Here is a 138995-nt window from a genome sequence, read left to right as displayed (position 1 = left end):
ACAGGAGTACCCCCTCCTCCTGCCACATGTGTGGTCCGCCCCTGCCCGCTCTGGCCCAGCCTTGCCCCCCAACAGCGGACTGACCTGTAGGGGTTGAGGTTGCAGATGGTGACTGCGGGGAAGACAAGCTTGTCGGAGTTGAGGTTGATGTTGAGGCTGACGGGGTAGCTGAAGTACTCCCCGAACAGCTGGCCGAACTGCCAGTACATCATGCAGAAGGCGCAGAGCCACAGCACGGCCCAGAAGGCTGTCTTCATGCGGTTGTGTTGGGAGCACACCAGGCGGATGGCGCCGTGGATGGTGGTGTTGTTGCAGAAGAACTGGAAGAGCTCTCGGTAGGAGCGGTGGAACTCGATCAGGGCCTCCTCCTCTTCTGTGGGCTGCGGGGGGACCGCGGGCTCGGGGCCCGGCCCCTGCTCCTCACGCTGCTCTCCTTTCATGAGCCTTGGAGGGTCATGGGGGAGCGGTCAGTGCTGAAGTTCTGAGCCCTGGTACCTCCCCCCTCATCATCTTGACCCAGAGTGACGGTGCTCCTGGCCAGGCCCACACCCCGCTGGGAGCCCCCTCTTCTCCGCCCCTCCCTCACTCCCTCCACCTTCCCAGGAGCCGGCTGACCTGCAGGAGTCGAGGCCAGAGAGCTGTAGCTGGGCTTCCTCGGGAAGATGCCTTTGGGGTCCTGTCCCAGCACCTCCCTCTCTGTCTCAGAGATCAGTCTGCCCTGTCTTTAGTCTCCTTCCTGCAGGACCTCTGTGTCCCAGCGTTGACTCGTGTTCCCCCTCTCTCTATCCTTTCTGCTTCTCTTTGGGTCTCTTTCTCAGCTCTCTTCTTCCTTGCCGGTCTCCTGTCTGTGTGCCAGGCTCTCTGATCCTGCCTCTTCCTCTTCCTCCCCACCTTGCCCCCTCTCAGTCTGGGTGGGCTCTCTCCAGTGTCTCTGGCCCTGGCCTTGGACTGTGTCCTGACTCCCTCTGTCCCACGGCCTCAAGGCCTCCAGGACGTCTGGACTGCCTCCTGCTCCCAGCTCCCAGGTTGTGGCTGGACTGGGACTGGTTCCTTTCCAGTTGAATCTGGCAGGCGAGCCTCTCCTCCCCCTCACCTGACAGGTGCAGCGGCCTGGCTAGGGAGCCCGCCCGCCAGGCTGGGATGGAAGCGACAGAAGCCTCATTAGCATCTCAATTAAAGGTGAGCAGGGCAGGGGGAGGGGCAAAGGAGGAGTTTGAGCTAAGGGTTCTCCAAAGGGCGGAAGGCTCCTGAGTGCAGGTGCCCGGGGAGTCTGCACTCCCCGGGACTGGAGAAGGCAAGAGCCCCCCACCCAGAAAAGTAATGGTGCTGACAGACAAAGAGACCAGAAACAGATGGACAGGGGAGGGCCAGAGATCATGGACTAGGAGAGAAATCCTGAACACCAAGCCAGGAGGGCAAAACAAAGGAAAAAGAACCAATCAGGATGAGGGGGACTAAAGCCGGGGAGACCAGGAGGACAGAGAAGGCAGAAAAAGAGAGATCCATGGAGGAGGACAGAATGGAGGCCCGGGAGGGAGGGCAGAGTTGGAGGAGCGGCAAAGAGATGAGGGTGATGGGGAGGGAGCCAGCCCTGAATGGACTCTCCCCTCCCTGGCAGGAGATCAAGGGGAAGAAGCCCCAAGTGGGCTTCTAGGAGCTAGTTTCCCTCCCTGGGGACTCCTTCCAAAGGCACCCCTGTGTCAGCCTCACCCCCAGGTCTTGCAGAAGAAGAAGGGGTAATCTGAAGTTTCCTCCTTCCTCAATAAAGTGGGAACACATCCTGGCCCCACTGCCTTCCCCCCTGGTCCATCCTCTTCCCTCCTGACTCCTTGCTACCACCCCCTACCTTGTCCAGGCCAGGGAGGGGCCCAGGTGAAGCTCAAGCTTGGGCGGGACCCTGGGACATTCTGTTCTTTTTTACACCATTGGCTGCCAGGCCAGGAATGTGTAATGTCCCCTGTTGTGGTCACGGGGTTGCAGGAATGTGGTCACCGAGAGGCAGCACAGGGGCCAGGCAGGGCACCCGGGCACAGACCTGGAGCCCAGGGCACATTAGGGACAGCTGACACCGAGGGGACAGGGAGGATGTGGGCAGCACTGGGCGTCAAGGAGGAAGCCCTATCTGCTCAAGCCCTGGAAGGAAGGAAAAGCTCACTGGTCGGGGCTGTGTTTTTCCTCCAAAATTTCAGCTCCAAACTTAATCCAGCAAGAGGATAAAGAGTGAAGTGTAAGCAGTGAGCACGCAGAGAGGGAAGGTGCAGGGCGATGTCCCAGAGAGAAGCCCAGGGAGGCAAAGGAGACACAACCACACAGCCCAGACCCTGAGCCCAAAAGCAGGTCAGTCACAGCAGACCCCTACCAGAGGCAGTCCCCAGTACTCGTCACTGGCTGCTGCCAACTCCCTGGGGGCAGCAGGCCTGGGATAGGCAGACACCCACCGCCTGAGCACTGAGGAGCACTGAGGAGGTGGGTGGAAGAAGACAGGAAGGCGGGCAGCAGAAGATAAAGACTCTCTCTGGGCAGAGATAAGAACTAAGGGCTGAGAGAGCCCCGGGGAGGGGCAGGGAGAGGCACTCGCCCTGAGGAAACTCAGGAAGACTTCCCGGAGAAGGCAGCATCTCAGCAGCATCTTGAGGAATATGGAGGAGTTTACCAGGCACACGAGAGGGAAGCGGGGTACTCCAAACTCAGGGGGCAGCTAGGTCCTGGGGCTTCCCCTTGGGACAGGAGTTCTCTTGTGGCCTCTTAAAGTGAGAGCTGCTCTCCACCAGGATTCCCAGCCCAGTCCCGTGGCTTCCCTGGATGCCTGCAGGGGACAGCCCCCTCCTAGGAAGGGAAAGGCTGGGCTTTCCTTCATTTTCCAGATGAAGAAACTGACCCTCCACAAGAAGAAGCCAGTTTTCTGAGGGCACAGAACAAAATGGCAGCCAAGTGAAACACAAAATCAGAATTCTCCTCCTGTGGGATTGTCTGTTTAGGGCATTTGCCATTTATTTCCCATAATGAACCAGCCAGAGACTCATGGGGAATTCGAGCTCCCCTGCACCTGGTTTTGAAAGCTATGAAGGTTCACACACAGAGTGCATGGGCTCATCAGCAATCTGGGTCCCCAGTTCTCTCCCTGACTCTGTGAAAAGCTCTCTTACACTATCCCCACGTTCCTGTGGGACCCTGACACCCCTAGATCCTCCATTCTCCCTCAAGTCAGGTCCCTAAACAAGGAGCGATCCTACCTACAAACAGGGTATGCAGCACCCTGCCTGTTTGATCTGGAAGTTTCCCAGAGGCACTTCCCTGTCTTCTGTATTCCCTTGCTAGTGTCTGATATCCAACTGTGGCTTAAAGCAGCATAGCACAGAGTTTTCAACTCCAAGGGCTCTGTGAGCAGAATTGCAAGGGCTGGCTGGGCTGAGCAGGAGCACGTGGTGTCCCTGGAACTATCTGGCAGGGTACCTGGAGGGAGCTCGGGCTTAGAGAAAGTGTCCTAGATCTGGAATGGGCCAGATCAAGTTTGTTGTTGCAAGAAATGGAAATCTGAGACCTGTTTCTGTTTCTGAGACCTACACTTCTGTTTCTGTCCTGGCTCCATTTAAAATATTATCTTTGAGGGGCAGCTGGGTGGCCCCAACGTTAAGAGTCTGCCTTCGACTCAGGTCATGATCCCAGGGTGCTATGATCCAGCCCCACATGGGGCTCCCTGCTCAGCAGGGAATCTGCTTCTCCCTCTCAAACTCCCCCGGCTTGTGTTCCTGCTCTCTCTCCGTCTGTCAAATAAATAAATAAAATTTTAAAATTAAATAAGTAAAATAAAACATGATCTTTAAAAGTGCAGAAATCATGCCCAAACACATTGTTGTGGCAATGCAGCTTTCCAGCAATACAGAAATACACAGAACAACAAAAGCTCCCCTTTGCTCCATTTCCCACCCACCCCTCTGCCCAAGGAGAGCCATCATAATCTATATATTGGTCTGGATCTTTTGGTGTGCTTTTATAGGTCTACATGTATTTTTTTTTTTTTTTTTTTTTTTTTTTTTTGTAAATGGGACCATGTCATAGGTATTCTGTGACTCCCATATTTGCCTTTAAACTATGTGACTTTGAAAAAGGCACTTTACCTCTCTGGGCCCCTGTGCTCTCATGTGAAAAGTGAAATGGCAGGGGCAAGTGAGGGTGAGGCAGCCCAGATGGTCCCAAAGGCCCCTTCCAATTGACTTAATGCAAGAAGGAACCACGGCCCCAGAGAAGCAAAGTGACCTGCCCAAAGTCACCCAGGAGTTAGGAGGGAAGCCAGGACAACTGAGCCTTTTCTTTTTTCCCGGCTCAGTATTCTTCTCCTGACTTCCAAAGAAGTGGAGTCTTGCTCTGCTGTGGACCCAGGGCCTTGTTTTCCTCAGTTTGGAAGTTCCCCCAGCCTCTCCCAAGCTGTTCCTTCCCTCCCAGCTCTAGCCATCCCCTAACCCTAGGTTTTGACCATAAAATGGGAACAGGCTACAGGGAGAGAAGTAATATAGAGGGTCTGCAGTGGGATGAGGGTCCTGAGTTTAAAGGGTCTTCCGACCTTTTGCTCTCTGGGAAAAAGGACATGATGGAAATAATCACTTTCTCACCCACACTCCCAGAGAAGCCTTGTTGAGAATTCTATGGCGGCACTTACTGCTGGATACTATTAACCTGTGCGTGTGTGCACATATGGGTTTGTGTGTGTGCATGTGCACAGATCCTACTGAGTTCTCTAAGAACAGGTGCTAAGTTTATTCATCTTGGTGGCCCCACTGTCTACTGATCACTCTTCGTTGACCCACTCTGCGGAAGACCACAAAATCAGCATCTTCAGACTCAAGGTTCATCTTTGACAAAAAGCGATGCACTAGAAGAAAGCATCTCCATCAAACATCCTGATTTCCTTGGATAACTCATTAATTTGTCATCTATTAATTTATCTAAATTTCCTTCACTTTTTCCATTTCAGCTTCTATCCTTTCTAGTGTAAAAAATGAGTCACTCAATTAAATGCAACTCTCTGTTCTCACTTAAGTAGTGAGCTAATTAGCGTTTCAACACTGGGCTGCCCACTGTGGAAAACAGTGATACTTCTATCTGCACTTACATGGTGTGGATTTCTCCTTAACCTAAAAGGATGCACCAGAAAATTCCTCCTTGCCATTCCTACTCCGGTCACCTGGCAGGAGGCTTAGAAGTTCACCATTAGAAGTTTATTCCTTTGGGTCAAGGCAGGATTTCTCTACCTTGGCACAAATGACAACTGGAGGATTCTTTGGGATTATAGAGAAGGATGGTCCCCAGTTAAAATGCAAACAACCTGGAAGGGGCTGGCCCTCACCCATGACACATCTCTCAGTGTTCCCCAGACCCTTTCTAAGGGCACTAGTTGGCTAAGAGCAGCATGGGGAAGAGGAACAAAAGAAAGAGTATCCAAAAGAATCCATTCGTGGGGCCACCTACGCCTCTGTCTTCAACTCAGGTCATGATCCCAGGGTCCTAGGATCAAGCCTCCCTGAAATCGAGGCCCTGCTCAGCAGAGGGCCTGCTTCTTCCTCTCCCTCTGCCTGCCACCTCCCCCCGCCACCCCCCACACCACTTGTGCTGTGTCAAATAAATAAACAAAATCTTTCTTAAAAATTTTTTTTAAAGAATCCATTCCCACCAACCCCCTTTTTGGATTCTTCCTGGACCTCTGGGAAGAAGGATCTCTCAGCAGGCCCCTTAGAGGAAGGCCTGGGAGAAGAGCCCCACTCCTAAATGTTCTGAGAATCTGTGGGGTACACCGTCGAGGCCTGGCGCTGCCCAAGGAAAATCAGTACAACTTGAAGGAAGCTGGCGAAGAACACAAAGGAGAGAAACCAAGACAATGCCCTGTCCATAAAGAATTCATGGATCTCCGCTGTGAGTTTCCTTCACCCTCCTGGAGAGGACTGGGTGGGCGTAATAACCATTTCTTGCTAAGCTTTGTCCATCATGGTCCAGCTTAGAAACAGGAAAAGCTCTGAGTCTTTCAAGTAGAAGAAATTTAACCCAGGGGATTGGGCCATGGGTGATGAAGGAGATAAGAAGCCAAGGGGGACAGCAAGACAACCCAGAATGCAGCAAAACAGGAAGCCGCCTCACCTCCAGGGCTGGAAAACCAGCAGGGTCTTGTAGCATTATAGACCCAGAGGCCCCCTAACCATTCGGCAGGAAGTAAATAGTAGGGGCTGCCTAAGAGGAGATGGGATTATTAAAGGAAAGAAGGAAGAAGCACAACGAACCGCAGGTGAGGTCCGATGTCTGAAAGCAGAGAGAGGAGCCTGGCTTCTTTCCTCCTCCCACCTGTCTTCCTATTGGCTGAACCTACCCGGAAGCCGGAGGAAAAAGGAATCTGGGAAATGTAGTTTCACAGCACAGCGCCGAGGAAACTAGAGAACAGATCTGTAAGCAAACCGGCAGGTGACTGGCAAAGGGGAAAAAAAAAAAAAAAAGAGGCTCAGAGAGAGGAAGTGATGGACCAGGATAAAAGTCCAGATCTTAAGGCTCTCGTCTAGGATCCAGAGAGTCCTTGAAGGCTGACGTGACAGCATGAAATTGGCAGCAGAAAAAAGAACGTAGTCCAGCCAGTTGGGCTTTAAAAAGACCTGAGATAATGCTTACCTGTGAAGCAGAAACCTTTGAAGTACAGGAAGTGTCGTAGGGAGATACACAAAAACATACAAAAGTGAAAATTCACTGATATGTATGCATAAGGTTAGTGTACTTTATACATTTCGTTGTTTATGAATTATACCTCAGTTAAAAGAAACAGCTGTTCCTCCTGTCTTTTGGATCAAATCCTGCCATGCTTTCAAGTGACATGATCTGTGTCTGGGGTTTGCTTCTAAACAATCAAGGGAAGATTGGAAGAATGGAGGAAGGCTGTATGGAGGAAACTGCCAGGAGCCCAAGCTGGAGTTCACAATATTACTTTCTCCCCTTTTGTGGACGTATATGTTAGTGCAAATGTAAAAAAGAAAAAGGAGAAAAAAGGCTCTGGGGACCCTAGACACACAGACATGCCTCGATGCACTGGAGAGCTCAGTGCTGAGTCCAGTCCCAGCCCCCAGTTACCTTGACCGGGAAAGAGCAGCAGCCCCAAGCTGTGCATGCTGCTCTGAAATGTCTTCCCTTTCCAGGCAGCCTTGGACCCTCTGGATAAACACTTGCCCACAGAGTACAGATCTCAGGCTTGTACCAGGAGAGTGAACTGAGCTGTCTACATTCAGGCAGGCCCTTCACTCTCTTGGGAGCCCTCCTCCCCAGACTCACTCTTGCACCAGGACTTCCCTGCTCCCCACCAAGACCTATCCAGCCAGTCAGACCAACCACTGCAAGGATGAGTGCAGGGCCCTGCAGGGAGAGGGGTGGGACGGTGCCTAGGCAGCCTATGTCCGGAGAGTAAGTGAGACCCTCACGCCAAAGGAGACAGTCCAAGTCACAAGGAGGCAGCATGGTTGTTGATTGAGCTTGGAGCCCAGGAATCAGGAACTCTGAACTCCAGGCTGGGTCTGCACAGACTGTCTGGGTGATATGAACAAGGCCTCCTCGTTTACTCCATAAATACATACCGAACACTGGGCATGGGCCAGACTGGGCTAAGCACTGGGAGCCGGACTTAAAGATTCCACCCAGACCATCGCAGAGTTCACAACCTGGTGGGGCAGGAGGCAGAAAGCAGCAGGTCCCAGACTGCAGTCGGGTGGGAGCCGAGCAGCCTGGGTGGGATGGGGGGGGTGCTCCCCAGAGCCCTGCTGAAGCTCAAGGACAGATGGGAGCTAGCCAGGAGCACAGAGACCTAAAGACCAGAAAGCCTGGCATCAGGGCACATGGGGGTGCTGTTAATGGGTCGCAGGGAAATGATGGGAAGAAAGGGGGTAGGGACAAGACCAAACCCCCTGGAATCCCAGTCTCCTCTCAGTGGCCCCCTCATCCTCCGTCTTCTCACCCTTGAGGCGAGGGGGCTGGACGGGTGCGCTTTCAGCCTCCTCCCATGCGGAGGGATTCAGTCTCCCGGGTGAGGAAGCTGGGACTGAAGGCCAAGGTTGTCCAGCTTTAGGGCAGCTGCCCCTCCTCATCTTCGGGTACTGGGTCTACCCGTTCCTCCCTGTCATCTAAGAACAGGGGAGCGGAGACCGCTGCCTTCTCTGCAGTGTCTTCTTGGTGACCTGCGCAGCACAGGGATGGATCATGCACAGGGAGGGCTGTCTGACTTGTTATGCCTTTGTAGCTTGTCTTAAAAAGTCACACAACAGGGCAGGAACTCCCAGGCATCCAGATGGATGCCAAGTGGGACTTCTGTTTCCCAGATGCTGCAGTTGGCTGGCTGGCTGACTGTGGGTCCCTGGGGGTCCCTGCACTCCCCATGTCTGTCAGCCACAGGCTCTTCCACTTTCAGAGCTGGCACCCAGCTGGACACAGCTCTGTCTGTCTCTCTCTGTTCTAAGTCAGTTCTGCCCTGCTCTCCAAGGCTCATCTGAGCATTGTCCACTGACTCTGCTGCCCTTTCCCACCTAGCCAACCCCTCCAGTCCTCCCCTGCTGGCCAGGCTTCCGAAGAAGGGAGGAGGCCCGGTTCCGGCCCTGCAGCCCTCACGTGCTTTCCCGGCCGCCCCCTCCCGCCCTGCATCGGGGCAGCCAAGCCTGTTCCTCTTCCCCGATTGCGACAGCTGCCTCTGCTCCCAGAGCTCCCTGTCCCCGCCCCGAAGGCCGGCTTGCTCCACTCCCACTTCCTGAGCCGGCGCTGGAGCCCTGGAGGCCAGGCCAGGGCCGGCCGCACGGCCCTCGGGGGCACGTCAGCCCGAGCCCTGTCCCAGGCCCTGGGCTTGGGAGCTTGCTGCCACCACTGCCCAGGACGTGCAGGCCTCCCATCTTCCTGCCCCGGCCTCCACCCATCTGGCCGACTGGCCTACTGGCCGCCATGCGCCTGCCATGGGCCGCCTCCCCCTGCGGCCTGGCCTGGGGGCCTCTCATCCTGGGCCTCTGCGGTCTCCTGGCAGCATCCCAGGCCCGACTGGTGAGGGAGGGGCCCATGTAGGTGGGTGGTGGCTGGCTTGGGAGGGCAAAAGGGGGTCTGCACAGCCCTCTCTCTAGTCCCTGTGCCCTTCCCAGCAGACCCCTGAGTAATTCTCCCCCCCACCTCCATCTCCCCGTGAAGGAGCATCCATACCACACGGAGAACCGAACGTGCTGGGACTGGGAAAAGGAGTACTACGAACCCAAGCATCAGGTCTGCTGCTCCCGCTGCCCCCCAGGTGAGAGGCAATGCCCGAGGAAGCTGAGGATGGGAGGTGAGTGGCAGGGGACTCTGGCCCACCCCGCTGCTGCCTCGGAGGGAAGACAGACACCATCTCCCAGGAAAGCCAGCCAGCCATCCTTCGTGGGTGGCTCTCCAGAGGACAGGGTCTTGCAGCGAGCAGAGCTGCAGAGGCAAGGGGGGATCCGGGCTCCCCTGACACTGCAGGGCCCGACTCCCATTCCAGGCACACACGTCTCCGTGGAATGCAGCCGCAGCCAGAACACCGTTTGTGCCCAGTGTCCAGAAAATTCCTACAACGAGCACTGGAACCATCTCTCCTTCTGCCAGCTGTGCCGCCCCTGTGACCAGAGTGAGTGGCAGGGGTCTCGGGGGAGGCTGGGATCACCCAGAGCGTGGGCCCTCCGCTGAGCTCTCCTGTTTCCCCACCAGTGCTGGGCTTCGAGGAGACCATGCCTTGCACCAGCAGACAGAAGACCCAGTGCCGCTGCCAGCCAGGAATGTTCTGCGTGCACTGGGACACGGAGTGTGTACACTGTGAGCCACTCTCCGACTGCCCACCAGGCACTGAGGCCAAGCTGACAGGTCAGAGGTTGCTGTGGGAGGAGGGCAGGAAGGACGCTGGGTGCAGGGAGCACCTTCCAGGGCTGGGGGGGAACCGCCCAGGTAGTTCTCTTGGGTATAAAGAGCCGCCTCTCCTTCCCTGTGAAAGACCCACCACAGGGGTCTGCAGAGACACCTGGACAGAGGCAGAATCTCAGAAAGCTTCTCTCAGCAAGAGGAAGATCAGGAAAGGTGCCGCGGAATGAGATGGGCAGGCAGGCAGGGACCAGCGGAAATTCACAGCATGGAAAGACCTGCCCCCCACCCGTGCCTACTCACCGTGGCTGGCCTTGCTTTTCTCTTGCCAGATGAAGTCGGGATAGTTAACAGAAACTGTGTGCCCTGTAAGGCAGGCCACTTCCAGAACACCTCCTCCCCCAGGGCCCGCTGCCAGCCCCATACAAGGTGAGTGTCCCCCCACCCCACTCCTCCACCATCCTAGAAGTGCCAGCTGCTGACCACCCTATGCTCGCACGCTTGGGCTCACCCTGTCACTCCCAGCCCTGTGCCCACCTGAATCGGGCCTCTCTGCTGCAGGTGTGAGGAGCAGGGCCTGGTGGAGGCAGTTCCAGGCACTGCCCAGTCTGACACCAGCTGCAGAAATCCCCCAGAGCACTCCGAGATGCCAGGTGAGGGCCTGGGGCTGAGGGGCACATGGGGCAGGGCGGGGGTGGGGGTAGGGTGGGGAGGGAAGTCTGGGAAGATGCCTTTATTCCTTCTATCTCAAAAAGTGGGGAAAAGCTGAATGCATCTCAGAATTGGGGCAAGTGGAGAAGTTCCTTAGGGAGTATCCCTAGGCCAACTTAACATATACTATTTTTATGTTATATATATATATATAAAACATTAAAATATATATATATAACATATAACATTTATGTCATATGTATATAACATTAAAAGATACATACACATGTGTATACATGTGTTATATATGTTACACATAACACATATCTATAACATGTATACACTATATATGTATACACATATATAATGTTATATATATACATATAACTTGTAAGTTACATACAATGTGTGCCAAGGACCACTCCTACTCTGACATGAAGTTGTAGCTGACATCACTGTCATCGCTTTGGACCTGCCACTGTCATATAATCTACTTACTAGACTGAGAATCTGTTTATTACATTACATGCTTATATTATTAGAAAATTCACCCCACATTTGACTCTTTCTCAGTTTGTTGCTTTTTGTTTGTTTGTTTGTTTGTTTGTTTGTTTCTGTGAGCTTATTGGTTTCCTAGCCCAGCAAATGATTGAGGGATATTTTCAATGACTGTAAAGATTATTAGTTGGGAGAGAGTTTACTAACTTTTTTTAAGTTACCAAATAATGATATCTTTCATTTATCAAGAGCTAGTGTGTCAGACACTCTGTCAGCACCTGACAATCACTAACTCATTTAATATATTTTTTTTAAGATTTTATATATTTATTTGAGACAGAGAGAGAGCACACACAGGGGGAGAGGCAGGCAGAGGGAGAAGCAGGCTCCCCACTGAGCAAGGAGTCTGAAGCAGGGCTCCATCCCAGGACCCTGGGATCATAACCCGAGCCAAAGCCAGATGCTTAACTCACTGAGCTACCCAGGCGTCCCTAACTCTTTTAATCTTGCTTAATGACTCTACAAAGTACAGATGACCCTTGAACAACATGACTGCGCAGGTTCACTTATATGTGGCTTTTTAAAAAAAAAATACAGCACAGTGCTGTAAATCATTTTCTCTTCCTTATGATTTTCTCAATAACATTTTCTTTGCTCTTACTTTATTGTGAGAACACAGTATTATATAAATACATAACCTGCATTAATCAGCTGTGTTACTGGTAAGGCTTCTAGCCAACGGCAGACTATTCAGAGTGAAGACTTCTTGGGAATCAAAAGTTATACATGGATTTTCAACTGCACGGGGGTCGGCGCCCCTAACCCCTATGTTGTTCCAGGGTCAACTGTAGTTCTGTTATTATGTTCACGGAAGGAAGGAGGTTCAGCAGAGTTTATGTGGCTTGCCCCAGATCACACAGGTGGTAACTGATGTTATGAAAACCTATACTCAGTTCTTTCTTACTCCAGAGCCCGTGCCATAAATGCATGCATACTGTAGAAAATCAGAAAATTCAGAGAAACAAAACTAAAAACCACCCACAGGACCATTACTTAACATATCCACTCTTAACATTTCTTAATATATCCTTCCAGTTGTTTTTCTAAAAGTGGAGTCATTTGAATATTTTGTAACTTGACTTTTCACTCAGATATATCCTAAATCTTTTTCCATGTCCTCTTGTTATTTTATAACCATGTATCATGCCACTGGCACTTTAGAGCTGGCATTTTAGACTGTATGTACCTAACCCCCTCATTTTACCTTTGATATGGTCCAAAAGGAGGAATGACTTAAAAAGTCACCCAACTGAGCTGGAACCCAGAGGTCTTGGACTCCAGGTCCAGTTTTTTTCCCAGACCTCCCACTCTATCCTCCCTTAAGCCCCAGGTTTAGGTGGATCAGAAAGGGCAAGCTTCCAGGATGCAACTCTCCAAGCCTTTCTAACCTTCTCCAGACACACGTGATGGGCACTATAGACTCTGCTGTGAAAGACAGAAATTACCAAGGCTACATACCAGAATCTGAGAAACCCAAGTCCCAGCCTCCCTTCCCTCCCTCTCCTGGAATTGGCCCTGAGCAAGGGGGTGGGGAACTTGCAGCCTCTCCTCTTTCACCCCCAGCAACACCCACAGAGATAGAGGGGCAAACTCATCCTCTACAGTGGCCTCTCTCTAGGACAGGCAGGTCCACAGAAGTGTTGCTCTACCCTGTGTCCTGAGTCGCTTACAAACCGAAGCCCCACCCTCCCTGTACTGCCTCCCACCCCCTTTTCCAGCCCTGGAAACCCAACTGCCCATGCACCTGTTCTGACCCACAAAGTGCCTCTTTCCCTAGTCTCTATGTGGTGGCCACCAGCACCACCCCCAAAGATCTCCATCCGTGAGTTGCTCCTGGCTGTCAGCAGGTCCTCTCCAAGTCCAACTTGGTTTCCCTTCTCTGTAACCCAAGGGAAGTTTCTCTAATTCTGCCTTTAGGAGCTGTAGTGGGTCTGGAAAGGAAAAGCTGCTCCCCCTTTTCTGTAGGTTGCCCAGACTACTGGAAACCTGGTCCTTAGGTAGCCCCCCACCCTGCCCACCCTGCCCTTTCCCCTGTCATCACGGCTCTCCTGTCTGCTGTCCCCACAGGAACTATGATGGTGCTGGCCATCCTGCTGCCACTGGCCTCATTCCTGCTCCTCACCACCGTCCTGGCCTGCACCTGGAAGAGCCACCCCTCTCTCTGCAGGAAGCTAGGTAGGAAGAAGCTGGATACAAGCAGGGAGGCAGGCCTGGCCAGCTGGCTGCCCTCACCTGCATGAGGGAGGGAAGACTTGCGATGCCCGCCCCGAACACGGACATCCTCTCCACCCAGCCCCCTATTCTGAGGCCGGAGATAAGGGCAATGATAGCCCTGGGAACCCACGGTGGGGGGCATATACCCCGGCAGGCTGTGAACGGTACAAGCCAGGGGGCCCAGGGCCTACTGGAGGCCTGACCCCCATCTCATTTTCCGTTGCAGGATCCCTGCTGAAGAGGCGTCCAGAGGTAATGGGAAAGGCTGAGAAGGCAGCAGGGAGGGCCAGGCTGGGCTAAGTGAACAGGGTGGGATAGGCAGGGTAAGAGTGTGTAGGCTTCAACATCCACTCAACTAATAAGTGTTTGAGCCTACCATGTGCCAGGCTCCATTCTGGGCACCATGGATATAGCAGTGAACAAAGCAAAGTTCCTGCCCTCCTGGAGTTACAGGCCAAGGGAGCAAGACTAAAGTTAAAGAAATACATATCAGTGGGTGATAGTTGCTAAATCAAGCTCAGTAGGGGGACAGTGACAGTGGCAAAGGGTGGGGGGTACATTATCTTAGAGTGGACAGAGAGGACCTCTCTGACAAACTGATATTTGAGCAGAGAGCTGAAGAAATGAGGGAGCCATCCATCAGAACATCTCAGGGAAAGTGCCCCAAGAAGAGGGGCATCAAGTGCAAAGGCCCTGTGGCAGGGAACATGAAGTGGAGTAGAGGAGAACAGTGAGCTGCCTAAGCATGGGATGGGGTGTGGGAATTCAAGAAAGCTGGGAAAGCCCATGTCATCAGTTGGTTCTCTGCCTCTCTCCTCCAGGGAGAGGAACCAAATACCGCTGATGGAAGCTGGGAGCCTCCAAGGGTCAACCCACCTTTCCCTGACCTGGTAAAGCCACTTCTGCCCTTTGGAGACCTGGCCCCCACTTCGGCCAGGCTCCCAGCACCCCCAGGTTTGGAGGAAGAGATGCTGCAGCAGCAGAGTCCTCTCAGCCAGGCCAGGGAGCTGGAGCCCGAGCTCCCAGAGCAAAGCCAGGTGGCCCATGGTGAGCCTAGGGCAGGTAGCAGGGAGGAGAGGGGGAGGGAAGGAAGAGTGGGGTGGGAGGGATGGCGGGTAGGAGGCGAGTGTGGGCCAGACGGAAATAAGAAGACTGAAGCAGAGCAAGACAGAGACTCCCAACAGCTTGCCATCAGCCCCTCTCAGTCGTCCTCCTTTCCCACAGGTACCAGCGGCATTCATGTCACCGGTGGGTCTGTGACCGTCACCGGCAACATCTACATCTACAATGGGCCGGTTCTGGGGGGAGCACGGGGCCCCGGAGATCCCCCTGCTTCCCCAGAGCCTCCGTACCCCACCCCTGAAGAGGGTGCCCCTGGCCCTCCTGGGCTCTCCACACCCTACCAGGAGGATGGCAAAGCTTGGCACCTGGCTGAAACAGAGACACTGGGCTGCCACGCCCTCTAACAGAGCCAAGGACCCAACTTGTCACCCATGCCTCTTGGAGTCTGGGAACAGCCAGGAGAAGGGATGTGCAAGAGCACCTTCTCCCTGAGGCTGCCCTACCCACCCAGGACTGACCGAGGGCCTGGGTCGGGCCCCTGAGAGGCAGACCATGAGGGGTCGGGCCTCAGACGCACCTCCGAGAGCAGGGCCGGGCACTGGCTGGGTAGGTACCCCCCACAAGACTCTCACCAGCAGCTGAGCGGGCCTGAGACTTCATCGCAGACCCTCCTGCCCACCGGGCCTGCGACAGCTCAGCTTCCAGCACAGACCGGGCATGTGATGCTCACTGCCGCCCACCACGGCACTCGACAGCCTCCACACGGCCGAGCAGGAGGCCGGCCCACATGGTCATGGGTGAGGACATCACGGGACCTCCAGCAGATTCATGGTGCTCCTCCCCAAGCTTCAGAGGCCCTTTGAGAGCCCACCCTTCACACGGACTGAAGTAGACCCTGTAGGAAGATGGGGTTCATGGAGGATCGCCCCTCCCCTCTCTGCCTGGACGGGAAAGGGAATGACTGACAACTGGGGGGTTTGGACACAGTTACTGGGTAGAAGGGAGAGTTTGGGAGGGGGAGGAAAATGGCAAGTGTATTTATAAATTGTAACCACATGCAAATAAAGAGACTGAGACCTAGATCACTCATTTTCTTGGGATTCTCAGAGAAATGCTGTTCCACTGGGGCAATGTCAAAGGCAAAGGTCAAAACATTAAAATACAATCCTACAAAGGGCTGGTGTATGTAATTTAGGTGATAACAGTATTAACCTGGGTTGGCTGACAGGGTGCCAGACAGTGCTCCAGACACTTTATAGTATTAACTTATGCAATCCTCACTGCATCTCCCTGAGAGAGATACTTTCAATATTCTCCTTGAACAAATGGGGAAACTGAGGCACAGAGAGGGTAAATGACTTGCCCAATTCAGTTGCAAATGGCAAAGCTGGATTTCCACCCAGTCAGGCTGGTTCTGGAGGTAAAACCTTCACAAACCACACACCTGCATAGAATTTAACCCCGAAAAGGTTAAAAAAAGGGGGGGGGGGGGGGGGGAGGGGGGGGGGGGGCGGGGTGGGGGACTGGTTTTCTCAAATAAGCAGATCTTCACGTCCCCCAGGCATTCAGTCGGAGCCAATTCTCACACCCCCAGCCACAGTGCAAAGTGGAAAGAGTGTTCTTTCCACATGGCCGGTCAAAGGGAAAGACACGCACTTCAGAGATAAAATATGAGAGACCAAGTTCACATTCTGTCGGTGAAGAGATCCAGGCCAACCTCCTTCGGTGCTCCTTCAGAAGGGGCACTCATGATTTTTACTTGTTTATTCCGTTTTGTCTTATTTTGCTCAAGCTCTCCTGCTAGGAAATGTTTGGGCCCTAGAATTTATCTGTGTCACTGCCTGGTGGAGAAAACCTGCACATGAAGGATTGTGAGGGAAGCAACTGCCAGAGGACTTCGCCTTCCATAAAAGGCCACCGTGTGGGTCTAGTGTTAAGAACTCTGTTGCTGGCGCTCATCAGGATGGCACGGCTGCGGGACACGTAGCCATCTGAGCCAACTGAGCGGATGGGTTATTTAAGGTTGACCATGAAAGTATTAAATCCAAATTCCTTTTTTAAGAATTAAGTCATGGGGCACCTGGGTGGCTCAGTCAGTTTAACATCTGCCCTCGGCTCAGGTCATGATCCCGGGGTCCTGGGATTGAGTCCTGAGTCAGGCTCCCTGCTCAGTGGGGAGTCTGCTTCTCCCTCTGCCCCTCTCCCTGTTCTTTTTCTCTCTCTCTAATAAAATAAAATAAAATAATTTTTAATTTTTTTTTAAAAAGCTATAGTGAGCTGTATCTTTATAGTTAATCCCCCTCTCTTCCAGTATGCCAGAGCCAGACTACGTGAATCCTTAATCATTACTCCAATGTATTTAGATAAAAAACAAATTTTATACATTTTTCAACAAAATAAAATGGATGAAAGCTTTTTTAAAGAAATGGTGCTAAGGCCCTAGGTGGCACTGTTCACACTTAGGACCACGCCAGTCTGTGTGAATTTCTTAGGGCTGCCATCACAAAGCGCTGCAAACTGGGGGCTTCAAGAACAGAAAAGTATTTTCTCACCAGTCTGGAGGCTAGAAGTCCAAGATCAAGGTGTCAGCAGGGTGGGTTTCTTCTGAGGCTTCTCTCCTTGGCTTCCTGATAGCTGTCTTCTCCCTGTGTCTGCACGTGGTCTTCTCCCTCCTGTTTGTGTCCTAATCTCCTATTTTTCTTTAATGAGAGAAAGAGCAGAGAGAGAGGGACAAGCAGACTCTGTGCTGAGCACGAGCCCAGTGCAGAGTGTTATCTCAGGAGATCATGACCTGAGCCGGACACTCAACCAGCTGAGCCACCCAGGGACCCCTAATCTCCACCTCTTATAAAGACACCAGTCAGATTGCATAAGGGCCCACCCAAATGACCTCAGTTTAATTTAATTACCTCTTTAAAGACTATGTCCAAGCACAGTCGTGTCCTGAGGTACTGGGCTATAGGATCTCCACATATGAATTTGGGGGGACATGATTCAGCCTATAACACAGCCCATGATTATTTTGCCAGAGCTGAGTTAACAGGCTCCAAGCCACACCAACAGAGCATGTTTAATATTGAGAGGAGCTCTCCCTAGATTGAAAGCTGATAGAAAAGCAATGAGGACAGCCTGTTGATTGTTATCTTCAAAAGAAAGAACCAGGGGCGCCTGGGTGGCTCAGTGGGTTAAAAGCCTCTGCCTTCAGCTCAGGTCACGACCCAAGGGTCATGGGATTGAGCCCCACATCAGGCTCTCTGCTCAGCAGGGAGCCTGCTTCCTCCTCTCTTTCTGTTTGCCTCTCTGCCTATTTGTAATCTCTGTCTGTCAAATAAATAAATAAAATCTTTAAAAAAAAAAGAAAGAATGAAAGAACCAGATACAAGAAGAGGTGAGAAGGGGACAACTGGGTCTGAATCCAGCTAGCCTCCCATACTTGACTTCTGAGAATGCCACTCCTCTATCACATAGGGGACAAAGGCAACACAGACTGATGACAGCGTGGCTGCAGGGAGCCCAGGAAGGAGGCTAAGGCAGCAGTCCATAAGAGAGATGGACATAACTGGGTATAGAGTACTGGCAGTGGGAGATGTGGGGCTATGTTGTCCCAGGGTAATGAAGTTTTTATTTATTTATTTATTTGTTTTCAAAAGATGGAGCAGTTCACATTGACGGCTGTGATAAATTCTTTCTGCAAACTCCCCAGCAGACTTCTGTACCTTTCCTAGGAACAGAACCCCATTTCTGTACTAGGACAAAGATTCCATGATATTAGCAGAAGAGGCCCTTTCCCTAATCCCAGGAGCAAGTAAACCCGTTTCCTTTTGCCAGAAATTGGTTTAGGATGGACATGAGGTCCATTTCTGACCAATGATGTATATAGGGAAGTCTTTCTTCCCAGGACAAAAAACATCATTAGGAGAAAGTGTTTGGCTTTCTTTGTCCCTTCTTTCTTTGTGGAGGATGTTTGTGTGAGAACATAATGCCTGAGTTGTGGCAGCCATCTTGCTATCATGAGGAAAAGTCCAGGGAGATAAAAAGGATAAGGATGGAGGTCCTGGAAGAAAAGAAAAGAACATGGTTCATGAAACATTCTTTTTGTGTAAATCAGAGCAAGTTAAGTTTTCGTTTTCTTTTCTGGTTTTAACTTTATTTTCTTGCTTTGGGTATTCATATGGCTCAAAATTCAGAAAATATCAACAAGTAAACAGTGGAATGTCTCTTTTCCACTCTGACCCTCAAACACCACAGTGCCCTTCCTGGAAGCAACCACTGTCACTGTTTCTGATGTTTTTTCCAGAGGTAATTTACAAATATAAACACTCATATTCCCTTCCTCCTTTTTTCCACATTCTCTGTATATCCTTTCCCTTGTCTTTTTCACTTAGCAAAATAGCTTGGCCATAATTCCATGTCAGTATCAAAAATCTCCCTTGTTGTTATATCTGCATCTACATAGTATCCCATTATATGGTCACCCCATTTAACTGGATCCCTTTGAAGCATTTTAATTCATTTCTAATCTTACTATTAAAAACAATTCCAGGGGCATCTGGGTGGCTCAGCTGGTTCAGTGTCTGACTCTTGGCTTCAGCTCAGGTCGTGATCTCAGGGTCATGAGAGAGAGCCTGTACATACATAGCTGGTCTCTGTGCTCAGTTGGGAATCTGCTTGAGATTCTCTCTCTCCCTCTCTTTCTGCCCCTCCCCTGCTTTCACAGATGCATTCTCAATCTCTCTCAGATAGATAAATAAATCTTTTTTTTAAGTTCCACAATAATAACATATTTCGTTTTACACATGTGGGAGTATTGCTATCAAAAAATTGCTGAGCACCTGGGTGGCTCAGTTATTAAGTGTCTGCCCTCGGCTCAGGTCATGACCCCGGGTCCTGGGATCCCTACTCAGCGGGAAGTCTGCTTCTCCCTCTCCCACTCCCCCTACTTTTTTCTCCCTCTTGCTATCTCTCTCTTTGTGCCAAATAAATAAATAAAATCTTTTTTTTTTAATTGCTAGAAATAAAATTGGAGGTCAAGGTATATTTTATTTTGATAGCATTACTAAATCGCCCTCCATAAAGACTGAACATGAGCTATTTTTTAAAGATTTATTTATTTATTTATTTGAGAGAGAATGAGCACAAGCAGGGGGAGCAGCAGAAGCAGACTCCCTGATGATCAGGGAGCCCGATGCTGGGCTCAGGGTTTGATTCCAGGATCTTGGGATCAAGACCTGAACTGAAGGCAGACGCTTAATCAACTAAGCCACCCAGGTGTCCCTGAACATGAGTTATTTTTAAGAGTGTCCATTTCCATATGCAAACACCAACTTTAGTGTGTTAGCAAACATTTTGATCTTTGCCAATCTGAAAGGTGAAAAATGTTATCTGAGTATAATTTTTATTTGCATTTCTTATTATGAGTGAACTTTTCCATTTTATTGCTAGTAAATATTTTCATTATGTTAAGAGTAATTTGGGGTGCCCAGGGTACTGGGATCAAGCCCCACCTCGGGGTCCCTGCTCAGGAGGAAGCCTGCTTCCCCGTCTCCCACTCCCTCTGCTTGTATTCCCTCTCTCACTGTGTCTCTCTCTCTCTGTCAAATAAATAAATACAATCTTTAAAATGGGGTGCCTGGGTGGCTCAGTGGGTTAAAGCTTCTGCCTTCGGTTCGGGTCATGATCTCAGGGTCCTGGGATCGAGCCCCACATCGGGCTCTCTGCTCAGCAGGGAGCCTGCTTCTCCCTCTCTCTCTGCCTGCCTCTCTGCCTCCTTGTGATCTCTCTCTGTCAAATAAATAAAATCTTTAAAAAAAATTTTTAAAAAGAGTCATTTGTAATTTACTTTCCACTGTCTGTTCATCTCTATTTTTCTATAGAACAATTTCCAAATGTTATCTTGCTATCCTTGAAATCACCTATTAAACTGATTTTTTTCTTCACTAACTGGTAACACTTCCATTAACATAAACCAAATTTGTGTAAGAATTTGCATTTACTTCTGGATTTTCAGGTTTCCTCTTTTCATCTGTCTTTTTAATCTGCTAGCACCCACAGTCTTCCAATTAATTTAGCTTTATATTTTAATATCTATTAGAGCTCCTTTTGATCTCCTTTTCCAGAATGTTTTAATGTTTTCTTACTTCCTTTTCTGAATAAATTTCAAGATCAGCGTCTTTAGTCCCCCTTCCCCTAAAAAAGCTCCCACTGGTTTTTGTATTGAGATCGCACCAGATTTATATCTTACTCAGAACTAACATCTTCCTCACACTGGCTCCTTTTCAAGAACATGATGATATATTTTAAAAAATATATTATGTATTTATTTGACAGAGAGAAAGAGAGAGAAGCAGGGGGAGCAGCAGGCAGAGGGAGAGAAAGATAAGCAGGCTCCCCACTGAGCAGGGGGACTGGCTCTGCTCTGCTCCAGGCTCTGTGCTGGGGAGGTGGGGGGGTCCAGGCAGGGCTCCATGCGGGGCAGAAGCCTGGGATCATGATCTGAGCCAATGGCAGATGGTTAATGACTGAGCCATGCAGGCGTCACAGAACATGGTGACTTTCAATGTGTTGATTCCTTTTGTGTGGCTTGTTAGTGTTTTAATGTTTAATTTTTTAAAATACAGATTATGAGTATTTCTTGCTAAGTCCATTCCTAGGTGTTTTATCTTTTTTTTAAAGATTTTATTTATTTATTTGACACACAGAGATCACAGGCAGGCAGAGAGAGAGAGTGGGGGGAACTAGGCTCCCCACTAAGGAGAGAGCCCTATGTGGGGCTCGATCCCAGAACACTGAGATCATGACCTGAACCGAAGGCAGAGGCTTTAACCTACTGAGCCACCCAGGTGCCCCTAGGTGTTTTATCTTTATAAATGCTATAGAAATGGGATCTTTTCTGACTTAATTTTTTTTAACCCAGCTACCTACTGAATTCTCTTAGCATCTATAAGAGCTTTTCAGTAGATGCACTTGGGTCATTTCCTTTAAATCCTGTGAAATTATTCTCTACTATCTAATTTTTATATTTCTAAGATTTTTTAATCTCCTCTAAATACATTGCTTAGTACCTTCAGAACAATGTTAAATGATCAACGGCTTTAATGAACATTACTGTCTTCATCCTGATTTTAAGGGGAATACTTTTAGTATTTCCCCATTTAGCAGGAATTGTAATAGATTTATTTTTATTACACTAAGAAAATATCCATCACTTACTATTTCACTGAGATTTTAATTTTTTAGATTTTATTTATTTATTTATTTATTTGTCAGAAAGAGAGAGAGTGAGAGAGCGCACAAGCAGGCAGAGTGGCAGGCAGAGGCCAGAGAGAGAAGCAGGCTCCCTGCTGAGCAAGGAGCCCAATGCAGGACTCATTCCCAGGACCCGGGATCATGACCTGAGCCGAAGGCAGTGGCTCAGCTGACTAAGCCACCCAGACGTCCCTTTTTTTTTTTTTTTTTTTTTAGATTTTATTTATGAGGTGTTTATTTTTTAAAGATTTTATTAATTTATTTGAGAGAAAGAGAGAGAACACAAACAGGGACAGAGGGCGAGGGAGAAGCAGGCTCCCTGCTGAGCAAGGAGCCCGATGCGGGTCTGGATTCCAAGACCCTGGGATCATAACCCAAGCTGAAGGCAGATGCTTAACCGACTGAGCCACCCAGGTGCCCTTATTTCACTGTGGTTTTAAACTAACAATGGATATTGTATCTTTACAAAAAGCAAACACAAGCCATTTAAGCCTCTAAAGAGTTTGTTATATATCTATCCACCTGATAAATTACATAAATTAGTTTCCTGATGCTAAACTATCTTTACTTTTCTGAAAAAACCCACACTTAATCTTGTTCTGTTTTTCTTTGAATGGACCTCTGGGATCCTGTTTGCTAATATTTTACTTCAGATTCTCATTCATGAACTGGGCCTAAAATATTGGTCATAGTTTTATAATTATATTTATATTTCTGTCAGAACCATTCATCTTAAAGGAATTCTACCTTAGAGTTAATTTAGTTGAGTATCTAGGACTGCCAGTCTCTCACCTCCCCCAACCCAAGGTCAACATATCCCCTAACCGTGCTTCTGCTCAACAGTTATATAGTTCTGTATCTTCTAGGCACCTGTTTGTTTTTATGTGCTTATCATGAAAAGATTTACTTGTTCTAAGTTGTATACCTCTGAAATCCTCAAATTATGGACTCACCCTCAAAACACCTGTTTGAATCCCAAAATTTGTATGGAACCAGAAAAGATCCTGAATAGCCAAGGAAATGTTGAAAAAGAAAAACAAAGCTGGGCATCACATTGCCTGATTTCAAGCTATACTACAAAGCTGTGATCACCAAGACAGCATGGTATTGGCACAAAAACAGATACACAGACCAGTGGAACAGAGTAGAGACCAGATATGGACCCTCAACTCTACAGTCAAATAATCTTTGACTAAGCAGGAAAAAATATCCAGTGGGAAAAAGACAGTCTCTTCAATAAATGGTGCTGGGAAAATTGGACAGCCACATGCAGAAGAATGAAACTCGACCATTCTCTTACATCATACACAAAGATAAACTCAAAATGGATGAAAGACCTCAGTGTGAGACATGAATCCATCAAAATCCTAGAGAAGAACCTAGGTGGTAACCTCTTTGACATCAGCCATAGCCACTTCTTTTAAGACACGTCTCCAAATACAAGGGAAACAAAAGCAAAAATGAACTTTTGGGACTTCATCAAGATAAAAAAGCTTCTGCACAGCAAAGGAAACAGTCAAAAAAACAAAGAGGCAACCCACAGAATGGGAGAAGATATTTGCAAATGACACTACAAAAGGCTGATATCCAAGATCTATAAAGAACTTCTCAAACTCAACACCCTAAAAACATAAAATCAAGTAAAAAAATGGGCAGAAGACATGAACAGACACTTCTCCAAAGAAGACATACAAATGGCTAATAGACACATGAAAAAATGTTCATCATCATTAGCAATCAGGGAAATTCAAATCAAAGCCACATTGAGACACCACCTTATGCCAGTTAGAACGGTAAAAATTGACAAGGCAAGAAAACAAATGTTGGAGAGGATATGGAGAAAGAGGAACCCTCTTACACTGTTGGTGGGAATGCAAGTTGGTGCAGCCACTCTGGAAAACAGTGTGGAGGTTCCTCAAAAAATTAAAAATAGAGCTACCGTATGACCCAGCCATTGTACTACTGGGTATTTACCCCAAAGATACAGATGTAGTGAAAAGAAGGGCCATATGCCCCCCAATGTTCATAGAGCAATGGCCACAATAGCCAAAGTGTGGAAGGAGCTGAGATGCTCTTCAACAGACGAATGGATAAAGAAGATGTGATCCATATCTTGGTACATACAATGGAATATTACTCAGCCATCAGAAAGGATGACTACCCAACTTTTGCATCAACATGGACAGGACTGGAGGAGATTATGCTAAGTGAAATAAGTCAATCAGAGAAAGTCAATTATCATATGGTTTCACTCATATGTGGAACATAAGACATAGCATGGAGGACACTAGGAGAAGGAAGGGAAAAATGAAGGGGGGAGGAATCAGAGACAGAGACAAACCATGAGAGACTATGGGCTCCAGGAAATAAACTGAGGGTTTCCAAGGGTGGGGGGGGGTTGGGTGAGCCCGGTGATGGGTAATTAAGGAGGGCACGTATATCATGGAGCACTGGCTGTTATACGCAAACAATGAATCATGGAACACTACATCAAAAAGCTACATCAAAAACTAATGGTGTACTATATGGTGACTAACATAACATTAAACACACACACACACACACACACACCTGTCTGATAAAACAGCTTGTCCAATCAAATAGGGCAATTCATGCAGAAACCAGTCCAAAGGAGGAAAAATAAGGCAGCCATTCCAGAGCAACAAGACCTCAAAAGGCAACTATTTTTACACTCAAGGCCTAACAACTCCCTTTGGGATTAATCCATTTGTAAAAAACTTTATCAGCATTGTCCAATAGAACTTTCTGTAATGATAAAAATTATTATCTGTGTTGTCCAATATGGGAGCTGCCAGCCACATGAAGGGAGGGGCAGATGGAGAGGGAGAAAGAGTGTCAAGCTGACCCTGCTCTCAGCCCAGAGCCCAGTGCAGGGCTCCATCCCAGGACCTCAGAACGTGACCCGAGCAGAAACCAAGAGTCAGCCACTCAACCGACTATGCCACCCAGGCACCCCTGGAGGAACTAAATTTTAAATTTAATCTAATTTTATACTTTTTTTTTAAGATTTTATTTATTTACTTGACAGACAGAAATCACAAGGAGGCAGAGAGGTAGGCACAAAGAGAGGGGGAGGTAGGCTCCCCGCCAAGCATAGAGCCCAATGCGGGGCTTGATCCCAGGACCCTGAGATCAGGACCTGAGCCACCCAGGCGCCCCAATCTAATTTTATATTTAAATAGCTACATGTGGCTAGTGGCTACGGCACCAGACTCTAGCACAGCTCTAAGTGGTCTATGAAGAAACTGGATTCAATGAGCCTATGGTTACCAACAGCTGGGAAGGAACAAAGAGCCCAGGAATTGAGGTATTCATGGATTCATCAAATCTCAAATATTTTAACTACTGAGCACCTACTATGTGCTAAACATTGTTCTAGGTATCAAAGATACAGAGCTAAGCAGACCATAAGGGCACGCTCTTGCTCTCATTAGATGAGACAGATGATCAAAATAAATTGGGAACAGTAAGTGTTAAACTGAAAACTGAAATAAGGAAATAGTGAAAGTGAGAGTAACTACCTAGCTACTTTAGACAAGAGTTCATGGAAGTCTTTTCGAGGAGGGGGCATCTGAACTGAACACCCAGAAGGAACCAGTGTTCCTCTTGGAATATTCAGCTAGTGTGAAAGTGCCTGGGATCTTGGGACGTCAGAGTTAGGGGAATACATGTCTAGGCTAGAGTCAGGTGGGTGGGGGCACGCCAGATGGAGTCAGTCTTATCACAGTGGGCTTCATAAACCAAGATAAGGACTTTCATTATATTCTAAATTCAGAGCTGCCATTGGAAGGTTTTGAGCAAGGGATAAGTGCCATCTCTTTTCATGTTAAAAAGGATCAATCTGGCTGCTTTGAGAGAATAGACAATAGGGCATTATTATCTGTAATAATCCCGTGGGTAATGAATAAAGACTGGAACCTGAGAGACCAGGTAGAAGGCTCCTGCAATAGACAGATGGGGAGAGTGTACAGTTTGAAGATATCTCTTGGAAACAGAGTCAGCAGGACTTGTTGATGGCCTTGGGTCTCATCTCATACTCTGTGGCCTTGGACTACTCATTTATTAAACTAATCCAAGGCTCACTTTTAAAATTAGTATTCGGGGGACACCTGTGTGGCTCAGTGGGTTAAAGCCTCTGCCTTAGGCTCAGGTCATGATCTCAGGGTCCTGGGATCGAGTCCCGCATTGGGCTCTCTGCTCAGCAGGGAGCCTGCTTCCTCCTCTCTCTCTCTCTCTCTGCCCGCCTCTCTGCCTACTTGTGATCTCTCTCTGTCGAATAAATAAATAAAATCTTTAAAATAAAATAAGCATTCGGTAAGTATTAAATGAGTATTCACTCTATACCGGGCATCAGAAGATAACATAAACAAGACGGACTTACTACCTAACCTTCCAAAGTTTGAAAAATAATTACAGTAAAGTAAGTGCTATAAAGTAGAAACATACCATATCATCAGAAACCTAATCTAAGCTTGAGGATCAGGATAAGCTCCCCTGAGGAAATTCAGGATGTGACCTGCAGAATAATTAAGGTGAGCTAGGTGAAGTGGGGAGGAGAGAATTCTCCCAGTGGAAGGAGGGAATGGTGCGTGCCAAGGTCCCGTAATCAGAAGAATAGCTGGGCTGGAACTTGGGAACAGAGAGATGAACCTGGAGAAGTAGGTAGAAAGCTGATCAGCCTGACTTACAACTGTAATAAGGATTTTGGACTTTAACAGCAATAGGAAACCACTTAAGTTTCTTTTTCCTCCCACACTTTAGTTTTTAATTCTTCTTCATTTCACATTTTATTAAGTCATAAGATACATATGGTAAACTATGTAAAGTATACTGATCTTAAGTGTACAGCCTGAAGAAGTGTTACAACTGGGTTACATCCCAGAAGATACAGAACCTTCTTAGCGTCCCAGATTTCACGCCTCTCCCCCCTCAGTAAACCTTACTGCTTGGGTCTCAGTTAACATTCTGGGAGATAGGTAATATATCTTGAGATAGGGGCGCCTGGGTGGCCCAGTGGGTTAAAGCCTCTGCCTTGCGCTCGGGTCATGACCTCAGGGTCCTGGGATCGAGCCCCACATCGGGCTCTCTGCTCAGGGGGGAGGGAGCCTGCTTCCTCCTCTCTCTCTCTCTGCCTGCCTCTCTGCCTACTTGTGATCTCTGTCTGTCAAACAAATAAAATCTTTAAAAAAAAAAAAAAAATATATATATATATATATATATATATATATCTTGAGATACAGGATATCTCCAGAGATGTTCACTATTCATCTTATGACTTGTCCCCGTCAATTAGTCTATAGAGATACTCATGATTTAACTTGTGACTTATCCCCATCAATTAGTCTATTAAGCTGTCTATTTAGCCATTTTATGTCTGTCTTCTTTTAATCAATATCATGTTTTCGAGATGTATCCTTGCTGTTGCTAATATCGGTAGTTTGGTTTCTTTTTAAAATTTTGCCATGCAGGGGTGCCTGTGGCTTCATCGGTTAAGTGTCTGACTCCTGATTCGGCTCAGTCATGATCTCGGGGTCATGAGATCAAGCCCGGCATCAGGCTCCTTGCTGTGGAGTCTCCTTGGGGTTCTCTCTCTCCCTCTCTCTCTGAGTCTCCCTCCTGCTCACACTCTCTCATTCTCTCTGTAAAAAAATTTTTTAAAAACTTTGTCATGTAGTATTCCACTGTATGAATACACCTGAATTTGTCCATTCTCTTGGTTCTTTCTAACTTAAGGATTGTTTCAAGTTTTCAGCAATTCTGAATAAAGTTACTACAAATATTCTTATACATGTCTTTTTACAGACATATGCACTCTTTTCTCTTGAGCATATACATAGAAGTAGAACTGCTAAATCATAAGATGGAAATCTGTATGGTTTTAGTTAATACTGCTAAAACATTTCTAAAATGATGGAAGTAATTTACAATCCCACCAGCAATGCTTGAGTTTTGCATTGCTTCACATATGTACCTTAACTTGGGATTGTTACTTTAGCCACTTCAGTGGGTCTATTTCTCACTTGGGGTTTCTTTTCTCAGTAGATTATTTCCTTTAGGATAAATTTAGAATTACAAAAAGTCGCAGATGGTACAGAGTTTGGATATTCTCCACGCAGCCTCCCTTATTTTAATACCTTACACACTCATGATTCATTAGTTAAATGCAAGAAATTAACACTGTTGAAATACTAATTAAGCGATAGACTTTACTCAGATTGCACCAGTTTTTCTCTAATGTCCTTTTACTGGTACAGGATCTAATCTAAGATACTACATTGTATTAGTGGTCATGACCCTTTAGTCTGATCTGTGACCGTTTCTTTCTTTTTTTTTTCTTTTCTTATTTTTTCCTGGGCAGTTTTGAAGCATGCTAATTAGTTACTTGCAGAATGCCCTTCAGTTTGGGTTTTTGTGATGTTTTCTCAGGACTAGAAACTGCCAAACTGTCTTCCAAAGTGACTATAGTATACCCTTTCATATTTCCATCTGCAATCAGAATTCCTTATGCTCCATTACATTTCATGGTGGTGGTGTTGGTTTTAAGCAATTCTGGGAGGTGAACAGCGGTCCCTCATTGTGATTTTAATTTGCATTTCTCTAATGTCTAATGTTGACCATCTTTTCACATGCTCATTTGCCATCCATATACCTCATTTGCCAAAGTGTCTCTTTAAATCTTTTGCTTATTTTTAAATTGAGTCATTTGTTTTTTTTACTCAGTTTTAAGGATTCTTTATGCATTCCAGATACAAGCATGCAGTCTGCAAATGTTTTCTCTTAGCCTGTGGTTTACCTATTTATTCTCTTAACATATCTGTCACAAAGCAGTTTTTAAATTTTGATATGATCTACATTATCAATTTTTTATTTTATGGATTGTGTTTTCTTTTAAATAATCTCTACACCCAACTTGGGGCTCAAACCCACAACCCCAAGATCAAAAGTGGCAATACTCTACCGACTGAACCATCCAGGTGCCCCATGGATTACATTTTGGATGTAGTATCTGAAATCTGATCACCAAACCCAAGCCCAAAGTTAATGCAGATTTTCTCCTGTGTTTTTTTTTTTTAAGATTTTATTTATTTATTTGTTTGTTTATTTACTTACTTGAGAGAGAGTGTGTGTAGAGGGAGAGGGAGAAGCACACTCCCCGCGGAGCAGGGAGCACAACTCGGGGTTTGATCCCCAGGTGCCCAACCAGCTGGGCCACCCAGGTGCCCCTCTCCTGTGTTTTCTTCTAAATATTTTGTCACTTCATTCTTTCAGTTTAAGCTTATGAGCTGTTACTCTTTGTTTAAGTATGAGGTATATGTTGAAGTTTGTTTTTTTGTGGTTGAAAAAGACTGTTCTTTCTACATTAAATTTTCTTTGCATCTTTTCAAAACTCAGTTGATAATACTTGTGTGGGTTTATTTCTGGGCTCTCTTGGCACTGCAGGCCTATGGGTCTACCCTTTTGCTAATACCACACTATCTTGATGACTGTAGTTTCCTAATAAGTCTTGAAATTCAATAGGGTAGTTTCTCCAACTGGTGTTCCTTTTTTAGTTCCTTTCAGTTCCTTTTCTTTCCTGTATAAATTTTAGAATCCACTTGCCAATTTCTATCAGAAAAATATTAAAAAGGCCTGCTGTGATTTTGATTGAAGATACACTAACTCTTTAAATCGAACTGGGGAGAGCTGACATCCATGCAATATTGAATTTCCCAACCCAGGAACACAGTATATCTCTCCATTTATTTACATCATTGTTGATTTTTTTTATTACTGTTTCATAGTTTTTAGTATACAGATCCTGGCCATACTTTGTGATATGTATACTTAAATACTTAAGTGGGGGGTGGGAGGTGGGGGACTATTATAAATCATATTTTTAAATTTCAAATTCTAATTGTCCACTGCTGAGATATGGAAATATGTTTGACTTTTGTATATTGGCCCTGTATCCGACAAACTTGCTAAACTTACATAATAGTTCTAGGAACATTTTTGTAGATCCTTTGGGATTTTTACACAGATAATTATGTCATTTTCAAACAAAAACAGTTTATGCCTTCCTTTCTAATCTGTAAAACTTTTATTTTCTTGCCTTATTACATTGGCCAGGACATCTGGTATATTGAAAAGATGTTCTAATCACAGATTCCTTAGAGCAAAATGATCATACCTGTCAGAGCATTTTCATTTGGCCTGACATTTGGCATTTACAGAACAGACACAGCACTAGTACCAATACAATATACCTAACATTAGGACAAGCCAGTATGGAATAGGGATAGAAGAAAAGAAACAACTAGCATGTTCTGGAGAGCCATTACATACATTTTATATTCTTGTACTAATTTGATTACTCACTTTCCCCCTTAATTTACTGCAATTTGTACCTTATAGTAAGTTTATACATTACTATTTAGCATAGAAATCAGCTAATGGTCTGCTAGATCCAGGTCTTCCTCGGGCCAATCATTTTCCATAGGTATTATATCCTGAGGACACTTTAATTTAATCCCCCAATACATTTGATCATTTGCATGAAGTAGTTGAATTTTACCAACATCACTATATCACAATATTTTTAACATTTGGGTCCACTATCAAGTATACAAGGCCCAGTCCAGCATAAGGGTCTATTCCTATTAGAACCTATGTACAGTTCCCTGGGGCTACCAGCATTGGTCCAGCTGTGTGTACACAAGCTGTGTACATGGTCTTCCCTTCCCCCTCCTCCCAGCACCTTTCCCAGAGCCATCTACAGTCTCTCTCTTGTGGCATTTTGTGCCGCAGACAGTGCAAGAGGAAAATGTCTAGATTCAGCCCCTACTTATAGCTGCAGCAGCCAAGTGTCCACTCACCTCAAGGGAGTGCCCCAAAATGTTGACTTCGTGTTGCCAATCACCTTCTAAATCTGGGAGTTCTTCTGGTGGGCACTGAATTGCCCTGCTTTCATGTGCCCCTTAAATTCCCAGAGTAATTTCTGCATGGTCGCACCCTATCCAGGCATCCCCTTAATAGTCCTGTTTTCCTTTGACCACCCATAGCCAGGCTATGAATCTGTAAAAAACTAAACACAGGGACTTTTAACCAGTGTTCAACTCTTGCATCAGTGCTAGAGAACAGCACACAGCTGAGCCCATGAAGAGATAATCCTCTTCTAACAGCACAGCTGCTGTTTCAGACCATGAGGGACTGACTAGGTGGCCGTGCAGGGGTCAAAGATCCCTTATCTCCTCCCCTTCCTTATTTCTCATCCCAACCCAATGCTTCTGTGAGCCATGGCTGTTTGAGCAAATCCCACTCCTCTGACACCAACTTACAGGATCTGTTTCTACTCACAACACTTGTGACACCAAATGGATGCATTTTCCACAGCAGATTCTCCAGTTCTCTGCAGATACCAACTTAGTGTCCTCCAATTTAGCTCAATTTTGACACTAACAACCCAGAGCTTGTGGTTTACCTACACTTCTGTCCAAGTTGCCTACAAATCAGGGGTTCCCAAGACCCCCGTCTTCACCTACAATAATTTGCTAGAACGGTTTAACAGAATTCAGGGAACTCCTTTACTAACTAGTGACAGGTTTATTACAAAGAGTATTATAAAGGATACAAACAAGCTACCAAAGAGGGACGTGGGGAAAGGTCTGGAAGAGTCCAGAGCACAAGTCTCTGTCCCATGGTCCCAGCTCATGAATGCGTTCACAACCTGCAAGCTCTCTGAACCCCTTAGTTTAGGGATTTTTATGGCAGCCTTATTCTAAACAGAACTATTATTAATTCAGTCTCTAGCCTCGCTCCCCTTCCTGGAGGGTGGGTGGATAGAGCTAGAAGTTCCAAACTTCTAATTACGGCTTAACCTTCCTGGTGACCAGTTCTGACCCTGAAGCTATCCAAGAGCCCACCAAGAGTCACCACGTGAAGACAAAACACACTTGAGAGGCGCCACGTGCGGAAGCCGGTCACAGCTGCCTCAGGGTTGGCTGTGCGCACAGGAAGCACAGGCGCTGGGCTGGGACTCCTGCTGGGGCGGGCTCGGGCTCTGCCTCTGAGCAAGCAGCTTCCCTGCGTTGTTTCCTGTTCTCTCCCCTGTGTGGCTGCAGCTCCGGGCCTTGCCTTGCGGGCCCAGCTGACCAAGGCTGCAGCTTGGGTCTCCAGAAAGACCCAGGGGAGGTGAAGGTGCTGCTGGAATAGGCCACTAGAAAAAGAGTACACGATGCCCTTACCTTTGAAAGTCCAAGATGGAGACAGAAATCTAGACCAAGATGCTACTGAAATCGCAGAGAGCAGCAGAACCTCTTGACAATGAAAAGCCAGCTGCCATGGTTGCTCCCTTGACAATGGGATGTACAGTGAAAATCAGTGATTGCGGATGGGATCGGCAGATAAATTTGTGAAGATCTACCTCACCTTAAGTTGAGTTTGTCAAGTCCCCACTGAGAACACACATGTGCATTTCACAGAGACCTCATTTGATCTTTTGGTAAAGAATATGAATGGGAAGAGTCACTCCATGGTCATGAACAATCTCTTCCATCTCCGTGGAAGGCAGTTCAAAAAAATTCAAGACAGATACAGTTCTTATGTAGAAAGAAAGCAGAAAACACGCGGTAGGACTACCTGACTCAAGTTGAAAAAAGAATGCAGAAAGAAAAGCCCTCCCACAGCACTCATCAGTAGGAAATATATCCTACTGAGGGACTGGTGGATGCTCTAAAGAAAATTATGAAGATGGAGATGATGAAATTGAACTATTAATAAAGCTTAGGTGGAATCAAGAGAGAAGCCAAAGGAGACAAAGAATTTTGGGGTTTTATTTTTTATTTTTTAAAAGATTCTATTTATTTATTTGATAGAGACATCACAAGTAGGCAGAGAGAGAGGGGGAAGCTGGTTCTGGGCCGAGCAGGGAGCCTGATGTGGGGCTCCATCCCAGGACCTTGAGATCATGACCTGAGCCGAAGGCAGAGGCTTAATCCACTGAGCAACCAAGGTGCCCCACAGAATTTTGGGATTTTAAAGTCATTTTGGTGGGACGTCTGGGTGGTTTAGTTGGTTAAGTGTCTACCTTTGACTCAGGTCATGATCCCAGGGTCCCAGAATCAAGTCCCACATCGGACTCCCTGCCCAGCCAGGAGTCTGCCTCTCCCTCTGCCTGACACTCCCCCTGCTTGTGCTCTCTCTCTCTCTCTCTGACAAATAAATAACAAAAATCTTTTTTAAAAAATTAAGATAAAATCAGAAGTCATTTTGGGAATCGTGGTGTGGAAATACTGATGTTCCCAATAGGGAGATGTTGGTGAACTGCACAGATGAATTTGACAGATAACTACAAACACAGCCTTCTTCTAAGAAGAGGCAATGAATTCTCCCATTTCCTCCTGGAGGATTTATTTAAATAGAATATGCTTATTAAACACTTCCTCCAAAGATGGTTTCTTTAGCAATCTCGGCATTTTGTTCCAGAAAGGGTAACATCGCATTCCAGAAAGGTGAAAAAGCAAGTCTTGCCTAATGATAATGCCCCATTGTCTTTCTTTTCATTCAGCTAACAAAATTTATTGTTCACCTGTAAGTTCCTGACATTGGCTCCCACCAGTGTAAGAATAAGTAAAAATAAAACCTGAATTTCTAGGGGTGCCTGGGTGGCTCAGTGGGTTAAAGCCTCTGCCTTCGGCTCAGGTCATGGTCCCAGGGTTCTGGGATCGAGCCCCGCTTTGGGCTCTCTGCTTGGCAGGGAGTCTGCTTCCTCCTCTCTCTCTCTCTGCCTGTTTCTCTGCCTGCTTGTGATCTCTGTCTGTTGAATAAATAAATAAAATCTTTATTTTTAAAAAAACCTGAATTTCTATATAAATAAGTAAATAAATAACAAAAGACATTTTTTTTTATTTTTTTTTAAAGATTTTATTTATTTATTTGACAGAGAGAAATCACAAGTAGATGGAGAGACAGGCAGAGAGAGAGAGAGGGAAGCAGGCTCTCTGCCGAGCAGAGAGCCTGATGCGGGACCCGATCCCAGGACCCTGAGATCATGACCTGAGCCGAAGGCAGCGGCTTAAACCACTGAGCCACCCAGGCGCCCCAAAAGACATTTTTATCACCCAAGAAATTACAATGGTAAATCTTTTTATTTCTCCCTTAGATCTTTTAGTTTTGCTTCATATATTTTGCAGCTCTACTGTTAGGTGCATATACGTTTAAGATTACTATATCTTCTTTTTTCTTTTAAGATTTTATTTATTTTATTTGACAGAGATTACAAGTTAGCAGAGAGAGAGGAGGAAGCAGACTCCCCGCTGAATGGAGAGTGCAATGTGGGACTCGATTCCAGGATCCCGGGACTATGACCCGAGCTGAAGGCAGAGGCTTTAACCCACTGAGCCACCCAGACTCCCAAGATTACTATGTCTTCTTGAAGAAATTACCCTTTAATCAGTATATTGTGTCCCTCTTTTTCCCTGATCTGTTCTTGTTCTGAAGTCTACTTTATGTGAAATTAATATAAACATTCCATGTTTCTTTTGATTTATGTTTTTTTTAAGATTATTTATTTATTTATTTGACAGAGAGAGATCACAAGTAGGCAGAGAGGCTGGCAGAAAGAGAGGAGGAAGCAGGCTCCCCACTGAGCAGAGAGCCCGATGCGGGACTCAATCCCAGGACCCCAAGATCATGACCTGAGCCAAAGGCAGCGGCTTAACCCACTGAGCCACCCAAGGCGCCCCTTGATTCATGTTTTTATGGTACATCTTTCTCTACTCTTTTATTTTTAACCTATTGAATATTCTATATTTAATGTGAATTTCTGGTACATAGCGTATAGTTGGGTCTTGCTTCTTAAACTTTATCTTTTAAGTAGTATGCTTAGACTATCCATTTCTAACATGATTATTGACATGGTTGAATGCCCTCTTGTTTGCTGATTTCTTTTGTTTGTTTTCTATGTTTTCGGGGGATTTCTTTTCATTGTTATCTATTTGTTAATATATTTGGTTATATTAAAATGTAAAATTTTGTCCACTAAAAGACAACATAAACACAGGACTATGACGATACTTACAATTCATATAACTGACAAAGAATTACCATCCAGAATGTTTAAAAGAAAAAGATCGGGACGCCTGGGTGGCTCAGTTGGTTGGACGACTGCCTTCAGCTCAGGTCATGATCCTGGAGTCCCGGGATCGAGTCCCGCATGGGGCTCCCAGCTCCACGGGGAGTCTGCTTCTCTCTCTGACCTTCTCCTCGCTCACGCTCTCTCTCAAATAAATAAATAAAATCTTAAAAAAAAAAAAAAGAAAAAGATCAGTAAGATAAAGACAATCTTGACAGAAAAACAGGCAAAGAATAGGAATGAAGAAAACTAATGAAGAAAACCAACACCACAAAAATATATATATATATACACATATATATATATATTTTTTTAAGGAGATGTTCAGCCACAGACTCTTAACTAAAGAGAACAAACAGCTAGTTATCAGTGGGGAGGAGGGTAGAGGGATGAGTTAAGCAGGTGACAGGGATTAAGGAGGGCAGTTGGAGTGATGAGCACCAGATGTTGTATGAAGTGTTGTATCACTATTTGTACACCTGAAACTAATATTACACTGTAGGTTAACTAACTGGAATTTAAATAAAAACTTAAAGAAAAGAGTAAGAATAGATCACCTACAAGGTGTATGAGAGTACCAAGACAAGAAGAGAGCCAAGACAAGACCCTGCAGAACTTCCACATTCAATGGCCAGGGAGAGGAGGGAGAGCTGGCAAAGGAAATTGAATCAGAACACCCAAAGAAGAGGGCGCCTGGGTGGCTCAGTGGTTAAGCCGCTGCCTTCGGCTCAGGTCATGATCTCGGGGTCCTGGGATCGAGTCCCGCATCGGGCTCTCTGCTCAGCAGGGAGCCTGCTTCCTCCTCTCTCTCTCTCTCTCTGCCTGCCTCTCTGCCTACTTGTGATTTCTCTCTGTCAAATAAATAAATAAAATCTTTAAAAAAAAAATAAAAAAAAATAAAAATAAAATAAAAAAAAAGAACACCCAAAGAAGAAAGAAACCAAGGAAACATGATGTTTGGTGAGGAAAAATGTTTCAAGAAGAAAGGGGCATTCAACCATGTCAAAAGCTGCTCAGGAGTTAAATAAGAAGATGGAAGAGTATCTGTTGGATTTGTTAAAATGTAGTCATGGAACTTAGTGAGAGTCGATCCAATGAAGAGATGGGGATGAAGTGAGATGAAGGATGGGTGGGAGGTAAGCAGGGCTGCCACATGGCACAACCCTGGACAGCTCCTTTCAAATGTGCCCTAGGAGGCACCATTTACACAGACTACAGAATAATGTGGTGTGTGGAGTTGTCTGATGCTGAGCCCCTGGAGAGAAAATGGAGCCCATGAGTAGAGTGATTTAAGAGCATTACCCATAAGGTCCAACAGCCTGTCCTCAAACCTGGTTGCAACACTTACTAATAATGTGAAGTTGCTCAAGTGGCTCAAACATTTCACACCTCAGGGTCCAAATCTATAAAAATCGTACCAATGCAATAGGACTGTTGTGAGAGGTAAATACAACACTCTACATTTCAGCTCATAATAAGCATTCGATCAATGTAAATTATCATTTTCTGTAGTACTTAGACAAACATTTTCAAAAGCATGGCCATCATGGGAAGAGAGAAATGACAATAGCTACAAGGGGATATGGAATTGAAGGAAGGTAGTGTTTATTTTGTTTTGTTTAACTTTATTTCTTAAAGCTTTGGTTTCCAGATAAATTGCACAGAAAATACAGAGCGTCCATATACTCTTCCTTCCCCTCCACACACCACTTCCTCTACTACTAACATCTTGCATTAGTGTGGTACACTTGTTACAGCTTATGAACCAAACCAATACATTGTTACTAACTAAAGTTCATAGTTAACATTAGAGTTCACTCTGTCCTGTGGGCTTGACAAATGTATAATATCATGTATCCATTATTATGGTATCATATGGTACCAAGTAGTTTCACTACCCTAAAAATCCCCTATGATTCACATCTTTATTCCTCCTGCTCCACAAGCCCCTGGCAACCTCTGATTCTTTTTATTGTCTCTATAGTTTTGCTTTTTCTAGAATGTCATAGTTGGAATCACACAATATATAGCCTTCTCAGACTGGCTTCTTTCTCTTAGCAATATGCATTCAGGTTATTCCCTGGTTTTCGATTTTGTTTCTTGTGGCTCAATGGCTCATTACTTTTTTTGCAGAATAATATTTCATGATCTAGATGTACCACTATTTTTTAACCATTCAACCATATAAGAATATCTTGGTTACTTCTAAGTTTTGGCAATTATGAATAAAGCTACTGAAACATATGTGGGCAGGTTTTTGTGTAGACAGAAGTTTTCAACTCTTTTGGGCAAATACTGAAGTACAAAATTGCCAGATCATGTGATAAGACTACGTGTAGCTTTGTAAGAAATTGCCAAACTGTCTTCCAGGTTGGTTCTGCCATTTTGTATTTCCAACAGAAATGAGGGAGAGTTCCTGCTGTTCTGTATACTCATGGGAGATTGGTGTTTGGGATTTTAGCCATTCTTGTTGCTTTCATTTGCAATTCTTTAATAACATATGAGGTTTAGCATCTTTTCTTTTTCATATGCTTATTTGCCAGCTGTACATCTTTGGGAGGTGTCTGTTCAGATCTTTTTGCCCATTGGATGGCCCATTTTTTAAATTAAATTGCCTATTTTCATATTGTTGAGCTTCAACAGTTCTTTGTAAGTTTTTAACATGCATTCTTTATTAGATTTGTGTCTTGCCAATATTTTTTTCAGTTGCGGCTTGTCCTCATTCTTTTAACGGTGTCTTTCACAGAGCAGAAATTTTTCAATTTAATGGGAATCTCATTTGTCAATTTTTTTTTCTTTCACAAACACTACTTTCGCTGTTGTATTTAAAAAGTCATTGCTAAGTTCATGGTCTCCTAGATTTTTCCCATACTATCTTCTAGTATTTTTATAGTTTTGCATTTTACATTTAGGTCTATTACCCATTTTGAGTTAATTTTTGTGAAACGTATAAGGTCTATTCTAGTCTCTCTTTCTTTGTAATATTTTTATTTATTTGTCAGAGAAAGAGAGCACAATCAGGGGGAGCAGCAAGCAGAGGCAGGGAGAGAAGGAGGCTCCATACTGGTAGCCTGATGCGGGACTTGATCCCAGGACCTTGGGATCACAACCGAAACCAAACCCAAAACAAACCAAAGATGCGCAGCCAACTGAGCCACCCAGGCATCCCTATTCTAGTCTCTTTTTTTGTATGTCCAGTTGTTCTAGCACCATTTGTTGAAAAAAACTATCTTTTCTCCATTGATTGCCTTTAGTCCCTTGCCAAAAATCAGTTGATTATATTTCTCTGTATCTATTTCTAGGCTTTCTATTTGGTTCCATTTATCTATTCGTTTATTCTTTTTGCCCATCCTATACTATTTTTTTAAGATTTTATTTATTTATTTGACAGAGATCACAAGTAGGCAGAGAGGTAGGCAGAGAGGGGGGTGGGGAAGTGGGCTTCCTGCTGAGCAGAGAACCCGTTGTGGCGCTCAATCCCAGGACCCTGAGATCATGACCTGAGCCGAAAGCAGAGGCTTTAACCCACTGAGCCACCCAGGCTCCCCACCATCTTATACTATCTTAATTACAAAAGCTTTATAGTAAGACGAAGCAGGTAGTGTCAGTCTTCTTCTGACTTTATTCTTCTCCTTCAATACTGAATTAGCTACTCTGAGTCTTTCTCTCTCTCTTTTTTAAGATTTTATTTATTTATATGAGAGCGAGAAAGCGAGAGAGATCACAGAAAGAGAGGAAAAGAGAGAAGCAGACTCCCAGCTAAGCTGAGAGCCCAACATGGGGCTTGATCCCAGGATTCCAGGATCATGACCTGAGCTAAAGGCAGACGCTTAACCAACTGAGCCACGCAGAAGCTCCTTCTTTTTTTTTTTTTAAGTAATTTCTACACCCAATGTAAGGCTCAAACTCACAACCCTGAGATCAAGAACCTCAAGCTCTTCCGATTGAGCCAGACAGGCACACCTTGGATCTTTTTTAACTTTCTATTGTTTGTCAATATACACAAAACAATCTGCTGGGATTTTGGTCGGGATTGTGTCAAATCTACGGATGAGGTTGAGAAGAACTACTATTGAACAAAATTGAGTGGAAGAGTTTTTGGGTTTTGTTTTTTGTTTTATTTTTAAGATGAGGAGAAGCTCAAGCATATTTAAAAGTTTTGGGAAAGGAGCCAGTAGAGAAGAGATTGAAACCTCAAAAGGCAGAGAATCATCAATATGAGATTACTAAGCAGGCTGCAAGAAGTGGGGTTCTGGGGCACCTGGGTGGCTCAGTGGGTTAAAGCCTCTGCCTTCGGCTCAGGTCATGATCCCAGGGTTCTGGGATCAAGCCCCGCATTGGGCTCTCTGCTCAGCGGGGAGCCTGCTTCCCTTTCTCTCTCTCTCTGCCTGCCTCTCTGCCTACTTGTGATCTCTTTCTCTGTCAAATAAATAAATAAAATATTTTTTTTAAAAAGTGGGGTTCTGGGTGCATGTGGGGGAATTGATAGGAGAAGGGACCTTTGTCCATTATAAAGGAGGACAGGGAGTGAGGACATGTGTAAATGCAGGTGTATTTGTAAATTTGGTGGTGTTTGGTTCTCGGTAAAGATGGATGCCAAGTCAGCTGTTGAAAGCAAGAGGATGAGATAGGACTTGGAAGTTTGAATGGAGGAAGTATGAGCAATCATCACACAGAGGGAAAGAACATATTCACCAGAGGGATGGGGCAGGATCACCAGGTAATGTTAAAGGCTCTCCTGGTGACCATAAACTTGAAGCCATGCAGACCTGTGAGACCACCCAGTGTACTCAGACACCCAGTTGTATGCACAGAGAAGGAAATTGTTCATCCATTCAGGATCAGGCTGCTTCCACAAAGGTGTGATTAAAGGTCAGGGACACAAAGGATTTTATAATAGCAACAAGAGAATGATGAAAAGTAGTGGTGGGCTGTCAGATCTAAGAGGGACAGGGAAGTGAAAATGGAAGGAGCTAATGGCTGAAAATCAAGTGGAGAGGCAGGGGACTGGCAGCCGGAGGGAAGACCAGGTGCAGTGGGTGTGGTTGAGCAAGAACAGGAGGTTGTGGTCAAAGAGTTTCCATCTCTATAAAGTCGGGACATGGGAGTTGCAGTGATAATCAAACGTGACAGAACGTGTGCTCTGTAAACAGTGAAACACCACACCCATGTTTGTTTTTTCACTAGATGTAAACTTGAAGACAGGAACCATGTCTCAGACAGTCCTCCTGCTAGCCTAGCACTTCATGTTGAATCCAGGGTAATGAATCTGAGTGTTAGAAAGAGGAGCCAGTGAGCAGATTTCCCTTGAAGATTGAGGCTCGGCCAGAATTTTGGACTTTCCAGTCCTGAAAACAGCTGATCCTTCCACATTCTTGTAAGCAGACCAGCTGACGTCTGACCATGAGGTTATATATAGATCAGACTGTTCTGATAAAGGCAGGGCAGCTTGTATTGAATACAGTAGTCCCCTCTTATCCGTGGTCTCATTTGCTGTGGTTTCAGTTAACGCTGGCCAACCACAGGCTGGAAATAGATGATCCTTCCTCTCATGCAGCCTCAGAAGGTAGCCTAACACCATATCACAGTGCCTACCTCATTGACTTTGTGTTATCTCATCACAGAGGCATTTTGTTATCTCACAGTATCGCAAGAAGTGTGAGAAGAGTACAAAAAGATGTGTTGTGTGTGTGTGTGTGTGTGTGTACATGTGAGGCCACATCACATAACTTATAGCATGTTGTTATCATTGTTCTGTTATTTTATTATCAGTTGTTATTAACCTCTGTGCTTAATTTATGAATTAAACTTTATCATAGGTCTGTATGTATAGGAAAACACATAGTATATATAGGTATATATAGGTATCCCCCACAGATAAGGGAGGCGGACTACTGTATATATTTATAAACTCTCAATAAAATATTAAAAAAGCAATTATTTGAAGACATTGGGGAATTACCTAAAGGGTAGAAAATGGAAGAGATTTAGTGCTTTAAAAAAAAAGAAAAGGGGCGCCTGGGTGGCTCAGTGGGTTAAGCCGCTGCCTTCGGCTCAGGTCATGATCTCAGGGTCCTGGGATTGAGCCCCGCATGGGGCTCTCTGCTCTGCAGGGAGCCTGCTTCCCTTTCTCTCTCTGCCTGCCTCTCCATCTACTTGTGATTTCTCTCTGTCAAATAAATAAATAAAATATTAAAAAAAAAAAAAAAGAAAAGAAAAACATACTGATTGAGAGTCATATTACCTGGCTTTTACAGGTTTTCATGATGTACATGGGGGAGGGTGGATAGAGCCAAAGAAGAAATTGGCACTCTTGCTAATGAGTCCAAGTTTGGTATTGTCAGCTCAGCTGGAAACTGAAGGGTATTCTCAGAAAAGAAGGAACAAGAGGAGAGCCCCCAAATCAGCGAACTCCTTCAAATCCTTAACTGACTCCTGAACTATGGAGCAATACTCCAAGGAGCCAATCACAAGAATGTTCATTCCTCATCAGGCATGGTTTAAGATTAACCCAGCATTGGGGTGCCTGGGTGGTTAATCGGTTAACTGTCTGACTCTTGATTTTGGTTCCAGTAATGATCTCAGGGTCCTGGGATTGATCCCTGCATCAGGCTCTGCACTCAGTGGGGAGTCTGCTTGAGGATTCTCTTCCACTCCCTCTGCCCCTCCGCTGGCTCTCTCTCTCCCTCTCAAATAAATAAATAAAATCTTTTAAAAAGTATAACTGAAAGTGGATAAAATACCTAATACCTAAATGCAAAAGATAAAGCTATAAAACTCTTAGAAGGAATATGGGTATAATCTGTTTTACCCCAATTAGGCAATGGTTTTGGTTTTTTTTTAATATGACAATAAAAGCACAAGCAACAAAGGAAAAAAGCATAAATTGGACTTCATCAAAATTAAAATTTTTGTACTTCAAAGGATACCATCAAGAAAGTGAAAAGACAACCCACAGAATGGGAGAATGTATTTGAAAGTCATACATCTGATGAGGCACTTGTACCTAAAATATATAAAGAATTCCTATGACACAAGTATTAAAAAGGACAAACAACCCAATTCAAAAATAGGTAAAGAACTGGGGTGCCTGACTGGCTCAGTTGGTGGAGCATGTGACTCTCAGGCTTGTGAGTTTGAGGCCCATGTTGGAATGTAGAGATTACTTTAAAAAAAAAATTTTTTTTTAACGGGTAAAGGACTTGAATAGATACTTCTCCAAAGAAGATGTATAAATGGCTAACAAGCCATGGAAAGGTGTTCAACATCATTAGAGCTTAGAGAAATGCATGTAAAAACCACAATGAGATACCACTGACTAAGATGATTACAATTTTAAAAAGACAGATAGTAACTAATGTTGGTAACAATGTCGAGAAACTAGAAACTTCATACGCTGCTAGTGACAATGTCAAATGTTGCAGTCACTTTGGAAAATAGTCTAGAAGCTCTTAAAGAGGTTAAACATAAAATTACCACATGACCGGGGCACCTGGGTGGCTCAGTGGGTTAAAGCCTCTGCTTTCAGCTCAGGTCATGATCCCAGGGTCCTGGGATTGAGCCCCACATCAGGCTCTCTGCTCAGCAGAGAGCCTGCTTCCTTGTCTCTCTCTCTCTGCCTGCCTTTCTTGCCTACTTGTAATCTCTGTCTGTCAAATAAATAAATAAAATCTTTAAAAAAAAATTACCACATGACCCAACAATCCTGGTCCTACGTATACACCTGAAAAAAATAAAGACACATCCACACACAAAACAGTTGTACAATTGTACACAAATGTTGATGACACCATTACGCATAACAGCTCAAAAGATGAAACAATGTAAATGTCCATCAACTGAGAAATAGCTCAATAAAATGTGGTATATCTATGCAATGAAGTATTACTCAGTGACAGAAAGGAAGTACAACATGGGTAAAGCAAGAAAACATGATGCTAAGTCAAAGAAATCAATCACAGAGGACTATATATTGTAAGATTTCATCTATATGAAATGTTGGGAATAAGTAAATCCATAGAAATAGGAAGTAGATTGGCTATTGTTCAGGGCCGGAAGGGTTTGAGGGAAAATGAGTGCTGATGGCTCAGGAGTGTGGACATTCTTTTTGGGGAAATAATGAAAATATTCTAAAACTGACTGTGGTGATGGGTGCATATTCTTCAGGAATGACAAGAGGGGCACTGGGTGGCTCAGTCAGTTAAGTGTCCAACTCTTGCTTTGGCCTCAGGTCCCAATCTCAAGGTCGTGAGACTGACCCCCATGTGAGGTCCATGCTCAGTGTGGAGTCTACTTGGGATTTTCTCTTTCCTTCTGCCCCTCCCATTTCTGCTCTCTCTCTCTGAAATAAATAAATAAATCTTTAAAAAAAAATTTTACATGGTATAGTAATGGGATATTATTTGGCAAAGAAAAGGAATGAAGTACAAATATATGGTACAACATAGATAAACCTCAGAAGCATTACATTAAGTGAAAGAAGCCAATCATAAAAGAGCACATATCATATGATTCCACATATAGGAAATGTGCACAATAGGCAAACCCATAGAAACAGAAAGTAGGTTAATGGTGGCCTAGGGCTGCCTTAATGAGGGAAATAGGGAGTGACTGCTAATGGCCACATGGTTTCTTTTGGGGATGATGAAAGTGCTCTAAAATTGTAGGGATGGCTGCATAATTCTGTGAATACTCTAAACACTATCGTCTTGTACACATCAAATAGGTGAACTGTATGACTGTATGATTCAGATATAACTGAATTATATCTCAAAACTGGTTAAAAAAAAAAAAAAGACTGAGCCAAAAGCACACATTTCTACATCAGCTGCAGCCAAGGGAGGACTCGGAGTTCAGAACCTGCAAAGGGGTTGGGGTGACTGCCTTTGGAGTGTGGGGGGATGATATAGGGTAGGATGTCTGCTCATCCTCTCCCCTTTTGAGCACTACAGAATAGAGGCAACACCATGGTAGTAACATGAACAGAGGAGAGCCCACCCACAGACCCACACATATGACTCAAGCCCAAGGGTTGGCAATGGCCACGTTAATATCCCAGGGCTCTGAGGTGTCCAACTTGAGAGACACCCCGAACCAGTGTATCAGCACCATTCTGGTGGCAGGGATCCATTCATACAGGACCAGGTCTGGTCCTGAGGCACCCTGCCAGGCTCACTGGTCCAAGGCACTGGAGGGAGACTTACAACTCCAAAGCACAAGAGCCCCTGAGGTGTGGGAACCTGGACAGTCTTTCTTCTGTCTAAGGGCAGTACTGCAGAGGGCGCATACAAAAATCAAATAAGATGGTGAACTTAAACCCAACCATATTGACAAATCATTAAATGTAAATGGATTAAACACTCTATGTAAAAGATTATCAGACTGGATTCTTAAAAACCAAGGCCCAATTGTATGCTTTTTATAAGAGACACACTCAAAATAGAGGCAGATGGGTTAACAATAAAGGATGGAAAGTATATATATACCATGTACAAAATAAATGTAAGACAGCTAGTTGTTGTTGTTTTTTTAACATTTTTATGTATTTATTTGACAGAGAAAGGGCACACAAGCAGGGGGAGCAGCAAGCAGAAGGAGAAGAGAATCAGACTTCCCACTGAGCAGGAAGCCTGATATGGGTTTGATACCAGGACCCTGGGATTATGACCTAAGCTGATGGCAGATGCTTAACCGACTGAGACACCCAGATGCTCCAGCTAGTTTCAATATAAGTATTACAGAGATTTTTTTAAAGCTCATTTTATAATGATAAAAAAGTCAATTCACTAAAAAGAATTACTTATGAACAATTAAGAATTAATAAAAATAAGTGTATAATAATCTTAAAACAGAACTTTAAAATAAATGAAACAAAAATATTACAGGAAGAAATAGACAATAATAGTTGAAGATTTTAAAATTCTTCTCTTGGGGCATCTGGGTGACTCAGTCATTAAGCGTCTGCCTTTGGCTCAGGTAATGATCCCAGGGTCCTGGGATCCAGCCCCACATCAGGCTCCCTGCTCAGTGGGGAGCCTGCTTCTCTCTCTCCCTCTGTTCCACCCCCTGTTCCTGCGCTCGCTCGCTCGCTCTCTCTCCGTCAAATAAATAAATAAATAAAATCCTTAAAAAATAAAAAAATAATAGAAATTCCTCTCTCAGTAACTGATAGATCACATAGACGAAAAAAAAAAAAAGAAAGAAAGAAAGAAAAAGAAAATCAGGAAAGATGTGGAAGACTTGAACGGTAGCAACGGATCTAACCTAACATAAATTCATAGCACACTCCACCCAACAACAGCAAAATATGCATTCTTTTCAAGTGCACATAGAACCTTCACTAAAATATATCATAGGCTGGTCTTTAAGCAAATCTCACCCATTTGAAAGGACTGAATTTAAAAGATTATGTTTCAAGTCACCTGGGTGGCTCGGCCAGTTAAGAGTATAACTCGTGGGGCACCTGGGTGGCTCAGTGGGTTAAGCCACTGCCTTCGGCTCAGGTCATGATCTCAGGGTCCTGGGATCGAGTCCCACATAGGGCTCTCTGCTCAGCAGGGTGCCTGCTTCCCTCTCTCTCTCTGCCTGCCTCTCTGTCCACTGTGATCTCTCTGTGTCAAATAAATAAATAAATAAATAAATAAATAAATAAATAAATAAATAAATAAATGAGTATAACTCATGATTTCAGCTCAGGTCATGATCTCATGGGTTGTGGGAGCAGGGTGTCTGCTTGAGATTTTCTCTCTCCCTCTCCCTCTGCACTTCCTGCCCAGTCTCCGCACTCTCTCTCTCTAAAGTAAATAAATAAATCTTTAAAAGAAATAAAAATAAAAGATTATGTTCTCTGACTTAACAGAATTAAATTAGAAGTAATATTTAAAAATCCCCCCAATAATTGAAAGTTGAGTGAAACATTTCTAAATAATCCAAAGGTATTATGAGATACCATTATACACTTACCAGTGTGTAGCATTGTGGAGGTTTTTTTTAATGCTTTCTGTGGGTTTTCTCATTCACATATTTATTCCACAATCAAAATAAGTCATAACTTAAAGCCATAACATTTTTAAAAGGTAAAGGAGAATTTGTGTCACTGCTGCATTAATAAAATGCAAAGCTAATGAAAGAGCTTGGCTAAAATTTTAAAAGCTGACAACCACAGATCATAGTACATAGGTAGAACTGGAATGCTCCTGAATTGCTAGTACAAGTCTGAAATATTGAAGCTACTTTGGAAAACTCTTTGGAGTTTCTTTTTTTTGTTAAGATTTTATTTATTTACTTGACACAGAGAGAGGGAACACAAGCAGGGGAAATGGGAGAGGGAGAAGCGGGCTCTCTGCTGAGCTGGGAGCCCAATGCAGGGCCCTCCTAAATATATGTTTAAGAAAAATACCATATATCTGGGCGCCTGGGTGGCTCAGTGGGTTAAAGCCTCTTCCTTCAGCTCAGGTCATGGTCCCAGGGTCCTAGAATCAGAGCCCCACATTGGGCTCTCTGCTCAGCAGGGAATCTGCTTCCTCCTCTCTGCCTGTCTCTCCACCTACTTGTGATCTCTGTCAAACAAATAAATAAATCTTTAAAAAAAAAAAAGAAAAAGAAAAATACCATATATTCAAAACACTTGTATTAGAATGTTCACAGCAGTTTCGACACTGGAAACAACCCATATTTTCACCAAGAAGTGAGTGGATAAGCAAATTGTCATATATTCACATGATGGAATACACTCAACAGTAAAAGGAAACTACGGATACAGGCAGCAACACAGATAAGTCTCAGAAACATTATGTTGGGCAGGGGCACCTGGGAGGCTCAATGGGTTAAAGCCTCTGCCTTCAGCTCAGGTCATGATCTCAGGGTCCTGAGATTGAGCCCCACATCGGGTTCTCTGCTCAGTGGGGAGCTTGTTTCCTCTTCTCTCTCTCTCTCTCTCTACCTGCCTCTCTGCTTTCTTGTTATCTCTCTCTGTCAAATAAATAAAATCTTTAAAAATTTTTTTAATTAAAAAAAAACATTAAGTTGGGCAAAAGAAGCTAGACAAAAACAATGATTCCATTTATAACACATTCTAGAACAGGTAGAACTAATCTGTGATGATAAAAATTAGAACGACCGTTGTATTTGGTGGAGTGGGGGAGACACCCGTTGGAAATGGGGACACAGGAACCTCCCAGAGTGATGGAAATATTCCATAGCTCAATTAGAATGGTGTAACATGTGCAGATGCAATTGTCCAGATTCATCAAACACCTAATATCATGTGTTGTATTGCACATAAATTACACTTTGAAGCAAATGCCAGCTTCTTTAAAGCAAAAAATCAAGCTCTTTTCAGGTGCCTCTGCACCCTGCCCCACTGCATGTCTTCTCAGAAAATGCTACCAGAGATGAAGAATGTACAATCAATCATCTATCATTGGGGCATTAAGAGTTAGGGATCCTACTGTTAAATCAATTAAACAGCCAGAAGTGGTTGGATTTAGCTTCCATAGCCTAAGATGCTAGGGGGGGTGGTCCAATACCTCATAGTGGGAGGCAATTTTTGAAGAGGAAGGTATTCCAGAAAGCACCACCAACTGTTGCAGACTTGGGAAGTGGTGAGAAGATTGGATAAGGTTTGGGGCACCTGGGTGGCTCAGTTGGTGAAGCGTCTACCTTCATCTCAGGTCATGATCCCAAAGTCCTGGGATCAGTCCTGCAATAGGTTCCCTGCTTGGTGGGGAGTCTGATTCTCCCTCTCCCTCTGCTTCCCCTGCCACCTCCACTCATGTTCATTCTCACTCTGTCTCAAATAAATAAATAAAATCTTAAGGAAAAAAAGAAAGATTAGATAAGGTCTGGCTTTGGAAAGAGAACTCCTAGCTGGGTAAGAACTTGGAGGGAGGTGGTACAAAGGGCAAGGGGGATCTGTTTGGGTGGGCAAGATCTCCACTGGGATGGACTCAAGAAAGGGGGAGCAGGATTCTCAGTGGATCTGGGTTTAGATGGAACATGGACCAAAGCAAGAGTGACTGGACCTTCATGGTAATCACAGGCTTAGTGAGAGTCTCTGAGGAGTCCTCAGCCTCTGCAGCCCCCACTCCCACATCCAGGCCCTCCCCTCGCACCTGCAGCTCCAACCCAGCACCTTGGCACTGAACCCGACATCTCCAAGGTCAGGAGCTGGCCTGAGAACTGAGTCTCTGCCCTATTTTCTAATCTCTAACTCTGCCTCACATCCAAAACAAAGCCTCTGATTGGAGTGTATCCTAAAAACCAGAATCACAGCTCCAGACTGTTCTTTCTAGTTCTGGCCCTGATTCAGAGCCAGTAACAATGGTGATAGTGATAGCCTAGTAGTGTTGTTGCAATAAGACTAGTAAGTAGAGTAACCGTGGTAATTAATGCTGTAGTGGTTACTATAATAGCATTGGTAGCTAACATTTAATGATGCTTAACTATATGCCAAGCCCCATGCTGAATGTTTAAATGCTTTATCTTATTTAATCCTAACAGATGCCCCCAGCTTATCAGAGAGGAGATAGAAACTCTTTGTACAATACTCTGCTATAACTGTATTTGTTGTTGTTGCATAAATAAGACCTACTCATTATAGGAAAAATTGGAAGATGCAGGTGAGCAAAAACATAGAAAATAAAAGTCACCCATCATCACATCCCTTTTAGTTAATCACTGTTGTGCCCTACCACGTATATGGTCTTCAATATCTTTATAAAAACAGTATTTTGCAGTATGTAGTTTAATTGACTCATTTCATTAAATAATGTATTGAACCTTTCCCTTTTTGATAAATAAATATACTTTTAAAACACCGTTTTATGGGCACCTGGGTGGCACAGTCGGTTGAGTCTGACTCTTGATTTCGGCTCAGGTCATGATCTCAGGGTCCTGGGATCAAGTCCTGCACCTGGCTCTGTGCTCAGTGTGGAGTCTGCTTGAGATTCTCTTCTCCATCTGCCCCTCCCCGCACCTACTCTCCCTCTATAACCCTCTCTAAAATAAATAAATAAAATCCTTTAAAAAAAATAAAATGTCTTTTTTTTTTAAAGATTTTATTTATTTATTTATTTGTCAGAGAGAGAGAGGAGCGAGAGTGAGCACAAGCAGACAGAGTGGTAGTCAGAGGCAGAGGGAGAAGCAGGCTCCCGGCTGAGCAAGGAGCCCGATGCGGGACTCGATAAAATGTCTTTTTAATACCTACTTTATATTCCATCAATTTTGATAAAATACACTTACCCAATCTCTTATTGTTGGACATTTAGATTATTTCCTTTTTTCCCCAATGTTTAGTGTTTTGCTTTGTTTTGTTTTTAAGTTACTTCTTTTGTTTGTAATGTTTTTTAATGTTTTAATGTTACAGAAATTGGTTAACAGACTGTCCTTATAGCTTTGAATACACCTTCGTTTACTTCCTTCAGACTGGTTCCTACCAGAGGAGTTGCTGAGTTAGAGTGTGGGCATTGTTAAGGCTTTGAAGTCAGGCAGCCCTGACCTTGAATCCTGCTCAGGTGGCCTGGCCCCTGGCCTGAGGCAAAGTGCTTCTGGGGACCGAGTTTGTGCCCTGTGCTCCTTCTCCTCCTGTTTGCTCCCTATCACAGTTCACTGTTCTTAGCCTCCATCTGTAGGTCTTATGTTCAGCCCTGACTGCAGACCCTGCCCCCCAGGCCTGTGCATTTTCCTCACTGTGTGATCTCTGGCACCAGGGACAGAGATCAGTGTCTCCTCAGACGCAATTTGGTGCCGCAGAAAGGTCATGGTCGGGAAGGAAGGTACCCAGGTCCCATTCCCAACATGACCACCACTAGCCCTGGTGACAGACAAAGCCCTTCCTCACCAGGCCTCACTCAGCTGTCGGGACTCATCACCTCCCACTCACTTTTGTGCTAGCAGCTCTGAGCTAACACTCCTCAGGGCTGATAGTTCTCAGAACATACCTTATTCTTCTACAAGTCTCTGCCTTTGCCCACATCTCAGGGCTGGAGACCCACACAGTGCCTTTGTGCAAAATAGGAAAAGGTACCTCTTCCTCCCAGCAGAATGCAGGCTGGATTTCATGCCCCACTCATCCCTTGGCCCCGTGCCATACTGGATTGACCAACCTGGATAGCATTTCCGAAGCGTGGAACAAACACAGCTAGCCCACCTAGCAAACCTCCATTCATCTGTCAAGTTGCAAGCCCAAGTGCTACTTCCTCTGTAAAGTAATCTTACTAAAGCAGATATAACTGGTTTGTTTGCTAAGCTGCCTCTGCTTTTTGAAGAGCCTCCATTAAAATAATTAACTTTAATGAATTACTAAATACTTCTCTATCCCATTAGATTCTCAGTTTTCCTCTTTTATTCCTCCTACAAAGTCCAGTTCCTGACACAGAGGAAGTGACTGCTAAGCTTGAATGATGAATAAATGAATGAGTGACGTTTTATCCCTCTGGTCCTCATGTTGTTTGTCCGAGAATAAAGGAATCTGAGTAACATGCCTGAAGTTTCTGCCAACTCCAAACTTTTCCTTCCCAGATATTTGCATTAAGTAAATATCTGTTGGGCAAATGAATAGCACCAAACCAAAAGAAAATCCCTTTAAAGATGTGCCTTAAGGGGCTCCTGGGTGGCTCAGTAGGTTAAGCCTCTGCCTTCGGCTCAGGTCATGATCCCAGGGTCCTGGGATTGAGCCCCACATCGGGCTCTCTGCTCAGCAGGGAGCCTGCTTTCCCCTCTCTCTCTGTCTGCCTCTCTGCCTCTCTGCCTACTTGTAATTTCTGTCAAATAAATAAATAAAAGCTTAAAAAAAAAAAAAAAGATGCACCTTAAAGGATCATGGATCAGTATGTTAAGTTTTATTTTAGAAGCAAGCCAGTGTGAGTTTCTGAATCTCTTAATTATTTTGCCTTGCCTCCGGAAGTCCTTCAGAGACATTTCAAACTGTCTGAAATAGAGTCTAAGGCTGCTTGAGGATACCCTTCCAAAGAATGACTTGCTTTCCGCCTTATCACGTGAGTCACCTATTTTTATTATTTGTCTTTCTCAGACATTTTCACAAAAGGAACATCCGTTTCTCAACACAAGGCAGCTCCTTATACATCTTGAAGCTAATGATGCTACTTCTCTCACAAGAAGAAGTTTTACCATGTCCTTTCTCCTTCTCCAGATATCTCATCTTTATGTGGACACTGCCAGAGGGACAGCTAACCTATGTGAGGGCATCAAGCCTCTGAAACACTAACAGAAGCAGGAATCTAGGGTAGGGGCTTTTACAAACTATAGGCATCCCTGGATCCCCGAAGAGTTCACTAACTCCCTGAAATTCTACTCACAATATTGTATACTTGTGCATTTTCCAGAGGAAAATCCACATCTTTCTTTGGAACCTCAGGGGAGCCCCTTGACGTGAAAAGAGCTAAGTAAGAGCCACTGGTCTACAGCCTGGGCTAAAATAAGCTGGAAAGTACAGGGCCTTTTAAGATCAGATAATGTTCTGGCACATTCTTTGGAGTTATATTAAAGACAGAATCCTCAACAGCTACAGACTGGAGTCTTTGGAACTAAGTCCCTCCCTCCTATCAGTTGACTTCACTTGGGGGCTTCCCCAAATCCCTAGGACTCGCTGAAACCCAGCCTGCTCCTCAGACACAGAAAAGCTTTGGGAAGAGGTCAGGTGACTGGCACCTCTGCCCTTATGTTTTAGCAGTAATGGCCTTAGAGCCAGAAGATCAGGTTCCTGTGAGGGCATGGGACTCTCCGAAGCCCAGGATCATTACTCCACCACAAGGTGGCACCCAAAGCCCAGACAGACAGAAAAACAAGCTTCCTGCCTCGGCTCAAATCTGAGCGTAGGACTCAGGAGCAGAATCCCCGAGGCACTAAGCGATTAAATTCCTGGTTATACAACTGGTCCACAAAGTCTTTTCACACACGCCCAGTGTCCCACAGGGGACCTCACTGCTCTTTCTGAAAAGTTTGCATGTGCTTGTTGCTGGCTTCAGCCCTTTTCCTAGAGGTGGCCTTGAACCCTACATTCCTCCCTGGCTCTACCCTGGATGTGTAATATGAATTATGATGATCCTGATACTGGGTATACATAGTGCACATACTTCTCTCCATGCCTTGGAATCACTCCTGGGATTTTTCAGGGTCCTTACCCAGTGTTTGGACTCCTCAGTATGATTTCCAGGTTGGGAGCACAATGACATAGGATGTCATTGGAACATCTCTATAGTTGTGACCCACTCAGACAAGAATAAGGAAAGGATCAACAGTCATTAGGCCAAAGGCAAGAGTTACCAAGAGTAGCTGCAGCTTGAGTGGGGATCCCAGACTGCCATGTGTTCTATAGTGAGGCTGCAATTTGGATACAGAAGGCAGGCTCAAATCTAAACCCATCAGAAGAGTATAAACTTAGATAAAAACAAAATATTAAATCTATAAACGGAGTTTAAAACACTGAAGGGAACTTAGCGCACTCCGTTAAGGAGACCCACTTAGAGAGATGTTTGTGGGTACAGGTGGGGCATCCTAACCCTCAAATCTCAGGCAAATAGACAACTTCAGTCTTCTTGAGATGGTAATTACAGATCATGATCATACACTGGCCACACGAGCTAAGAAAACTGCTCCCTGAAGCAGAGAGATGTCCTTTAAACTACAAGAAGGTTTGGAATTAACAGAGTGGCTTGGTACTACGTCAGCTTTGTGGAGATGAAGCCACAGTTTTCAAACAGTTCAAGGTTAAGATTGGCCACAAGAGAGATGTATGAGATTGGAAAGGGAGAAAGGCAGAATCAAGGCAGCAGCCATAATGCTGTTAAGGTCAGCTTGGGGTGCTAGGACAACTGCCCTTCCCCCACTCTTCATTTATTTACTCTTTCCCCTTCAGGAGCCAGACAATAACAAATAGGACATTCAAAAGCAACTGCATATATGGGGAAAACTAGAAAGTGACAGTGTATGCCCAGGAAAGACCCAGAAAAGACCTGAGAAAACTTCTAAATTTATACTTCAGGCTGATATTCAGTGTGGAGAGAACAATGAAAACAAAACAAAAAAAAACAGGAAAAAAAAAAAAAAGGTCGCCTGGGTGGCTCAGTGGGTTAAAGCCTCTGCCTTCAGCTCAGGTCATGATCCCAGGGACCTGGGATTGAGCCCCACATCGGGCTTTCTGCTCAGCAGGAAGCCTGTCCCCCCCCCCCCCGCCTCCTCTCTCTGCCTACTTGTGATCTCTGTCAAATAAATAAGTAAAATCTTAAAAAAATAATAATAATAACAACAGAAAAAATAACAATAACAAAACAAACAGACCCTAAGGAAGGGGGAAAATCTGATCTCCACAGTTACCACATTATTAGATTCAAATGTCCAGTGTTCAACAAAAAAAAATCACAAGGATGTAAGAAAATATACCCCATTCAAAGGAAATAAACACATCAACAGAAACTGTCCCTGAAACAATCCTAATAGCACATATATTAGACAGAGACTTTAAGACAGTCTGTCTTAAAAATGATCAAAAAATTAAGGAAGATGTGGAGAAAGGCAAGAAAATATGGTGTTGAGGGGCACCTGGGTGGCTCAGTCAGTTAAGCATCTGCCTTTGGCTCAGGTTCTGGGATTGAGCACCACATCAGGATCCCTGCTTAGTGGGGAGCCTGCTTCTCCCTCTCCCTCTGCTCCTCCCCACTACTCATGGGCTCTCTCTCTCTAATAAAATATTTCTTTAAAAAAGAAAATATGGGACACCTGGGTGGTTCAGTTGGTTAAGAATCTGCCTTCAGCTCCAGTCATGATCCCAAAGTCCTGAGATTGATTCCCACATCAGGCTCCCTGCTCAACAGAAAGCCTGCTCTTCCCTCTGCCCCTCATCCTGATTGTGCTCTCTTGCTCTCTCTATCTTGCTCTCTCAAATAAATAAAATCTTAAAAAATAAAAGAAAATACAGTGTTGAATAAAATGGAAATGTCAATAAAGACATAGAAAAACTGGAAAGAAACCAAAAAGAAACTCTGGAGCTGAAAAGTATAATAACTGAAATGAGAATTTCACTAGAGGGATTAAAGGCATATGTGAGCAGGCAGAAAAAAGAATCAGTGAACATGAAGATAAAATTATGAAAATTATCAAGTCTGAGGAATAGGAAAAAAGAAATAAGAAAAGTAAACAGGGCCAATGGGACCCATGGGACACCATCAAGAGGATCAACATATGCATTAAGGGGGTCCAGAAGGCTGAGGGGAGAGAGAAAGGGGCAGAGAAAATATTTGAAGAAATAATGGCTGAAAACTTCCCAAATTTGATGAAAGACATCAAAGAAGCTCAGTGAACTCCAAGTAAGATAAATTCAAATAGAATCATACCAGGACACATATAATCAAACTTTCAAAGGGCAAAAAATGAAGAGAATCTTGAAAGCAGCAAGAGAGAAGGGAATCATCCCATACAGGGGATGCTCAATGAGATTATTAGTAGATTTCTCATCAGAAACTTTGGAAGTCAGAAGGCAGTGGGCCAATACATTCCAAGAGCTAAAAGAAAAAAAAAATCGACTAAGAATACTATATTAAGCAAAACTATCCTTCAAACATGAGAGACAAATTAAGACATGCTTAGGTAAACAAAAGCTGAGGGGGTTCAAGACCACTAGACCTGCCCTTAAAGACAGGGAGTCCAGTAAGGTGAAATGAAAGGACACTAGACAGTAACTCAAAGCTGTATGGAAAATAAAGATCTCAATAAAGGTAAATACATGGCCAATTATAAAAGCTAGCATAATCATGAGAGTGGTTTGTAGCTTCACTTTCTGTTTTCTATATGATTTAAGAGATTAATATATTTAAAGAAAAAAATTATTAGTGGAAAAGCAGGTATCACTCTAACTTATGGTTTGTAACTCCAAATCTTGTTTTCTCCATAATATAAGAAAGTAATGCATGTAAAAGAATTATTAGTTTATGTTTTGGGGTACACAGTGTATAAAATGTAATTCTGTGACATCAAAAACTGAAAGGGGATGGAGATGAACTATAAAAGAGCAGAGTTTTTGTGTATCATTTAAGCCAGTGTAGGTTCAAACGAAAGTATTATAACTTCAGGATCTTAAATGTATGCCCCAAATGTCACTGTAGTATTTCATTATTTCCCTAAATATTTCACTACAAAGAATAAATTAAGTACAAAAGAAGATAGAAATGCATGAATTGAGAGACAAAAAAATCTACAACACATATAAAAAAAATATAGCACAATGACAAAAGTACGCCTTTCTTATCAGTAATTACTTTAAAAAGTAAATGGAGGGGCGCCTGGGTGGCTCAGTGGGTTAAAGCCTCTGCCTTCGGCTCAGGTCATGATCTCAGGGTCCTGGGATCGAGTTCCGCATCGGGCTCTCTGCTCAGCGGGGAGCCTGCTTCCTCCTCTCTCTCTCTGCCTGCCTCTCTGTCTACTTGTGATCTCTGTCTGTCAAATAAAATAAATAAAATCTTTTTTAAAAAAATAAAATAAAAAATAAAAAGTAAATGGAGGGGCACCTGGGTGGCTCAGTTGGTTGAGTGACTGCCTTCTTTGGCTCAGGTCATGATCCCGGACTTCCAGGATCAAGCCCCACATCAGGCTCCCAGCTCCTTGGGGAGTGGGCTTCTCCCTCTCACCTTCTCCTCTCTCATGCTCTCTCCCACTCATTCTTTCTCAAATAAATAAATAAAATCTTAAAAAAAAAAAAAAAGTAAATGGAGGGGCACCTGGGTGGCTTAGTGGCTTAAAGCCTCTGCCTTCGGTTAAGGTCATGATCCCAGGGTCCTGGGATTGAGCCCCACGTTGGGCTCTCTGCTCAGCAGGGGGCCTGCTTCTCTCTCTCTCTCTCTCTCTCTCTCTCTCTCTGCCTGCCTCTCTGCCTAGTTATGATCTCTGTCAAATAAATAAATAAAATCTTTTTTTTTTAGAAAAAAAGGTAAATGGATTGGGTGCCTGGGTGGATCAGTGGGTTAAGCCTCTGCCTTCGGCTCAGGTCGTGATCTCAGGGTCCTGAGATTGAGGCCCACATCGGGCTCTCTGCTCAGCAGAGAGCCTGCTTCCCCCACTCTCTCTTCCTGCTTCTCTGCCTACTTGTCACCTCTCTCTCTCTCAAATAAATAAAAATTTAAAATCTTAAAAAAAAATAAGTGGATTAAAGTCGCTGAACACAAAACAGAGATTGGTAGAATGGCTAAAAACACATGATTCAACTATATGCTGTCTAAAACAGAATCACTTGATATCCAAAGACAGAAACAGAAAGTAAAAGAACAGAAAAAGAAATTCCATGCAAATAGTAACCAAAAGAGAACTAGGATGGCTACACTAATATCAGACAAAACAGACCTTAAATCAAATAAGTTTACAAAAGATAAAGGACACTATATATTAATAAAAAGTTCAATACCACAAGAAGATGAAATGCCTTGATGACTCAGTCAGTTGAACATTCAAATCTTGATCTCAGCTCTCAATCTCAGGTCTCAATCTCTCTCTCTCTCTCTCTCTCTCTATATATATATATATATATATATATATATTAATTAGTAGGCTCCATGGGGCCTAATAAGGGGCTTGAACCATATATATATATATGGTTCAATATATATATATATTACTGGCAGAATTGAAGGGAGAAATAGATAGTTCTATGATGATAGCTGGAGATTTCAATATCCCACTCACAATAATGGGTAGAAAAAATAGAAAAGTAAAGAAATAGAGGACTTAGACAATACAATAAACCAACTAGAACTAACAGACATGTATAAAACACCCTTCCTAACAAAAGCAGCATACATATTCTTCTCAAGTGTACATGGAACATTTTCCAGGATAGACCATACGTTAGGCTGCAGACTAAGTCTCACTTGATTTTAAAAGGTAAATATCATACTGGGGTGCCTGTGCAACTCAGTCAGTTAAGCAACTGACTCCTGTTTTCAGCTCAAATTGCAATCTCAAGGTCATGAGATCGAGCCCCATGTTGGGCTCTACACGAAGCATGGAGTCTGTTTAGGACTCTCTCTCTCTCTCTCTCTCTCTCTCCCTTTATCCCATTCCACCATTCGCTCTCTCCCCCTCTAAAATAAATAAATAAATCTTAAGAAAAATGGTAGATATTATACAGATTATCTTCTCTGACTATAATAGGATGAAGTTAAAAATTAATTTAAAAAGGAAAACTGGAAAATTCACAAAATTGTGGAAATTAAATAATATATTATTAAACAACAAATAGACCAAAGAAGAAATCACAAGGGCAATTAGAAAATACTTACAGGGGCATCTGGGTGGCTCAGTTGGTTAACTGTCAACTCTTGGTTTCAGTTCAGGTCATGATCTCAGGGTCCTAGGATGGAGCCCCACACAGGGCTCTGTGCTCATGCGGAATCTGCTTGAGGCTTACTCTCCCTCTGCCCCTGCTCCTGGCTTGTTCTCTCTCTCTCTCTCTAAAATAAATATAGATCTTTTTTTTGTAAATTTTATTTTACTTTTTTTCAGTGTTCCAAAATTCATTGTTTATGTACCACACCCAGTGCTCCATGCAGCACATGCCCTCCATAAGAGACTGTAGACTCTGAGAAATAGAAATCTTTTTAAAAAGGAAAATACTTAGAGACAAATGTGAATAAAAACACAACATACCAAACTTTTTTAAATTGTTTTTTGCTTTAACTATTTCTTTAGGGGAGGGAACATCACACTTCTAGAAATATTTTTAGAGTCTAAAGGTTTCTGGGTTTGGGGTTTTGGGTTTTTTTTTTTTTTTTTTTTTTTTTTTAAGACTTACATGTCATGAATTCATAGGGTATAGGCTCCAACTGCTCAGGCTCCTTTCCCTTGGTTCTCACAAAGTGTGATTCTCTGGGTGGAGCAAGCTAATACTTCAGTTAAACCCAAGTAACTTTCTCTTTGACTTCCTTCTTTTTCTGATCATTTTCCTTCACATGCTTCAGGAAGCTATCTTGGCTTTAGAGTGCTTAATATGCTCAACTTGTACATTAATTTGCATGGCAAGAATCATACCCTTAATGTGTTTGTTTACAGCAATACCAATAGCATGCTAGGCAGTCCTGCAGATTCTTCTAGTTTTGCCATAGTAACATTTGTGGGGCAGTACTTTTGGAACACTGCCCATTTCCTTGATGTCTGTAATAGCACCTTTCTTGAAGATTCATATGTATGTGGCCAAAGGAACAACTCCATGTTTTCTAAATGGCCTAGAGAACAGATAGCGGATGCCTCTGCTCTTTCCCTTTGTATTGGTCATTCTGGCAAACTACTGGAAGATGGTGGTTCTAGCCAAAAGGCTCACACCAAAACTCTTGGGATGCAATGAATGTGGTAATAAGGGGTAAATTCATAGCTGTAAATACTCACATTAAAAAGAAAATAAGAGGAACCCCTGAATGGCTCAATTGGTTAGGCAACTGCCTTCCACTCAGGTTGTGATGAGGTACTGGGACCAAGCCCCACTTGGCCTCCCTGCCCTCCAGGGAGCCTGCTTCTCCTTCTCCCTCTGCCTGCCACTCCTGCTTGTGCTTGTTCTCTCTTTCTCTCTCTCTCTCTCAATCTCTCTCAAATAAATAAAATCTTTAAAAAAAAAAATAAGAAAAATCTCAAATCAACAACCTAATTTTACAACTTAAGTAACTAGAAAAAGAACAAAATAAACCCAAAGCTAGCAAAGGGGAGGAAATGACAAATATTAGAGCAGAGATAAACTAAATAGAAAATAGAAAAATAATAGAGAAAATCAGTGAAACCAAAACTTGCTTCTTCAAAAAGACCAAAAAAAAGCGGACAGACCTTTTAGTTAGATGGACTAAGAGAAAAAGAGAATAAACTCAGAAATGAATGTGGAGTATTTGTGTGCCTATTTGACCGAAATAAAAAAGAATTATAAGAGAATACTATGAACAATTGTAACTAAAAAGTTGGATTACCTAGATGAAAGAAACAAACCCTTAGAAACACAAAACCTGGGCGCCTGGGTGGCTCAGTGGGTTAAGCTGCTGCCTTCGGCTCGGGTCATGATCTCAGGGTCCTGGGATCGAGTCCCACATCGGGCTCTCTGCTCAGCAGGGAGCCTGCTTCCTCCTCTCTCTCTGCCTGCCTCTCTGCCTACTTGTGATCTCTGTCTGTCAAATAAATAAATAAAATCTTTAAAAAAAAAAAAAAAAGAAACACAAAACCTACCAAAACTAAATCATGGAGAACTAGAATATCTGAAGAGGCCTATAACCAGTAAGAAAATTGAATCTCTAATCCAAAATGCCCCCCACACCAAAATCTCCCAACAAAGAAATGCCCTTGACCTGATGGCTTCACTGATGAATTTTACCAAACATTACAAAATAATACCAATCCTTCTCAAAATTTCTTTTAAAACACTTCTTAACTCATTCTATAAGGCCAAGATTACCCTGACACCAAAGCAGACAAAGACATTATAAGAAAAAATAACAAACAATATCCCTTATGAACACTGATGCAAAGAAATCCTCAACAAATAAAATTCATCAGCATATTAAAAGGATTATACACCATAACCTGGTGGGATTTATTCCTGAAATGCAAAGATCATGCAGCATATGAAAATCAATCAATGTAACATGCCATGTCAACAGAATAAAGGGAAAAAACACATGATCATCCCAATTGATGCAGAAGAAGTATTTGACAAAAATCAACACCATTTCATGATAAAAACCTCCCAAAAACTAGGAATAGAAGGTAACTAACTGCACATAATAAAATCCATATATGAAAAACCCACACAAATAAAGTATTCAATGGTGAAAGACTGAAAGTTTTTCTTCCAAAATGAGGAATTACCTTAATAATGCCCACTTTTACCACTTCTCTTCAACACAGTACTGGAAATTTTAGCCAGAGCAATTAGACAAGAGAAAGAAATAAAAGGCATACAAATTGGAAAAAAAAGAGGTAAAATTTTCTCTCTGACATGATCTTATATGTAGACAACCCTAAAAATTACACACACATAAAACTGTTAGAACTAATGAATTCAGTAAAGTAGTAGGATATAAAGTCAACACATAAAAGTCACCTGCATTTCTATACACAAACAATGGACAATCTGGAAAACAAAGTTCCAAATCAATTTCATATACAGTAGTTTCAAAAAAAAATACTTAGGAATTAACTTAACCAAGGAGGTAAAAGAATTGTAGGATGAAAACTACAAAACATTGCTGAAAGAAATTATAGATATAAATAAATGAAAACACATTTCTATTAATGGATTGGAAGTCATAATATTGTTAAAATGTCAATACTACCCAAAGTGATCTACAGATTTGATGCAATCCCTATCAAAATCCCAGTATTTTTTGCAGAAATAGAAAAATCCATACTAAAATATATATGGAATCTCAAGAGACCCCAAATGGCAAAAACAATCTTGAAAAAGAACAAACTGGAGAACTAACACTTGCTGATTTCAAAACTTACTACAAAGCTACAGTTAATAAAACAGTGAGGTATCAATATGAACACAAACATACAGACCAATGGAACAGAACAGGTAGTCTGGAAATAAACGTGTGTGTGTATGAGAGAGAAAGAGAGAGTGAGAGAGAGAGAGAAAGGATTTTGACAAGGGTGCCAAGACTATTCAATGGGGGAAAGAACAGTCTTTTCTACAAATGGTGCTGGGATAAATTGATGTCTACATGCAAAAGAATAGTTACCTATTAACTCAAAATGGGTAAATGACCTAAATGTAAGACCTAAAACAATAAAACTTTTAGAAGAAAACACAGGAAGAAAGCTTCACAACATTGGCTTGGCAAGATTTCTTAGATATGACATCAAAGGCACAGGTAATAAAAGAAAAAATAAACACATTGAATTTCATACAGTCACAAAAAGACAAATACCATATGATTCCACTTACATGAGGTACTTAGAATGGTCAAAATCACAAATACAAAAAGGAGAATGGTGGTTGCCAGGGGTTGAAAGTTGGGGGAGGAGGAGATAGAGAGCTTTTTTTTTTTTTAAGGGATACAGCGTTTCAGTTTTACCAGATGAAAAATGTTATAAGAATGGATAATGAGGGGTCCTGAGAGGCTCAGTCAGTTGAGCATCTGCCTTCGGCTCAGGTCATGGTCCCAGGGTCCTGGGATCAAGCCCTGAAAAACAGGCAGAGAGGCAGCAGAGGAAGAGGGAGAAGCAGGCTCTCTGCCTACTTGTGTTTTCTCTATCTCTCTGAAATAAACAAAATCTTAGGGGGGAAAAAAGGATGGATAATGGAGGGTAACAGTTGCACAACCATGTGAATGTCTTTGATACCTCTGAACCGCATACTTAATGGTTAGGATGGTAAATTTTGTTAGGTGTACTTTACCACAATAAAAAACATGCTCCCCAAAAGAGAAGATCATTGTCTTTGTTTTTACTATATTATAAATAATCAAACAAAATCTATAGGCTGAAATTAAAGAAAAGCAATAAGTAAGATTTTCAAATTTATTAGATTCAGAATACAACAACAAAAGTTGAAATTTAAACTTAAAAAGCATGAGAAAAATTAGATTTTGAAGCTGATTGCTTTAATAAACTAATATTTAAAATTCTTGTAACTATGAATAGCCTTTTGTGTGTGTGTGCCCCAAATATAAAAAGATACAAACTTGCATTAACCTACTTCTTGTAACTGTCCCTAGCCAGCCTGTCTCATTTCTCTGGCGTAAAATGTAATGGGGTCTCCTCATTGTCCATGTGAAAGCTCCTATTGCTACCTCTGAGCTCTAGTAAAGGAGAGATTTGTCCCATATACTTTCCATATACCTCTCCTGAAGGATTTCTGTCCCCTTTCCCTTCCATTATGAGCTCTGTGACTCTCAACCCCAAGAAAGAAAGGACCTTGAGGATCAGCTCATATTCCAAGGAACATTTACTAACACCTTCTGCATCAAGCCCTGTGTGGGGTGTGTCCCCACGTTACCACACTTAGCTGTTCACATCTACCCTGTGAAGTGAGTGTCAGCACCTTCACGTTACAGTTGAAACAGACTCATAGTTTAAGTAACTGGCCCAGCTAGCAAGCGGTCAAGCAGAAAGATGGCCTTGGACATGACCTAGGCATCACAGATCTATCTTGTCTGGTCCTCTGCTTCTCAGGTTTTCACCATCTGGTTGATCCTCATACTCCCTCCCCAGAAGATTCCTCTGACCGCTTCCCCTGCCGCAAGACTCCAGGACTCTGCCAGTGCCTGTCACCCTCATCATTCCTCTATGGCCAGAATGCTCACCAAAGGAGGGAAGATTCGGGCCCAATTTGCAGGTAAGAGAGAAGGTTACCACAATCCTTGCTCTTCAAGAATAACTGCAGTGGGGCCCCTAAAAACCATGAAGGAGAGAAGGGTCAGGAGAAGCAACTGTGAGAGAGCCCCTGCCACTGACCCACTCTCTTCCTCTACCAGTCGAGGAAGCCTTCAGAACCAAAGGGGGTATGGGAAAGATGAGTCAGATATGTTTCCCTTTGCGTCACAGAATCTAACTCTCCATCTGTGACTTCAGATAAGTTCCAAATAACCCCAAGCAGTGGCCCACAGGGTGTGATAGCAACACACCTACACCACAAGGTATCCCTTTCCAACTCTGTGGGAAAACAACTGCCTCTTTCAACAGTCAACACATTACCTGAACAATGAACAATTCAAAAATGAAACTAAGAAAACTATTTCATTTACAATAGTACAAAAGAGAATAAAATATTTAGGAATAAATTTAATGAAGAAAGGGTAAGACTTGTACATGGAAAACTACAAAATATTGAAAGATATTAAAGGAGACCTAAATAAATGGAAAGATATTCTATGTTCATGGATTGGAAGACTTACTATTATTAAGATGACAGTACTCTCCCAAATTCACATACAGGTGCAACCCAATCCCAATCAGATTTCCAACTGCCTCGTTTTTCAGAAAAAGACAAACTAATTCTAAAATTCCTATGGAAATGCAAGAGACATAGAAGAGCCAACCCATGTATCTATAGTCAATGGTTTTTAACAAAGATGCCAAGGCCATTCAATGTGAAAAGAATAGTCTTTTCAACAAATGGTGCTGGAATGAAGCTGGACCCCTATCTCAAATCATACACAAAAATTAACTCAAAATCGATTAAAAAAATAATAAATGTAAGAACTAAAATCATAAAAATATTAAAAATAGATAAAAATCTGTGTGACCTTGGAATAGACAACAAATTTCATATGACACCAAAATCAAAAGAAAAAAAAAATGGCAACAAAAGATATTGTACTCCATCAAAATTTAAAACAACCCATAGAATGGAGAAAATATTTGCCAATCATATATCCGATAAGGGTCTAGTATCCAGAATATATATCCAGAATATATAAAGAACTCTTACAACTTGGGGTGGCTCAATCAGTTGAGCAGTTGAGTGATTGGGTGACTAACTCCACTCAGGTGAAGATCTCAGGGTCACTGTATCAAGTCCCAGCCCAGCCTCAGTCTCCGTGCTCAGCAGGGAGTCTGCTGGAGATTATAGCTTCCTTTGCCCCTCCCAACTGGCATGTAGGCTGTCTCTTGAATAAATAAATCAATCTTTTTTCTTAATATTTTATTTATTTGGGGCGCCTGGGTGGCTCAGTTGGTTGGACGACTGCCTTCGGTTCGGGTCATGATCCCGGAGTCCCGGGATCGAGTCCCGCATCGGTCTCCCAGCTCCACGGGGGGTCTGCTTCTCTCTCTGACCTTCTCCTCGCTCATGTTCTCTCTCACTGTCTCTCTCTCAAATAAATAAATAAAATCTTTAAAAAAAAAAATATTTTATTTATTTATTTGACAGAGAGAGATGCAGCAAGACTGAGAACACAAGCAAGGGGAGTGGGAGAGGGAGAAGCAGGCTCCCCACCAAGCAGGGAGTGCAATGCGGGGTTCCATCCCAGGACTCCAGGACCATGACCTGAGCCAATGGCAGACACTTAACAACTGAGCCACCCAGGTGCCCCTAAATAAATAAACCTTAAAAAAATAAAGAACTCTTACAACTCAACAAAAAAAAGACAAATAATCCAATTTAAACATGGACAAAGAAATGTTTCTCAAAGAAGACATAAAAATGGCCAGTAGGCACATGAGAAAATGTTCAGCACCATTAGTCTTAGAGAAATGCATCTCAAAACCATAATGAGATACCCCTAACTAAGATGGCTATAATTTTTTTATGGAATTTAACATGTGTTGGTAACTATGCAGTTCTCTGGGATATTCATGTACCATTGATAGGAATGTAAAATAGTTCAGTTGCTATGGAAAACAGTTTGTCAGTTCCTCAAGAAGTTAAATATAGAGTTACCATATGACCCAGCAATTCCTCTCATAGGTGTATACCCAACATATGTTCACACAAAATTTGACATGAATGTTGATAGCAGCATTATTCATAATAGTCCGAAAGAGGAAACAACCAACCGCCCATCAACGGATAAATGGTGTATCCATCAGTGGATCATTCATCCATAAAAAGAAACAAAGTACTGATGACATAAGGTGCACATGGATAAACCTTGAAGATATTATGCTACAATGAAAGAAGCCAGATACAAATGGCCACATATTATACGGCTCCATTTACCTGAAGTGTTCAGAATAGGCAGTAAGGGAGAGTGGAAGAGGGTAGAAAAGGGAGGGGGGCAGCGGCAGGCGCCGAGGGCAGATGCGGAAGGAAAAAGTGGGACTATGTAATGGGTGGGGTGTGAGGTTTCTTTTAGGAGAGGGGGGAATGTTCTCAAATTAGATAGTGGTGATATTTGCCCAACTTTGTGAAAATGCTGAAAACCACTGAATTGTACATTATAAAATGATTAACGTGTTCAATTTATTTCAACTTTAAAAGAGTCAATGTGCAGGGACATCTGGGTGATTCAGTCTGTTCAGGTCATGATCCCAGCCTGAGATCAAGTCCCACCTCAGGCTCCTTGCTCAGCAGGGAGTCTGCTTTTCTCTCTGCCTGCTGCTCCCTGTACTTATGGGCACTCACTTGCTCTCTCGCTCTCTCTCTCTCTCTGACAAATAAATAAATAAAATCTTTTTAAAAAAAAGAAAAAAGTCAACATGCACCAAGGAGCCCTTCAGTGTGGGCTCAGGACCACTATAGTCCTTAGGGAGGCTTGTGGTGCTAAAGCAACAGAGTCTAAGGGTCAGCCATGTCCCAACTTCCATCTCCCAAATGAGCTCAGGGATACTCTCTCTGAGCAGGTCTGCAGTCTCCTAAGCAGGAATGACCTCCCTTGCCATGGGGAGGATTTTCTCAGCCCCTTGGGGCAGAAGGCAAACATCTGAAGGGATCCACGGGATTGGCAGAGGCCCTGCAGGTTGGGTCACAGAGGATTTGGGAGAGAAGAGCCAGAATTGGACTTTAGAACACTGGTGGTGACACGAGGATAAAGACGTCACAAAAGAGGAGATCCAAGTCACGAAGGATGGCGGAAGATGCTCAGCCTCACTGGCAATCAAAGGAACACACACTGGAACAACAATGAGACAGCATTTTCCCCAATTAGATTGCAAAAATGGTTTGCTAATATGAAATCTGGCAGGATGTGAGGAAGTATGTGTCCTCATTCCACTGCTGGTGAGCGTGTGAGTTGGTAGAGCTGCTTTGGAGGGCAACTTGCCAGGATCTATTAAAGTGAACAGTATGCATACCCTATGACTCAGCGGTCCCAGTGTCCAGGATTTATTCTAAAGACACACTCCCACATGCACGGGGAGATATGAGATGTTTATGCGACACCATTTGTGATAATGAAATGTTGGGGGGCAGAAAACTGAAGTATTCATGAACAGGGGAAAGGCTAAAAAGCCTAGATACATCCACTGTCTATTTAACAAAATGAGAAGTTCCAGAAATATAAAATGACATCCAAGGTATGTTATTGTATTTAAAAAGCAGAGAGCAAATTCTAGAAGGATTTATATCATTTATGAAAAAATGAAACAGGGGCACCTGGGTGGCTCAGCCTCTCTGCCTAGAAATGAATAAATAATATTTTTTTAAAAAATGAAACAAAACTCAAAACACAATTGTGCTGAGGTTCTTGGAGATTTCTGAGAGGCAGGCTGAGATGCCAGGCCAAGTAAGAACCCTTTCTTTAGCTGGACAAAGATGGACCTTAAAAAAGTAATGCAAGAAGAACATGGAATTGCCAGGCTTGGGGATGTTTGACTTCCAAGAGATATAGTTTTTTAAGATTTTGTTTATTTATTTATTTGAGAGAGTGATTAAAAGTGGAGGGAGGGGCAGAGAGGCAGAGGGAGAAGCAGGCAATGCAGGCTCCATCTCAGGATCCTGGGATCATGACCTGAAGGGAAATGCCTAACCGACTGAGCCACCCGGGTGCCCCTAAGAGATAATTTTCTAAGGAACGGACAGAACAAATGCATGATGTGTTCTTTGGGCTTTATTTCTTGTTCTGTGTTAGGAGAATTACTATAGGCCTGTGTAATATTTCTTTTAGAGAACAGAGGTAACCTACCATGCCCCCAGATGAGAAAGGAAAGGTTAAAATTAGGTGTCCTCATTGTCAGTGATCTCAGGTATAGAAGAAGGAGATAAGCCTTTGCCAGAGAGAAGTCGTGATCTCATGCTGTACATGAGGCTTTCACCCATCTCCCAGGCGGACAAGGAGTCTTCCCTCCTCTGACAAATTCAAGCAGAGGGTTCTCAGTAGAGGAGGGGTTGCGATCAGAGTAAGAAATAATTGATTATGGCTTAAGAATATTTTAAGTAGAAAATAAAAGGGACTTTTTTAAAAAAAAGGAGAGAAAAGAGATTTTGTTGGAAAGATCCACCTAATTCTTTGCTGATAGATGTCTGTAAGCAGAGGTTTTGCTCTTCCATTCTCTGCTGTATAAAAAGAACCTGATTATTACCATACAGACTAACAAAGGAAAAGGATGAACATTCCTAAACTAGTAACACATACACACGTATAAATTTATTTGTGTGTTTTAAAAAAGTTATGGAAGGGGCACCTGGGTGGCTCTGTTGGTTAAGCAGCAGCCTTCACCCCAGGTCATGATCTCAACAGGGAGCCTGCTTTTCCCTCTCTGCTCTGTTGTTCCCATGGCTTGTGACCTCTCACTCACGTTCTCTTTTTCTCTCTCAAACAAATAAAATCTGAAAGAAAGAAAGAGAGAGAGAGAGGGAGGGAGGAAGGGAGGAAGGGGGAGGGAGAGAGGGAGAGAGGGAGGAAGGAAGGAAGGAAAAGTTCTGGAAGAGTAGTCACTAATCTGAAACAGGGATTACCTCTGAGGAGGCAGGGAGAAGATAAGGGCTGCGGGAGAAGACTGATCAAGAGGACTTTGAGTCTTATCTAGAATTGTTAAATTTTTTTCCATTTTCACTTTCATTTTTTTAAGTAAAAAAGAATGAGATAAAGTTGGGGAAAACAATATTTAAAGATAATGTTATTTTTACATATTTACAACATAAAAGATCTTTTTTGCTCCCACTTAAATATTAATATACAACAAATTTTTAAACAGCATAACAATATTTAGTAATAACATATTTCACAAAATCTTGCTTCAGCATACCCAAAACAGTTCTTAGAGGGAAATTTATAGTCCTAAATCAATACATTATAAAAGGAAAATTTAAATGAATGAACTAAGTGTCCAATTTAAGAAGTTAGAAAAGAGGGTACCTGGCTGGCTCAGTTGGGAGAGCATACAACTCTTGATGTTGGGGTTGTAAGTTTGAGCCCCACATTGGGTAGGCAGATTATTTAAATAAATAAAACTTTTTTTAAAAAAGGAAGTTAGAAGGGCAGAATAAACCCAAAGAAAGTAAAAGGAAGGAAATAATTTAAAAATTACACCAGAGAATAAAATGAAACAGACAAAGAAATAATAGAAAAACATAATGAGATCAAAAAGTGGTTTTTTGAAGCAATTGATACTTACCTATATTTCTTGCAAATATATCAAGAAAAAATGAGGAAATTATAAATAAACAATATTAGGAATGAAAAGGGGAAAATAACTAGAGATCTAGTGGTGATTTAAACATTTACACCCATAAATCTGAAACAGGTTAAGTAATCTCCCAACAAAATAAAACCTACCAAACTGACTCTAGAAGAAACTGAAAACCTGAATTAAATCGCAGTAAAAAGCCTACACTTAAAATATGCACACACACACACACACACATTCCACAAGACTTCAAGGAACAGATTATCCCTATTTTCTGTCATCTGTATATAAGAAAAACTATTACGGCTCAAGAAAAGTGGCCAAAGGGAAGAAAAAAAAAAAAAAGAGGGTGGTGTCTAGAAACCTAAACCAAAGGAAAAGACAATTCTCAAGAAGGTGGAGGGAGAGTTGTCGGATCCCACACAGCTCAGCAAAACTTCCTGGCTGAACACTCCTCACCCCTGAGAGGACAGATACCTGCATTATATCCAGTCCCTGCCCTCCATGGTGCTGCAGTAATGACCATTACTAATAACTTTGTGCGTGTCTTTAAGATGACTTGATCAATTTCTGATTCACTGATGTGTTGATTCCATGAGGGAAGAAACCACATGCTTATTTATTTTTTTTTCATCTTTGTAAATAATGCATTACTTAGCTGGTACCTGGCACAGACTGGACGGGCAACAGATTCTTGTTGAATGAGGAGTGGAATTTAGGAGGTCAATGTGGCCTTGGACCCCCTGCAATTTTAACCTTACAATTATGGATAGAGCCATTAAGGACTAAGACTGAGGGTAGACTACCTGATTCTCAGTGAGTGCCTTAAGTGCTAGACAATACTAGAAGCTGGTGTTGAGATCCTGAAAAGTTGTCAGAGTTTGGAAGAAATGCCCACAAATGTTCAGTGCCCTGGGAGATCCAGACAGAAATCCCAAAAATGCAAATTAAGGAACTGGGAAGTGAATTCACCCCACTGTCCTGCCCACTTGGTCTCTTAGAGACTCACTGGGAAGGAGGGAGGTGGGAAAGGAAGACTCACTTAAAGCAGGGAGGGGTAGGGGTAAGGGAGGTGTCACCAAAGAAAGTAGGAGTGGAAGGGGTGCCTGGCTGGCTCAGTTGGTCAAGTGTCTGGTTCAGCTCAGGTCCTGATCCCGGGGTCCTGGGATGGAGCCCCCATGGGTTCCGTGCTCACTGGGGAGTCTGCTTCTCCCTCTTGCTCTGCCAGCCGCTCCCTGGCTTATGCGCTCTCCCTCTTTCTCTCTCTCTCTCTCTCTGTTGAATGAATACGTAAAATCTTAAAAAAAAAAAAAAAAAAGTAGGAGTGAAGGGTGAAGGAATGGAGTGGAGGGACAAAGAAGCCTAGGAAAACTAAGGGGTTTGGTTGATACGGATCAGGAATAGTGATTTCTGACATCTATGTAATGTTAACAGAACTTCCTTTTAAGAAAAAATCTTGGAGAAAGCTTTGTTCCACTGAGTATTTTGACTGGTTATAGATTTATAAAGGGCCAAGACATGGGCACCTGGGTGGCTCAGTTGTTAAACATCTGCCTTCGCCTCAGGTGGTGATCCCAGGGTCCTGGGATGGAGCCCCACATCAGGCTCTTTGCTCCACAGGAAGCCTGTTTCTCCCTCTCCCACTCCCCCTGCTTGAGTTCCCTCTCTCGCTGTGCGTCTCTCTGTCAAATAAATAAATTAAGTCTTTAAAAATAAATAAATCAAATAAAAGGCCAAGACTGAATTGGATTAAGAGCTGAAGACAGATGAGCTATGTTGCCTGACAGAACACATCTGAAAGGCAGTCTGTACAGTGTGGGGGATGGTGTCAGCAAAATGGCTAGTGCCTTTACTGCCTTGTAAGGTAGCCAGACTACTGATAAATCTCTGCAGTGGGAAGGATCATTGAGAACGAGCACATCCAAAATGCAATTTCAATTTGTAACCCTATGATACATAAACCTTCAGCAAAATTTTTGCCACACCAAACAGCCTTTTGTTTACAGTTGGTTTGGAGGAAAATTCCAGAAAGTTCTGTGTCCCAAATTTGGAACCTGTGGCAGGGCAGAGGTAAGGGATAAGCCAGGAGCACAGAGGCAGAAATAGGACTTTAGCCAAGTGGGAACGAGGGGTGACCACATCAGCAGACCCACTGGAATTGGGGCCAGGTGACAGTTCTGCCTCTTCCTCACTCTGTCAAGGACCTATCCTGCCTTGAAGATGAGGAGTGTGTCACCTTAATAGCAAGGAGCAGGGTGGCCCCGGATGACCTGCTGGTTATGGTCATTGCTCCAGACAGAGAGGTTATTCAGGCTCTCAAAAGTAATGAAAATCATCAAAAGAGAAGGGCTTCTGTGGACCGATCTCTGGAGATGCAAGCAGAGGAGGGAGCTGTTGAGAAGATGTGTCTCTGCTGGCAGGTGTGGAGAGAAGCTGCACTCCAGGAGAGAATGTGGTAGTGGAAGATTCCCAGAGAGAGATCGCAGGCTGCACTCGCAGGGCCTGTAGACAAGAGGAAGAAACTACCCAGGGAGCCAGTCCAGGACAGGCCAAGACTCACCAGAAATTGATGCAAACACAGAAGGCAGAAGATGAGGTCATTCCATTTGCCCAGAGGAAAGTGAGGTCCAGAAAGCTGGCTCTCCTCCTCCTGCCCAGGGTACTCCAGGAGAGCCAGGAAGACGCTGCTCCTGTCCTTTCCCCCATGGAGAGGAAATGATGGGCCATAGCACAGACCTCTGAAGCTCCCTTGCATGGGTGAGCAGCTCACGGCCCGTCAAAGTTGTCAGTCCTCTCAGGGTCCTCCAGTTCCCCCTCCCACAACGTTCTCTCTAAAGGTCCCATCTCCTCATTGTTCCTGCATGGTGTTATCCATCCTCACACCCCGCCTCACCATGCCTGCCCAGGGTTCAAGATTCACAGAGGAGGTGTCCCTGGGTGGCTCAGTCAGTTAAACATCCAATCCTAAGAGTTTTGTTTTTTTTTTTTTAAGATTTTATTTATTCATTTGACTGAGAGAGATCACAAGTAGGCAGGGTGGTAGGCAGAGAGGAGGTCGCAGGGTCCCTGCTAAGGAGAGCCTGATACTCAGCTCGATCCCAGGACCCTGGGATCATGACCTGAGCCGAAGGCAGAGGCTTAACCCACTGAGCCACCCAGGTGACCTCAATCCTAAGGTTTTGGCTCAGGTCATGATCTCATGGGTGGTGGGATAGAGCTCCTTATGGGGAGTCTGCTTGAAGATTCTCTCCCTCTGCCTCTCTCCCCCACAATCTCTCTCTCTCTCTCTCTCTCTCAAATAAATAAATAAACCTTAAAAAAAAAAGATTCATAGTGGAAATAGTGACCATCATCTGGGGATGGGGCTGGACCATTCGTGATAGCACAGTCCTCAGATGCCAAGCTTATCGCTCTGAGGTGGGAATTCAGGCGTGCTGTCGAACAGTGAAAAGGATGGTTGTGTAGAAGTAATTCTTCAGATCACACTCATATGTGGCTTCCCACGGTGAGGACCCTCTTAAAGAGAAGAGGGGGCTGGAGAAAGACAAGAGGATGGAAAATATGAAGAGAAAGGAAACCAGAGTGAGAGAGAAAACAGAGCTAACAGGTGAGGTCACAGGAGTGTGACATTTTATGAGCACTCTGGAAACAACAGCAAAGCCCTTGAATGAAGAGTGGCCTGGAGAAATAAGCCATGTGTTCCCAGGACTCAGAAAGAGAAAAGTCTAGCAAGTTCCAATGTCCCCACATCAGCTTTCCCGGGAGAACAGCGGAAACAGGGGAGAGATGACCCAGGGAATCTAATCCCAAGCGCCAAGTCGGGGGGGTAGGATGAAGATGACAGTGAGGTGACAAGGGCAGGCTAGATGGACAGGAGTGACACGCATCCCACAGGCTGGCAGGAGGATGAAAAGAGGTCACACATGATCTCTTAGCAGAGTTCAACAGAGAGGAGAGCACAGGTTTAAGTCCCTTGTCGACAACTCTGAACAATTCTGTAGCAAAGTATTTTGGCCATAAAACCAGACCTCAGTGGATGCAAGAGTTAATTACGGTCCTCATTCACCCCACTTAGTTTAAATATTTAATTCTTTAAAAAAAAAAAAAAAGATTTTATTTACTTATTTGAGAGAGAGAAGAGAACATGAGCTGTGGGGAGGGGCACAAGCAGAGGGAGAAGGAGAAGCACACTCCCCGCTGAGCAGAGAACCCAATGCAGGGCTCAAGCCCAGGACCCTGAGATCAAGACCTGACCCGAAGGCAGATGCTTAACCGACTGAGCCACCCAGGTGCCCCAGTATTCAATTTTTTTGCTGCAGAAATGTGCTTGATTGAGTGCTACTCTGGCCTCATGAGGATGCCTGGTAGGGTTAGTTACTCCCTAAAATCTGAAAAATTCTGCATTCTAAAACTTATCTGACCCCAACACTTTCAGCTAAAAGTCTGTGGACCTATACTCGATTCAGGTTCTCCCTTCCTCTCTAAACTGTTATTAGCTTGTAAGCTGTGAACAGGGGGCAACGTGGGCATCTTTGTGTCTGTGCGCGTGAACAGAAGAGATGGTAACCGAGTGTCCAACATTCTGTAAAAGAGGCACGGGCGGGTTCCGATCTCAGTGGCCAGGAGATGCGGGCGTCTTGCGGGGGATGGAGGTCTCTGAAGAGTAGCAGGTCTTCTGTCAGCACTTGCCCTTTAATACTCTCCCTGGTACCCAGCACCCAGCACCCAGCACACGGAAAAGGGGGAGGGGGTGGAAGTCACGGCTCTGCGGAAAAAAACGAGCCACAACAGAGCTGCAGCTGCCATCAAAGGTCGGCTTGCCACCCGAAGCCAGCAGCTCGAAGAGGGCCTGCAGCTGCTGCCCAGGAGGTACTGAGAGTAGGGCCCCAGCACCCCACTGGAGGGGCCAGTTCCACGGAGGCCAGGCATCAGCAACTGGAACGTAGAAAGGGCTCCTGGGCAAGAGCCATGGCCCAGGCACCTCCCTGCTGGCTGTGGATTCTAGGGACCCTGGCGGGGCTCTCAGCGACCCCAGCCCCCAAGCCCTGTCCGGAGAAGCACTACCTGGTCCAAGGAGAGCTGTGCTGCCAGATGTGCAAGCCAGGTGAGAGGGGAGGGCTAGCTGGGAGCTTGGGGGTAAGGGCAGCGGAGAGTGAGTCTGAGCTCAAAAAGAGGAATCCTGTACCAGCCTTGAGGATGGCAGAAAAGTGGCCTTCCTTGGGCCTTGACCCTGGACCTCTGCTTGCAGGGACTTTCCTCATGAAGGACTGTGACAAGCATGGTGAGTCTGCTCAGTGTGACCCATGCATCCAGGGGGCCTCCTTCTCACCAGACCACCATTCCCGGCGCCACTGTGAGAGCTGTCGGCATTGTAACTCTGGTGAGATGGGCAAGCCTCTGGGGGCCAAGGTGGCAGAGGTGGGTGTGGGGAAGCAGGGGGGGGGGGGCAGAGCTTGTCACTTTGAGGTTACTGCAAGGGGAGCCAATGTGGGAAAGTGGGGGGCCCCGAGCAGGACACGTACTGGTATGGGGAGAACTCTGGTGTTACAAGGAAGGGGTAAGCAGAATGTGGGGGGCGGCCAAGAATGGGTGTACCACTCAGATCACCACAAGAAAAAGGAGTAAGTGAGGAAAAGGAAGCAGAAGTGGCCCTAGGTTCCTAGATTTCAGATGAGTGATCCCCCATGGGTGAACTGGCTTGGTCTAGAAGCATGCATTTGTTTGGAACTTGGAGAACATCTTTCTTAGGATTTAACAATACCAGCCAGTGGGGAACATTCTTATTCTTATTCTTATTCTTATTCTTATTCTTATTCTTATTCTTATTCTTTTTTTTTTTTTAAGATTTTATTTATTTGACAGACAGAGATCACAAGTAGGCAGAGAGGCAGGCAGATAGAGAGTGAGAGAAGGAAGCAGGCTCCCTGCTCAGCAGAGAGCCCGATGTGGGACTCGATCCCAGGACCCTGAGATCATGACCTGAGTCGAAGGCAGCGGCTTAACCCACTGAGCCACCCAGGTGCCCCTCTTATTCTTATTCTCCTTCTTCTCCTTCTTCTTTTTCTTCTTCTTGGCATAAAAGTCAATTTAGGAAAAGGAATATGTATGCAGCCCATTTTTCCTTGTCTGTTTTGTAATTTTATCTTTTTTAAATGAAGAAGTGTAATGTCTGCAGCTGTGTTATGAGTTCTTATTATTCCTCCAGCTTAGCTAGAATTTCAGAAACTGTATGCCAGCCGGGATAGAGGCACAGACTTTAAAGTGGCCCCTTTGAACAAACATTCCCTCTCAGGACCTTCTGAGGGCTCTGGAACTGAACCACTACCCTGCTTGTCTATAAAATATGCTTGGGCTCAGTAGACCTCTTAGACTGTCATATTCAAAAATGAACTAAATAAAAGGTTTTGCCATTGCAAATCAGTCAAAAAACAATAGCTTACATACATAAGTATTCCTCAGTCCACTTAACTTAGAAATCTGTTACTGGATTTTTCTCTTCTTGGCAGCAACCCCAGCAGGGTTAGAATATTGTAGTCAGAGTCTCCCCACTTACTGTAGGCCCTGCCAGGAGGCCTTTTCCCAACACTGAGCCAGCCTCCCCCTCCCGATGCTGGGCTCCAGACCAGGCAAGCCATGATACTTCTCTGTAAGACTCAGCCCATGGGCCTCCACAGCACCCACATAGCTACTGGCTGCAGGACACCAGGGGGAAGGTGGCCAGTGGAGGCTGAATAAGCGTGGCCCCTCTGGACCTCAGTGTTCCCCTGGGTAAAATGGAGAAGCACCAGACATCAGCCTGGAATTGGGGGCACAGGTTATACGTGGTAAAGAGAACTCCCAAGTCTCTGGATACTCATCTCTGAAAACGATGGCACTCCCATGCAGAACCAAGCCCAGGCCTCTCTTTAACCCTTCTTCCCCTCAGGCAGATACCCTCCTGACCACCACCTCTGGCATCTGAGGTGATCTTCCTCGCCTTTGCCTACCTCTTCTCCTCTCCCCAGTCCCTGTCACCTCCCCCATCACTGTTCTCCTCCTGTGGACCCTTGTCCAGGCTGGCTCATGATTCCTGGTAAGCCACAAAGAAACGAAATTCTGGTAGCAGCTACTAGTCAGAATTCTGAAAGAAGTGTTATAAGGATGGGAAGAAGGAATCTGTCTCCCTCTCCCTTTCCTGGCAAAAGGCAGCTGCTAAAGGAATTGTTAGAGCACTGGTTGTTGTCTTTGGCATCCTCCAAGCCTTCCTTTCTGCACCCCGCTTGCCCCGTCAGGGCTCTTCTCCCTGGGTCCCCACGAGTGCACTGTCCCAGGGCCCCACCATGCTGGGCTCAAGCCTGCCCACATCCGGGTGCTGGTGCCTTCCCCAGAATCACTCTCCTATTTTTAACCCTAACCACCTGTGAGCACAAACCCACCCAGTGCCCCTCACATCCTCCTCCCCTAGTACAATTTTTTGGCAATCAGTCTGCACCTGACCTCTACACTTGAATAAAATGTATACTGTAAAGCCAAGGTATGTTACTAATCAAGTAACATTCCAGTAAAGTTTAAAAAACCTATCAGGGACCATAGCAGCACTATTGCTGATTGCTTAAAAACTGGAAAATACCCAAATGCCCATTAACAGAATAGACACATGAATCACGGTATATTCATACAGTGAAATGCTATACCGCATGAGAACGAGTGGTCCGCAGTTACAATATGGATGAATTTCACAAGGGATTGAGGAAGAGGGTCAGACACAAGTGAGTACACATGCATGACTAGACAAATACAGTACAAAAACAAGCAAAGTGACTCGCAGCGTTAGGAAGTCAGGCTGGTGGCTATCTGTGGGTGGGAGGAGGTAGTGACTAGGAAGGGACACTGCTGCTCTTGTTCGTGGCTCCCATCTGAAGCCATTCTCAAGTTTTATGCTTGTGACCTGTGTATGTCTTTGTCTGTGTCTTGTTCTTCAATGAGAAGTTATCAAAGTGCCAGGGAATAGGAGAGAAAATCCTGCAAGCTGTTTCTACTTTTTACAGTTGGAATTTTCTGAACCATGAGTAAAGGGAAAAAACCCAAGTGTTTCCCTTTAATGACACTAGTAATAAAGGCAGATGCCCTGGGTGACAGGGAGGGAGGGGCAGCCTTTGCATGATTGGGGCAGGAGTCCCTGCAGCTGGGCCTGGGATGGGAGCTCAGGACAAAACTTAGCAAGCACACCTGGCAGGTCTCCGAGGCCTGAGCTTCTTGTGTTCCTTTTCTGTCCCCAGGTCTTCTCATTCGAAACTGCACCCTCACCGCAAATGCACAGTGTGCCTGCCCCAAGGGCTGGCAGTGCAGGGACAAGGAGTGTACAGAGTGTGACCCTCCTTCAAACCCTTTGCTGACACTGCCTCCACCGTCTTGGGCCCCGGACCCACACCCACACCCACACCCCACCCACTTACCTTACGCCAAAAGTAAGTTCCGGCCAATGCTTTGTCCAGCCAAAGGGATAAGGGATGCACCCCAAACATCATCCTCCCCACATCAGCTGCCTGGCTAGCTGGTCAGCCTTCCCATCTCCCTGGGCCTCTTAGGGCAGCTGTAAGGCGTTGGGCCTCCCAGGCTTGTGCCCTGGGAGGTTCCCTGCTGCTGCTCACCCTGCCTCTTTCTGCAGGGATGCAGGAGCCCAGGACAGTTCTGCAGGTGCAGACGCTGGCTGACTTCAGGTGGCTGCCTGCCACAGCCCTCTCAACCCATTGGCCAGAATGGGGAGTCTTCTCCCCATTCTCTACCCCCCAGGGAGACTGCATACTGGAAAGGGAAGCCAGCCAGAAAGCTCCTAGGAGTAGGGGGAAGAAGGGGAAGAAGCAGAGTCTAGGGATTAGGAAAGAATTTAGTCAAATGGTAGCAGTGGGGGAGGGGTGAGAGAGAGATGGGAGGAGGGGAGACAGGTGGTCTGGGCTGAGGGGAGTCAAGGCTGAGGCCATCTTCAAAAACCCTTGCGTGGTCCTTGCCTATCACAGCCCAAAGGCCCCTGTGCAGCTCAGATTGCATCCGCGTCTTTGTCATTCTCTCTGGGATGTTTCTTGCTTTCACCGTGATGGGACCCCTGTTCTTCCATCAACAAAGAAAATGCAGACTAAGTAAGAGACAAAATACTGGTCTCCAATCCTGTCCCTGCACCCTACCCTACCACCCCAGCCCCCCATGGACACCATGCCTCGAACCTCACCAAAGGCTTGTTCAATGCATATTTACCAATCCTGGCTACCCCCTCCTCTTCCTTTTCTCTCAGCTAGCAATCCCCTGATAGCCCTCCCCGAGCCTGAACCTCCTTGGCTTATCTCCACTCCATTCACCACGTCCCACCCCCAATGCCCCCCAAGGTTCATCCCATTCTCCTCCCGCAGACAAAGAAGAAAGTCCAGTGGTGCCGGCTGAGGCTTGCCTATACAGCTGCCCCAGGGAGGAAGAGGGCGGCGCCATCCCCATTCAGGAAGATTACCGAAAACCAGAACCTGCTTCCTACTCCTGAGCTTGCGCACCGAGAAGGCTGGGTGGGCGGGTCATCACTACAATAAATTCTCCGCCTCCATCCCACCCCAGCGGCCATCCACGGGGGCACAGAGACCTGGCACACACGCACCCCCACACCCCGACCCCCACCTCCGCCCCCAAGCCGGGGTTTCAGTACCATCCTGTCATCAGGACTCTTTCCTGTGCGCAGACTTGAGAAAGTGCCTTTTGGAGACTGGCACCGACAAGGACGCATGGGGGTGAGATGGAGGGTGGGACGTGGGCCCCACCCCCACCCCAGTGTGCCCTGGCCCAGCCACCTTCACCCTGGCACTGCACTGGAAGGGTGGGGCCTTAGGTGGAGAACACACTTTCCCCTAGAACCACCACGTGCTCTATCACCGACCTAAAAATTTGGCACAATAAAGTGACAGCCAACCACACACCGAAGCTCTCTCCCCGCGGGCTCAATCTCTCGGTCTCTCTCTCTCTCTCAAATTCCAATCTCACGGTGCAGGCCACACCCAGCCTCCTCTCCCAGATCAGGGATCTGAGGGAGGAGCTCTCTCTAGGGCCGACTAGCGTTGGGGCCCCGCCCAAGTCGGGGAGTGGGGATCGCGAGTGGGTATGGCACCCACAGAAAACGAAGAAAGTTCCCCCAATAGCCCCTCAGTCTCGCCCCCCCCACCCCGCCTTTTTCAGCTCCACTTTCTTGGTTGGGGAGCCAAAAGCATGCATGCAAGTCAAGTCAGATCTTGAGATAATCTGAGGATTTGGCGGGGTGCCATGGCGGGGGAGAAAAAGGAGAACAAGGAACAGGACTCTGGCAGGAGCACCTGGTGGCTTCACTCTCGAGCAAAGGCAGCCGCGGTGAGAGTCGAAGTGAAAGCGAAAGAGAAGTAGGCCAAGGACTGAAGAGAAAGCAACAGGCAGGCAAGGGTGGTTTGGAGAGGCCCCTCTTCTCCACCCGGGCGGTGCGGGCGGTGCCTGCGGGAAGCCGTGAAGAGGGGCGGTGGGGGATTGGGGGGCTGGGGTACGAGGGGGGCGGGAGCGCTGCCCCCATGGGCACGGAGGAGAAATGGTGCCTGCTGCTGTGCTTGGTTCTGTCCGGGGTGGCAGCAGACCCAGGTGAGTGGGGAGCGCTGGCTGGGGGTGGGAGGGATGGGGGAGGGCACCAGGGAGCCACCACCGTGGTGTGATTCCCGAAGAGGAAAGCGTTGGGGGGAAGGGCCCGGGATGGCCTCCTAAGCCCAACAGGAAAAGGCCAGCAAAGTAAAATACCAAAGGTGTTGGGGAGAGGGTAGAAGACTGTGGGAAAAGCCAAATGAAGAGAAGAGGGGCCTCCTGGGTGGATGTGGTGGGGGGCCTACCGGAGAGGGCAATGTCTGGGAGCAGAACCTGAAGGGGAAGGGTTCCCCAGCTAGGAAATCCGAGCAGGAGGTGATCTCCGGAGGTTTGGGGAGGGGAAGGCCACCGGTAATGGCAGAAAGCACAGCAGACCTAGTGGGCCGGCTGGGAAACCGAGAAGATGGTTGCCACTCAAGTGTCCTGTCTCCTCTTCCGGTGGCAGCTTTGCTCATTTATTTGCTTTAGCTGAGAATTCCCTTGACTGAAGAGAGTATTTGGTGCCAGTTGTAGTAATAAACTCTTCCAAGTAAGGCAAATCCAGGATTTTAAATAATTCCTACCAAGTATGTACCTGGAGTTAGCAGGTGCTTCCCAGAAAGGTTGGTGTGGGGTGACAAAAGAGGGACACAGAGACAGCTAGGACCCTGCAAGACTTTTACTCCTTCCTTGATGACTCCACAGCTGGGGTAGGTAACCTGGGCACAGAAGCAACTCTCTGGGAAGAGGGTGCTCACCCTGTCTTTAACCTGCAGCAGAAAGGCAGTCGCGGGCAGTGGATGTGGTCCTAGACTGCTTCCTGGTGGAGGAAGGTAGGCAGCTTGGAGGTTTTGCCAGCAGTAGGAACATGGTGAAGGCCTTGCTCGTGCTGAGGCAGGTACCAGTGCTGGATGACAGCTCCCTAGAAGGCCTTACCGACTTCCAAGGGGGCACGCTGGCTGAAGACAAACCACCTGTTACCTTCGAGGCCTCGGGTAAGAGCCCTGTACACTGTGTCCTGATCTTTCTGGGCTCCCTCTGCTGAGATAGCCTGGTGCCTGAGTACACCCACTGCGCTGGCTTCCCATGGGCCAGGTGTCCTCCAACCAACCAGACCTCTATGCTGCCCTTCTCCCCGCAGTGAACTTGGTACAGATTCCCCAGGCCGAGGCCTTGCTCCATGCTGACTGCAATGGGAAGGAGGTGACTTGTGAGATCTCCCACTATTTTCTCCAGGCCACTGAGAACGCAGCTTGGTTCATCACCAACGTGCAGGTATCTGGAGGAGGACCTAGTGTCTCCATGGTGATGAAGACTCCCAGGGATGTGGAGAATGGGGCGGTCTTGCACCCCACACTGAACCTGCCCTTGAGCTCCCAGGGGATGATACAAACTGCAGGTGAGAAATTTAAAAGTAGCAATAAGAAAGTTTTGGGGTGTTTTTGTTTTTGTTTTTGTTTTTCAGGTTGTCAGTTATTGCGGAATAGAAGGAGAAGGAACAAGCCTACCTTCATCTACTTGAGTCATCTTAAGGTGTCCCCTAGCCTCAGTCCTTTCTCCTAAAGACCCAAATAATTGGATTGGGATCATTTTCACCTCCCTAATCTGAGGAAGTGACATGTGATGCTCCATTCGCATATGCTGTCCCTAGCAGTTTTGTTTTTTTTTTTTAAGATTTTATTTTTTATTTCACAGAGGGAGAGTTCACAAGTAGGCAGAGAACCAGGCAGAGAGAGAGAGGGAAGCAGGCTCCCTCTGTGGGGCTCGATCCCCGGATCCCAAGATCATGACCTGAACTGAAGGAAGAGGTTTAACCCACTGAGCCACCCAGGCACCCCTGTCCCTAGCAGTCTTATTAAGCCAAATACCAGTTGTATCCCAGCAAAAGCCAGCCTGGTCTGGTGCTTCAAGATGATTAAAGCAATGACAGGGATGCAAATTCATTCATTATCTCTTATCAGTAAAACCTGCTCCTTGCCCTCTCCCACCCACATCCCAGCAGGTACAGGAAATTGAGAACATCACAATAGATTTCTCTAGAGTTCATCAAACCCAGTATTTGGCCTTGAAAAATACCCAAACAAGTCTAGAGATTAGAGGGCTACCCTCTATCCTTAGAAAGCCCCAGAACACTTAAAAGTTTTCTGTGGTGCAACCTAAATTTATCCTGCCACGTCAGAAAAGAGAGGTTCTCATGTCAGTGTCAACCATAGTCCTGGCACAGCTAGATATCGCCCCCTTTTATCTTGGGATATTTCAAACCTACAAAAAAGGTGAAAGAATAATGGGGAGTAAATTGGATAGTGACTACCCAATTATTAATATTTTGCCACATTCTCTCTCTTTATAAATGAGAGAATAGATAACCGCCAAACTAAGTAAGTTGCCCGTATCTCAACACTTCACCCCAGAAGTTTCCATGCAGAGCATGTATTCCTTTAGAACACAAACTTTATAACCAAAAACAAGGATATTCTCCTTCATAATCACAAAACCATCACCCCAACAGCAAACCAAGATGGGGAGCAGTCTACAGTGGTGCAGGCAAACTGGGGTACAGTATGCAAAGAGTTCAGCATATTCTCACCATTATGCCATCACCATATTGGCAATCTTGAACACTATCAGTGATAAAATACTCCCCCTTTGCCAGGGCAGTCTGTTCCCATCACCCCCACCACTGCTTGGTACGCCACTGAGCATCAGACCTAAGAAACTGTAAAACTGATAGAGTAGTCCTTTCAGTACAGAGTCCAAATTCAAACTTCTCCAGCTGCCCCAATAATGTTCTGCATAGCTTTCTGGTTTGATTTTGGGTTTGTTTATTTGTTTTTGTTTTTTTTTTAAGGCCAGGATTCAAACAGTGATCATGCATTGTGTTTAGTTGTCCTGTACCTTTAGCTTACTTTCTTTTTTTTTTTTTTAAATATTTTTTTTATTTATCAGATAGAGAGTGAGAGTGAGCGAGCACAAACAAGGGAGCAGCAGGCAGAGGGAGAAGCAGGCTCCTTGCCAAGCAGGGAGCCTGATGCGGGACTCCCAGGATCTTGGGATCATGACCTGAGCGGAAGGCAGATGCTTAACCAACTGAGCCATCTAGGCGTCCCTCTTCTTTTTTTTAAAGATTTTATTTATTCACCTGACAGAGAGTGAACACAAGAAGGGGAAGTGGGAGAGGGAGGAAGAAGGCTCGCTGATCAGCAGAGAGCCCAACATGGGGCCTGATCCCAGGACCCTGAGATCATGACCAGAGCCAAAGGCAGACGCTCAACCAACCAAGCCACCCAGGGGCCCTAAGCTCTTAGCTTCCTTAAGTCTAGAACATTCTTCTCCCAGCACTGATATTTGGAGAGTCCAGGCCCACTGTCTCAAAGAGCATCCCACCATTTGGATGTGTCTGATTGTTCCTCATTAGATTCAGGTTTAGCACACTTGGCACAAATACTACCACTGTGTGCTTTTTAAATCTCTTGCTCCTGGGGCATCTGGGTGGCTCAGTGGGTTAAAGCCCCTGCCTTCGGCTCAGGTCATGATCTCAGGGTCCTGGGATGGAGCCCGGCGTTGGGCTCTCTGCTCAGTGGGAAGCCTGCTTCCTCCTCTCTCTGCCTACTTGTGATCTCTGTCTGTCAAATTAATAAAGAAAATCTTTTAATAAATAAATAAATAAATCTCTTACTCCTATGTTGTCTTCACAGCATCCTTGCCTTAAGCAGATGGCCTTGGCAACCCTCAGTGACTTGCCCAAGGTCACAAAGCTAGTAAGTGGAAAGAGCAGGGTTCCAAAGCTTTTTCTGCTATTCCAGTGGCCTGACCTGAAGGTCAATGGTAACCACTAATTTTGGCTATGGACTGTCTGGTGAGAAGTCCATAGCTTTTGTTAGATTGTCTGGGGGTAAGTGACTCCAAAATAGTTAGGTTTACCATGTGTGCCAGGCTGCCTTTCCAGAGCACCATTTCTCTGTGGTTCCAACTAGTGGGAAATGAGCTCAACTGACCTCATTGTCCAGAGGAGGGAGCAGGGGCAGTCGTGTGCCTACAGCTAGAAATTGAGTGGGCTGAAGGAGGAAGCAGCCCACAATCACCCTTCATTTTCTCATTGCAGTGGAGCTCCAAGTGACAACACAGACCCCATCCCTGAATGTCCTGCTGGGGTCCTCAGCCTCCCTGCCCTGTGGCTTCTCCATGGCACCGGCCTTGGACCTGACCCATGTGGAGTGGCGGCTGCACCATAAGGGTAACGGCGAGCTGGTGTACAGCTGGACCAGGGGGCTGCGGCAGGCCAAGCGCAAGGGCGCTGCGCTGCAGCCTGAACAGCTACTTGTGGCTGGGGACGCCTCCCTTGCCCTGCCTAGCCTCACCCTGAAGGACGAGGGGACCTACATTTGTCAGATCACCACCTCTCTGTACCAAACTCAACAAATCATCCAAGTCCATGTCCAAGGTGAGGCCATACTTGGGTCTCCATGGGAGAGTGGAAGGGATATGCTATGGGAGCGTTTTCCAGGACAGAGTCCAACACAAGGGCAAGTCCCCAAGAGGCAGATGGTCACATTGCCATGACCTAACTGCCATCACCATCACCTCTAGGCACAGACCATTCCCTGTCAGACTCCAGGAGAATTCCACCAGGCAGTTTCCCAGCCCGGATCCCACCGCCCTATCCTGGCTGGCTGTCTCCCAAGTACCCCAGTCCTTGGGACCACATCCTGAGAAGGAGCAGCAGCAAACTGAGGAGGGACTGTGGGCGCTGTCTGACTGGCAGGAGTACTTAATCACTGATGTCCTTGAAAACCAGCAGCCTATAGTGATGGGAAGAAGTCAACCTTTACTTGGTTACTACTATTTTTCAACTGCCTATGAAAGACGTGCTCCCTTCTGGCCTGCACCCAGGGTGGACTCCTTACACCCACCTTGGGCCCTCCACTGGGGGGTAATTCCGTCAGCTCCCACAACCTACTTTCACTCCCAGCAGGAAGAGAAAGGAAGCTTTGGGAGATTAAGCCATCAGGTTGGGGCCCTCTGGCATCTTCTTCCTCATTCTTTCTTCCAGCTTCTCCCAAAGTACAACTCAGCTTGGAGAACAAAACTCTGCCAGCCACCCTCATCTGCAGCATCACTGGCTATTATCCTTTGGACATAACCGTGACGTGGAGCCGAGAGGAGCCAGGTGGAGCCCCGGTCCCAGTCTCTGGCGCCTCCTTCTCCAGCCTCCGGCAAAGCGCAGCGGGCACCTACAGCATTTCCTCCTTCCTGACCATAGAACCTGGCCCTGCAGGCATCACTTACACCTGCCAGGTCGCCCACAGCTCCCTGGAGCAGCCCCTGGGGGCCAGCACCCAGATCCTCCCACCAGGTACTAGGACTGCCCTCCTTTCTCCTACCTCCATACTTGGGCTCATGGCTCTCCTGCCCCCAGCTCAGTCTCTGGCCTTGTTCTGCTTCCCACAGCACTTTGTTCAACCTCTGCCTCTTGGTTCCCAAAGTGGCAGCCCCCCATCCTAGCTGCCCCCACATCCCAAGACTCCACCAAACCCCAGGTTCCAGGGCTCAGGCAGTATACTGAGAGCTGGAGACCAAGGGTTCCTGCCCTCAAGGAGCTTAGTCAGTTTGGAGGGACTGACACCACTGACGCCAGCTGAGGGAGCTAGCTCAGTGGGGGAGAAAACAGCCAAGATGGAAAGAACAGCATATGTGAAGGTCAGATTATAAACAGTCCCAGGAGAACTTGGGGAACTGCACAGCTAGACCCAAGGGTATGTGGGGAAAGGGAGAAGTGGCCCTGGAGCTTGAAAGTAATTACATCTATTGAGCATTTACATGAATCAAGCTCTGTACTAAGTAGTTAGCTATATGATCACATGTATTATCATGACTCCCATTTTACTGATGAGCAAACTAGCTCTTACAGATGTCAGGGAATTTGCCCAAGACCACCTACCTAGTAAAAAAGAAAATATGAAAAATGGGCATTGACTGCCCTCCAGCCTTAAACCCTCTGCGCTATTAGAGGGCAGATCACAATGGGCTTTCAGGCTGCAATTTCATCCTAAAGTCACAGAATGTCATTGAGAGGTTTTCAACAAGAAATGCAAACACCCAGGAACCATTTGGTGGCTCACCAGACTGCAAGCTTCCCCATAACTGGGGTTTTGTCTCAGCTTACCTCGTTTCCCCAGCTAGTCGCAAAATTTCAGTTTACCTGTCAACAACTTATCTAACCTAAATCTCTCTAAATGTCCCAAGGTGGAAAGGGGTAGGAAAACACATGGACATCCCATAACCTTCAACAAATGCGAATACTACAGTGTGCCCAGTTCCTAGGTGAAAGCAGAACGCTTGCCAAGAGCTCCTTAACCAGGGATGGGGGTGCACACGCAGACTTGCTCTCTCTCTCCTCTCCCTTTCTTTCCCTGTTTTGTCCCTCTTGCTGGGGCAGGTGCAGCCTCAAAAATTATTCCAACCTACTGATTCCTGCCTGTGCTGTTCTCAACCTACAGAGCAGAAAACAGCCTTTGGAGTCCTTTTGGCCAGCAGTCTCTTCCTTCTTGCACTGCTGTTCCTGGGGCTTCAGAGACGGCAAGGTAAGCCCTGCCCTGCCCTTCCTTACCTGTAGATCAGCCAGCTCCAGCCACCTCCCCACCCAGCCCAGGGATGAAGCCCAAGTGTCCTGAGTTCCAGCCAGTCCCCATACCACAGACCCTGGCTTTTGGGGTTACCTCAATTGAAAACATCCTCCTTCCTTCTTGTTTTCTCCTAGCTACCTCACCAAGATCTGCCAAGACTCTGAGGCCCTCTGGGTAACTACCCTCCTGCCTCAGAGCAAAAGAGAACAGTAGTCACATTGTCCCAGAAGGACTCCAGCCAAGTCTCAGAGCTCAAAAAGACCCCAAAAAAGGCATGAAGAAGGCACAGATCCTGGGGACCCTGGCTCTGTGTGGGTCTCTGCCTTCCTTCCTTGTGTCCCTGGGCTGAACACCAAGGGAGAAAACGTGAAGAGGTGAGAGGGTGGTAGAAAGCAGAATGTCTCGGTAGGAGGTTATGAGCCTATGGTAGGAAAGAAAAAGGGAAAACACTAAGAAAGGAGTAAGTGGGCAAGTCATGACCTCATGGTTCATGAGATGGAGACCTGCATGGGGCTCCATGCTCAGTGGGGGTCTGCTTGAAGATTCTCTCCCTCTGCCCCTCCCCCCAACTCGTGCTCTCATTCCCTCTCTAAAATAAATAAATCTTTTTAAAAAAAAGGAGTGGAGGGGCAGTGGGACAAAGGGGTGTGGCAGTTGGGCCACAACACACAAGCATTTGAACTCTGTCCAAATAAAAGTCTCTTGTGTCCTCAGAAACAAAGCTTTTCCACTTTCCTGTCTTTCCCCACACCGGACCCAACTGAGCCCTGTCCTCAAGCCTTGCCACACCCACTGGCAGAGTGTTCAGGGTATGAAACGAAGACCCTCAGAGGCGGCCCAGGGGCGCCATGTCAGGTTGCTCTGTTTGGAACCCTGAGCCACAATTAAGGTCGTGCTCTTTTGGACAGAGCCTCCCTCATTCAACTGCCAGGTAGAGATTTCTCCTTCCATCCAACTCTAAGATGTGTCTGGTAAGGAGAGCGGAACTCAGCAGAAGAAAACTGGACGTGAGGCTGCTGGGGAACAGGGTGTGTCCGCAGAGGCCTCATGTGGGCGCCCCCTCGGACAGGCTGGGCAGCACGAGGACATAGGAAGGAGGCAGAGGGGAGGAGTCAGAGAAAACCTGCAGTGGTTTCTGATGTGATATGTGAGATGCCCACTCAACTTCCTGTCACCACTTCCTCTCACTAGCACCTGGAAGAGTTGGGCCGCGCCAGGTACAGACGCAGAGCAGAGACCACTTCCTCTGCCAACACATGGATCTTTTATCTCGAGAGTGCCACGCGGCACCTGTAAGCCAGCCTTCCGGCCTCACGCAACAACACACCGTAAAGGAAAAGAACCTCTCCCCCGCCCCTCCTCAGTTACTCCAACCCAAACAACAACCAAGTCAGTTTAGTGGTAGGAATTTATATATATATATTTTTTGCCTTTGTTCAGAATACATGAAATCGGTAAATATGTCACATGCGTTGGGTGGAAGTACAACAGTTATTATTCTATACAAGTATGAGGTTGGGGGTAGGAAAAAAGACAGAAGTGATGACAGACACACAGTGGAAACCCCACATCGCCTCATGGCAAACCAAGGAAGAAGGGGATGTGGGAAGCTCGGCTTCATTTGACTGCAAAGTCCCAGGGTTTGGTTGCATATTTGCTCATGCACATGGGTGGTGGGAGGGAAGAGGGACAGCAAAGACACAGAAGAGGGTACAGGGTGGGGTGAGAAAGAAAGGAGAAGGCCAAACATCCCCAAAAGAACAAAGCCAACTACATCTGGTGAGCCTCAGAGGGACAGAAACCCAGGAAAGAATTCCTGTGACAGGGCTGGGTGGGCCAAGAGGGCGAATTTGCTCCAGGCTCGGGACACATCGAGGACAGTGGCAGTTCTTCTCCAGCGGTGACCCCCTGCATTAGGCAAGGAGGAGCCCAGAGGAGATTGGAGACCTTCGAGGGGGGCCGTTGGGAGGGTACACTGACTGCTTTCTTCCAGCTCTTCAGTCCTGCCCTGAGGCAGGACGAAGGGAATGTGGGAAACAGGGGCAAAAGGAGAGGAAGGATGGTTTTGTGCAATGAAATGCTGCTGCATGGAAAGGAAGCACCCAGACCCAGCCCGGCCTGGCCTGGCCTCGCCTCAGCCTCTTCCTGCTTGTGGGCTGGAGGACGGGAGGAATAAGGGGTCATGGGTGTTCCCCCTTGCTGCTCCCAGCCTTCCTCCTTCCTTCACGCCTGGGTCTGTTCCACTCCACAAGCTATCCTGAAGCCCAGCCGTGGCCTCCCACCCTCAGGTTCCACTGTCTCCCCCCATAAACCATGCAGAGAGGAAAGGGAAGGAGGCAAAGTGGAATTCAGAAGGGGAACATAGCACAGGAAGAACAGACAGGTGGCTCTAGATAAGAGGGCCCATAATGGCACAGCAGTGCACATGCGCACCTGTCCACAGACGGTCCCCCCTCCCACCCAAGACCAGTCGGGAGCGTATACTGGACTTCTCAGAATACTCAGAAATCTGCCAGCTTCAGGAAAGACCTCCAGCCTCATCCTATCTTTGGTAAGTAAATGGGAAGGGTGTAGAGGAAAGCAGTCCTGGAGAGCCCAGGTATCCTCATTTCTAACACCTCACGCTTTATCAAGAGGAAGGGAGAAGTGGGACCCTCCCCAATGAGCTGGCAACAAGTGGCTTCTTCCAAGCTTGTTATTTTCAGATTAGGCCCTTGACTTGTTGTCTCTCTATAATTAATACTTGTCCTCTCCAACAACTAAAACTAACTCAGAATCCCCAGCTTTGGCTCTATGAAACTATTTGGTGCTCTCATAAATGATACAGAATCCTGCAGAAAATGTGGACGAGAGACAACCCCTTGTAGTTATGAGTTTAGAGGGCTGCTTCTAGGATGGGAATGAAGCTGGTCCTTTTGCAATTAAGATGCCTTCTGTAGGTCTCCAGAAAACAAAGCAAAAGGCTGTACGATCCCTGATGACAGAAAGTCTTGGACAGATCAGAAATAACTACAAAAACAGATTGGACTTTCCAAAAGGGCACGACCCCAGAACCAAGCTGGACTTCGGGCCCACCCCAGGCTCCTTTTCAGGTCTGGCCTAAGAGAAGAGCCCCTAGTGATCAGTGCAGTCCTGAGTGAGCTGCCCTTCTCCCTGCTGTTCTCAGCCCCCTCCCGCCAGTGACCTGGCCTTTCCTGGTGACACCATGGGCACCAACACCCTTCTCCTTCCCCAATCTTAACAGCTTCTTGGGCACGTCACCTTGGCTACACCCCTTCCTCTTCTCTTGGCCTCCAATTCTTTTTGGCTTTGGGGGAACTTGAGAGCACATAAGAAGAGGGTAGGGAGGTGCCAGCTGTGGCTCTTCAGGGAGTTACTTCGAGACTGTGCCACGAGCAGCAGTTCTAGTGTTGAGGGACACAGTGCAAATGAGAGCAACAGAAAAGGAGGAATGGGCGATGGAGAAGCCAGGACAGGGTGGAGGAAGGTAGATGGGGACGTTCGTTGAGAGAGCAAACAGAGGGAGAGGGATGTGAGTTTGGATGGCAATGGAGAACAGGGAGGGGTGGCACATTCTCAAGTAAAAAAGTAGACTGGACACAGGAATCAGGAAGTCCCAGATGGAAAAGAAAAAGAGACAGGAGAAAACAAGAGGGCAAATTACATCAAGTTACTAGACATTCAGGCCTTTCAGTCGCAGGTGTCCCAATCCCGTGGTCTCCCTCTGACCCAAGCCAGTGACAAACAGCACAGCCCCACTTCCTCAGAATAGGAAGGACCATCTTCCCATGAGATCTTGCAGAGGGAAGGCTTGTCCATCAAGGAAGTCCCTTGTCTTTGCCCTTCCTCCCTCCCAAACCAGGTGACGATCCCACAGCAGTGATCTCCATACCTCAGTGAGAGCAGCCCCACTCCCCAGGCAGGCAGGCAGGCAGGGCTGGGAGAAGATTCCAGGACCTTCCCACCTCTTCACCCCACCAGCAATCTCAGCGATACTTACTTACAATAACTACCACGATGATGGCACAGATAGCTCCCAGCATGATCATCATCTGAGGAAACATTGACATAAAAATGGGTCCTTGGATTTGGGGAAGAGGAAAGAGGATGTTCCCACTAGAGACGTGGGAAAAGAACTTCCTCCATCCTGGGGACGGTGGAAGAAACCACTCATCTCCCAGGAAATAGGCGGGCCCAACCCTCCAGTTCCCCATGAGACAACCACCCCTGCACCACAGCTGAGGCTTCCCAGAAACATCCGAGCATCTATGGCTCACTCCATCTCGCTTAGCTCCTTTTGCCTGAAGCTTTGGATCTCAGATACTGGATCTTTAGTCAGTTGGTTCATTTTCCATTGTGAAGTATTCACCTTATTCCTAAAAGCTGCAGGTATTTAAATATAGACCTATCCTAGCCATCGAGTTAATGTTGGCTGTGTGTGGGGAAGGATGAGGCAAGATTTTCCCAGGCGTCTTTGAGGGAAAAGCAGCCCAACTGACCACTTCCCAACTCCTCAGGGTATGGCTGGCACCCAGTTAGTGGTTCTGAGCGCTCTAGCCTACCCTGGTGGCCAATTCTGGGTACTGCATCTCAAGGAGGCTTTCGGATTTCCTCCCCTCAAGGTTCCTCAGTGCCACAGGAGGTGAGGAAGGTAGAACTTGAGCGTTTTCTTTTCTTCCAGGAGTTGAGGCCCAGGAAGAGAAGGCAGAGAGGACAAGAAAACTCACCTTGCAGTCTTTCCACCAATACTTCCTCTTTAGCTTGGCAGCACTGGTCTCAAACCGTGACGCTCCCACTTGCAAGGCGTCAGCTCGGTCATCTAGCTGTGACAGTATCTCATCTCTCTTCAGGACCTTGTCCACATTCACACGCATGATGTCCACAACCTGAAGGGGTGCAGAAACAAAGCTAGTAAGCTTCCCTGCTAGAGACGGGTGAAAAACAACAGAATCTCAAGTCTGGTCCTGTGTAACTCAGGGATGACTTGCTTCTAAGAGCTTTTAGGCACCCCTTTATTTTAAAAAAAAAAAAAAAAGGTTCTAAACTTCCATCATCTGGAAACTCTCAGAGAAAAAGCTTTCCACTTACTTCCTCCACTTGTGCCTGGGTTTGCTGTAGTCGTCTGTTACTGGTTGTATTAGGAGGAGGGCCAGGGGGGCCCCCTCCTGGGGCAGTCCCTTCTGCCCCTTCAGTGGGAGGCTGAGCTGGAGCAGACCTGTGGAGGGGAAGGGGACCGAGTACACAAAGTAACTGAGACAAGAAAGGAATCACATGCTTTCTGGCCCCATATGACAAATGCTATGGTGATGAGGCTCCATGCAACCAGAAGGGATTCTAACTTCTTGGCAACACCAAGGAGGGAGATGCAACATAGAGGAAGAAGCAAAAGATGAAAGATCCTGTAACAACATTTAGGAGGGGTTCAGGGACATTCAGGGTGGCATCAAGAGATCTTCTTTGGGGCTATCCTTTGTCCTAAATTCAAACATCCTCTGGCACATTGGCTAAAGGGGAAAAGGTGCCAGCCTTGAACTAAATGGCACTTCCCTGACTGTCAGAAAGAAGCCTTTTGGGGCCCCTGGGTGGCTCAGTCATTGAGTGTCTTCCTTCAGCTCAGGTCATGATCCCCGGGTCCTAGGATTGAGTCCCTCATCAGGCTTCCTGCTCTGCAAGAAGCCTCCTTCTCCCTCTCTGACTCCCCCTGCTTGTATTCCCTCTCTCACTGTGTCTCTCTCTGTCAAATAAATACATAAAATCTTTAAAAAAAAAAAAGGGGGGGGGAGAAGCCTTTCACATGAAGTCAAACTGGAAAATTCCTATTCAGGTTAAGAGAAATTCATACAAAAAAACTAACACTTACGGACCAAACAGCTCTTTTATGCAAAGCCTAAAGAACACAAGCAAGTTGACAGACTCTGTTGAGCTGTTGTTTCATACAATGATTAGTATATAGGAGCAGCTGTAAGGAAATCTTGGAGAATCACCAAAGGCAAGGCTTCTGTAGGTAGATTTAAGTCAGGACTGTTCACTTGCTTTGTTTTTGGCAGAGAAGATGGGTGTTTCACTTAGATAAACCTGGGGTGCCAGGCAATTGTCTTAGTTATGAAACTGTTCCAAGAGCACAGACAGGAATCAAGAATATGGGTAATGGTCTTTGACATACATGCATCATAGAGCGTGTCCCTTCCTTTTCTAGATTTGTCATCAAGTCTCAGGAAGCTCCCCTAATTCTTTATGTCCCAAAGAGAAATCTTGGTTTACACCACTACACAGATTCTTTCTTTCCCTTAGCCTTAGAAGGAATGAATCTAGTGGAGGTCTTCAAGATAAAATCCTTTCCATGTCCCAACACATGGGGACTAAATTCACCTTCTGAAGAATTCCCAGAAATCTAACCTAAGGCATGAGATTTTTCTCTCCCAAGAAAGAATACACCAACAGAGGGAGAGCTCTCAAACTTGATGGAGAATAGAATCTCACAAAACATACCTCACAGGAGCAGTCCAAGAGTAAATGCATTAAGAATTAAATCATCACAAAAAGGAAATGCCTGGACTACTCACAACAGAACTGATACCCAGAAAATTCTTCCTAAGTGATTTTTTTTTTTTTTTTGGACTAAAAAGATAGAGAATAACTCTTCACAGAGGCTTTACTAGCAGACTATACCCAACTCAACCCCATTAAAGAAATCACTTTCTCATCTCCCTCTAAAGCACAAAGAAAGAAAAAAGATACAAAGTCATGGAAGGCAGAAGACTCTTGTGTTACTACTGAGCTAAGCAATCTAGTTCTCTGAAAAGTGGAAAACTCAGTGAGTAGGTAGCAGACAGTATTTGGTCTTGGAAGCAGTCCAGGATGGTCGCACCAATGACAATTTTAAGGTCAGAGACCTCATGATGCCTTGCTTGTCACCATGCTTTCCCCATTTCCTTCAGTTCATCCCACATGTGTGCTGTTGGGAACCAGTACATCCCCCTCCTCCCCAGTGTGTGGGAGGAAAAAATGGAATTTTAGGGCTTGGCCAAAAGGCACAGAAAATCACATATAGTTAAAACCGCAGAAATCAGAACTGAGCTACACTGGGAGGCCTGGGTATCTCAGTCGGTAGAGCATCAGACTTTTATCTGAGGGTCCAGGGTTCAAGTCCGGTTCAGGCGGTAATCAGTACTTTGGGGTGACTGGGTGGCTCAGTGGGTTAAAGCCTCTGCCTTCAACTCAGGTCATGGTCCCAGGGTCCTGGGATCCAGCTACATTGGGCTCTCTGCTGAGCAGAGAGCCTGCTTCTCCCTCTCTGCCTGCCTCTCTGCTTACTTGTGATCTCTGTCTGTCAAACAAATAAATAAAATCTTCAAAAAAAATGCAGAAATCAAATAGAGAAAAAGCGAAATGGTTATAAAGCATTTGAAGGGACGATTTCACTTACTATTCGTTGGGAGTTGGGAACACTCAGCAATAAAACATCCAGGGGTAGTCATAACTCATACGTCACATTAGTAAATCTTTTTCCCTTTTTGTCACTAAGAGAAGCAACACAAATATATCTAAGACAAGCCAGGACTCCAGACAATAATAAGAAAGAAAAGTCTCTACTAAATATATGGTGGTCCTGAGAGGGATATACTTCATTCGTCTTGCCACAGTTCTCCCTCAGGATCTTGAGACGCCGGTTGTGTTGAAGATGGTCAGACACTAAATTGAACTGTTAGAGGAAGTCAGGGATCCTCAGTTTTATTTCTCTTCCAACTTGGCCTGGTCCGGATGACGGGAAAACACCTCCTATACAGGTGGCCTTGAGATGAATGGCTGCTTGGAACCACATGCCACGGCTCCCTGAGTCTTTCTGAGCTGCTCACCTGGCGCCAAAGAACTGTCGGATAAGTTTCTGGATCTTTGCTCACTGCTAAGAGGGGGGTGGGCGAGTAGGGTAACACGGCACAGATGGGTCGAGGGGCATACATAAATCCGGAGATCGCAGAGCAACTCAAGTTACTAACTGGCGGGTGCACTCTTTACTGTTTCCAGAAGCCCTAAGTACAGATTCGATCAGACAACAAGAAAGGATCTTGAACCCCCTCCCCAATGTCTCTCCATGCCCCACCTTCGTCCGGTCCCGGGCTTCACCGTTACCGAGACTTGAACGCGGCGCCCGCAAGCCAGAGGAGAGAGTGCCATGAAAGTGGGACCCCCGCGCCCCTACCCAACCCCGTGGGGTGCTGGCTGTGACTACTGCAGGAATGGGGTGCTGCCCTTCCTCCCCAGGGGCGGCCAGGTCTGGGGGCGGCGCGCCGTGGTGGTTCCCCACGTCGCAGCAGCTACTGCAATGCGCCATTTTCCGTCCCGCAGAGTCCGGTCTGGGGGTGGGAGTTAGCAAGGAGGTGTCGAGCCCCCCACACCAGGGGCAACTCACATTTCTGTGGCTGTTGAGGGATCCATCTTGTCTCCTGAGGCTGCGGCCAGATACCTGGGCGGGGAAACGCTGCGGCTGAAGTCTACGGAGTCGCCAAACTCCACCTCCAACCACACACCAGAGCTCCAGTTGCGGTACAACTTACCGCAGCTACCGCGCGGATCCCACACTTTATTAGCGTCGGCCACGCCTCCCAGTAACATTGACAACCCCGCGGCCCAATCAACGCGCAGGACAGGCGTCAGTCCAGAAGCCAAGCCCGACTACGGCCGAGCCCCCCCAGCCCCAGCAAGTTGGCCAATCCCAGCTCTCCTCTCACAGCCCGACTCCGGGAAGTAGCGGTGGCCGAGGGGATCGTTCACTGACCACTACGACTATAGTTTTGCTTACCAGTCTAAGGGCTGAGTGGAAACAGGCTCCTGCTCTCTGGAAGGGCGGTGCCAATAGTTTGATTTAAGGCCCTTGGGCCCCTGCCAGCCAATCGCGGAGCAGTTCCTAAAGTCCGCCCACGGTCCCTAGCTCCAGCCAGTCACAGCCGCGGGCGGGCCCCAGCGCGTTGTCGCCCAGTCTTGAGAGCGCTCGGTAAGAAGGCAGACCCTACCTTCCCAGCCCCTCACAAACCGCTCTGAGGTGTAGAATTCAAGGAGGCAGAGCCGCGGGTCGCGTCACCCAGTTCCCCGCGCGGAGACTTCATTCATCTTTTTCCTTCAGCATAGCCAGCAAGCTCCTCACGCGGTGTCTCCTAAAACGAACAACCCGTGCACACCCTCTCCCCCTCTCCCTCCCACGCAGGTCTCCACATCGACTCCGTTGCCCAAACCACCTGGAAACCAGCCTAGATTTCCTTACCCGTTCACCGAGGTGAGTCGATTTTTCATTCTTAGGATTCGCTCCCTTCGTATCACCGTCCTGCTCTCACTTTATTTATTTTTTTTCTTACAAAGATTTTGTTTGTCTGAGAGAGCGCGCGAGTGAGTGCGCACGTGCAGGGGGAGCAGCAGGCAGAGGCGGAGGGAGAAGCAGGCTCCCTGCCGAGCAAGGAGCCTGATGCGGGACTCGATCCTAGAATTCTGGGATCACGACCTGAGCTGAAGGCAGCCGCTTAACCGACTGAGCCACCCGGGCGTCCCCCTGCTCTCACTTTAGACTATTCCCCTTGCCTGGACCCACTGAGTTGTAAAACTGAACCGTTATTGTAGCTCCCGCTAAGGATAAAAAAGGTGGCAAATGAACTGATGCCACGCTTTCTTATAACTTTGATTTTTTATTTTACATTTATTGAAAGTGTAGACTTCTATAGATACAGGTTTTTGTAATAGCTCACTCTAGTGCGTACATAAAAAGGAAATTTAAAAAGAGTAACATGGTAACAGTATTCCCAAAACTTCACATTCAAAGCCGTATGCCTATGATTCTTTTTTTTTTTTTTTTTTTTTTAATACTCAGCCTTACACACAATGTAGTCCTCTGTGCATGCCATCAAGGGCTTTGGTGATGTAGCATTTCTTAAGAGTGTTCCTCTTCTGTCTCTAGAATTTTCTTCCAAGCCTCAGACACCCGTTTTGCACGTTTTGATTCTTCTGAGTAGGTTTGACAAATACAGTATGACTACTGTCTGGCTGATAGTTGTAATGAAACATCCCAATTTAGATGTTAAAGTATAAACAAAATGCCTCCTAGAATCAAGGAAATGTATCTTTCTGATTCTAGTCTTGCCCTCCCTCATATACATCTTCTAAGAAACCACCAGGAAGATCTATCCAAAAACCCCACCCAGTCTCCCTTGAAGGAGCTCCTGGGTGGCTCAGTGGGTTAAGCTTCTGCCTTTGGCTCAGGTGGTCAGCTCAGGGTCCTGGGATGGAGCCCCACATCCTCTGCACAGCAGGGAGCCTGCTTCCGCTTCCTCCTCTCTCTCTGCCTGCCTCTTTGCCTACTTGTGATCTCTCTTTCTCTCTCTCTGTCAAATAAAAAAATAAAATCTTTTAAAAAATCTCCCTTGGAAAAAAAACAATAGAAAAAAATCAGTGAATTTTTTAAAAATTAAGATTTTATTTAAAGATTTTTATTTATTTATTTATCAGGGCACGTGGGTGGCTCAGTAGATTAAAGCCTCTGCCTTCGGCTCAGGTCATGATCCCAGGGTCCTGGGATCGAGCCTCACATCAGGCTCTCTTCTATGCAGGGAGCCTGCTTCCATTCCTCTCTCCCTCTCTCTGCCCGTCTCTCCGCCTACTTGTGATCTCTGTCTGTCAAATAAATAAATAAATCTTTAAAAATATATATATTTATTTGTTTATTTATTTGGCAGGGTGATAGAGAGCACAAGTACGCAGAGAGGCAGGCAGAGGGAGAGGAAGAAGCAGACTCTCCGCAGAGCAGGGAGCCCAATGTGGGGCTTGATCTCAGGACTCTGGGATCATGACCCGAGCCGAAGGCAGACCCTTAACCAATTGAGCCACCCAGGTGCCCCGAAATTAAGATTTTTTTAAACTTGTTGAAAAATAATTGTAGATTCACATAAGGTGGCCTCCCATCTCCCTTCACCTAGTTCCCCACAGTGGTAACAGTACAGTATTCAAACCAGGAAATTAACGTTGGTACAATCCACAGAGTTTATTCATATTTCACCAGTCTTACTTACACGCATTCGTGTGTGTTTTTATGTAATATGTGTGTAGATTCCCGTAACCACCACCACAGTCACCATATAGAACTATGACATTACTATCAGGCTCCCTTGTGCTATCCTTTTATAGCCATATCTAACCCTTATCAGCCACTAATTTGTTCTCCATCTTTATAACTTTATTTCAAGAATGTTACATAAATGGGATCATACAGTATGAGACCTTTTAAGATTGGCTTTTTTCCTATTTTGGCCTATGGATGTCCAATTGCTCCAGGACCACTTGTTGACAAAGCACCCCTTCCTCCATGCTGCCCTGGAAGTCCATCCAACTTATCAATAGTTTTCTTGCTGAGTAGTATTCTGTGGAATGAGTATGCCATAATTTAACTATCTACCTCACTAAAGGACAAGTGCAATTATTGGGTAGGAAAGTAATCATGTTTAGTTTTAGAAGAATCTGCCAAACTGCTTTCCACAGTCGCTTTACCAATTACCAGCAATGTTTCCCCACATTTTCACCAACATTTGGTGTTGTCAGTAGTTTCTTTATTCTTGCCATTTTGATAGGTCTGTAGTGATATATCATTGTAGTTTTAATTCTCATTCCTCTAGTGGATGATGATGTTGCACATGTTTTAATGTGTTTTTTGCCATCCACTTATCCTCTTTGGTGAGGGTCTGTTCATACCTTTTGCCCATTTTCTAATTGGGTTGCCCCCTCCCTTTTTTTTTTTTTTATAACTATTGAGTTTTTAGAACTTCTTTATGTATTCTAGATAAAGTACTTTGTCTAATAAGTGCTTTCTCCAGGTCTGTCATTTGTCTTTTTATCCTCTTAAAGGGATCTTTTCATAGAGCAAAGGTTTTTGGTTCTGTTAGGATCCAATTTATTAACTTCTCCTTCTATGGATTATACTTTTGATGTAAAGTCTAAGAAGCTTTGCCTAGCTCTAGACCCTGATGATTTTTTTCTTATTTTATTTTCTATAAGTTGTATATTTCTATGTTTCACATGTAAGTCTGTGATCTATTTTGAGTTCATTGTTGTATAAGGTGTAAAGTTTAGGTCAAGGTTCATTTTATTGTCTATGGATGTCCATCTGGTCCAGGACGATTTATTGAGAAAGCAAACCTTTCTCCATTGAATTGCTTTTGCACCTTTGTCAAAAACCAGTTTGGCAACAAAACCTAACAGCACACCTAAAGGAGCTGGAAAAGGAACAAAAAAGAACTTATCAAACTCAACACCCCCAAAATAAATAATCCAGTTAATAAATAAGCCAAAGACATGAACAGACATCTCTCCAAAGAAGACGAATAAATGGCTAACAGATGCATGGAAAAAATGCTCAACATCATTCATTATCAAGGAAATACAAATCAAAACCACAATGAGATACCACCTCACAATGATCAGAATAGCTAAAATTAACCACTTCGGAAAAAAACACAGACGTTGGGGAAGATGCAGAGAAAGGGGAAACCTCTGAAACCACTGTTGGGAATGCAAACTGGTGTAGCCCCTCTGGAAAACAGTATAGAGGTTCCTCAAGCAGTTAAAATAGAACTATCCTATGACCCAGCAATTGTACTACTAAGTATCCAAAGGATACAAAAATACTGATTCAAAGGGGCATGTGCACCACAATGTTTACAGCACTGCTATCAATAAGAACCAAATTATGGAAAGAGCCCAAATGATGATGATGTCCATCAACTGATGAATGGATAAATAAGTGGTGATACACACACACACACACACACACACACACACACACACACACAGAGGAATATTACTCGGCCAGCAAAAAGAATGAAATCCTGCTGTTTGCAACAATGTGGATGGAACTAGAGTATATTATTTTATGTGAAATAAGTCAGAGAAAGAAAAATACCATTTGATTTCACTCATCTGTAGAATCTAAGAAACAAAACAGAAGAACATAGGGGAAGAGAAGGAAAAATAAAATAAGACAAAAACAAAGGGAGGAAAACTGTAAGAGACTCTGAACTATAGAGAACAAATTGAGGGTTGCTGGAAGGAAGGTGAGGGGGAATGGGCTAAATGGGTGATGAGCATTAAGGAATGCACTTGTTGGGCATCAGCTGCTTCTTTCAGCTCAGGTCACGATATCAGGGTCCAGGGATTGAGCCCCACATCAGGGTCCCTGCTGAACGGGAAGTCTGCTTCTCCCTTTCCCTCTGCCCCCACCCCTGGTTCATGATCTCTCTCCTCTCCTTACTCTAATAAATAAATAAAATATTTTTTTTTTTAATAAGAGGAGGGCATTTAGGATGAGCACTGAGTATTATATGTAAGTAATGAATCACTGAATTTTACTCCTGAAACCAATACTGCATTATATGTTAACCAACTTAAATTTAAATAAAAACTTGAGGGGAGCCTGGGTGGCTCAACGGGTTAAGTGTCTGCCTTCAGCTCAGGTCATGATCTCTGGGGGTCTGCAGTAGAGCCCTGCATCAGGCTCCATGCTCAGCTGGGAGTCTGTTTCTCTGTCTTCCTCTCCCTCAGTCCTTACCCCCCAACTCATGCTTGAAAATAAATAAATAAACTTTTTTCAATTTTTTTTTAAGATTTTATTTATTTATTTGACAGAGAGAGATCACAAGTAGGCAGAGGCAGGCAGAGAGAGAGGAGGAAGCAGGCTCCCTGCTGAGCAGAGAGCCCGATGCGGGACTCGATCCCAGGACCCTGAGATCATGATCTGAGCCGAAGGCAGCGGCTTAACCCACTGAGCCACCCAGGCGCCCAACTTTTTTTCAATTTTTTAAAATAAATAGGGCGCCTGTGTGGGCTAAGCCTCTGCCTTCGGCTTAGGTCGTGATCTCGGTGTCCTAGGATCCAGCCACATAGGGCTCTCTGCTCAGCAGGGAGCCTGCTTCCCCCTTCTCTCTGCCTGCCTCTCTACTTGTGATCTCTCTCTCTCTCTGTCATATAAATAAAATCTTTAAAATTCTTTAAAATAAATAAAGACTTGGAAGAAAAACATAAAAAGGTATTATTATTATTTCCTTTTTTAAAAAATCAGTTTGGGGGGCGCCTGGGTGGCTCAGTGTGTTAAGCCTCTGCCTTCAGCTCAGGTCATGGTCCCAGGGTCGTGGGATCGAGCCCCGCATCGGGCTCTCTGCTCTGCGGGGAGCCTGCTTCCTCCTCTCTCTCTGCCTGCCTCTCTGCCTACTTGTGATCTCTTGTCTGTCAAATAAATAAATAAAATCTTTTTTTTTTTAATAAATAAAATCTTTAAAAAAAAATCAGTTTGGCATATTTGTGAAAGTCTAATTCTGGGTTTTCTGGGATCAGTGGATCAGATCCACTGAACTGTGTGTCTTTTTCCTTCTGCCAATAACACACTGTCTTAATTACTATAGGTACATAGTAAGCCTTAACATCATATAGAATTATTTCTACCACTTTACTGTTCTTTTTCAGATAGTTTTAGTTATTCTAGATTTTTTGCCTCAAAAGGTTATTTTTTAAATACTTTTATGAGCTGACAAGAAAATATAGATTGTGTGACCAAAAAGTAAGTTAAAGCTGGTACTCAGAGAGATAAGCTAAACACTGTAAGCTAGTTTTGCCTTATGGACTTTGCTCAAAAGTTGAATTTAGGTATGTTGATGGCCTCACTGGATGCCACTGTGGCAGAGGAGACAGAGCTCAAGGCTTTTCTAGGGTTAGAAATCTAATAGAAGTTCCCCACCATAAAGTCAGAACCCCTATATTGTCATGGAAGAGTGGATTTAAAGTATACTCACACCCACACTGCCTTAGGGGATGCTATAGAAAATTGCTTGTCTGGAACCTAGGTGCCTAGTGGAGATCTTTTACCTTTTTTTCTTTTAAGTACTAGCAAAGAATTTATAAAGCCAAGCATCGCTTTTCTGCCAAATGTTTTGTTGATCCTAAAAACAAAATGGTAAGAATTTAAATTGGTTTTAGGTTAATAGTGCCACCAAGCACCAGGCGGGAAGCAATGCAATTCTCTCCAGATGAGCTCATCATCAATCCAGGCCCTGGGGAATTTCCACAGATACAGTTCCAAGAAATGTAAATGGTGATCAAAAATTGCAAACAAATAAGGAACAAGGTTCTAAGAGCAAGAGCCAGCAGAGATAGAAATAGGAAATAAGAAAGAGTTGGAAAATCAAGCCAAATTGTCCCATGTCTGACTAATAGGAGTTCAAAAAAAGAGAAAACAGGATATGAGATAAAATGAGAAAACAGGATTATAAGAGAAATACAAGAAAATTTTCCTGAATTGAACAAATCCTTCTGGATTAAATAATGTGCTGTGTGCCCAACACAAAGTAATAGAAGCACATCAAGACACATTTTTATGAAATCAGAATGTTAGGGAAAAGAGAAGCTTAATTTAGGAATAAATCAAGTCTCCTACCCCATCTTAAAAATTGAGATATAATTTGTATCCCATCTAATCCACTCATTTGGTATACAGTGATTTTAAGTGTATTCACAAGGTTGCGCAACCATTACTGCTAACTCCAGAACATTTTTATCATTCCAAAAAAGACCTTATACCTGTCAGCAGTCATCTCTCATTCATCATCCCTTGCCCTGTCCCCTGGCAACAACTAATCTACTTTCTGTCTCTGTGGATTTGCCTATTCTGGACATTTCATATAAATATAAGTCTTTTATGACTGCCTTCTTTATCTCCCATAGTGTTTTCAGGGTTCATCTGTGTTGTTGTATGTATCAATAACTCATTCTTTTTTATGGCTGAATGATACTCCATTGTGTGGATATACATTTTTAAAAAGATTTTATTTATCTGAGAGAGAGAGAGACAAGCAGAGTGAGAGGCATAGGGAGAGAAAGAAGCAGACTCCCCGATGAGTGTGGAACCCAACATAGGGCTCCACCCCAGGATCTTGAGATCATGACCTGAGCTAGAGGAGTAGTACTTTGAATAAGTAAATACCTGGAAACAATCTAACTAGCTATCAAAATGGAACTAGTAAAACATTATGGTATAGATGTGAGGATATAAAACAATACCCAAGTTATACTAAGTAAATAAGAAAGGTACTGAATAGTAATGTAATGCTACTCTTCTCAAAGGACTTATATAGTTAATATAAGCTTGAACATGCACGCTGTATGTCCAAAGGACTAAAAAGAATCTTTTAAGAATGGTTGCCTCTGCGCCTGGATGGCTCAGTGGTTTGAGCCGCTGCCTTCGGCTCAGGTCATGATCTCGGGGTGCTGGGATCGAGTCCCGCATCGGGCTCTCTGCTCAGCGGGGAGCCTGCTTCCCTCTGTCTCTCTCTGTCTGCCTCTCCATCTACTTGTGATTTCTCTCTGTCAAATAAATGAATAAAATCTTTAAAAAAAAAAAAAAAAAGAATGGTTGCCTCTGGGGAAAAAAGAGTGGTCACCTCTGTGAAGGAGCACAAAAAAAGTCTGTTAGAAACTTTTCACTTTATTACACTTCAGTAATTTTAAATTTTACATCATATATAGGATACATTTTTAAAATGTGTCTTAAAAAAACAAACTTAGGGACGCCTGGGTGGCTCAGTTCATTGAGCAGCTGCCTTCAGCTTGGGTCATGATCCCGGCGTCCTGGGATTGAGTCCCACCTCGGGCTCCTTGCTTGGCAGGGAGCCTGCTTCTCCCTCTGCCTCTGTCTGCCACTCTGTCTGCCTGTGCTCACTCTCGCTCCTCTCTCTGACAAATAAATAAATAAAATCTTAAAAAAAAAAACACACAATAGATGTGCAAGACTCAGCTCAGCTCTAAAGATCACAAATCTTTGGAGGCAGGGACCAGGCTTTTGAAATTGTGAAACTACCAAGATGATTCTGACGATCAGTCAGGATTAGGATGTAAACCATTTATATGGTCCTTAATGCCTCAGAATGAAGTGTACATGTGAGAATAAATCTTTATTCCCTAACTAGAAAAGCTATTTTCTATTTACAAAATATTTTACAAAAGCTATATTCTATTTACTATTTATTTTCTGTTTAATATTATCTATTACATTTTGTTCTTCCTATAGAAGAGGTACCCAATATTTTTGATGAGAATGCAGAAGCATAATCCCATCTGTTACATTTCCACCAGTGTGAAAGTGTTTTTAAAAACACATTTAACTTAACAGAATTATGAGGTAATCAAAAGTTACCATTTTCAGTACATGAAGGGCTAAATGTCAAAAAGTGCAAATAATAATTTTTATTTTGGGGGGTGCCTGGGTGGCTCAGTGGGTTAAGCCTCTGGTCATGATCTCAGGGTCCTGGAATCGAGTCCCACATCGGGTTCTCTGCTCGGTGGGGAGCCTGCTTCCTCCTCTCTCCTCTCTCTCCCTGCTTGCCTCTCTGCCTACTTGTGATCTCTCTCTGTCAAATAAATAAATAAAATCTTTAAAAATAATAATAATAATTTTTATTTTTTAAAAGCTATAGGTATGGCTAGTCTGCAAAGGGCAGGTGGTTAAGTCCAAACCTAAGACTATAAGACTTATGGATGAGTCAGACTTCATAGTCTACATGAATAAGTAAAAGTTCAACTAGAGTAAAATAAAGTATGAGGATAACAGATTCCAAAGAAGCCCCATTTTATTACAGAGAGCATACAAATTCCTTTCCTTATAAGGAAAAGTACTGTTCCCCTTCTCTGTGTTACAGATGTGCTTCTTCCACAGTTCCCAGGTTTCTCTTCTACCGATACTTTCCGTGCCGATTAAAGTGTTTGTAGAGGTAACTGATGCGTTTATTAAGGTTGTGCAGATCATCAAGGAACATCCTGTTTCCAACCATTCTCTTCTTTCGGATACAACGTTGTAATTCGTTCCCCTTCCAGCCTCGAAGCCATCTGGGGCCCTTGATCAGTTCTTTGGGGTGCCTTTCAAAGTCTCCTGTGTAATATGAGAGAGGGTATTAGTTCCAAGACAAGAGGGAAGCCAGCCTCCACCTGCTAAGCCTTCAGCACAAAGTTGCCATTTCCTGACCTACACCTATAGAAAAGACACATTATACCACATGATCAAGAGCACAGCCTCGGGGCGCCTGGGTGGCTCAGTGGGTTAATAAGCCTCTGCCTTCCGTTCAGGTCATGGTCTCAGGGTCCTGGCATCCAGCCCCCCCATCGCATAGCACTCTCTGCTCAGCAGGGAGCCTGCTCCCCACACCACTCCCACCCCGCCACTCTCTCTTTGCCTGCCTCTATCTGCTTGTGATCTCTCTGTCAAATAAATAAGTGAAATCTTTAAAAAAAAAAAAAAAAACACAGTCTCTGAAGCCAATCTGTTCAGGTTGCTGGGGGGTTCAAATTTTGCCATTTACTAGCTTTGGGAAAATCACACAATGTCTCTGTGCCTCAGGTTCCTTGGCTGTAAAGTGAAAAAGTTATTCTAAGAAGTAACAGCACCGTACACAACGTAAATAGACACGCACGTGTCTACTCTTACTATTGAGCATGGTACCGTTCCTACGCTGGTCCAAAAAAAGTCTTTAAGGTACAACTGCCATTCTGAGATTCTATGCCGCAGAGTCACGTCTTACCCAGAATCCCGATGTTGTCATACACCCCGAACATGGCCCTTTTCTCGTTCCAACGATCAACCACTTTGGGAGGAGGAAGGGTGAGCCTTACATGGAACATTCTAGGAATACCTAGGGATGGGGAAGAAATGGAATGAATATGAGCTGCTTACAAAACAAGCAGTTCTCGGGCATTTTTCTGTATGAGTCACTTACCCAGAGAGAAGCTTATGCAGGCCAAGGGCACCCGGCCCCATAGGACCCTTCCTGCCCCCAAAGAGAGGCTCCCTGCCATTGCTCTCGTCTCTCCCCCACAACAGCGCAGCGTCGCACGTGGCCTTCAAAGAGATGACAGGGACCTTCCGCACTAGCGTCAGAAGGCACTAGACGGAGGGAGCCATCTTGGGCTCACCCCGCCTCGGCCCCTCCTTCCCCAGCCATAGGCCCCGCCCTCCTGGTTCCAAAGTACGAACCCGGACAAACTCCCGCCCCGCCCCTCCCCGGTGCTTCCGGTTCGCCCGCAGAAGTCTGGGAGCGTCGGAACGACGGAGCCGCTACTCTCGTGGTTGCCTGGGAGGCCCCCGAACTAAATTTCAAGAAAATTCTCCCTGTCCTGGGTTGTCCCTCAACTGTGAGGGAGATGAAGGTGCAGACCCTGGAACTCCGAGCTTCCTTTTTCTGTGCCTCACAGCGGTTTTGCGCTATAGCTGTTTTTATTACCCCTTTTCTACTGGAGAGGAAATGTAAGGCTCAGAGTGAAGTGACCTGCTGGACGTCACACAGCAGAGGCGATGGCGGAACGTGGACTATTGCCTAAGCCTTCTAAACTCCCGGCTTGGACTTGCCTCCTGTCCTGGGGGGATGACTGAGTGAGCCCTAGCCCAGGGACGCTACCAATTCCCGGTTAGAAGCGGAGGAGAACCCAGCAGCCGCCAGACGAGGGGAACGGACGCTGGATCCAGACCCCGCCCCTCCGTCCGCAACGCGGCCCGGCTTCCCGCCTCCTGCGGAGTGATTGGCCGGTTTCTGCAGTGAGTGTCGCGATTGGCCTCCTAACGGCCGTTGAGATTTGAACTCCACGTTTGTGGCTTTGCCCGCGCGGCGCCTGGCTCTGAGGCGGGTTTTTGCCTCCTGCTACAGGGGATTGGCCGGTTTCTCTGCCCGCTCGAGAGCTGCGGTACTGATTGGTGCTTATTGTGCACTCCGTCTTTTTCCCTTCATTTCGCCTCGCGACCTGAGTCGGAGGAGCGACGGCTGAGTTCTGAGGTGTGGTATTAATGGGCGGCGGGGAATGAGAGACTGGGCATGTTGGGCTCGAGGCAGTATGACGCGGTATTAGACCGGGTAGGAGAGGCGGGAAGTTCCGTGCGTATATCCTTGGGGTAAGATGTAGTAGAAACAGTACGTTTTACAGATCCGCTATGGAATATGGGCAAATCGCCTAACTTTCTAAGCTTCAATTTCCTCATCTGTAAATTGGGTTATATTACTATGCATTCCTTGATATTAGTATTTGGAGAACTAGATCAGGTATGATGTATTCAAATAGCCCACCAAGTAGGTGACACATTGTAAACAAATATGTATTAAATGTTAATACTCCTATTCTGGGGCGAGGGCACCCACTAACCCATGCTGGCCCACTGTCCTGGCCTCGGGTGAGACGGTCTCTGTGTTAAACTTTGTCCATAACAACGGAAATAATAATGCTAACTTGATGCATTGATACACCAATTTACAGCTCTGTAAACATTTTCATAGCCCTTGACTCATTTGATCCTCAGAGCAACTTTGTAAAATAATCAGAGATAAGTAACTCCAGAACTGCAGATGTGGTTCACCGGATTATGTGACATGACCAAGTGGCAGTCACAACTAGAATTAGATTCTAGTCCAGGGTTGATCTCACGTCTTCTGAGGTAATGTTACCAGCTTGATAGAAGTTTGATATAAGCATCATATATTGAAGGGGCAGGAATAACAGAACCAGATGAAAAGACAGGCCTTAGATATAAACCCTAACCTATTTGCTGTTTGGGTTACAGCCCTGTGAGCCAGTGGGAGAAAGATGTCTCCCCAACTGTATGAGTTCCGTCTGCCTCTATCCCCTGAGGAGTTGTTGAAAAGTGGAGGGGTGAATCAGTATGTTGTGCAAGAGATATTGTCCATCAGAAATCTTCCATCGCAGCTTAGAGGTAAGACCCCATGCTGCTACTGTGCCTAGCACTTCAAAACAACCATCCCACATGTAATTATATTGTCTGTCTGCTCCACTAAGCTCCATGTGGACAAAGAACATATCTTTCCTAGTCACTGTTTTTTCCTAGCATTGTTTGGGATGTATTATTACCTGAAGAATGTACACATTGACCTCCTTTCCTCAATTATTCAATAAACAGTCTGGGTGTATGTGGCTACTCTTTGGACAAAAACTTATTTTTAATCTTTATCTCTTATCATACGCCAAAATTAAGTTTGGGTGGATTTAAAGGTTATAGGAGAAGGTAGCTTTCTCAGAATGAGTGGGACTTGATCTGACCTGTTTTAGGTAAAAAATTTTTAAAGTCTAGATCTCTTGTTTCCAAGAGTGTAGTAATAGGGGAAAACAAACAAACAAACAAACACATATAGCTGCAACACTGAACAGTATATGTACAATGCAGTTATCCATTGAAGCCTAGAGCTGAACAAAGCGATTTATATGTTATCAGTGAGCCTATTAGCGAGTTATCAGGACCCTGGGATCTGACCTGAGCCAGAAGCCAACTGAGCCACCCAGGTGTCCCAGTGCATCATTTTTTAAATAGATAATCACTATTAGAGTTTTGTTGTTGTTGTTTTTATAACAGTTCCATTGCTTTTGGTGTCTAGAACCCTAACTATAAGTTCTACAAGAACAAATTGTTTAATTTGTTGAACAGGTATTTACTGATGATGCACTGTGTGTCAGGCAGGCACTTTTCTGGGTACTGGAGATACAACAGTGAACAAAACATACAAGTTGAAAAGTTCTTTCTCTCAATGTTCTCAACAAGGAATAAATAAATATGGGATTTGTCAGATGGTTAGAAGTGCCAGGGAGAAATATAAGCAAGATAAACAAGACATGATGTGACACAAGGCGCATGGGTAGCTCAGTTGTTAAGCATCTGCTTTCGGCTAAGGTCATGATCCCAGGGTCCTGGGATCAAGTCCTGCATCAGGCTCCTTGCTTGATGGGGAGCCTGCGTCTCCCTCTCCCTCTGCTGCTTCCCCTGTTTGTACGCTCTCTCACTCTCTCTCTGTCAAATAAATAAATAAAATCTTTTTAAAAAAAAATAAAGATAGGGTGTGGCAGAGTAGGAACTGCATTTTATGTTGGATGATTAGAGAAGGATTTCTGATAGGTGACATTTGAGCAGAGGCCTTAAAAGTGAAGAAGTAGGGGTGCCTGGGTGGCTCAGTGGGTTAAAGCCTCTGCCTTTGGCTCAGGTCATGATCTCAGGGTCCTGGGATTGGGCCCCCATCGGGCTCTCTGCTCAGAGGGGAGCCTGCTCCCCCACCCCCGCCTGCCTCTCTGCCTATTTGTGATCTTTGTCTGTCAAATAAATAAATAAATCTTAAAAAAAAAAAAAAAAAAAGTGAAGAAGTGAACTATGCCAATTCTCATAGGCATTCTAAGCAGAGACAAAAGCCAGTGCTGAGGATCTGAGGTGGTAAAATGCCAATCTGGTTGGAGTGGAATAAGCTAGGGCAAAAGAGGTCAGGTGAGAAGTGATCCAGATTCCTCTATAGTCATGCTCCTCCAAGTGTGGTCTTCAGACTAGCAACATTAGAATCATGATTTAGGAACTTATCAGAAATCCAAGCTCTAACTCAGAACTGCTGAATCAGAAAATCAATTTTTTAAGATACCTAGGTAATTCAGATGCACATTTAAATTGGAGAAGTACTAATCTAGAGTGTTAAAGGTCGTGTTAAGGATTTAGCTTCAGTGTGAATGAGTTTGAAAGCCATTGGGTTTTGAGCAGAAGAGTGACATGGTCTGACATTTTAAAAATATCACTGTTGGAGTGCCTGGGTGGCTCAGTGGGTTAAAGCCTCTGACTTTGACTCAGGTCATGATTTCAAGGTCCTGGGATCGAGCCCCTGCATTGGGCTCCCTGTTCAGCAGGGAGCCTGCTTCCCCCACCCCCTGCCTGCCTCTCTGCCTACTTTGGATCTCTGCCAAGTGAATTAAGTAAATAAATATTTTTTTAAAGAATATCACTGTTGTTTTGAATAGAGAGTGTGAATGGCAAGGGAAGAAGGAAGAATGACTGATTGCAAGACTAATACAATAGTACCAGGTTGCTTGCCTGGGTGATAGCAGCGGAGGTAATTATAAAAAATTAGGTACTGAACAGATGTTGAAAGTCGAGCAAACAAGACTATTAATGGATTGGCTTGAATTTATAGGGTTAGAAAAAGAAGAATCTAGCATGACAGGGCTTTTGGAAGAATGGCGATGCTATTTACTGAAATGGAGAAGAATATAAGAGGAACAGGTTTATTTACTTTTTAAAAAGATTCTTATTTATTTGAGAGACAGAGGGAACAAGTGGGAGGAGGAGCATAGGGAGAAGCAGACTCCCTGCAGAGCAGGAAGCCTGATGTGGGACTGGATCCTAGGACCCTGGGGTCATGACCTGAGCTGAAGGCAGATGCTTAACTGACTGAGGCACCCAGGCGCCTGAGAGGAGCAGGTTTAGTTTGTTGGTTGTAGAGTTCTGGAGTTGGGGGGAGACATGCCATCTGCAGGTATATATTTGGGGTCTGATACTGAGCATGTAGAGGACATTTAAAGCAAGAAACTTGAATGTAGACAGAGATGAAAAGCAACTTAAAAACATAAGATCTGAGACAGTCCAATATGTAGAAGCTGGGAAGATGAGAAGAAAGCAGTAGGAGACACTAACAGCCAGTCATTGAGGGAGAAAGTGAACAGAGGTACTACCTGGAGGCTAAATGATGAGACTATTTCAAAAAGAAAGGGAGAGCTTGGGACTCCTGGGTGGCTCAGTGGGTTAAAGCCTCTGCCTTTGGCTTAGGTCATGATCCCAGGGTCCTGGATCGAGCCTCACATTGGGCTCTTTGCTTAGCAGGGAGCCTGCTTCCTCCACTCTCTCTCTGCCTGCCTCTCTGCCTGATGTGATCTCTGTCAAATAAATAAAATCTTTAAAAAAAAAAAGAAAGAAAGAAAGGGAGAGTTTACCTGCAAATTAATGACTGGATTTTGCAATGTGGCTATTGCAGTGTTGGGGAAGGCGGTTTCGGAGAAGTGATGGGGCAAAAGCCTAAATGAAAGAGTTTTATGTGAAAATGGGAGGACAGTTTAGATAACTCTGGTTGCTTTGCTTTAATGTGGAACAGAGAAATGGAGTAGTAGTAGATGGGGAGATAGAATTGAGGGAGGATTTTTTGGTAAGATGGGTGGCATTACATGTGTGTGTGCTGAATGAAAGCACTCAGAGAAAGAAAGGTTGATGGTGCAGGAGGGGAAGAGGATGAGCATTGGGGCAGTATCTGTAGTAGGTAAGAGAGTGTGGGATCCAGTGCACAGTGGGAGGAGATGTTTTTATTAGAGCATGGGACAGTTTATCCGTAGCAGCAGAAGAAAAGGCAGGGTACACGGGCACAGATGCAGATAGTGCAGGAAGATACAGATCTCGGGGCAACTGGAAATTCTCTTCTGTGTGATTCTATTTTCTCCCTGAAATAGGAGTGAACCCTTTAACTGGAAGGGAGCTGGGAAAGAAGTTCTTGATCTTCTGAGCAAAGGAAAGATAGGAAATAATTGCCTAGAGGAAAGTGAGTAGGCCTGGGAATTTGTAATAGGCTTAGCAAGAAGTACTAAGGGTCCACTTGAGATTGATGGTCATAAGTTTAAAGTGAGAATAGGCGGCATGATTGTGTATTTTTGTCAAGCCATTTTTATTTGTGTGGTTACACGAATGGAGTAAGCAGTCAGTTGTATTTAATCCAGATTTGCCAAGGGAATAAACATGTGAATTTTGGGGGCCCGGGGCAGGGAGCCTGACACAGGACTGGATCCCAGGACTTTGGGATCATGACCTGAGCCAAAGGCAGATGCTTAACCAACTGATAGCTCACCCAGGTGCCCGGTGTTGTGAATTTTAATGGAGAAAATTAGACCATAATGTCTAATAATAGGGGCACCTGGCTGAGTCAGTAGAGCATATGACTCTTGATCTCAGGGTCATGAGTTCAGACCCCATGTTGGGCATGAAACCTACCTAAAAAAAAGAAAGAAAGAAACCACAATGCCTAACAATAGAAGAATAGGAAATTAATTAAGATACATGCATTCAGTGGAATATTATGTGACCATTAAAAATTATTTACAAAGGTTTTATGATATGCTTATTGTAATATTAAATTTTAAAAAGCAGAACAGAGAATTAAATATGTGATATGACCTCAAGCAGAAATACTGTGCATACAATATAGATAGATATGTGTGCTTAATATTGTTCTGATTTCTTCGCGGGGATTATCTCAACCTTTACCATCCTGAAAAGCCCTAGAAGTGTGATCTTTTATTACACGCAATTTAGAGAAGAGGAAACAGACTTAGTAAGCCAAGTAGCTTGGCCTGGTAAATGTTCAAGCCAAATGTAAACCTTGACTAGTCTGACTCTAGACTAGATCAGTGGGTAATGCTTCAAAGAATTAAAGAGATATATGGACCAAGAAAATCGCTGATTGTAATGAAAAATGGGTAGTTGGGGGGCACCTGGGTGGCTCAGTGGGTTAAAGCCTCTGCCTTCAGCTCTGGTCATGATCCCAGGGTCCTGGGATCAAGCCCCGCATCAGGCTCTCTGCTCAGCAGGGAGCCTGCTTCCCTTCCTCTCTCTCTGCCTGCCTCTCTGCCTACTTGTGATCTCTGTCTGTCAAATAAATAAATAAAATCTTAAAAAAAAGAAAGAAAGAAAGAAAGAAAAAGAAAAATGGGTAGTTGGTAATCTTTGAGAAGAATAGTTGTTATATTGGTAAATCTCAGAAACAGATTTCAGGAAATTGAAAGAGGAGACACAATTTAAAAGGGATATGATAGTAAGGTCAAATGAAAGGTATTGAGCATATTCGTTTTATTTATTTTAAAGTGAGGCCTGAGCCTGTTGTCAGGATAAGAGCACATCCTCGACAGGGTAAGAGCAAAGGTGAAAAAGAGGAGATAAATCTTTGGGGCAGTGAGACACATTAGTTTTAGATGAGAGAAACTTTTTTGCCTGAGACTCAAGCAAAGAATGGGAAGATGTTGGGACGCCTGGGTGGCTCAGTTGGTTGGACGACTGCCCTCGGCTCAGGTCATGATCCCGGAGTCCTGGGATCGAGTCCCGCATCAGGCTCCCAGCTCCATGGGGACTCTGCTTCTCTCTCTGACCTTCTCCTCGCTCATGTTCTCTCTCACTGTCTCTCTCTCAACTAAATAAATAAAATCTTTAAAAAAAAAAAAAAAAGAATGGGAAGATGTTGATAGAGGGGCTTGTTGACAGGGGAGCAGGATAAGTGAGAACCTGTGCTTTGGGTTTTGTTCTTTTTGATGAAGTGGAAAACCCTCATCTACTAAAGTCAGAGAGGCGTAGGGTAAGAAGTATAAAGGAAGAGGAGAATGTGTTATTATTATAGAGCTAAGGAGGCTGTAAGAACTGGAGGAATAAGACAGCTTATTTAAAAATTACAGAAAAAGAAAAAAAATAAAAATAAAATAAAAATTACAGAAAAGAGGCTTGTGGGTGGCTCAGATGGTTAAACATCACCTTCAGCTCAGGTCATGATTCCAGGTTCCTGGGATCAAGCCCCACATCAGGCTTCCTGCTAAGTGTGGAGTCTGCTTCTCCTTCTCCCTCTCCCTGCTTGTGCGCTCTCTATCCCTGTCAAATAAATAAAATCTTAAAAAAAAAAAAATCACAGCGTATTTATATGTAGTTGGACGTCCTAACACTACAGTGAATCGGGTCAGTGACAGTAGCGATACTTAGAGTACAAGATTCTGGTTTTACTTTCAAGGCAAACCAATTTAGTATTGGAGAAAAGGTGAATTCTTTCTTCCCCTTCCTCAGAAAGAGCTTGGTGTACAACTTGCTTCAAAACCTAATTCCAGGGATGCCTGGGTGGCTCAGTTGGTTAAGCCGCTGCCTTCGGCTCGGGTCATGATCCCAAGGTCCTGGGATCGAGTCCTGCATCGGGCTCCTTGCTCGGCAGGGAGCCTGCTTCTCTTGCTGCCTCTACCTGCCTCTCTGCCTGCCTGTGTGTACTCTCTCTCTCTATCTCTGGCAAATAAATAAAATCTTTAATTTAAAAAAAAAAAAAAAAAAACTAATCCCCATACTGCCTTGCCACTCCTATATGTTGTAAGACATAATTCGACTCTACTCCCCTTGATACTGAAGTATTTATCTAGAAACAATACGATCAGGGTGAAAAGAGCACTGGACCTGAGAATCAAAAGACCCTGTGTTTTCAAAATGTAATAAAAAGTGGTAACAAGTGCCACTTTCCTAAGGGGCCAGGGAGAAGAATGAGGCACAAACAAGTCAGCTGTAAGAGAGAGGGAGCAGGGGAAGACAGCTGGAAGGCCTGTAGCTGGAGCAACTCCTCAGTCTGGCATTTACTAGACACAAGGTAACGACAAGGAGAAGAAAAGAAGGTTATACAATAGCCATAGGCCTAGTAGGGAAACAAGAAGGAATGTGAGTCCTATATTGGTTACAAGTCTTAGAGGTAAACAAGAAGAGGAGTAAGGTGTGTCTGGTCCAGCAGCCTGGATTTGTAGTTGAGCAGATGCACTTACAGGGATTACCTTAACAGGAGGCTTTCTCTGACCTACAGGAGACTACTAAAAATGGAAGCCGGACAGCCCTCTGCCGTGAATGGGGCAGGGATTCCCAGCTGCTTGGCTTCCACTGACATGTATCATCCTCTCCACCAGAGGCCTGCTGCTAGTACAGGTTTTTCTCAGGGTCATCTTTAAGCATGCTTGCATGACCAGTACAACTCTTCATTAGTTAGTTATATTTTAAGCAGTATATTATTCTGAGGGACAATTACAAACAAGTATGTTACAAGTGTCTGACATAATCACATTACAAAGTAGGGAAGAAAAGAACTAACCTACATAACTGAAGACCAGTAGTAGTTTGACTATATACTCTGGAAAGAAGAACTTAACACAATTATTATAATCTAAGTTAGTAAAATTTTTTTAATAAGTGTTTGGTTAGCAATTTTGAAATTCTTTTATATTTATACCAGGATTAAGGAAATATGTAAATGAACTTATGTTCTTAATATATACACAAATAAAAATAGATATGGGGGATATGTATATACACACACATGCCTCCTATTCTCTGCTGAGAGGACCTAAATAAAAACTATGATACTCCCAATAGCAGTAGGCCTAACTAGTGCCTCAAACTTGGTTCCTAGATGTCGGACTTCCATAAAAGAAACCAGGACTCTACTGAGAATGGTTGATTCCAAGACTGGGCCAGGGAAAGTACCAGATGAGCCTGAAACATCTTATAGTACAAGAAACTGGGAGAGTGAAAGTGAAGGGAGCATGTTGAAAGGACACAAGTCAAGTTGAAGGAACTCCCAGTGGTCAAATATGGGATAATCTGAGCAAACAAAATAGATAGTAGGAGGAATGGATTAAAACAGAATAAAAGAAATATCCATGAGTCTACTCTGATTTGAATAAATAATTGAGGGGGAAGGGACAGCTCATCCTTTGAGTGGCATTCCAATTAGTAAGTGTAGAAGGAATGATGGAGAAAGAAAAATCAGCATACAGGGCCACCAGGCTGGCCCAGTTGGGAGAGTATACAACTCTTGATCTTGGGGTTGTGAGTTCAAACCCCATATTAGGTGTAGAGCTTACATAAAAATAAAATCTTTTAAAGAGAAAGAAAAAAGACAAATCACCATATAGTAAATACCTCAGTAATAATTATGGCTGGCAAAAATCATGGACAGATGCCTAAAATAGTGGGCAAAATGTGATGAGAGACAAGACATTTGCAGTTTCAAAGTATCTCTCCACAAGATACTTAATTACTGCAAAGGGGGAAAATAGTAACTTTACAGAGGAGATAACCTGGCAAACAATGCCAAGGGGTCAAAGTTAACATAGTAATAAGGCTTTGATATCATGTATTTCTTGGTAGAATGCATTGAAAGGACCCAACCTCCCTTCTGCATTCATCTTGCCAAAAATGCATAACCTCAGTCTAATCATGAGAAAATAGTAAACAATCCCAGACGGAGGGACATTCTGTAGAATAACTGACTAGCATACTTCGAAAGTGTCAAGATTGTGAAAAACATGGGAGGAGACTGAGGAAACATGACAAATAAATGCTCTGTGGGATCCTGGGTGGGATTCTGGACCAGGAAAAGGACATAAATAGAACAACTGACGGAATTCACATAAGGTCTGTAGATTCATTAATAACATCGAGTTAAGGTTAATTTCTTAGTTTAGGATAGATTCTTGTGCTGTGGTTATATAAGATGTTAACACTATTAGAGTGAAAAGTGTACGAACTTTGTATGGTTTTTTTTGCCACTTTTGTAATTTCAAAATAAAAAAAAAAAGAGAGAGATCCTGAGTTTGTGTTCACTACTAACTACACTGAACGAGTCACACAACTGCTCGGAGACTTAATTCCTTTTCCCCTAAAATAGACATAATACCAAATGCTTTATTGAACTTAGAGATGTAATGAAACTCAAGTAAGGCTTTCGTTATAAAACAGGACAAATGTAAGATTTACTATTATTATAATAGGTTACTTCGAAATGAACTATTTTCGTGATTCAGCCAATAAAAGTAATTAACTCAATTTTCTACTATGGGTGGAATTTACCAGAAAAATCTCTCCTGTCTGTATTAATTGGTTTCTTTCATCTTTATAGCATTTCAGGCTGCCTTCCGTGCTCAGGGGCCGCTGGCTATGCTGGAGCACTTTGATACCATCTACAGCATTCTACAGTGAGTATAACGCACATGGCTAGCTGGTAGTTTAAGAACTGTTGGCTATTGACCCTAAATTTGCATGTTAGTCCTGAAATTCCAAATTACTGGTTCACTGGTAAAGGCTCTGGGTGCTGAAATCTCTACTAATGAGCATTGACCCCAACTTAACACTGCATTTATTCAGTTTACCAATTTCACAGATATTTTTAAGTATTAGATTCTTCAGGTTTGATCTGCTCTAGAATGGGCTCTGCAGTTTCCTGTCTCACCCCCCACACTTTCTTTCCCTCATAGTCACTTTCGAAGTATAGATCCTGGCCTCAAGGAAGACACTCTGGAATTCCTGATAAAAGGTGTTTATGGGTCAGGGGGTAGGGGATGGAAGGTGTTTGTCACTGTTTGTTCACTTACTATTTCCTACATTTGATCAGCCATGTGATGATATCAAGGCTGTGGTGATTCAGTTGGTTTGGCTAAGCCCGGGGACCTTTGACCTATTAAGGTCTGTAATCTTGGTGGGCAATACAGAGTTGTGTGTGTTCGCTGTAAGGGCAGACCAACAAGAACTATTTCCTACTCTTGAACTACCCCTCTTTAATAGAGGCGGTTCTTCTAGTCACCAGAGAGAAACTGGGATGGTTGGAGTGAGAGAGTGGGGACAGGGCACATTCAGGGCGTCGAGGTCAGGGGTCCCAAAGGACTTGGCTTGTGTTGTGACCACTGAGAGATGAAACACAGATCTTTGGTAATCTGATGGCTGCAATTCCTGGGTGTTTTGAAGTCAGGATGTATGAGGAAAGTGAATGAAGCTGACTCTTCTGTCCCTTGCAGTGGTGTCCCGTCATTCCCAGGAACTTCCCACTGTCCTGGATGATGAAGATTTGAGTGTGTCAGTCAGGAGCACCCACCTAAATGCTCTCAAAATGAACTGTTATGCTCTGATACGCCTCTTGGAATCCTTTGAGACCATGAGCAGCCAGACAAGCCTTATGGACTTGGACCTTGGGAAGGTAATTTGGAGTTTCTGGCCTGGAGAGATAGGATGGGGAGAGATAGGGGAACAATTCTGAGAGTCCTTTCTGTCCTTATTTAGAGTATATGAGGAAGTACTCAAAAGTATCATAGCATATCCTTCTCTGACAAGAAGCTCTTCTATATTTTGGAATTTGTTTATGTCTTCTGTGTTCGTTTCTACCTTGTCTCAGTACTGGGTAGTTTTGGGCACTCAGACTAGCAGATCGTGACCCACTTTGTTTTCTTATTTTCCCTTAAATGTACATATGGTTCTTTTTTAGGGGAAGAAAGCCCGGGCCAAGACCGCCCATGGCTTTGACTGGGAAGAAGAGAGGCAGCCAGTTCTTCAGCTTCTAACACAGCTGCTCCAGCTGGACATTCGTCACCTGTGGAACCATTCAGTAATTGAAGAGGAGTTTGTCAGGTGGGTGGTTGAGATGGCTCCAGGTAATAGTGAGCTGTGAGGAGGGAAGACCTTGCTGCTAGATATGTCTTCTTTCTGAATATGTCATTTCATGCCTCGAGTCTGTATAACACATAGAAGTATACTCGTCACGCTGAGTTGTTAGGACGTGGATGACAAATGTTAGGAACTGCCATGAATTTCTCATCTTTAATGCCCGTTTATTCATTGATGACAGTATTTACTGACCATCTTCTGGGTGCATGGCTGTATTATGACAGGCACTGGAAACAAAAGTTTCTGCCCTCTTAGAGTTTATTTATAGAGCAGAAGATGATTTTTAAAATAAGTAAAATATATGGTGTGTTTTATAGGTTATTACTGTGGAAACAAGAAAAGAGGGGATGGGGAGTTTGATGGAACAGAGCTGTGATCTTAAATCAGCTATTCAGGCAAGACCTCTTTGAGGTGGTGACATTTGAGCAAAGACCCAGAGAAGCCCATGTGAGCCATGAGAGGATCTGGAGGAATAACAAGGGCAAGGAAAGGAGCAATGGAACAGCAGGTACCAAGACCCCATGGAGGGCGTGTATCTGGTGTGTACAGGTGACAGCAGCAAGGCTGGAGATAGGACAGTGGGGCCGGTGAGAGGGACAGGCTGTGAAGTCCCACAGACAGTGCAGGGGCAACTGTGCAGCTCCTTGGCCCTTTGTGACTTTGGCATCTTCTCAACGTGATGTGGGGCCCTGCTCAAGGATTCCGAGCAGAGCGGCAAGGGATCTGACTTGGGCTTTAACAGCATCATCGCGCTCCGGTTACTGTCATTACTATGAAGGGAAGGAAAGAAAGCAGGAGACCAGTTAGGGGTCTATTGCAGTGACTTGGGCAAGAGATGGTGGGAGTTTAAAGCCAGGAATGGCAATGGAGATGGGGAGAAGTGCATGGATTCTGTACCTGTTTCCTGAAGGTAGAGCTTACAGGTTGAGCTGATGGATGTGTGTGAGGTCTGAGGGAGAGTCAAGGATGAAGCCCCCAGGGTTTGGGCCTAAGCTTTTGGAAGAACAGAGTTGGCAGTCATTGAAATAATGGGGAAGGCTGTGCAGCGTGTTTTCAGGGGTGACAATTAGAAGTTCTGGTTTGCATATAAAGTTTGAGGTGCTTCTCAGACATCCAATCAATGTTGTCCAACTCTGATGTTGAATTCACAAATCTGGAGCATGGGAGAGAAGTCTGAGCTAGGATAGCCATTTGGGAATACAGTGTATCTACATAAATGGTATTTACGGCCCCAAGACTGAATGAGATTACTAAATCAGTAAGCATAGCTAGAGGAGAGCAGAAATCTTTATTGTACCCTGGGGAAGGGAGTCTGGCATCTGGCCAGATGAGAAGTGTGTTTCCAGGAGAATGGCATGGTCAGCTGCAACCAATGCAGCTAAAAGGTTGATCCAGATGAGGACTGGATTAACCATGACAAGTCTTTGATTACTTTCTCCTACCTTTTATAATATATTTGGGTTCTCTGTAGGCATCATAACTAGTTGAAAGACAGAGCACCTATCTAGAGTCAGCAGAGCAACATGGTGTAGAAGGTAATCCATAGAATGAAGAAAGGGGCTCCTGGGTGGCTCAGTCAGTTAAGCATCTGCCTTCAGCTGGGTTCATGATCTCAGGGTCCTGGGAACCAGCTCCGCATCAGGCTCCCTGTTCAAGAGTGGGCTTCTCCCTCTACCTCTGACCCTTCCCTCTACTCATGCTTGCTCTCTCACTCTTTCTCAAATAAATAAAATATATTTAAAAAATAGAATGAAGGGGTGCCTAGGTGGCTCAGTGGGTTAAGCCTCTGCCTTCAGCTCAGGTCATGATCTCGGGGTCCTGGGATCAAGCCCCGAATCGGGCTCTCTGCTCAGCAGGGAGCCTGCTTCCCCCACCTCCCCTCTCTGCCTGCCTCTCTGCCTACTTGTGATCTCTGTCTGTCAAATAAATAAAGTCTTTAAAAAAAAAAAATACAATGAAGAAAGCTAAAAGCGGCTAACTTTGGGGGCAGGAAAGGGAGAATGAATGAAGATGGGCCTCCAGTGGAATGGAATCCACACACCTGACTTCATCATCTCCCTCTCTTCCTTTTCCCAGTTTGGTTACTGGCTGCTGCTACCGCCTCCTGGAGAACCCCACCATTAGTCACCAGAAGAACCGCCCCACCCGGGATGCCATCACGCGCCTGCTCGGTGTTGCCTTGACACGTTATAACCATATGCTCAGTTAAGTTAGCCCTCTGCTTTGCCCCACGTTTCCCATTTTGCCTATAATTTCTCAAATTTAGTACATCCACAGGTGCCACGGTGAAGATCATCCAGATGCTGCAGCACTTTGAACACCTGGCCCCTGTACTGGTGGCAGCTGTGAGCCTGTGGGCAACTGATTATGGAATGAAGAGCATAGTGGGGGAGATTGTAAGGTGACTCTTCTCTAAGTTTCTAATTCTCCTCTTTCTCAGGGGGAAGATACCGAAAGATCGGAAGTTCTCTGTGCACGATAGCTTTCTTAGACATGAGATAGCAGTCTTACCTCCCCTTACTAGGAACTGAATTATCTTGTTTTGGCTGTGTTTGCTTCCCTGCATAGAGAGATCGGGCAGAAGTGTCCCCAGGAGCTGAGTCGGGACCCTGCAGGGGCAAAGGGCTTTGCAGCCTTCCTGACAGAACTAGCAGAACGCATCCCAGCCATCCTGATGTCCAGCGTGTGTGTTTTGCTGGATCATCTGGATGGAGAGGTACGTGGTCCCCCAGGGATCAATTCTTCTGGGGATTTTAAGTCCATTGCTGAAAGGCTGTTTCTTAGAACAAGAAGACGGCTTTCCCTTGAAGTCGGGTTATGTAAGCATAACTCGGTGGCAGTTTCTTCCCACAGAGAAGCAGATAAAGTTATTTGACTAAAGAGCCACTGATTAATCCCCGTTTTAGTATCATTTGGGTTTATCCAGGTCTAATGGAGGGGATGGCAGTTCCACACCTTAGATCTAGTGAGAGTCACTTGGCTGTGATTTGGGGTCCCATCCTCAGGACAAAGCCCCTTCCATTCTTCCTACCATCTAGCTTACACACACTCCAGACAGTGCCACCTCTCCATTCATTCTGCCTGATTGCCTCTCAGACTGATGCAGGGCACTTCTAGGTGAACATCAAGGACAAAAACAGTCTACTCAGTCATCTAATCTAATCTAATTTAACTTCTTGTGCGAGACCCCATTCTCTGGCCCCTGGCCTGGCAAAACCCCAGTCCCTGTTCACCACCTTCTGCAGTGGACTTGCTTGGCACCCTAGGGCTGATTTGTACTTGGCCATGTCTCATTCTTTGTCAGTAACATGTGGGGGGTGGGCAGTGTTTTATTAGTAAGTACCAAAGGCTTTGAGTCCTCCGATGAAGGGTAGGAATGAATGTTTTTCAAATGTGTGTAGATGTGATGAGGCTTATGGGGAAAAAAATATTGGGGGCTCTTGTTTATTTTGTCCCTGCTTTCTCCTCTGAGCAGACACAGCCCCTTCCAGGGGCCTCAGGGATGAATACATAAGCAGCTGACCAGAAAAATTCATAGTGAAGCAAACTTATCCTTAACTTAAGGCCTTGCCACTTCTTTGTGCCTGGACAGGCTCAAGAGTTTGGGGAAGGAGAGTTAGGACTGGAGTGCAGTGCCTCAGACCAATTCTTTTTCCCTCTCTTAGAATTACATGATGCGCAATGCTGTGCTGGCAGCCATGGCAGAGATGGTCCTGCAGGTTCTGAATGGTGATCAGCTGGAAGAAACAGCCCGAGACACCAGAGACCAGTTCTTGGACACCTTGCAAGCCCATGGCCATGACGTCAACTCCTTTGTGCGGAGCCGTGTCTTACAGCTCTTTACCCGAATTGTCCAGCAGAAGGTGACTAACCTTCTGCATGGTAAAAATGTACAGTACTCTGTGTACAGGCCAAAGAACAAAGGAATCCAGTGTCCCACAGTAGAGTCTGGGATTCGGATTGTTACTGGCAGTGATAAAGGTCTTCCTCTACCAAGGACAAGAATGCCTGGCTCCATTTAAGGATTACATTGTATCTTAACCCTACAAAGAGAAACTGTTTTATATCCCATAAAAAAGTTTCTTTAGAATGGGTGGGGAGCTTAGTTAGAGGGTACTTCAAGGTCAACTTGAGCAGAATGGCTGATGTGGGATGTGAGCTCACCCTTCTCTCCCTGCCCCACACAGGCCCTCCCCTTGACACGTTTCCAAGCAGTGGTGGCCCTAGCAGTGGGACGTCTGGCAGACAAGTCGGTGTTAGTATGTAAAAATGCCATTCAGCTGCTGGCCAGTTTTCTTGCCAATAATCCCTTTTCTTGCAAGGTAAGTAAGCTTGACCTACCCAAAAGAGAAGGAATTAAGTGGAAACAGGTATCAAATTCTGTAACTAGTGGCCCTGAAACTCATTTGACCTTTGTAGCTTAGTGACAATGACCTTGCTGGACCACTGCAGAAAGAAACCCAGAAATTACAAGAGATGAGGGCCCAGAGACAAGCTGCAGCTGCTTGTAAGTAGTTCCTGCATAGTGCCCACCCTAGACATGCTGCTCCCTGCCATCAGAAGGTCCAAGGAAAGAGTCTAAGTGAGACTTTCTCCTTCAGCTGCAGTGCTGGACCCAGAGGAGGAGTGGGAAGCCATGCTGCCAGAGTTGAAGGCTACTCTGCAGCAACTGCTAAAGCTTCCCCAGGAAGAAGAGATTCTTGAGGCTATTGCTAAAACAGAAACCAGTGAAGATGTGAAAACACGCATCCACCAGTTGCTTGCCAAGGCTAGTTACAAGTATGCGAAAGATTCTTTAATGTCCTTTTTATGTTTAGAAATAACTTGAGGAATAAGGTTTCTTTAAAATGAACTGTACTTAGGGTATGCTGCCACCAGGTGATGGTAGATGTTTTCATTGTAGTAATGTCCTGAACACCAGATTGATGCAAAAGGCATAGTCTGCAATTTTTTTATTAACTTATAATGTATTATTAGGAATACAGGTCTGTGAATCATCGGGTTTACATATTTCACAGTGCTCACCTTAGCACATACCCTCCCCAATGTCCATCACCTGTCCACCCTCTCCCTAGTAACCCTCAGTTTGTTTCTTGAGATTAATAAGAGTCTCTTAATGGTTTGTCTCCCTCCCTATCTCATCTTGTTTCATTTTTTCCCCTTCCTATTACTGCCTCCTGCCCTGCCTCTCAAATTCCTCATATCAGAGAAATCATGTGATAATTTTCTATCTCTGATTGACTTCTTTTGTTAAGCATGCTTTTGTACTTTTAGGAGTGTTAAAAGAAACTTTACAAACAACTAAATGTAAATGATATTATAATTAAATATGCAAAATCTCTCCATTTGAAGAAGAAAGCCTGTAATTCTAGCTCTATAATTTCAAGTTAGTTTTTTAAACTTCCTGGGCCTCAGTTTCCTTACTTGTAAAATAAGAGATTGATGAGGGACACCTGGCTGGCTCAACTCTTGATCACGGTCATGAGTTTGAGCTCCACATTAGACGTAGGCGTAGAGCTTACTTAAAATCTTTTTAAGATTTTATTTATTTATTTGACAGAGACATAGGGAGAGAGGGAACACAGCGGGGGAAGAGGGAGAAGCAGCCTTCCCACTGAGCAGGGAGCCTGATGTGGGGCTCGATCCCAGAATCCTGGGATCATGACCTGAGAAGGCAGATGCTTAACGACTGAGCCACCCAGGCGCCCCTTAAAAATAAAATCTTTAAAAGATAATTTAGTACATTCACATAGTACAAAATTGAAAATTACAAAAAGGGCATGTATTGTAAAGTCCCTTCTAAACCTATTTCCCAGCCACTTAGTTCTCCTTTTCAAGAAAAGCAACCTTCTGAGTTGATGGCTCATTATTCTAGAGATAACATAGACGTGTAATCAAACATACGTTCTTTTCCTCCCCTTCTAACACAGATGATCGAATTTCTACCCACTGATCTACCAACTGGCTTTTTTTTAATGGATCCATGTAGAGTAGTGTTTTTAATATTTATGCATAAATAGCTGTCTCGTTATTTCTTTTTTTTTTTAACCTCTTTTTTTTTTTTAATTTATTTATTCAACAGAGAGAGAGGGATCACAAGTGGGCAGAAAGGCAGGTGAGGGGGGAAGCAGGCTCCCTGCTGAGCAGAGAGCCTGATGTGGGGCTTGATCCCAGGACCCTGGGATCATGACCTGAGCTGAAGGCAGAGGCTTTAACCCACTGAGCCACCCAGGTGCCCCTTGCCTCATTATTTCTTAATGGCCGCACGGAATCCCATCGTATGGATGTACCATAAATTAATCAGTTGTTGAACATTTATTTTTTCCAAACTTTGACTCAGCAAAGTTTTTAACCAGATGTTAGGAATAAGTTTGTGACCTTTAAAATTTGAAAAGCATCATTTGAGGTTTTTTGAAGTCTGTGAAGTCTTGTCACTTCAGAAATGGGAAAAGTGTTTTGATCTCTACTCTGAGTAGGTACTTCTCTACTTTGTAAGCATGAGAAGTGTTTCTTTTCTTTGGGGCAGTAGGTCTAGCTTCTTGATGGAACCATGAGGTAGGCTCCGTGACAGAAGGTTGCAGTGACACTCTTGTGGGTTCCAAGTTGGTAACAGGTGGATGTTCTTCTAGGCAGGCCATTCTTCTCACTCGAGAAGCCCTGGGCCACTTCCAGGAGTCTGAACCTTTCAGTCACATGGACCCAGAGGACTCAGAGGAGGCCAGGTTCCTGAATCTCCTGGAGACTATTTTCAAAGGTAATTCTTCTCCCTTTTCAGTTAGCAAATAAAACATTTCAGCTAGAATTTGTGGGCCATTGACTTTATCCCAGACGCTGACTGGGCCAGCAGAACCCAGTGCTAAAGGAATCCAGGAACGGCTGGCCGTGGCTCTGCTCTGGAATGGAAGCAGCCTGAGGGCCTCAGATTAATAGTCATACAGTGTGAAAGAGTGTTTCCAAACCACAGAGGACTTTAGAATCTTTATCGAGAAATACCAAGATAATTTAGAGTAGGTTCTAAATGTATACCTTCCCACTGAGGAAACACATCCAATAGCTGTTGGATTGTCCCATATGCCCTTGAGCAACAACCATCCCATAATTCTCTCTTAGGCCCAGCAGCTTCCACACAGGAGAATTCCCAGGGCCCCACAAGGAACACGGGCCCAGAACGGACTGTCTGTGAAGACAAGCCCAGTGCGTCAGAGCCTGGGAAAGCCAGGGAACATGATGAGCTGGTGAAGCAGGAGATGCTGGTGCAGTATCTGCAGGATGCCTATAGCTTCTCTCTGAAGATTACCGAGGCCATCAGCATCATCAGCAAGATGATGTATGAGAATACGACAACGGGTAGGCCAGCCTCCCTCTCTGAAAGGACTGGGTCTTGGGGCTGGAAAAACCAGTCTCATCCATATTTTATTGACGACTGTCTCCTCCTTCAAAAATAAAGGGATTTCTTTATTTTTTTTGGCTGCATGCAGCCCCTTGGAGCATACACATGTTAGCACATACAGTATTTCCCGGGAGGGCCGTCTGGGAGTTGACGTTTTCAGGGAGAATGAGGAAAGCTGCCACTTGAGCGTTGCACACTAAGAAAGCTTCTAGCGCTAAGTACTAAGGGAATTTTGCCAAGCGGTTGGATGACATGTGTCTGTCCTCTCAGTGGTACAGGAGGTGATTGAATTCTTTGTGATGGTGTTCCAATTTGGGGTACCTCAGGCCCTGCTCGGGGTGCGCCGCATGCTGCCTCTTGTCTGGTCTAAGGAGCCTGGTGTCCGGGAAGCTGTGCTTAATGCCTACCGCCAGCTCTACCTAAGCCCCAAGGGGGACTCCGCCAGGTCAGTGTGGTACCTTCACCTTTGTGGATGTTTCTGAGGCCAACCTCTCATAGGACATCTGCACTCCCCTAAAGAAATGGCAGGGAACAGGAGCACAGTTCTAGAAGAGTTCTGAATCCATAGGCCTATAGATCTGGAATGGAGCTCAGGGTGGGAGTGGACTTCTAGTTAAGTCCATTCTCTGTGGTTACACAACGCTGTGTTTGGATAGCCCTAATAACCTGTTTGCCAGGTTCAGACTTAGTTTTTAATGACCTCTATTCTCTGTTCTTCCCACAGAGCCAAGGCCCAGGCTTTGATTCAGAATCTCTCTTTGCTGCTAGTGAATGCCTCAGTTGGGACCATCCAGTGTCTTGAGGAAATTGTAAGTTTCCTTACTTCTTTTTTTTCTTCCTTTCTTTTTCTTTTTTTTTTTTTTTTTTTAAGATTTTATTTATTTATTTGACAGAGAGAGATCACAAGTAGGCAGAGAGAGAGAGAAGGAAGCAGGCTCCCTGCTGAGCAGAGAGCCCGATGCGGGACTCGATCCCAGGACCCTGAGATCATGACCTGAGCCGAAGGCAGCGGCTTAAGCCACTGAGCCACCCGGGCGCCCCTCCTTTCTTTCTTTTAAAGCAATTTATCTATTTAAGTGATCTCTACACCTAGCGTGGGGCTCAAACTCACAACCCCAAGACCAAGTATTGCACATTCCACAGCCAGCCAGGCGCCCCCTTACTTCTGCTTTCTTTATTCATTTAATAAGTATCAGTGGTTACTGTCTGTTCAGCAATATACTCAGCCCCACAAAGTATAAGATTGTGTTCAAGTTCCCAACTTAAAAGGAACCAACAGTGTTTCAAGTAGCCAAAGGATGCAAAACATTTATAGAACGATGTAGCACATAGGTAGTTAGTGCACAAGTAGTGTTTATAGCAGCAATGATAATATAATAACACGTCGTATATGCCAGGCGCTACTCAGCAGTTTGCTCGTACGAACTTGTGTGATCCTCACACAATCCTATGGGGTGATGCTGTTTGTGCGCATTTTACAGTGAGAAGTCTGAGGCACTGAGAGGTTAAGGGACTCAGCTAATTACAGCTGGTTTGTGGGAGAGACTCAGGCAATAAGAGGTCTGGAAAACCCTTTTTTTTTTTCAAAGATTTTATTTATGCATTTGAATCTTTTTTTTTTTTTTTTTTTTTAAGATTTTATTTATTTATTTGTCAGAGAGAAAGCAAGCGAGATCGAGCACAGGCAGACAGAGTGGAAGGCAGAGTCAGAGGGAGAAGCAGGCTCCCTGCGGAGCAAGGAGCCCGATGTGGGACTCGATCCCAGGACGCTGGGATCATGACCTGAGCCGAAGGCAGCTGCTTAACCAACTGAGCCACCCAGGCGTCCCTATTTATGCATTTGGAAGAGAATGAGAGAGATAGCACCAGATGGGGAAGGGTCAGAGGGAGAAGAAGGCTCCCCACTGTGAGCAAGGAGTGTGATGTGGGGACTCGATCCTAGGACTCTAGGATCATGACCTGAGCCAAAGGTAGTTGCTTAGCCAACTGAGCCACACAGGTGCCCCAGGAAAACATACTCTTAACTTGTGTGTTACTCTGACAAGTCCCAAGAGGCAAAGAGAACAGTGTGGGGTAGGTGGTAGGACTTAAGGAGGGTCTTGAGAAGTATGATATAGAGAATTAGAGAAAGGAGAGAAGACAGAGATGGAAAGTCAACAGAGTACAGAAAGTTCCAGAATGAATATCGTGTTCTGGATGGAAATTGTTACCTAGAAAAGATAATAAAGTGGGAGAGTAGGTTGGAACCGAACTGTAAAGGTCCCTGAAGGCCTTTCACGCGTCCTGGACTTTTTCCTTGTTTGCTGCCAGATCTGCTGTTTGGCAGATTAGCATTTGGACTGCGCAGCCTGAAGGTGGAGGTGGTACTGACCACTGGCCTCCACTAGATGGAGCATGATACTGGCCACCTTTCCCTCCTTGGGGGAGATGGGGCTGGGTTTGGGGGACGGGGGTGGCCCTGCTGGCAGACCCTGGCCTGAAGGCTTATAGGCTAGCTCCTGGCCTGGACCCCCTCCGGTGGGCAAAGCAGAGCTACTTCTACAGGGTGAGCAGAGTCATGGCGCAATGGAGTAGGCGTTTGGGAACAGATTGGGGGAGAGGAGGCTGCTGTCAGTGTGCAGCGTTGGAACACTGGACTCAGGGTGGGAGGCAAAGCTATGGAACTGCACCTTTTTTTATTTTTAAGATTTTATTTTTTATTGATTTATTTTACTTTATTTATTTTTAAGACTTTATTTATTTGAGAGGCACCTGGGTGGCTCAGTGGGTTAAGCCTCTGCCTTCAGCTCAGGTCATGATCTCAGGGTCCTGGGATCAAGCCCCGCATTGGGCTCTCTGCTCAGCAGGGAGCCTGCTTCCCCTCTCTCTGCCTGCCGCTCTGCCTGCTTGTGATCTCTCTCTCTCTGTGTCAAATAAATAAATAAAAATTAAGGGGAAAAAAAGGTTTTATTTATTTGAGAGAGAGAGGAGAGAGAGCACACATGAGCGTGGAGCAAGAGAGGGAGAGAGAGAAACAGACTTGAGCGGGGAGCCCAACGTGGGGCCGGATCCCAGGACCCCGAGACCATGACCCGAGCTGAAAGCAGATGCCCAACCAACTGACCCATCCAAGACCCCCAAAACTGAGTCTAAGACAGAGTTTAAAGGAAGAATGGTGGGGGGAGGCACCTGGGTGGCTCAGTTCGTTGGGCATCTGCCTTCATTCAGCTTGGGTCATGATCCCAGGACCCCAGAATTGAGTCCTCATTGGGCTTCCTGATCAGGGCTAAGCCTGCTTCTCCCTCTCCCTCTGCCACACCCCCTGCTTGTGTGTGCACATGTGCATGTTCCCCCCCACCACCACCACATAAGTAAATCTTTTTTAAAAAAATAAAAATTAGGGGTGCCTGGGTGGCTCAGTGGGTTAAAGCCTCTGCCTTTGGCTCGGGTCATGATCCCAGGGTCCTGGGATCAAGCCCCGAGTCGGGCTCTCGCCTCAGCGGGGAGACTGCTTTCTCTCTCTCTCTCTCTCTCTCTCTCTCTGCCTGCCTCTCTGCCTACTTGTGATCTCTGTCTGTCAAATAAATAAATGGAATCTTTAAAAAATAAAAAAATTAAAATTGAAAAAATGGAAGAATAGGTAAGACTACATGGAAAAAAATTAGTTGACCATGAAGTTCTAAATATATGTGACTAAGAGTGCTCTGGGCAAAATGAGAAGGCAAGGAAGGATGAAGCCTTCTGTTTTGCTTATTGAGTTGTGGTAACAGAAATAAGACCTATGAGAAATCTCTCAAATGTGGTCAGAACCACGGATCCGCACAGATCCAAACAAAGTCACTTTCAATACATTGTCTTAACAAATGTAGTTTTGAGGGCATGAGGGTGAAAAAGTGACAGAGCTGTAAGTACCTCCCCAAACCCTGAGATCATGTTCGAGCCTTCCTCCTCCTTCACCATGCCTAAGTGCTGCTTTTACCCACCTCAGATTCTCCGTGTTCTCATCAGAGAAGTGGGCTGAGGACCAGGCAAATCATTATTTTCTGGCCTGAGCCCTTTTTCTTTTCTCTTCAGCTCTGTGAGTTTGTGCAGAAGGATGAACTGAAGCCAGCAGTGACCCAGGTGCTGTGGGAGCGGGCAACCGAGAAGGCCCCCTGCTCTCCTCTGGAGCGCTGCTGCTCTGTCATGCTTCTTGGGATGATGGCACGGTGAGGCTTGGGTCCCCACAGGAGGTAGGGATAAGAGGGCAAGGGAGGGAGGGCTCTGAGAAAGTTCCCTTCCCTTCAATACCGGCAGTCAGGCCCAGCAGCTGTATGTGTGAGCTGGTTACCTCAATGAAGGGTAAAAATAAAAGAGTGCAAGTACCAGCCCCCAAACCCTTCCCCCCGGCCTGCCCAACAGAATTGATGAGATTCATTATAGCAAGAGGGCCTCTGAGGGCTAGCCGTGTCAGAGCCTCTTCTGTAGTGCTCCAGGGCTCTCAGAAAGCCTTGCGCCAAATCTGTTACCTACCCCACCTGGCACTGTCCCCTACAGAGTGCTGTTTCTGACTAGCTTTAACTCAGTGGCTTCATTCCCCTAGAGGAAAACCAGAAATTGTGGGAAGCAACTTAGACACACTGGTGAGCATAGGGCTAGACGAGAAGGTTCCACAGGACTACAGACTGGCCCAGCAGGTGTGCCATGCCATTGCCAACCTCTCTGACAGGAGAAAGGTATGTGGGGTCTCCAAACCCAGGAGAATAGGGATCCTCTTATCCACTTGCAATACATACCCATGTTTTGCCTTTGCTGTTCTCCACAGCCTTCTCTGAGCAAACGTTACCCCCCCTTCCGGCTGCCTCAGGAACACAGGCTCTTCGAGCGACTACGGGAGGTGATCACAAAGGGTGAGCTGTCACAAGGGCCTGGGGCAGAATCAAGTCCCTTGTCTACACTGGGTAACTTCTCCCTTCTCCACTTCAGGCTTTGTCCACCCAGACCCACTCTGGATCCCATTCAAGGAGGAAGCAGTGACCCTCATTTACCAGCTGGCAGAGGGCCCCGAGGTGATCTGTGCCCAGATATTGCAGGGCTGTGCGAAACAGGCCCTGGAGAAGCTGCAAGAGAAGAGCGGCACCCAGGAGGGCCCCAGTGAGTGGGCAGAGGGTCCCCAATGGGCAGCAGCCAGATTCTGCTGCTTTTCTTGTCGGGCCAGAAGCCTTTGCCAACATAGCTTCCTGCCACAGCCCCTGACCTCTCTCATACTGTCCTCTGTCACTTTTGTCACCCAGATCCGCCCTGTGAGCAAGGGGAAGAGCTTTCAGAGCAGGGTTTAAGGGCCCTATGAGACGTGATTTTGTCTTTTTCTCACTGCTTTCCTTCTCCCCTCCTCCAGAGAACACCCCCATGCTCCCCACTTCCCTGCTGATGAACCTGCTGTCCTTGGCGGGCGACGTGGCCCTGCAGCAGCTGGTGCATTTGGAGCAGGCAGTGAGTGGAGAGCTCTGTCGGCGCCGGCTTCTCCGAGAGGAGCAGGAGCAGAAGACGAAGGATCCCAAGGAGAAGGTGAATGAAGAGCCTGGGCGTATGGGTTTGTGTCCCGTGCGTTGCCCAGATTTGTTTCATGGCCTGCGTCATTCGCATAGTCACTTTGCCTCCTGGGGATCCCTGCTTTTCTACCCCTAAATAAAATGAGAAAGATGCTCTGCTCCTTACTGCTGTTACTCTGGGAGACATTAGTGAGAACAAAGACAGAGCAGTCCGTTCACGGTCACCCAGGAAGGGAGGCTTTAAGGAAACACGGCACTGAGTTAGGGACCTTAGCCGGCAGCACAGGCTGCCCCCACAGAGGCTCTCCTTGTCAGGACAAGCACACCCCCGCCCTCCCCTTTCCCATCAGCCTTGGTCACTGGGCCTGCCACCTGACGGGAACTTTGTGTTCTCCACTAGAGGCAGTGATGTCTTGCAAACCAATGAGACACAGAGTCTTGTAGCCGCAGAATAAGGTCTGACCTCTGTGACCTTGAACCACTGTCCACATGACCCATTTGTTGACTGTTCACAGGAAATGACATGATTCTCTGAGGGATGTGTTCAGAGGTGGAGGAATATGCTTTGGCAACTTGAATATAAATGCCATTTGTTCAGTTTTGAATTTGCCAATTCAGATTTGGCAACATGAAAACAAAATACAAAGACCTAGTTCTTTTCCTATTGAATTCAGGAGTCCTCCCTCTGCACAGATGCATTTGAAAGGTGTAGGAGTGAGTGGTTGTGCAGAGCTTGCCTTTCCCCAGATGTGTTCCTGCAAAATAAAAGATAGGCTGGGTGAGGGGATGGGGGATCTCAGGGTTGTGAGTTCTAGCCCCACGGTGGGTATAGAGAGTACTTAAAAATCTATTCATAGGGGCGCCTGGGTGGCTCAGTGGGTTAAGCCTCTGCCTTCAGCTCAGGTCATGATCTCAGGGTCCTGGGATCGAGCCTGCGTTGGGCTCTCTGCTCAGCGGGGAGCCTGCTTCCTCCTCTCCCTCTGCCTGCCTCTCTTCCTACTTGTGATCTCTGTCAAATAAATAAAATCTTAAAAAAAAGAAAAGAAAGAAAGATAGCCTGGGATGAAGATAGATGCTGCCCCGCATGGGCCGTGATGCCTGATTTCTTCCCTCAGCACACCGGCTCTGAGACCGCCCTGGAGGAGGAGATGGGACTGGCGGGTGCTGCTGCTGACGACACGGAGGCAGAGCTCATTCGTGGCATCTGCGAGAAGGAGCTGCTAGATGGTAAGACTGGCCGAGGGGTCTGCTCCCCAGCTGAGATAGCCTGTCCCAAACCGAGAGCTGTCTTCTGACAGGCACACAGGTACTGGCTGCCTTCATTCCACTTCTGCTCAAAGTCTGCAACAACCCTGGCGTCTATAGCAGCCCAGAGCTCTCCGCTGCGGCTTCACTTGCCCTGGGCAAGTTCTGCATGATCAGGTAGGCCCTGGGGAAGGAAGCGCCTGCTCTGAGAGAATGGGGATCGACAGGCTCCCTGATGGTCCTCTCCTGGCCCCCTAGTGCCACTTTCTGTGACTCCCAGCTTCGTCTGCTATTCACCATGCTGGAAAAGTCCTCACTCCCCATTGTCCGCTCTAACCTCATGATTGCTACTGGGGATCTGGCCATCCGCTTCCCCAATCTGGTGGACCCCTGGACACCTCATCTGTATGCTCGGTAAGAGAGCCCTCATGACACTTTCTTTTTCTCTCTCTCTCTCTTTTTTTTAAGATTTTATTTATTTATTTGACAGAGGGAGAGAACAAAGCATGGGGTGTCACAGGCAGAGGGAGAATAAACAGGCTTCCCACTGAGCAGGGAGTCTGATGCAGGGCTTGATCCCAGCCAGGACCCCCAGATCATGATCTAGCCAAGGCGGACGCTTAACTGACTGAGCCACCCAGGCTCTCCCCTCATGAGACTTTAGCAGGCCTTGCCAGCTCCCAGAGGCTGCAGTGTGACCAGTATTAGAATCTTTAAAACTGTATTTGTCTGGTCTTCAGCATTACCCTGAACATCTGCTTGATACCTGACCTGTACAGGCCGTAGCTAAATATGGCCCAAAAGGGATTGGTGCCTCTGTTCAAAGCCTTGGCTACAAGCTTGGCCTCTTTCCCCAATCCCAGTTTTCTAACTTCTTCTAGAATGTCACATTAAGAAGGGGTAATAGAGGGGCGCCTGGGTGGCTCAGTGGTCTGGGTCTCTGCCTTCGGCTCCGGTCATGATCTCAGGGTCCTGGGATCGAGTCCCACATCGAGCTCCCTGCTCAGCGGGGAGTCTGCTTCCCCTCTCTGTCTCCCTCCCTGCCTACTTACGCTCTCTGTCAAATAAATAAAATCTTTCTAAAAAGGGGGGGGGGGGGTAATAATACAGTGATACCTGGCTGGCTCAGTCAGTAGAGCATAAGACTCTTGATCTTGGGGTCATGAGTGTGAGCCCCATATAAGGGGAGAATTTACGTTTAAAAAAAAGAAGTAGGGGCAATTGTTGCTGAGGGCCCTTCCTGCCAGTGTTGGTCCCAGTGAGTTAGGATTTCCTTCCTAGGCTCCGGGACCCAGCTCAGCAGGTGCGGAGAACAGCAGGGCTGGTGATGACCCACCTGATTCTAAAGGACATGGTGAAGGTGAAGGGGCAGGTGAGCGAGATGGCCGTGCTGCTCATCGACCCCGCACCTCAGATCGCTGCCCTGGCCAAGAACTTCTTCAATGAGCTTTCTCACAAGGTGAGAGGCAGCCAGGCAGCAGAGAGCTCACTGCTGAAGGAGCGGGCACAACACTGTCCCTATAACGTGACTCTCTCTCTCCCAGGGCAATGCGATCTATAACCTCCTTCCAGATATCATCAGCCGCCTATCAGACCCTGAGGGAGGGGTGGAGGAAGAGCCTTTCCACACCATCATGAAGTACGTTTGCCTGGGCCCCGGAGCACATTTTTCCTGTAGCTCATCCTTAGGAATCAGACAGACCTGTGTTTGCATTTTGGCTCTGCCACTTTTTAGCTGCGTGGCCTTCAGCAGTAACTTAACCTCTCTGCATCTGCTCCTCCTCTAGCAAATGAGGCCTGGGATGCTGGCCCCTTAGTTCTTGATCGAGTTTCTAACGTGGTAGGCACATAGGCGTCCTCACCGCACGACAAGCTGCTTGTCGTGTTACGAATTTCCATTCTTGATGAACATTTCTCCAGGGGTGGGTGGACCTTTCTCTGAGGGCGCAGGAAGAGGGCAGGAGGAACTGTGAGGCAGGCATGGGCCACGGCCGAAGGGATTCTCTCCCCGGCCAGGAGGGCAACAGAAGGCTGGTGCACGGGGAGGGATGGCTGTCCCTGGGAGGTCACACGTCCACATCTCCCGTTCCTTAGGCAGCTGCTCTCCTACATCACCAAGGACAAGCAGACTGAGAGCCTGGTGGAGAAGCTGTGTCAGCGCTTTCGCACGGCCAGGTAGGCTGCTGCCCCTGGGGTAGCCCCAAGGCCGTGGGAGCCTACTGAGGAAGGATGGGCCTTTACCTCTCTATCCCGCGACTCCCCCCTGCCGTCTGCAGGACCGAGCGGCAGTACCGGGACCTGGCCTACTGTGTGTCACAGCTGCCCCTCACAGAGCGAGGCCTCCGCAAGATGCTGGACAACTTTGACTGCTTTGGGGATAAACTGTCGGATGAGTCCATCTTCAGTGCTTTCTTGTCGGTTGTGGGAAAGCTGCGTCGTGGGGCCAAGCCCGAGGGCAAGGTGAGCCTGGCTGCCGGGCTTGTCCTCTGCATACTGCCCGGCCCGCCTCACCTGCCCCGGGCTGCCCTGCAGCCAATTCTGCAGCACCACCTGAGCCCAGCTCTTTTGTTTCTGCCTCCTGTTTCTTTGTCTTTCTCTCTTTTTTGAAATGGACTTCATTTTTTACAGCAGTTTTAGGTTCAAAGCAAAATTGAGTGGGAGGTATAGAACTCCTCCATATGCCCCCTACCCCCACCCACGCGCACCACCTCCTCCAAGATCAATATCCCCCACCAAAGTGGCACATCTGCGGCAATCGATGAACCTCTGTTGACACATCATTATCACCCAAAGTCCATAGTTTATCTTAAGGGTCACTCTCAGTGTGCATTCTGTGGGTTTGGACAAGAGTAATGTCCTGTGTCCATCATTCTAGTATCCTACAGTGCAGTTTCGCTGTCTAAGAAGTCCTCAGGGCTCTCCCACTCACTCTGTCCCCCCAACCCCCAGCAACCACTGATTTGTTTTACTTTTCCACAGTTGTGCCTTTTCCAGAACATCCTATACTTGCAGTCACGCACTGTGAACCCGTCAGCTTAGGTTCTCTCCTTGATCTGCATTTCAGCTTTCACCGTGTGTTTTCATGACTTTTTTTTCATCATAGAAGTAACTGTGTTTCCAGGCCTGCTCTTCATGTCTTCTTCCCTTCCAGGCTATAATAGATGAATTTGAACAGAAGCTTCGGGTCTGCCACACCAGAGGGTTGGATGCAGTGGAAGACCTTGAGCTTGGCCAAGGGGGTAGCCAGAGGGCCCCATCAGCCAAGAAACCATCCACTGGTATGTGAAGCTGCTCCATGGGTGGAGAGATCCGGCCCTCCTCTGAAAGATTCCTTTTTGCGGACTCTGTCTCTGCCTTTTCTAGTCTCTAAGCGGCACCAGCATCTGGCTTCTGCAGCCTCATCAGACGGTGACTTTGTCACCCCCGAGCCCCGCCGTACCACCCAACGGCATCCAGACACCCGACAGCAAGTTTCAAAAAAGAAACCCAGAATCGTCTTCTCGAGTGATGAGTCCAGTGAGGAAGGTACGATGCTCCCTCCTGGCCTTGGCCCAGAGGGAGCGTAACTTGAGGGGTGAGGCTGGTTCTGATGGGGTCCTGCTGTATAGATTTGTCTCCACCGCCTCGCCCCGAGGTGTCTTCCCCTTGTGCCGTTTGGGTTTTGTTTCTTCTGCGTGGTCTGGAGCCATCCCACTTGTTCCCTGAGATCTACTTTTCACCATCTTTGTGACTCAGCTTTTTCTTATTCCTCCAATCCTCTGAGTAGAGCTTTCAGCAGAGATGACAGAAGATGAGACACCCAAGAAGACTACACCCATCCGCCGAGCACCTCCTCGAAGGCACAGGACCTAAGAGGTCATCTTGCCTGTTCTTATCCCTGCTGGGAAGCTTGTCTTGCTGGGTGACCTAGAAGTCCGTTGCTCTTGTAAAATACTTGTTTGCCTGTCATCTTGTCTTTTTTAACATTTAATGGTCTTTATAATGTAAAGCATTTTTCTTAAACTAGCCCAACTGAACTGAATTGAGCTGCTTTCACCGGATTGTATGTCTCCCAGTCTCCTCATTTCCTAGTGAATAAATATTTTTATATACTTTTAGACTTTCCTAGGCTTGTCTGTTTCATCTTTCATGTTAGTCCAGATGCAAGAGGCAGGGAGAGGATTATCAATTCAAAAAGAGGAGCCCAAAAGTCCTGGGGCCTATCTCAAGATCTGATAAACTCCATGCTTACCCTGGTGCCTCATCTTCCCGTTCTTGACCTCCCCACACTGCACAAGTGACAGGATTGCTGCACGGTGGCGAAGCACGGAGAGTTTAGTCTCCAGGTAGACAGGCTCCACTTGGGGACGGTTTTGCCCTCCCGGGGCCATTTGGCAATGCCTAGAGATTTTTTTGTCATCACAACCTAGATGGGAGGGATGCTCCCTATCGGCATCTAGTGGGGAGAGACCAAGGCTTTTGCTAAATACCGCACAGTAGAAGACAGACCCCACAACAGAATGATTCAGCCCAAAGCGTCAGTCAGTGGTTCCAAGGTAGAGAACCCTTCTCTAGACCCCGGGCTGGACTGCGTGCTCCCCTCCCCCATTTGTGCTCCCCGAGCCTGTCTCTGGGACAGGGGACTGACCTGGTCTCAGGGTTGATGGAAGGTCAGCTCCCCCCCACCATCTGTGCAGACTGCCTACCAAGGCATCACTTTACTGTTCTAGGGTCTGTGGGAAGTCAGCCACATGCGGACACTGCTTTAGCTTGCCCACACCCTCAGCTCCCCAGGTCTGCTCTGCTGAGTCACCTGGACCATTAGGCAGTGAGCCTGCTCTCATGACAACACTGGTGTCTTTGCTGCCATGACAACAGCAGGCTGCATGGGTAATGCTCCATGGGCACCGAGCTCCCTTTTTGGCAGAAGACAGTAATGATAAAGAACGTGTGTGCAGCAAAAGGGAAGATGGGACCTCAGACACATTCTAGGTAGTGTGGGAGCATCGAGTCCAGGGAAAGGGTTAATGGTGCTGGCTGAGCTAGGGCAGAATAGAAGGGTTAGCAGCTGAGTCCCTACCCCAGGCCCCACCAGACCACCTGTGGTGCTTCCCGCCTCCTATCACCATTAGGTGCTTTCTGGCCCTGCTCTTGGGGTTCGTGAAAAGCCTGGGAACCAACCATGCACATGGCTGCCAGACAGACACAGACTTGGCTCTGGGGCCCCAAGGAGGGAGGGCAATCCTGGAAGGGTAGGGACTGCGCGGGGGTGGGGGTGGGGGGTTGCAGTCGGGGTGCAGGAGAGCCTACTCTCTGCCTTTTAAGCAAAGGTTATCACCAGGCCAGGCTAAACTTAGCCACAGGCTCTTCAGCTAGAAAAGGGGGCTGGTCTCAGGTTACGCTGGGCCAGCAAAGAGGCCCCTGGATCCCCAGCCCCCAGCACCTGCTGAAGGGACTTGTCCCTTCCACCCCAATCCCCTCTAAACCCTCAAGCCTTCTGAACGCAGCCTTTCTTCCGTCCAAAGCTGGCAAACCCCGGCGCAGCGGGCCCCAGATGGGGAAGGAGAAGAGATCCCTCCCTCGACCTCGCGTGGGGCTGAGGGCCGGTTCCCACCACGTGCCCAAGACGTCCCAAATTTATCCCTCTTCTGGACTCCTCACCCTTCCCCCAACATCCCGGGGCGCGGGGCTGGGTAGGGGCGTCCCTAGCTCTGGGGCTGGCCGGCACGTCCCAGGATGGGGAGGGACTTCCGCCCTCACGTCCCACTCTCCGGCCGGGGCTGGAAGCGGTGAAAGGGGCACTCTCTCCTGGCTCTGGCTGCACAGCACTCAGGTCTCCCAGGAGCGATTTTGTGGGAGGCCTTCGGCCTCGCGTCCTCCCCCTCCGGCCCAGCCCCGCCTCGGGGAGAGGAACTGGTGCACACAGGGCCTGGTTTGTCCGCCCCAATTACCAGCCCTCCCGGCTGCCCGAGCTTGCGGGACAGCGTGACCTTCAGCGCAGAAACCGCCCCCACTCCTCAGCCATCTCCCGAGCCCTAGTTCTTCTCCAGGACCCCACTGCCCAGTGCCAGTCCAGGCCCCCGGCCCAAGGAGGCCGGGAGCCAGGGCCCGGGGAGGGGGCGGTGGGGGCTGGGCAGAGCCCGGCAGGAGGCGGGCTGACCCCTCCCGGGCCTTTTCCTCTGCGGTTCCCCCGCCACTACCGAAGAGCCTGGAGAAGTTCCTCAGCCTTCCCGCCTCAGCCTCTGAAAGAAAGGGGAGGGGGGTGGCCGCGCACAACCGCGAGGGGTCCCGGCTCCGGCTCCAATTCCCCATCCCACCAGCTCCCGAAGCCCTCCCGTTTCATCTGTGAGGCAACTTTAACGGCTCTGGCTCCCGGAGGGCTTCCGTTGTCACCAGGAGCCTGATCCTTGGGTCCACAGTCTCCTGCATGCCCACGAGTGCCATTTGCAATCACCTCCTCCACTGAGCTGGTCTCTGTCCCCTCCCCCACTCCGTCCCTAGCCCATACGCTAGGTGCGTGCACACTGGAAGAAGCAGGCGGGTCCAAAAATTCGGGCCCGGCTACTCCCGGCTTTACGGGTGCACGTAGCTCAGGCCTCCGCGCCCTTGGGCCCCGACTGGGCGAGCCGGCGAGAGGCGGGGCCCGCGCCCCCACGCTCCGCCCAGGCACTATAAATTTGGACTGCAGCCTCCTCTGATGCTCTCTGCTCTTCCCCGTTCGACAGACAGCCGCATCTTCAGGTGCAGTGCCAGGTAAAGCTCGGCAAAGCCAGACAGAGAGGGACCTCGAGAGGCCGGGGCACGGCTCCGAAGGGGACCAGGGGCGCTCGCGGACCCGGGCGGGGCTGCGCGGCCGCTGGTCGGGCGTGCCCGGCCGGACCTCCGCATTGCAGGGGCGGGAGGACGGACGTGCCCAGGCGCGGGCTGGGAATGGAGGCCGGGGGGTGGGGGGAGGGGAGGGCAGGGCAGTGGCCGGACTGCAGCCCCCGTCCGCCCCGACTCTCTAATGCTCGCCTTCCTCTCCCCGCAGCCGCGTGCCCGAGACACGATGGTGAAGGTCGGAGTGAACGGGTGAGTTAGGGGATGGGGCAGGGTGCGGCCCCGGGCGAGCGGGTAGAGGACGTGGGTGCGGTGGTCCTACCCCCCCCCCACCACACCCGCAAGGAGAACTCAAGGTCGGCGCTCTGACCTGGCGGAGGTTCCGGCCCCAGAGGGCCTCGTGGCCCCCACCCCATTCCCGGCCGTGGCGCCTCCTGCAATGCCACCCCTGCGGGTTCGAGCGGTCCGCCGCTGTCCCGGCTTAAGAGCCATCCCCTAATCCCCCAGTCCCGGCTTCTTTCTTTGCTTTCGCGCCCTGCGGGGTCACGTGCCGGGAAGGCGCCCCTCCCCCACCAGCCTCTTCCCTCCCCACCCCCCACTTCGCGCGCGCGGCCGGGGGCTCCCGGGGCTCGCTTAGCTGGGTGCGCAGCCCGTCGGGAGGGCTCGTTTGCGGTAACCTTGCCGCCATGTTGCAACGGGGAAGGAAGTGAAGGAACCACCGTTAGGAAATCTCCCGTAGCTCCTCACTGTTCCTCCTTCCTCGCCTATGACTAAACCTCCGAGGCCTGCCTCGCTGGGGTGGAGTCGCCTCTATCCCGTCGGCCAGGTGAGGCAAAGCTTCCCGCAGCCTCGCTCTCGAAAGAGCCTGACTTGAGAACCTGATCACATCCCTTAAGCTGCCAACCAAATTTCCCTCGGGGATGCTCTTCCTAGATGATCCTCTGATGAATCAGAAACGTGGGTTCAGGGGAGTTCTGTCTTGTTTTTTTTTTTTTTTCTTTCTCAGGAGAGGTGTGGTAGCTGCAGCTTAGTGCCATGTTGGGGGAGCTGAGTCATGGGTAGATAGAAATTTTCCACCACAAAATGGCTCCTGTGGCAGCAGCCCCTTACATCTCACTGGCTCTCTTCGAAGCTCTTTCCTTCCTTCGATGCCTAGAGCTGACCCAGCCCTAAAAGGCAAGGCTATAAAGGTCACTGGGAGGATTAGGTGTCGGTGAGCCTTGGGAATCCTGCCCTTCTCCCTATTCCATCTTCCAGAAATCAGATCCCCACTCCACTCTAATCTAGGGTTAAATATAGCTGCCTGACCTTTCTGCAGTTCCCGCCTGGTCTTCTACTCTCTTACTTCTCACTGCCCACCACCACCGCATACACACACCTGTTGCTTCTGCTCCTAATTTCTAGAAGAGGGCTTGCAAGGACAGACATGTTAGCAAACTGGACTCCTGAGATTAGGGGGTTGGGAAGTACCCTTTTTCCCCCTCCTCTTTCCTTTTTGGAGGAAGGGATGTGCTTTCCTTGTCCAGTTAATTTCTGACCTTTACTCTTGCCCTTTGAGCTTGGTGATGCTAAGTGTGCAAGTCTTTGCTGCCCAGAGGGTGTTTCCTGAAGCTGGGCCAGACCAGTGCAAGCATTGTCAGGGCACAGATAGTGGGGGTGATAAGTGCCACGTGCCCAGACTGTGGGAGTGGCCAGACCATGCCCTGAGCTGCTGTTTCTCCTGGTGGGACTGGTAGACACTGGGAGTTGGGCAAGCGTTTGAACCTAATCACCTCTTGGGAAGGCTTCACTTATTGGCCATGCTGTCCTGGCAGGGTTGCACAGGATAAAATTAGATTTCTTGGGACTAATAGTGGCAAGGAAGTGCCATTTTCTCACCCCTGGAAGGGGATGAGTTGGCCTCAGACTGTTTTCATGCCCAGGAGGCTTTTCTCTTCTGCCCCACTCATTCCTTCCCGCCCCTTGTCTTTCTCAGATTTGGCCGTATTGGGCGCCTGGTCACCAGGGCTGCTTTTAACTCTGGTAAAGTGGATATTGTCGCCATCAATGACCC

The 138995-nt window shown here is 46.0% G+C and overlaps 8 protein-coding genes, 1 non-coding gene and 2 pseudogenes across 23 annotated transcripts in view; 7 read left to right on the top strand and 4 right to left on the bottom strand.

Annotated features, from left to right (window-relative positions):
• SCNN1A (sodium channel epithelial 1 subunit alpha) overlaps nt 1-1816 on the bottom strand; it is a 25529-nt gene extending 23713 nt beyond the window's left edge. Inside the window, exons 1-2 of one of the 3 annotated variants that reach the window (XM_059403753.1) lie at nt 1711-1816; nt 85-444 (exon numbers count right to left, since the gene is read on the bottom strand). In XM_059403753.1, the coding sequence (XP_059259736.1) occupies nt 85-440 (356 nt within the window). In that variant the 5' untranslated portion in view covers nt 441-444; nt 1711-1816. The other 2 variants (XM_059403754.1, XM_059403752.1) reach the window with 2 other exon arrangements.
• Nucleotides 1817-8728: 6912 nt separating this feature from the next.
• Nucleotides 8729-15426, top strand: LTBR (lymphotoxin beta receptor). The gene is given in 12 exon segments (XM_059403755.1): nt 8729-9042; nt 9184-9280; nt 9509-9634; nt 9715-9867; nt 10194-10290; nt 10423-10514; nt 13138-13245; nt 13511-13536; nt 14106-14331; nt 14509-14726; nt 14728-14753; nt 14755-15426. Coding segments are annotated over 12 exon segments (1374 nt in total). The 5' UTR covers nt 8729-8946; the 3' UTR covers nt 14864-15426.
• A 2602-nt stretch (nt 15427-18028) lies between these two features.
• VAMP1 (vesicle associated membrane protein 1) lies at nt 18029-93809 on the bottom strand. 4 transcript variants are annotated; one of them, XM_059403747.1, is made up of 6 exons: nt 93731-93809; nt 93341-93394; nt 90019-90145; nt 89658-89816; nt 88931-88982; nt 18029-18400 (listed from the first exon to the last, which is right to left on the bottom strand). In XM_059403747.1, exons 2-6 carry the CDS (start codon nt 93364-93366, stop codon nt 18183-18185), a joined length of 582 nt encoding a protein of 193 aa, XP_059259730.1. In that variant the 5' UTR covers nt 93367-93394; nt 93731-93809; the 3' UTR covers nt 18029-18182. The 4 variants fall into 4 exon arrangements, with proteins under 4 accessions (XP_059259730.1, XP_059259731.1, XP_059259734.1 ...); XM_059403748.1 differs by lacking the exon at nt 93731-93809 and adding an exon at nt 93486-93606; XM_059403751.1 differs by lacking the exons at nt 18029-18400; nt 93731-93809 and adding an exon at nt 85932-86938 and having other exon boundaries at nt 93341-93477.
• LOC132020185 (calcyclin-binding protein-like) lies at nt 31768-33161 on the top strand (annotated as a pseudogene).
• On the bottom strand, nt 57388-58001 carry LOC132020811 (large ribosomal subunit protein eL21-like; annotated as a pseudogene).
• Nucleotides 72479-77981, top strand: CD27 (CD27 molecule). 3 transcript variants are annotated; one of them, XM_059403746.1, is made up of 6 exons: nt 72479-72818; nt 72963-73094; nt 75973-76161; nt 76362-76448; nt 76708-76830; nt 77098-77981. In XM_059403746.1, exons 1-6 carry the CDS (start codon nt 72683-72685, stop codon nt 77220-77222), a joined length of 792 nt encoding a protein of 263 aa, XP_059259729.1. In that variant the 5' UTR covers nt 72479-72682; the 3' UTR covers nt 77223-77981. The 3 variants fall into 3 exon arrangements, with proteins under 3 accessions (XP_059259729.1, XP_059259727.1, XP_059259728.1); XM_059403744.1 differs by lacking the exon at nt 76362-76448 and having other exon boundaries at nt 72482-72818; nt 76711-76830; XM_059403745.1 differs by lacking the exons at nt 76362-76448; nt 76708-76830 and having other exon boundaries at nt 72483-72818.
• On the top strand, nt 77970-85651 carry TAPBPL (TAP binding protein like). 6 transcript variants are annotated; one of them, XM_059403743.1, is made up of 7 exons: nt 77970-78073; nt 79087-79302; nt 79449-79706; nt 82410-82748; nt 83358-83660; nt 84805-84888; nt 85065-85651. In XM_059403743.1, exons 2-7 carry the CDS (start codon nt 79176-79178, stop codon nt 85106-85108), a joined length of 1155 nt encoding a protein of 384 aa, XP_059259726.1. In that variant the 5' UTR covers nt 77970-78073; nt 79087-79175; the 3' UTR covers nt 85109-85651. The 6 variants fall into 6 exon arrangements, with proteins under 6 accessions (XP_059259726.1, XP_059259725.1, XP_059259724.1 ...); XM_059403742.1 differs by having other exon boundaries at nt 79084-79302; XM_059403741.1 differs by having other exon boundaries at nt 77970-78136; nt 79084-79302.
• Nucleotides 93810-102557: 8748 nt separating the features above from the next.
• MRPL51 (mitochondrial ribosomal protein L51) lies at nt 102558-103942 on the bottom strand. The gene is made up of 3 exons (XM_059403737.1): nt 103716-103942; nt 103521-103631; nt 102558-102874 (listed from the first exon to the last, which is right to left on the bottom strand). Exons 1-3 carry the CDS (start codon nt 103792-103794, stop codon nt 102678-102680), a joined length of 387 nt encoding a protein of 128 aa, XP_059259720.1. The 5' UTR covers nt 103795-103942; the 3' UTR covers nt 102558-102677.
• An 85-nt stretch (nt 103943-104027) lies between these two features.
• NCAPD2 (non-SMC condensin I complex subunit D2) lies at nt 104028-134251 on the top strand. 3 transcript variants are annotated; one of them, XM_059403734.1, is made up of 33 exons: nt 104028-104530; nt 104640-104765; nt 105545-105694; nt 114465-114540; nt 114820-114878; nt 115357-115535; nt 115821-115963; nt 118076-118203; nt 118277-118400; nt 118568-118715; nt 119665-119862; nt 120187-120321; nt 120419-120506; nt 120601-120778; nt 122629-122753; nt 123110-123346; nt 123660-123834; nt 124114-124198; nt 127443-127576; nt 127951-128083; nt 128173-128257; nt 128334-128501; nt 128746-128915; nt 130015-130126; nt 130198-130321; nt 130403-130558; nt 131426-131603; nt 131689-131783; nt 132239-132319; nt 132421-132604; nt 133296-133422; nt 133508-133669; nt 133911-134251. In XM_059403734.1, exons 3-33 carry the CDS (start codon nt 105568-105570, stop codon nt 133994-133996), a joined length of 4200 nt encoding a protein of 1399 aa, XP_059259717.1. In that variant the 5' UTR covers nt 104028-104530; nt 104640-104765; nt 105545-105567; the 3' UTR covers nt 133997-134251. The 3 variants fall into 3 exon arrangements, with proteins under 3 accessions (XP_059259717.1, XP_059259716.1, XP_059259719.1); XM_059403733.1 differs by having other exon boundaries at nt 104028-104765; XM_059403736.1 differs by lacking the exons at nt 104028-104530; nt 104640-104765 and adding an exon at nt 104861-104881.
• Nucleotides 114956-115284, top strand: LOC132021052 (small nucleolar RNA U85). Its single transcript, XR_009405230.1, has one exon. It is a non-coding gene; the product is annotated as a small nucleolar RNA U85 (small nucleolar RNA).
• A 2902-nt stretch (nt 134252-137153) lies between the features above and the next one.
• GAPDH (glyceraldehyde-3-phosphate dehydrogenase) overlaps nt 137154-138995 on the top strand; it is a 3749-nt gene continuing 1907 nt past the window's right edge. Inside the window, exons 1-2 of the mRNA XM_059403732.1 lie at nt 137154-137194; nt 138918-138995. The exon at nt 138918-138995 is cut by the window's right edge and continues 22 nt beyond it. Of these exons, the coding sequence (XP_059259715.1) occupies nt 137172-137194; nt 138918-138995 (101 nt within the window). The 5' untranslated portion in view covers nt 137154-137171. The remainder of the gene's footprint in view (nt 137195-138917) is intronic.

Source organism: Mustela nigripes, chromosome 6 (assembly GCF_022355385.1).
Source record: "Mustela nigripes isolate SB6536 chromosome 6, MUSNIG.SB6536, whole genome shotgun sequence".
Classification (NCBI taxonomy): domain Eukaryota; kingdom Metazoa; phylum Chordata; class Mammalia; order Carnivora; family Mustelidae; genus Mustela; species Mustela nigripes.
Note: the sequence above shows the minus strand (reverse complement) of the source record. Positions and strands in the feature narration are given on the sequence as shown.

What these genes read in the sequence shown, in the direction of transcription:
- MRPL51 (XM_059403737.1), bottom strand. Translation starts at nt 103,794, where the DNA reads ATGGCAGGGAGCCTCTCTTTGGGGGCAGGAAGGGTCCTATGGGGCCGG. An exon ending in CTGCATAAGCTTCTCTCTGG is followed by an intron (nt 103,632 to 103,715) that starts GTAAGTGACTCA and finishes CCCCATCCCTAG; the next exon opens with GTATTCCTAGAATGTTCCAT. An exon ending in TGACAACATCGGGATTCTGG is followed by an intron (nt 102,875 to 103,520) that starts GTAAGACGTGAC and finishes CATATTACACAG; the next exon opens with GAGACTTTGAAAGGCACCCC.
- CD27 (XM_059403746.1), top strand. Translation starts at nt 72,683, where the DNA reads ATGGCCCAGGCACCTCCCTGCTGGCTGTGGATTCTAGGGACCCTGGCG. An exon ending in CCACTTACCTTACGCCAAAA is followed by an intron (nt 76,162 to 76,361) that starts GTAAGTTCCGGC and finishes CTCTTTCTGCAG; the next exon opens with GGATGCAGGAGCCCAGGACA. An exon ending in ACAAAGAAAATGCAGACTAA is followed by an intron (nt 76,831 to 77,097) that starts GTAAGAGACAAA and finishes CTCCTCCCGCAG; the next exon opens with ACAAAGAAGAAAGTCCAGTG.
- NCAPD2 (XM_059403734.1), top strand. Translation starts at nt 105,568, where the DNA reads ATGTCTCCCCAACTGTATGAGTTCCGTCTGCCTCTATCCCCTGAGGAG. An exon ending in GAGACAAGCTGCAGCTGCTT is followed by an intron (nt 120,507 to 120,600) that starts GTAAGTAGTTCC and finishes TTTCTCCTTCAG; the next exon opens with CTGCAGTGCTGGACCCAGAG. An exon ending in GTATGAGAATACGACAACGG is followed by an intron (nt 123,347 to 123,659) that starts GTAGGCCAGCCT and finishes CTGTCCTCTCAG; the next exon opens with TGGTACAGGAGGTGATTGAA.
- TAPBPL (XM_059403738.1), top strand. Translation starts at nt 78,265, where the DNA reads ATGGGCACGGAGGAGAAATGGTGCCTGCTGCTGTGCTTGGTTCTGTCC. An exon ending in CGGGGTGGCAGCAGACCCAG is followed by an intron (nt 78,332 to 79,083) that starts GTGAGTGGGGAG and finishes TTTAACCTGCAG; the next exon opens with CAGAAAGGCAGTCGCGGGCA. An exon ending in GGGGCTTCAGAGACGGCAAG is followed by an intron (nt 84,889 to 85,064) that starts GTAAGCCCTGCC and finishes GTTTTCTCCTAG; the next exon opens with CTACCTCACCAAGATCTGCC.
- VAMP1 (XM_059403747.1), bottom strand. Translation starts at nt 93,366, where the DNA reads ATGGATCCCTCAACAGCCACAGAAAT. An exon ending in CCCTCAACAGCCACAGAAAT is followed by an intron (nt 90,146 to 93,340) that starts GTGAGTTGCCCC and finishes TCCCCTCCACAG; the next exon opens with GTCTGCTCCAGCTCAGCCTC. An exon ending in ATTGGTGGAAAGACTGCAAG is followed by an intron (nt 88,983 to 89,657) that starts GTGAGTTTTCTT and finishes ATGTTTCCTCAG; the next exon opens with ATGATGATCATGCTGGGAGC.